Genomic DNA, 144179 nt, shown 5'->3' with positions numbered 1-144179 from the left:
ATCTTTTTTATTTCAGTGGGCATTTATTGGTAATTCATTCTCTTAGTCCTAGCAGCTATTTTGCAGAATTCTGTACATGAGCAGCTGAATTCAGAGAGTTCTGTATGAGCTCCCTAGGTATAATTCATATAAGCAAACCATCTGTGCCCCTGCATTTAGAAAAGAAGATTATTGTGGTGCACTGATCTGAGTTCAAGGAAAAGATTCATGTGTTAGTCATCTCTCATTTTACTAAGCACTTCTATTGCTACCATCCTTTTCTGATAAGCCTTAAAGTACTTTGCTAATACTAATGAAGACAGGTCTCTGATTCTATTCCTAACAAAAGGGTTTTAAAGTTCAATGGCTGGTTGATTTTTTTCAGCACAGATGATAGATAATTGGGCATTTTAATGGGAGAAAACACAAATATTTCTAATCTTTAAAATCCTTTCACTTTTAATTCACTACAAATTTGACAACTAGTATTATCCTCAATGAGAATGTACAAATTTTCAGATCTTTCAGAATGAGATGGCTTAAAATTACATTCCTATCGTAAAGACAGTTCAGAAGCCAAGTAGATGTATGATTATTGGCCCCGCTCACTCATTAAAGCTCCATTAACTCCTCTCTTAGTGCCAGTGCCTGTCAGCTGGTGATTTGACCTCTTACACCCTGGTGATGAGGATAAACCTCTTTTCCTTTCTCTTGCAGAACTTCTGCCCATAATAAATGCTCAAGGTAACAAGCTGAGAAACTATTAACACTTTCCTTTCCTTCAGTCCGAGGTCATGCCTTGCAGCCCATTGGGTCTGATCTAGATTCCTCCAGGAGGAAATGAAACCAGAAGGTGAGCTCCAGCTGCAGGCCAAGCATACTCATATCCAAATGGAGAAACAGGGTTCCAAATGAGAGGTTGGTCATTTGGAGATTCTCAAATCCTACACATGGATGCATTCTGTTGTGGAGCCTGGACAACATTTAGCCCAAAGTAAACCCACCAAACAGAATGTTGTACAGGGGCAGGGGTACAGGGGCATCAATGCTCCAGTATGTTAGTCTGTTCTTGTCACACCAAAAAGCTTGCTTATGTAGATATTGTCTGGGAATGTTATGTTTGCAAGGAAGGCAGAATAAGTGATGTCAGATGTTTGCACCATCTGAAGTAACTTTATTCTTCTTAGCAGGAGTCAGACTCTTATATTACAGCAGTTTAAATGCATTTTCAGCTTATATAAAAATGCTTCTTCCTGCTTAGAAGAGTAAGGTTTTTAATTAGCTTTAGAAATGACTGACTTAAAAAATTGATTCTGTCTTCCAGAATGTTCCTGCACTTAAAAACCCAGTACGCCCTCTCCCACCCCCATCAAAAGGCACTTTGTCTTTTTACCTTCACATCTCTCCTGAATTCCTTAATATCTGTGTTGAGCTCATAAACAAAGTTTAAGAACTCTGCATAAAGAGTACTCTAATAATACATGGCCAAACCATTCACTTGTGAAAGTGCAACAGGAATCATTTAGTGATTTTGTATTGATATTATATAGACAAACACATGGAATTAAGCTAGACTTAGATTTAGTGCTCTACAACAGCAGTGGTTTGGGCCAAGGCTCAGTCTTGTACCATAGCTTGCCTCCAATGTTTCCTTTAAGTGGACGTGTAGGAAAGAGCAAAGCAAAGGAAGCATGTGTGATATTTAACCTCCAACTATTTTCAGTTCAGGTGATTTCCTGATCCTGAGTGTTGTTATTTAATAACTCTTAGTGCATTTCTTTCCCAGGTATTTCTCATCTTCCCTTGAATATGTTCAACCTTTTCCCAGGGTTACACGTTTACTACCTGTTGTATCAAGATCCAATTCCTTTGCTTCTTAAACTGCCTCCTTCTGACTTCATCTGCTGATCCTTGGCTCCTATATTTTAATTTAAGGGATTGTAAAGAATTCACCCCTATCCATCCTCTTGGTACCCAGACATTTGTATGCTTCCCAGATGTATCTCCTAAGTGAGGTGCTTACCACAACTGCACAGCTATGCAGTCTCTGCTCCTATGAAGGCTATTCCAAACCTACTATATTCATTGTCCTTCTGCTAGCTTTTCCTGTTTTTTAAAATACTGTTTGGGAGATGAGGGATCTAGAACGGCATACAGTTCCATATTTATACTGTGGATTTCCCCACTGGCACAGTAATGTTTGTTTTGTCCTGTACCTCTCCTAGTATGTTATTTCGTTTTTGACACACGCTTCTTCCTCAAGCATTGAAACAATGTATCCTTGGAACTAGGTATTGTAAAACAAACATTCCACCCCAGAATGGTGATTTTGCCCTCATTATTTTATGTATGAAGGTGGGATTTGTTTTGTCTGTGAGTCACTTTGCATGTGTCTATGTTCCGAATTTCATCTACCATTGTATTCCCCTGTTACTGGCATCATAAGGATTTTCTGAAGTTTTTCACACTTTGCCCTTATCTTTGTTATCTTGAGTAACTCAGTATTATCATCAGTCTCAGTCACCTCTGTGCTCACTTCTTAATGCATGCACCCATTTTCAATCCAGAGCCCTCCAGCTTATGCAGTGACTGCTTAAAGGTGCTTACTGATGGACTTTGGCAAGTGCCTTCTTGGAGCACCATCTCCACTGCAAGCTGGTGTTTCCATGCAGTTCTTGACTTCACCACAGAACTCCAAGGAGGGTGTAAGGCAGTGCTTTGCAGAAGCCATGTCGTCTCTTCCCAAGTAGATCCAATTCATCAAGTATCCACTATTTTTATTCTGTAATAGATTTGCCCATTGCAGTTCTCTGGCTTGTACCTCCTCTTTTTTTTTTTCATCTCCTTTATAATTTGCAGTTCTGTAATTTAATATCTACTATATCATAGAATAACTACAGAAAATTTAGTTTGGATCAGCTCAGTTCAAATCAGAAATTCGAATCCATATTTCATCCTAGCCTGTTAACAACAGTTATAGTCTCTAACAGTTACTGTTACTGAAGGAGATGTCAAGGTATGACATCTTTGATTGGAAGTAAGAGAGTTTCTTGAAATTTGAATATAGAAGACAAAAGGTCAAGTTCTAATTCAGGTGGAAAAGACTTAAAATCTGTGTATGTAATCAGCAGATTATTATGCAAGAAGAGACTGGCACAGCTGCATGCTCAGTGTTTCAGTTCCTACTGCTGAGATATGGGAAAGATTGTCCCTAATGAGAATCTTGTTTCTAAGCATCAGAGGTTTGGTTGGGATGGGAAAATGAGGAGATATTTACTTCAGTTCCTACATGCCCAACAGCAGAAATGAGCTAGTGAAAGAATTCAGACTCCTCAAGGATTTGCATTTGCCAAGTGGGACATTTGGCAAAGTTATTAATACCTAACCAATGCTGAGAACACAAGTCTTAGAAGCAACATCATATAGAAAATCAAGTTAAGCACCTAAATCAATATGTCAGTTTTCAAAGTTCAGGCTATAAGTTTGGGTTTAACTATATCAGTTAAGTATGCATTTTTTTAATCTTAAGTTTACACCTAAAGATCTGATAAAACATGCCCAAACACATGGAATTGCTCCTTGTAGCAATGTGCACACCCTCCACCCTCCCTCAACGCAAGTTAAAATGACTGGGGAAGCCAATACCTACCTCCACCCTAACCTGCTAGTGGATACAGGTGCTGCGTGAAGCCAGGCGTTTTGGTCAAGTCATATATCATCTTCCCTGGGACACATAGCCCACCTGACAACTATCCCATGAAGGCAGCTAAAACCATGGAATTTTTCCTGTGAGAAAGGAGTTTCAGGCAGGAGGTTTGGAGTCTCTCTGCTAGGAGTCACAACGTGCTTCAGATTCAGCACTGAATTTCTCTGGGTCCTGAGGGCACCTACGGCCCTGACTAGCCCTGACACTTCCTGTGCCAGACTCCACCTGGTCCTGCCCATGGCATTCTCCAAAGAACCTTTAGATACATGCTGCAAACAGACCATATAATTAATCCCAACACTTACTTTGTAAAGCCACTTTCTTTTACACCTTGCAAATAATGCTTGTTAGCTAAATGGCTGATAAATTATTAAACTGAGTTACTTAAAAAATCCTGGAAAACTGCAGGGCAGAGTTCACCATCTCACAGTGCCCATAAGCCCTAAATCTCTGCTAGACACCTGATACAGATATGATACACACTTATGTCCTACCAGCAAGTCCAAGGCAAAGAGTAGTTCTCTGTTTCACAATATTTTCACATAAACACACACTCAGACATTTTAGCAATGCCTCAAACAGCCCATCAGATGCTTATCATACCAGAATAATATAAGATATAATGTTACTGTGATTGAACTACTGTATATTTTTTTCCCAAGAGGAAAAAAACAATATACTCCATCAGATTATAAAGCTCTCTTAAAGGTTCAGAGTCCTCTACCTCCCTTTTACTCAACCTCTCACAGCAAAGCTAGGGAAGTATATCTTGGCATGTGTAAAAGAGCAAAAGATCATTTTCCAGGTAAAAAGAAACTTTTGGGGTGAATGCTTTCAACTACTGGTTTAAGAGAAGTGTGATGAAGAGAGAAGTGTGATGATTTGGGAGGCTGGGATGACTGCTATATGAAAAGGGATTATTGTTAAGATTGATACTCTGTGCAGTGGTGTTGGGAAAGGCAGGAATGGAGAGAGAGATGGTTTGAGAAGGTAACAGTGCTTGTAAAAAGAATTATATTGCCAAATGAATAATATGGGAGGAGATAGTAAGAGATAAGCAATTGTATCTGTTTGTGTAAATTGCCATAGCCCCATTTAACTCAGTATTTCTCAATGTGCGTTCAGTGTATCTGTTTAGAGTGTGTCTTGTACTCATCCACTACTGCATTTACTTGAGAGAAGGAAACGAACCAGTTTCTGAAATAGCAGTTCTGTTAAAAGCTGGGGTAGAGATCCTTGTCAGCTTGACTGGCAGGAGCCAGCTGAAATACTTCAAGGAATAGGTAATGCAGTAGGGTGTGGACTGTCAAGGAACATGCTGATTAAAGGGCAGTTTAAAATAAAAGAAAATCTAATGGAGAAAAAGCATGATTTTGGTCTATCTCACAGCAAGTGCAGACTCAGTGTGATAATTGGGTCTAAAGTTTTATTTTATACCCCTTGTTTTCAAAAGAAGCCAGAGGTTGTGTTCTGCTGTTAATTTATAGCTGCTTTTTAGTACTTTTTAATCAGTAAATAGGAGAAAAACATTATATCACAACATTCCCCCTTCTCTCCTCCCCACATCATGCATTTTTGTGGTATTTTACTCTCTTATTTAACACTGACTTCTTCATTTCACCTTCTCTTTGAAGCCATTCCTCCCTCTGATGCTGAGAAGCATCTTCATCATAGGACCAGCAAATAACTTGTGCACTGCTAAGCCAGAATTGTGACCTTTCAATGCTAACCATTCCAGTCAGAGGACCTGCCATGCTCCTACATTGTCCTTCCTTGCCTACCCCTGCCCTGGGGACTGCCATTCAGCTTTGCGTATCTGTATGGCCATTTCTTTCTCATTTTGCTGGTATGGAAAGAGCTGTGTAAAGTCAACCTTCAGGACAGATGTTCAATTTCACAGTAGGATCTTAGATTCAGAAAGTCATTGCCTCATTTTCTTATTGAGCTCAGCCCTTCAGCTGTTTAGAGCTCTCCAATATGGGCTCAAGGGTGTCAGACACAGCAAGGGGAGACCCAGCAGAGTCCAGAGCTTGTCATGCTTGAGTTTACACAACATAAGAGAAATAAGCTTGCAGAAGGCTGGTATATTGTCTTTGGCAAAGCAGCTGGCCTACAGCTGATACTTTTTCTCTGAGGACCTTTTTTGATGCTGAATCTGTTCAGGAACTGTGAAGTGATTTGTTATCTTCAAAGAACAGGTTTGTCTTTAGTGCTTTTAAGGCTTAGTTGAGCAAACAGATGAAGTGCTATTCCTACAATGCAGTAAAAATATGGCACTCTGTTCAGACTATAAAAAATTATAATGAATTGAAAAATGAGAATCAGGTGAATGTGAAAACTTTTCATCCTTGGAAACTTCTCCCTCCTGCCACATATATTAAAGCAATGTGGATGTAGAAGGTAAATCCTTTACTGTGTAGGACAACTATGTTTTATGCTGTGGTCTCTTAAGCTAACATCAGGAAATAATTGGAAAAATATTATATCAAAGGTCTTTGTCACATGCAGTGTTTACTTTTTAACATAATTTTCTTCCAATGCTGAGAAAGGATACATGAAAAGAACAAATTAGCATTTCTGCTGTCAGAACTTCAGCTGTCACTGCTATTTACTAGCCCCTTTTATGTTCTCCATTGTAATATATGAGCAATTTTCTGTTCTTTATAACAGTCTTGTTTTCAGACAGAAATTTGTGCAGGTAGAACAATTCATAATTGAGTTTATTATCAACATAATTGTCCATCCAGGGTAAAAACATCACAAGAAATTTGATTCTAGGATTTAAACTGTTTTAGGTGAGATTTCCAGCCTGTCATATTTTTAACAAGCAAGTAAAGAATAAAATAGCATATTGTGCTGAGGTTCTTGTTGAAAGACCATTATGTGGCTGTGAAGGAATATTGAGGTAAAATCAGAGCCAGACAGACAAATTCACAAAAAATATGTGTGTAGGAAGGGCATTTGATTTTACTTGCCATGGAATCTAACTGCAAAGGTTATCAGAGAGACCCATGTAGGTAAAAAGTGCTCTGAAACAAGGTGCTCAGTCAAAAAAGTTGCTGCTTTCCAGAGACATGTATGGAGGAGAAACTGTGAAAACAGTGAGTGACACATTGCTGGTGTTCTGTGTTTTAAAAAGCACATTGACACATGCTTGCTATAAAATAATTTGATATGCATTTCTTATTCCTAGAACATCAGATTGATAGAATTCATATGAATCAGATCCCGGTAGGGACTACACATAGGCACACACATGCACGTGTACACTTCAGAAAATCTCTCTGATCCATCTCTGGTTCCTCGAAACATCTGAGGCAGAAGAACTTTTCCAGGGTTCTTTGTTGCCCTTTGTTGGCTCTTCATGGCAAGATCTCTGCATTGGATCCCCACATTCATGTGGAGCTGCTTATCTCAACTACAGACAGTTATTCTGCTGGGGTATAACAATTTGCATGACAGTACTAATAGGAATCAGAACATGGGCACAATTTACTGCAGTGTTTCCCTTTTAATGGCATGATTATCTATTTTAAAACAGTTATATAGAGTTGAAATAAAATCAAATTTGTATTAATAGACCCTGAAATGAATATGCTTCTTTGTGGGGTTCACAATTAGTACATCACACAACTTCATTCCATAGATTTTTCTTTTGTATCTGTTAGCATGCACAATAGATTAAACAGAATTTACTAGAATTTACTAGTTTATTGTAGCACATTTTAGTATTGAAGTTGGCAGGAAATATGCAAAAGACTATTTTATAGGGTCTTAGATATGATATAATTTAAAGGATAAAGGGTGAGTTTCCAGGGCAGAAACCTGAGAGGAACAGAGATAAATTCAAGACAAAAAAAAAGTCAGTATTTCCCTTTAAAAACTGAGGCATTCCTGATATTTCAGAACTGCCTCTTGATATTTCAGGTCTGCCTGAAACTATCCATGAAGCTGGCAGCAGAGATTTCGTAAAGGAGAAGAAAATTTGGATGTTCTAGGTGCTTTAGAGTGGAGCCAAGCTCTCTTTTACCCAGTTCATATAGGTCAGGAATATTCCGAGCCAAGCACACTTACAGCCCTATCTACTAGCAGATACCCTGAGGCTAACTTTTTCTAAGCAGTTTTAATGTTCTCAGACAAACTACAACAGTCAATAATGTAGGCAGACCAGGCGTGGCTTTCCCAGCCTTCACTCTGCTCTTAATCTTGCTATGTATGTAAGGAGGTTATGTGGGGACATAATTTGCAATTCCACATTAAAGAATTTTTGGGCTCTGTGCCTCCTTTCCTTAAAACCTTAGGAAGTTACTGGCTAAAAGAATATTATGGTAGTAATAAGAATAAAAGAATATTATGGTAGTAAGAAGAAAAATATTGAAACTGAGATTCCCTGTGCAAACTCAGTTCAATCTTCCTCTGTGTCTCTGTTATTATACAGCCCTATATTAATTATTTTTCCCACAGGAAAATGTGAAGGATGGATAGAGTTCTGAGGAAGACTAATAATTGTGTAGTGAAAGAGGCTTTGTCTTGTGATCTGTACTTTTGATGGAGGGGTCCATTAGAGAAAGAAAAAATGGTCTTTTGTTTCAGGCAATTGAATACAGAATTGTAAAATGTAGAATTGCAGCAGCTGAGTGCTGTGGGACTGGATTCTGTCCTTGCCTCCAGTACAAAATTCCTGTATAGATTTGTCAAGGCATTTACCCACAGACTTTCAGACTTTTTACAGATTTGCCCTCAATTTTAAGGGAAGTTTTTTTGAGATGATGGTTTCTGATCTGCAAAGTGGTGAGCCATGAACTGAATTTGGAAGTAACAATACCTTGACTTTCCTTTTTTGAAAATTCAACTGTAAGAGTCAGATTTGTCACCTAAATTGGATAGAGAATGTGTCCTTTAATTTCTGCTCATCCATTTGGAGATAAATGATTCTTTCATTTTCTAAAGTGTTTGAGAAAAATTACTTACTGTTTGTGAGGCATAGCTGGTACTATAATATAATGAAATGCCCATGAAGAAATCAATACATCTCTTCAGAGCAGGGTTTGAATTCTTTCATGAAGCCTAGAGCGGGGCACGAATGCTGAATGTCAAGACACTGTTCTGGTGTTGGCTGCTTGTCTGGTCTTAATGGCTGTTCTGTGCCTTGGGTGAGACTACAGACTCGTGGAAACACAGTATATAAAAATATTATTAAAGTTATTTCTTGACACATTGTCACAATGGCATTTAGTGACATTTTCTAATACTGAATGCTTGACCTTGAGTTTTCTGATGCATCTTCTTTTGTATAAGCATTGATAGTCTCACTATCTTAACATAAAAATAAAACAGATCCTGAGGCATCTGAATAGTGCAACTCTTTTGCTTATGTGATCTCTTTTTCAGAAGTAGCCCCCAAAGGAGTAATTTCTTTTGACTGACAAGCATTTTTTATTCAGAGATATTCTGAGACCTGATCTAATCATCACTGAGTCAGTGTTAAGTATAAATTTATTCTCAAAATCGAGGAGCTGAACGCTATGATGTGGCCCTCAGTTCACAGTTTAATTTTTTCTGAATGTATATGGTAATTATCTCAGACAAAGAAACATGCAGTCATAAAAGGCGGCATTCATTTGCTGCCAATTTGAGTACAAAATCCAACAAATCTTTGAAATTTATGATTTTTTCATTGTTCTGTTGGATTTTTGTAGCCACCTGCAGTCTTGTTTAGATTGCTTAATTATGCGAGATAATTGATGAAAGTGACAGGAGCAATGGAGTCTAAATGCAGAATTTCTGAAGGTAAGAAACCACTCTACCCTTGCCCTTTTGATCCCAAATTGTGGCTTTGTCAAGCAGAAAAGCGATTCAAGGAAAATAAGAAACACCTGATCTAACTGAATTTTAAGATAAAATGAAAGAGCAGGTGAGGAACCCTCCATCATTATGAAAACAATGCCATTCCTTGTGTATACACTACAGCTGTCTAAATCTTCAAATGAAGGTATTAACTGAGATCAAAGATGTTCATACAAATGGAAAGGAAAGGCTAAAACTCAAAGTAATAAACCAGGTAACTATACTCATTGACAGCACAATGCTTTTCATTTAAATCAGCCATAGCACTAGTATCCTGTTTCTGGGGGATATAGCACCTTTCATTCAAAAGCATTTTTGAAATATCCAGAAAGGAATCATTTCAAGTAGTTGAACCACTGGAAGTCTGACATCAGGTTGATAATGCAACCTGCAGCAGAGTGTCAGGTTGCCCTGATGTAGCCTTTTTTGAAACCCATCCTGTTCAGTGAGAAACAGAATGGATGAACTGCAGTGAAGGCTTTGGACTGGGACTTAGAAGATGCAGGTTCCCAAGCATTACTGCTGTGACCTTTGGCAGGTCTCCTAAATATCTGTCGGTGCCCAGCATTAGCACCTGTGTTTCCTTCTCTTATTCTGTGTTTTAGAGGTAAGAGAAAAGCCTGTTCTCTTCACAATGAGGAAAAAAATGGGATACAGAATCAACACGGAACTTCAATCCATTTAGCATTAAGAAGTGCTCAAGCCACAAACTCCTTGATTTGCATAAGGTGGTCATTTTGAAGAGGAAAGTCAAACAAACAGTAGTCTCCAGTAAAAAGAAAGAAAAAGGAGAGAAAAGAGACAAAATATTGAATACTAACCTGATGGTCAATGATTATTTTAGTCAGTTCTCTAGTTCATGTGCAGTTAGATCTGCAGGACAAACACTCAGCTTTTTGAAGGAGGGAGGTCTCATTTCTTTGGATTTGCCCTAGATTAATCCACATAGACGTGTCTTTTATTGAAACACATTCAAATGTCAGAATAGTCATGTTGTGCAGTCCGACACTTCTCATATGTATTGTAGGATACATAGCAGAAGACTGATATTGCTGAAATTGTAATATGATACGGGTGGGGGACAGGGAATGAGTTCTAGATTGCATGATATAGCAAGTATATGCTTCAAACAGCCACCCACAGAGCTACAGTGCAGAAAGTGACCTGCTTGTGAGGCAGTTTCTTGTAAGAGCTCTGGATTTAATTATGGGTGCAAAAGAACAGCTGAAAGATTTGCAGACACGAAGGACTCTAGCAGAAGCAGAATAGAAAATAGAATAAACATAGGAATTCTTTTAGATCCTGGAAATCTCAGAAAGATTTAAAATTATCAGATGGCAGAGATCATGAGCAAATATTGTAGACCGCTGTGAATAAACAGAGATTTCTGCATCAGAAACTGGGAAATGCAGTCTAATTCTGCAGAGAGCTGGAGAGGGGATTTTAGTCAGTTACTCTCACGATTGTCAACAGATTAATATAGTTTTTGCATCTTTAAGATATCACAAACCCTACCCGTTTTGGTAGCTCAGACGCTATCTGGTCTCCACCATTACAATTCCATCTCATTTGACTTTTGTCATTAATTCCACGTTCAGCCTCTTGCCCTGCCTTTACTGTACTCTGATGCTGGAGCACAGCAAAGCATTGTTCCCTTAATGTATCACAGTGGTTTAGATAGAGCCCAACTTGATCTACAAGGAGGGGGTAACTTGTCGCTCCATTTTACTAAGACACAATATGTTGAGATTGCGTGTTTTGAAGACTGATGTCTGCACTGGGGCAGAAAGTTCTGCTTGACCTTTATCTGTAATTGAGAGGATTGCTCTTAGCTAAAGTCTTGGTTTTGTTCTCATGTCAGCAATCTTGAAGTCACTGTGGTCTTATGCCATTTTTTTTCCTCTCCAAAGCTCTCCCTTTGAGTTAATTTCCTCTCTCACAAACTTCGGAAAGTTGATTAAATATAATGATCCTTCTGTATGTTTACTTACAGTTACCCCACATTATTTTTGTCCCATTATTTTTTCTTTTTATTGTCCTTAAATCCTTGGTCTGTAAATGTCAATGGATTAAGAATGCTGAAAGGAGAGAGAGAGTTTTATGCCTTCAGAAAGTAGCTTTCTGTCTACTGTGAAAGCACACAATGCCCTTCCTCACCAAAATGTATGAAAGAAGGCAATGACCTTTCAGAATATTTATATATTCCTATAACATAAGAGCTTCAGATTATATGTGTAATGTCTTTTGAGAGACTATGATGTTGTCCCTAATCAGCATCTGTAATTTGCAAAATCTTTTTTCTGTAACTTAGAGGATAAGGGCAAACTCCTGGAAACATGATCAGCCTTGGATGAAAAAGTGTGCCCTTAACTCCTGCTGCAGGTATTTGCCTGCATCATATCTATGATTACTTTTCCAGGCTCTGTCTTCCAGTTATTCATGCTACAACAGGACTGTTTCATGAGATGTGCTGCCACCTAGTTTAGTTGAGAAATACCCAACTGGAAGAAAAAGCGTGAGAGGTGCTGCACATGTACCCGTGCTGCCACAGTCACTGAAAACTGTTCCTAGTCCTGGGTGAGGTGAAACAAAACAAAACTGTCTTTTCTCAGACAGTGACTTTGAGTGAATTTTCTGGAATAAGTTTTCTTCTATATGTAATGATCTTCCAATAAAATACATTTTTTTAATGCATCTCTCTCTCTAAAATCTCAAGGATTTTTTGTTTTTTAAATATTTTCTCTGGATTTTTAATCTTAGTAAAGAAGTATGGAAAGAAGATTATATCAGAAGACAAATCAAAATACCAGAAAATGGTCATACAGATTTCTTGATAATAATATTTCACAATTGTATCAGAAACCTTATGAAAATTTTCTTAAGGTACCAGTATTAATGCATCAATTTCTTAAGTGAGCAGCATATTCAAGATACCAAAATCAGTGGAAAAATATTTGCAGTATTTTGATGATAAGCAAAATTAGTACCTTTATATTTTCCCTACCGTGACTGATTATTTTAGTGACTGAAACAAGAGTTAATATTCATGATGAAATTATAATAAATGATCTTGTGGGAACTACATTTTCAACTATAATATAGTTCTTACAAAACTACCTTTTTCACACTGTGACTTTGACATATTAAGCCTTAGAAAATCTATTGGTTCCTGGAGTACCTGTCTAGCAGATGATAACATTAACTGATAACATTAACTCATCGTTACTAAAAGTTCTATCCAATTTGGGAACAATGTTATCTAGAAATGTTGCATTTATCATAAATCCTATTTAGAAAGACAATGAAAAAGATCTAGCATGAGCAAGATTTTTTTTTTAGATCTCTTTTCCATGTGTGGCATTAGATGGTAAAAGATAGTTACTCATCAATCATCTTTGCTACTTGAGGTGTCAGGTAATAATTCAACATACATTTGAGGCTAGGAGGAGTGACCAAAGCTCCATACTTGGCATCTAGGACGTTCATAGAGTAGTAAAGGAGCTGTGGATTCTGTCCTTATCACCAAGAATAGTTGTGGTGGGGAAAAAAGAGTGGTTTTTTCCCCCTGGAGTTAAAAAAAATGCTATAGGAAACTACGACAACAGTGTACAACTTTCATCCACAAAACCACTGAAACCATGCCAAATTAGACCACAGGCTCGTATAGCCCTACAGCCTACCTCCAACAGTAGCAGGTGCCCAAGGAGATTAGAAACAAGCTAAGAACTCCCCAGAATATTTTCCTACCCACCAACAATTTGTGGGTCAGGACATCCCTTGTGAAAGATACCTTTTTCTTCATTTGTCTCAATTGAGATGTGTTTCATTTGTTCACTTTTCCTGGAGCAGTTGGAGACTTTTATCAACAACAATACCTTGTTGCACCAAGTCCTACAGCTTCACAGAGATGTGAGCAGTGTGACCTTCTTGTTTGCTGTGAGCCTCTCTCCCTCATTCGAAGCGTTATAGTTCTGTACTAGAAAAAGCAGTAAACAGTCATTCCCTATTCACTCTTGAGGTTTTGTAGTCCACTTCCACATCACCCCTTGGTCGTGTCCAGTCTGAAAGTTTTTGTCTGCCTAGTTGTTTCCCATAGGAAAGTTGTTCAACAACTTTGAAGATCTTTGTTTTTCTTCTGTGACCCTTTTTCATTTAATTCTAATCTGAGCAGAGCTAATTGTCTTTGATTGACTTTGATTCATCAGGAAAACAAAAATTAGCTGTTATTATTTGCTGCACATCTAAATATCTAAGAACAAAGGAGTTCTACTCCCTTTTCCTGCCTTTCCACATAGGCATTCATCATTGTTATAAGAAATAATTAGTTGCTTTCTAACCAGTAAAAAGAAAGTAAGCTGTTACTTACAACTACGTCTCAGTCACCCATTCCAAAGGAAGTCAGCTGTTGCCAACAGTAAAATATAATTTATTTTTGCTTTGTTTCAAGTTATGTATTTTACTTTATTGCAATAAAATTTCATAATCAACATTAAAGTAAAAAATGAATACAGTAAAACAATGCACAATAAAAGAAAAAATTTTAAATCCTGAATACTTTTTTTCTGTAGTTCAGCAATAATGAAATTAACTTTTCTAATGTCCTTCTTGAAAGGCTGTAACCATCATTTTAAAGATTCTCCATCAGGATACCATACGAAAGGCCATGAACATCCTCCTTATGGCTTTTTTTTTTTTTCATTCTTAAAAACATACTAACTCTCCTCCCGTACTTTAGGAATATATCAGGAGTACTGGGATGATGGCTCTGGAGTGTCCATCATGCAGCCAGAGCTAAGAGCCATGAAAGAAGGTGGTGGTGGGATGGGGGATCATGTTGGGGGTTTTGATGCTCCTCTGCACTGCCTCTGAGAGGGCCAAGGGCCTAACTCACCCCCTAATCTACACTCTGGGAAAGAGATGCTGAAACCTAGCAATGGTGAAGTTAGCAACTGAGAAGTTTGAACATACTTCAGGGCCTGAGTTCCTTTTTGGGTCTAACTCTCTCTTAGCATGTAGAGTGCAGGGTAACAGTTACCACATTCATCCACAGAAGCTTTGATGTATCTCTTACATCCTGCTTAGCAAAGGATGGGGAGGGGGAAGCTGCCTGGCCTTAAAGCTTTTTGAACTATCTGCATGTTTAACTCACTTTTTTTGTAAATGTTCCAGATATGAAGCATCACAAAAAAATACAAAGAACTGTATTATCTTCAGAAAAAGGATAAAAAATTAAAATTTATTATTTCAAAAAATTATAAATGTTGGAAATCAAAGAATAGATTTGGCTTTGAATAATGTTAATGTTCTTTTCCTCTGATATTGCTTTTAACTGTTGATATATCATGCCTCTGAGGAAAAGGTGATATTGCAGCCACTGTTAGTAATTATTAGATAAAGGTTGCAATTGTGCGCTTGCTTTCCTTCCCCCTCCACAAAAGGGTCTAATTGTTAAAACATTCTCTGAAGAAGCTGTTTCAAGCTTTTCTGCTTGCTAGACTTCATCTGTGGTGATTAGCAGCCTCTTTTCTTTGAAGATTTAGTGCAAGGAAACTATACTTCTGTGACCTTTCATTTATGTTCTGAACTCTCTGAAAATTCTTACTTGGCACAAAAGAAGAAATGCACATGCCAGCCTGACAAAAGGAAAAGAGCTTTTTGAAATGGAAAGATATAAATCAGGAAGCAATTCCTTACCCTTGCCTACTTAGATATTTACTTTTTCTTTCTCTAGCCCAGGGAATATATTTATCTTTAGAAATTACCTTTCGGAGTTTGCCACGCAGTTGAGCCTTGAGCATGACACAACAGAAATTTGTTTTCAGTTTGTGGCTCTGATTTAGATGTGCTATACTGCCTGTCAAGTGACTGGTGACAAGAGTAATCAGCTCTAACATGCATCAGAAGATAGACTTTTAAATCTGAGTGAGTCACTGTCAGACTGCTAATCTGAACTGGGTGCTCTTTATAGGTACAGATTCATTTTTTCGTAGCATAGACAGTTAGAACAGACCAGCTGAGTTGCCTTGTGACAGTGCTTATTTATCCACATTAGCCATGGAGGGACTCCAATGTGACAGGGCCCTATTTAGCATTGGGCTTTTAAAAATAAACCTTTTGGTGAAGGCTCCAACTTAAAATATCTCTGGTTCTATCTGTAAAAATTATGATAGTACCTTTCTATTCTTTGTTTGCTTTTCCTTTTCAAATAGGATATTTCTGGGGGAAAAATTAATGTTTTTTCATGAGAACTTGTGGTGTCTGCCATGGCTGGAGAGTGGAGGGGAGACATAGATTCAGATAGGGCTCTTGTTTACTGAAAAATACAAATAATAAGCCATGGCCACAGACTTTAGTGGAAATAACATTCTCAAATATGATGCACGATAAAGACACTTACAGTATTGTTAAAGGGTACCAGGAAAGATCACAATGCTCCAGAAAACATTCCTGATGGCTGAGAAGAACCTTTGTAAACCTTAAAAGTTCATCAGTAAAATCTTTTCACTTTGGTTTACTGAGCTCAGAAGGTTGACCTAACACCAATTGCATCACTGGAGAGTGGTTGCTGAATTTAGGTTTTTGATTTCCAGTATGCAATTATTGAAAATATGGGAACGAATTACCTGGAATGAGCTTACCTCTTACCATGGGTAATCTGTGTCCAGATCTCTGAAAATAAACTACCCTTTCTGATAGGTAAGTGAAGTTATTTTCCTTTTGGTAGAGCTTTGTTCATGACAAAATATATACAAGTAGATACTTCGCTTTTCTAAGGTCTTGCTCATGTGCCATAAGATGACACATGTATTGAATCCCTTTCTGGTGGTTTTGTACAACTGTTAGTTAATAATTCTTCCTATAAATCTCTGTAACTTTTGCTTCCAACCTCCAGTGTTGGAATAAATTTAATTTTTGACAAGTCTTGTCAAAATAGTTTTATTTTGTTTCCTCTCTGGTGGTTTCTAAATAGTTCACAACTGCCAGGTGATATGCCTGTTGCTATCTAGATTTTCCCTTACGGAGAGTGGACTGCTACAGTTAATGAGTTTTCTTTGACATTATTCATAAATGGATAAATCATATAAATTAATTCCATCTGACTTCTCTCATCTAAGAGAGAACATAAGGCATTATGTGAAGTATTTCTAGACAATTAAGAGAGTGAAGCTACTGAAGTTCACACACTTCTGCTGTTTGCCTCCATTATAGAACTGAGTTTAACTGGTCCGGACCAGTACTTAGTAGTACTAGTGCATGAGAACATGCTGAGTGGTTGGACAGTGTGGTTTGATAGACAATATGCCTTCCTCTCAACAACAGACATTGTCTTTTCTCTCCTAAAACTTCACTCTTGAAAAATAAAATACTGTGGAATGATAATTCCATGGGAGGAAATGCTTACTTCTGATGTTGCAGGTGATGAAAAAACAGTCATTTTGACAAAAGAAGAGGTCTGAGAAAAGCATTCCACCTGTTAAGGTGAAATAAGCTTTTTTATAAAGCAAAACACAAACCCAAGAGATTGGACTAGGAGAAAGAGAGCATGGGGAGGAAATTAACACTCATGTTCAGAAATACAGGACATAGAAAGGAAAGGAGCAAAGAGAATGAGCTGAAGAGAGAGCAGGACGTGAAAATTACTGTGCAAATATTTGAAAAGCTTCTCAGAGGGAAGACATAGAAAATAAAAATACAAATGAGTAAATGAGAGTGAACCATGTGTTCTGAGGTAGAGATCATGGTTTCATGCAACATGATGAAACCTTTTATTTATAACAATGCACTCTGCCATCGCTTAAATAAGTCTGAGCTGATTCCATTGACATCGTTAGCTTTCCATGTAACAATTTTCAAATTAAAAAAAGTCAGAAAAATCAGATGACTCCCCTGAAATTCATGGTGTATGCTGCCATATAAACTGAGAGCAGAATTAAGTGAAGTAAGTTGAGTCAGTGCCAGTAGTAATAATTTTCTGTGCTACGTTATTTTGGGATTAGTCCCATAAAGACATGAGGTTTGTTCAAACCTTATTTTGTGATGTTACTTTCATCACCCTAAGAGGTATATTTTTTAAAAAACTCGTAAAAATACAAAAAATAAGCCTAAGTCTGACAATTTCTATTAATTATGTTAGGAAAACAATATAATATGCACTTAATAGATAAACATTTATGAATCAATTCTTACTCAACTAGTTATATATACTCATCTTTTAAGATATAAGCTACTTTTTTCTTCACATTTTTTTAAAAATACTACTCATAAAAGATTTTCATGTGTGCTTTTTTCATATTTTTCTTTTGAGATGAACAGTGCCCTGAGGGTTCCTGTGCTCAATTTGTTATTCTGGATGGAGGTTGCTGCAGGTCCTAGAGACCATCCCTCTGAAGTGGGAACAAAGGCAACGCTTGAGCATATCCTTGAAAGAAAACAGTGGGAAAGAAAATTCCAGGCTCTTGGACTGGGGTGAGAGGCTGGAGTGTAGGAAGAGTGTAAACTTCTCTTTATGCTCTTTGATACACAGAGCTGAGATGGATAAAGAGCAGCTTTGTCCCACAGATGTACTCTGAGCTAAGCCTTTATCAATCCAATCATCATTGCATTAATGAAGTCAGATAGAGATTACCCTGAAAAAAAGTGACATAAGTCACTTTTCCCAGCTTCCTAATAATTTCCTTCCTTGGTTTACTATTAGATGCCAAAAGTTCAGAGGATTTGGCAGACTGCTGCTATCATGTGGCAACCCCCTTTGGTGCGCAGTAGATACGTTGTGGGTTTACATTGTGTATGTCCTTTCCACATGCTTGAACTAGAGGACTCTTTTTATCCTGTACAATGCTGAAGCATTGCCACAAAACTGCAGCTGGAGTTGTAAAGAACAGCATCGGCTTGAAGGCCAGCTGTCGGAGCAACTTTATTGGACAACAAGGCAAGATTTTAAAAAGAAAGGAACTAAAAAAGGCAACAAGCACAGCAGACTTTTTCTTCTACTTCAAAAGTGGAGTTTTCAAGTGGGGTTGCAGATTTCACTTACTAGTGGGCTGTAATGCTTTGCCAATGGCGAGCACCTTTAATACCTCCAATGTGATGATTTAAAATTCTGTTTAGAATACGTCAGATTCTATTATTGTAAGAGAAGATGAAATCAGCTGCTTTCCAGACCCTGCTTGAAGGGATGATTTGACTATTTGCAGCAAAGTGACAAATCATATCCATTAACCCTAAAATCTTTGAGTGAAGGATCTTCAATCTTGCGGTACATCTATTAAAAACCCCCGCAAAGTAATAAAGGAAAGCATTAGAAAAATGGCAAAAACTATTCTTGTGTTTAGTAATAGAAGTACTTAAAAATCTCAGGGCACCAGGATGTATGAATCCTTTTTTGAAAGACAGTGTATTTATACTTTAAATGAGGTTGGTAGACAAATCCATCTGTGGGCATGGATAGATTCTTATTTATTCTATTGTTATCTAGAGAACAATATACTTTGTGTCAGAAACAATTTCATGTATGATGGGAATTCTCTGTTTTCCTCTCAACAGTTATTAGGAATCTAATCTTTCTTAAGATTAAAAATAAACTTGTTTGCAGTTTTGTTATACTGAAAGAGGATTTTTGATAAAGTAATTTTTAGCTAAATTAAAGACTTTCTAATCCTTACTGTGTCCTTACATCTTTTCACTCTTGTTCTCATTCTACCTGAGTAAATTCAGTTTCCTGTAGGCATGAAATCTATTCATGAGTAGGCTGTAACGCAGTCAGGCAATTGCATTCAGCATTTCTCCTCAGTTTCACTCTGTCTAGAAGAAACAGCTACTAAAGGCAGACTGCAAACCTGAATAGAGGCTGAAGGTGTACAAAGTCAGATTTTAAGGTGAAAAGCCTAAATTAAAATATAATGCTGGAATAAAAATTATAATTTGATGTTAAAAATAACTTCTGAACATTCCTAGTGATTGAATCAATTTGACTCAGCAAAAATTTCAGTGTCATGAGCAAGCATTTGACCCTGGCAAATATTTCTGTAATATTAGTATGTCAGATCTATTTTTTGAGATCCCATAGAATTCAACTGTATCCCTACAAATGTTCCATAAGAAAATACCTGAGTGGGTAAATACTGAACAGGCTTAATTCTTCCAGATTTTTTCCTGAATCCTGTTTATACCGAGGATACACAGAACTTCTTGCTGTACGAGCTTTTACAAAATATTCACTTTTAAATTCTGTCACAGCTAAAATATGGTCAAATTCTATGAGTGTTTCTCTTTTTCCTTTAAATAAGAATTATTTTGAGAGCCCATGCCCACAATATGGTGGTAGGCTTCAACTCCCTCTGGAGTTGAGGGAAGTCTCACTTTGAAAGAGTGGAGTCAGAATAGCTGAACATAAGCTCTGGAAGGACAGTCTAAGAAGATGATGGGGTGGACTTTAACCTTCATTAAACTAGTGTTGTCCTTTATAGAGTCATGACTGAGATCAGAATCTGACCTGCAGGTAAAGGAAAACATCGTCTCTTATGGTGGGAGCTTCTAGGCTACAGGAGGTTCTTAACACTGGCAATAGAAGGGAAGAGGCCAAGAAAAAGTGTAGCTGCTGGGATTAAAAAGATTTAAGAAAGGCCTAGAAGAGCCTGTGGGGTAGAGAGATGTCAAGATGAAGCTAAAGAGTGCTCCAGTGTTTCCTTTTATAGTAGGAGGCAATGGGGGTCTAGAGTCTGACTGAAAATGTGCCTGAAGAAGCTAGACCTGAGTCCCTTATTTTCACACAGTAGCAGAGGATCCTACTCAAGAAGGAAAACTCTGTGGGCTTTACTTTGTTCTCCTTAGTTACAGTAACAGAGATTCAAAGTGTGATGCGACCCTTCTCCTCACATCTAGCAGCATCTTTTTTTTTTGTGGTTGAAGTATAAGTGAAAGTGGATTTTCTTCTTTTGCTTCCTAGAGAGGTTTCTAGAGTAGCTTCCAAGCTGATGAAAGAAATGTAGATTGCTATTCACAGAAAAGCCGAAGAACATCAGGGTATCACCTACAGAATACTGAACCATCAGAATGCCAAAAAAAAAATGCTGAAGGAGATCTGGAGACACTTTTCAAAGGGAAGTGATCATCTTTATTTTTCTTCTGCTTTAGCAAAAGAAAGAGCTTAAAACTGCAGGCTTCTGCACTCCTATCCCTTCAATTCACTCTAAGGCTACCAGTCTTGTGGTTAACCTAGACACGCTGTAGGTAGGGAGGTCCAGGATGGCAGGGAGTATGATGTAAACCAGTATGATGTATTTAACAATTATGGACCATACTGGGAAAAAAAAAAAAGGAGAATTAGTTAAAATACAATGGAGGCTTAAGGAGACTGGTAAGAACTGTGAGTGCATGACCCAAATTGCTCCTTTGCTTGGCCTGAGTCAACAGCAGAAATCACATTTTATATTTTCAGCCATTAACAGATGCCGGTTGAGATTTTCTCATAGAAAAATTTTAGTTCACCTTAAAAAAAGTTAAACATAGAGAACTGCATGAAAGTCAAGAAAAAGACCACAAAATCATAGAATTTTTTGCTCTGTGAAGTGTGCTGTAGCAGATAAATAGGTGAGTATCTATCTGAGTATCTCTCAAAGCCCTTCAAAGACCCCAGAATAAAGAGCTGGCCTAAGCAATTTCTGGAAACTGAAATTCGCTTGTATAGGGATCTGACTTGCCATCTGACTACAGAAGCTTAGCCAGAAAAAAAGTAGATTCTGGTGTTTATATTGTGTGATATCTCTTTCAATTCACCATGAATTTGTTCTCATTTTTTACTTTCAGTGCAAGCTCAGACAGTAATATGAAACATATTGTGGGCAAAACCTGCATGAATTGAACAAGTACAGGAGCTGTCTAGAAACTTGAAGCCCTGAATTAAAATCAAGTTCAGTACATCATATATAATTTCCTTGATTTATTTTGACTTTATTATTGTTATTGTTAGTATCGCTTTTTTGAAAGGTTAACTGTATGCTTCCTCATGCAAAAAAAGTGAATTGAATATTAGTGAGCGATGTGACACTAATAGCACACTTCCTAATTATTTCCCAATGTTGTGTTGTTTCAATATTTGAAATAGTTATTATTTATGTGTCTTCAGAAAGGGTGTACTTTAGCAATACTACAGATGTTGAACTAATGTGTTTTGCTGGCAGTAACCACCAAATTTTCCAAGGATGCTCGCTGGTAATTGCAATACTGTGTATTCTGGCATCTCATTCACCAAGCCAGTGTTTTCAAAATGCCAAATTACAGCAGTGTGGAGGCAAAATATCCACTAATCACCTATTTATAGAAACATTAACACAGAAATAATTGGAAACAGGGATTTTCTGCACCTGAATGGTAGAAGAAAGGGTCCAGAGTCTTGTGTGCTGGAGTAAGGGAGTTTGGGAAGAAACTGTGGGAAACAGACCCAGCAGCTGTGGACGAAATAAAAGAGATGAAGGAGAGAGAGAAGGACTGGAGAAAGAATTTCTCAGAACAAAGCCAGAAGTAAGATGGTTGGAATAGTAGAAAATTACTGGGAGACTAGGCATTGTTCTTCAGTCAGCCCTTCAATAAGATGGTCCCAATAAAGCCCCTCCTGAAGGTCACCAGTAGGTAGGCCCAGGAGATTTCCAACCAAACCAAGTCTCCCTCAAATTGCTGGCCTGAAAGGTGACTGTAGGTCACAGGTATGTTCCAGAGTCATCTTCAGGATGAGTCCTTCTTGTTCATTTTGTGTCAAAATCCAGTCTGTTCCCTTTGAATTCACTGGGACATTTCTGCCTTTGGGTTTTGAAAACACTGGGTAAAAACAACAATTGCTTTGGATTTGTTTCCTCTGTCACTGTTAGGCACAGAGATATCCAAAAGGAGAATATTTTGGTTTGTGATCTTGTCAGAGCTGCTCCCTTTAGGTCCTCCTCAGCCTTCTCTTCACAGCTGGCCCTGATTGCCCTTCTAGGAGGGGAGAACTTGTGGAGTATGGTGACCAATGGCACATAAAGCAAAACACATGCAAAGCCATGTCATTCCTCTGTGTAACCTCCCTGAAAAAAAAAAAGTAATAATCTGTGTACCAGTAAAGGTCAAATCCTGGCCTTGCTGAAAAGACAAAATCCCTGGTGATTTCATGGAGCTGGAATTTTTCATCCCTATGTTCTCTTATGGGTGCATTATGTAAGGACAATTAATTTACTACCATAAAGTTCAGAGTAGGTCTTAGTGTGATACAATTTAAAATTAATAAAAGAAAGGGATAGAAATTCTTCTTTTTTTTCTTCATTCTTCCATTTTTAACTGATCTGGCAATTTAATAAACCAGATAATTTTGATTTAAGAAAATAATCTGTTTTGAATAACAACTCATCTCATTTTTATTAATAAATAGTATAATTTACCATCTGAAGACACTAAAAATATACTGTGAAGTCTGTCACATAGAATGACACAAACCTCCAGAAGTCTAGAAACTTGTTAGCGTGCAAAGTTGTCTTTATAAAAGTATTTTTCCATATTTGCCTAGAATTTAAGTATATGTAATACTCATCCATGGAACAATGAAGAATTTAGTTAACAATTTGTGTCAAATTGAAACAATGTACCTGTAAAAAACTTGCTCACTCAGTCACTAATAACTACAGCCAACCACTTTTAGAAACTGGCGTTTCAGTCATACTTGGAGTTTAAAGCTTGAAAACTGTTGCAGGCATTTTGTCTGCGATGCCATTCTCTGCTAATAGTTTGGCTCTGGTTTGCTGTAGTAGATCTGCTCAGGGTGAAAAACTGATTTGCACTGATTTACATTACCTGTAGTATACATGAAACAAGGGAGTGCTGAATGTGAACAGCTTTGAGCAGAATCAAGTTAGTATTTGAAGCAGACTAGGGTGAAACGTAAGGAAACTTTTATTATTGTGTGCAGCATATTTTGCCATTTTATTATAGTCAACTGTATATCCTTTTTTATTTTTCTATGAAAAATTTGGCAAAAAATACCAATAGAGAAGACTATCTCCCATTAAAACAATAAGGCCTTAGAACACAATAATTAAAAGAAACCTGAAAGAATAAAAAGGTTAAAAGGAAAGTTGGCAGGGTAGGTCAAACATTGCATCTTGCTTCGTGTAAAAGATCTGTGTCCTGTTCAGTGAGAGCTGCTGTCTTTCAAGTTAAAGCCCTCTGTTATCCTATCCTTCATGCAGGTTTTGGTTCATAACCAAACTATTAGGACACTGGCAAACATTAATAATATATAATCTCTTGTTATCAATAGTGCTTGCTAGCTAATGGTACATATATTACACGTATTTCTTTGCAGCATGTACGTGAATATCAAACCACTAAAACTAGTGAACACCTCAGTAAGAGCTGCACGTCTGACTTGCAAGAGACAATCAATTGTGGCCATACCATCGCATCCTGTGCTTTCAAATCCATTTCAGAAGGGTTGTTTCTTCCACAAAAATGCCATGTTAACAGCAAGAAACAGAAATTCTAGTGATATCCTTTTGGCTCACCTTTTCTGTATCTTCTGAAGATAATAAACTCTTGCAGAAGAAGCATAAATGGTGGCCTTCTTTAAATATACTGTTAAAGATTAATAATTTCAGATAAGAGCAGAAGAGAATCTAAATCTGTCATAGGAGTGAAAGATTGAGCTGGCAAAACTGAATGACATGACAGTTGTGAAGTAACTGTGTTTCAGTAAGCGCCATGAAAATAAGCTGTTCTCAGGAAGTACTAAGTGCTCTTTCCATAAATTAAGGCTGTTAGACTACGTAATAATCTAAATTACTTTAGGCCAGCAATAAAAAGAGACCAGACTCTAGAATAAATCAAAATAATACTAGCAGAACTGAAACTGATGTCACCAGAAGTAGAGCTGCCTGCACTTCCTAGAAATTGCAGAGATGTGTGAAGGCTGGTGACAAGGACAATTTCTTGGAAATGGCAACAGTAAAGAGAGCTACAGCCAAGAGTGGATAGATTTTGTAACCTGTCAGAAACGGGACTCTGCTCCGTCCCCCGATTTTCTTTGCAAACTGCATTACAGTGTAATGGATCAAAGCCTCTGCTGCACTGTAGCTTCACTCAGCCAGAAACATGAGGGTCACTTCTATGCCAGTACAAGTCCCAACTACTGCAGAGCCAAGAGCTGCTCTATAGCCTGACAACTTCCAAAAGCTTTTCAGGAGCAAGGTTGGCTGCAGAAAAACAGGCCTACTTCTCTGTGGAACAATGTGGGTCCAGCTATGTGACTGAGATTTGGTAACCTAGATACAGTTTGGAAAGGACATCGATCTTTCAGAGCGTCCAAACAGCTCTACTACATTAAAGTATTGCATTAGGGAATGAGTGATTACAGAAGAAAAAGGGAAGGAAACAGGACTACCTTCTGCACATATGTGCATCTTCTATCAAAAAAGACAAACCCATTTTTGTTCATTTCTGCAGAGCTTAAGTTTCCATACTTTTTTCACTGCATCTTTAAATATTCTATGCCTTTTAAGCACCTTCACCTAAAGGATTAAAAAATGTTTTCACTTTTCTGCTGTAACTTAATTAGCATGTACATGTTGCCTTGACAGACATGAAGAATGAATTCTGATCATCCTTAGAACAGGTACAGCACAATCAGAAATACCACATTTTTTTTCTGCATTGCTGTAGCAATAAATTTCATCTGCTGCTCAAACAGAGTACTTATAGGAGCAAAAGGACAGTTTAATCTCCATGTTCATTCAGTTTTTGTCCTCTGTAAAGAGACTGCCAAAAAAGTTGCCAATTAGTGCTAATTGTGGAGAAGGTTTTTGTGATGTGTGATGTGCACCCTTCTCCACTGAAAATTGGATTACAACCATCAAACTCATTTTCTATGCTGCCGATATATTTTATTCAGGTCACCAGCATTTCTGCAGTTAGCCTTTTTAAAAAGTCGTGCCTGATCAGACACAAAGAGAACAGAGGTCGAAAACTAATTGTTTTATCTAACTCTCTTTTCTCTCAATGTGTTAGATTTGTTTGAGGGGTTATGGTAGTTGAATTTTCTCAACCACAATACACAAAACCAAAATAAGACTTCAAGAGTCTTTTGGTTCTCATGTGGTTACGTAATAATACATTAATATAAAGGATTTCCATTTTTAGACATCAAACCCCTGACAGATGTTTTTGGATCTAGTTGCATTCAGTTAGTCTTCATTATTATGGCATACTTTGATCTGGAGAATTCCTTGTCTGTGATCAAATGTAAAATGAATTTAGTTTCATTCCCTTTCATCTCATGTGAGCAAGACGTGTGAACCATTTACTTAGCCCTGCAACTCTGTATGATGAGTATTGTCTTTTTCACTGGTTCCTGGTGAGATTTTTTTCTTTTTCTGGTAGATGAACCAGCTCCTTTATATGATCTTACAAAAGACACAGGCAGAATGTCACTTCACATTTGTCAAGAGCAAGCCCCACAATCTCTTTAACAACTGATGTTATACAATGTCTTGCGGGAGTTTTTTATCAAACTGATGTTAATTAGCCCAGAAAAAAAGGATAGCAATTAAGGCATCAAAACTGTCTTCAGAAAATTTGAAAGGTTTTACTCAACCTCAGAGAGGTAGATATTATGAAGGCTAACATGATAAAAGACCCCTTAACTCATCTCCTAAAGACTAAGCATTGTAGTAATCAGACAAGAAAGATTGCCCTTGTTTAGGAGTCTTTGCTGCCACTATTAAGGCTCCACAGAATGTGCTGGAAGAGTTTTTCAGTAATATTAGTTTCTTTGTTTTCAGAGGTTTACACCATGTCATTTTCATAGCTGTGTGCATTTACTATTCCTATATGTTGTTATTACAAGGAATATGGAAAACTCTTCCCCTCACATTTTTACCAGTGATAGTTTAAAATAAAGTGTTACTATATGTATCGAACATTTTGTCAACCATTTAAGTTGGGAATTCTCAATTTGCCCATAATATTTTCTTTAACCTATTAGAAAAACTAACACTCATAGAAGCTTTGCAGAACAGGTTCTTACATGCTTATTTTGTACATACGATTTTCTTTACCCATTTATTCGCAACCTATTTTACAACTGGCTCTTATGCTTTATGCCAACGTCTTTAAAAGTGAGATACTATCATGCACGACAATCCCCCAAGCAGGTAAGAGCATGTAAATTCAGTGATTTAAGTAACCCCTTACACAACCTAAGGGGTGCCTGCATGGCACTTGCAGGAGAGACATTTTTAGACAGAACATGATAGTTTTAAATTTGTGGTCCTAGGTGCTATGAGCAATGCAGCTTCAGCTGAGATTCATCTCAGTAGCCAAAACTGAGCCTGGCACTGCGTGACACCTCTGTTATTGTGGATTTCCCTGGGGGGTTTGGTTATGTTCTTTCCAGGTTTGTCTTGCTTACAAGGTTTCCAGCTTCCGCCAGCATGGGATGTCAGTCTAGTCCTCAAGTCCTCAGCACTACTGTGCCACACCTGTTGAGCATCGATGGCATGAGTAAAAGCCCCCATATCTGCCCATTCCCAGGAACCCTCATGCCCCTGGTTCATGCTCACAGGATGTCTGACTCACCATCTGACCTGGAACTCTTAAACTGAGGTTTAGATGACCCTAATTGGAATTACATTTTGCTCTTCTAGGATTGAGATATGGCAATATGCTAAATATCATACCAAAATGCAGCATAATTTCAACTTTAAGATACATTTTTTACTCAAATTATTAACCCATAACTTAGAAATATCAAATAAAAAGGCTGGCCTTCTTGCTAACAGCAGCACTTATTTAATAAGACTGGATGTGGCACTAAGTGCCATGGTCTAGTAACCACAGCAGTAGTGGATCAAGGGTTGGACTTGATCTCAGAGGTCCCTTCCAACCCGGCTGATTCTATGATTCTATGATTCTATGTACAGTGTTTTAGCTTTAATCCCAACCCATGTTTATGATATAATTCTGTTTTTATTGCAGTTTAGTGCATTTAAAATATTTATTCAAAGAAAGCTACTTTAATGCCATATTATATTGCAGATCAGGAAGGAGAAGCAAAGTTTATTAAATTCTTAGAAAGGTCAGTGAAATCAATAATTGCTGAATTGACCCAGTAGAAAAAGCCTGTGGAAGGCTAAATTCATCTTTTCGACTCCACTTATGTCTGTGTTGGGGCTGCTTCTGGAAGGACAGAGAAATTGCTGGCCAGTCCTTTAGAGTGAAAAGATTTAAAAAGCCAGTGTCACAGCTGGCTGGACTGCACAAGGAGAGGCCAGTGGTGCACTGTGGGCTGAAGAAGCAGTTTCTGTAAATACATTACTAAATAGCAGAAGGTGAGTCTAGTTTCACCAGTAGAAAGATAAAAATATTATAAGCTATCTATTACTGTCCTTTTGTTTGCTTGGAAAAATGGATGATTGGAAAGTGCAAACAAACTTCCAATCTAAATGAGAAGAGATGGTAAGTAGGAGAATTGAGTAAGGTTTTGAAAATCTGCTGTTTCTCAAAACAGATGGTTGAAAATACAATGTGAAGGAGCTGATAAAATGACTGTTTTTTCTGCCATGGTCCAAGAGAGCACCCACAGTGTATTGTTGTTGCTGAGACGACATGGACATTTGTCAAGCCATGGTAGCTGAGTTCCTTGCAAATGCATGGGTTTCCAGTATCTATCCAAGGCAAAGCTGTATTTTTGCTTTCTTACTACTTTGTAAAACTTTCTTCTGTTTTGTTGGGAATTCAACTCAGTGAATCTTTCTCCCCAAGGTAAGGTTTTGGCAGGGATGCTGAACAACATACGTAGGGTAGTATGCAGCTATTACTGATGTCAATACTTAAACATAAAGGTATAAAAAGATACATGTGGTATGTATGACCTGAAGCTCTTATTAGCACAGGGTTGAAATACCTTTCAGAAGCCCCTTTTTACTTCAGTTATGTGAGCTGGTATAAATCCCAACTTACACTGGTAAAATCTTAATGTCACCCAACCTTAATCTTATTTCAAATGTATTGTTGCCCTTCTAGCCCTTTTCTGCTGGAATGCAAATTCTATACATCCAACATATTCCATAATTTCTATTTGCTTTCTCATTGGCTGAAAATCCTTGGCTGAATTTATTCTTCAAAGTTTTTCTGTCTCTAAAATGTTGTTTACAAGTAATTAATATTAATAATAATATTGGTTCTATAATGCCTCTGGATGGCAGTAAAGAGACTGATGTTAGAGGGATTTTTTCACATGGGATATTTATATGCCACAATATGGTGAACGCTACGTCAAGTACTTTGAACTCCTAAATGCTGAAGTTTTGGCATAATAGGAAGGCAGGGAATCTTAGTCTGAAGCTGAAATGTTCCAGTCTTCAAGAAACACTTCTGTCCTCAATTTTCTCTCAATAAATCACAACCTTTCTGGCTTGCACACAATTCCGTAGGCTATGGCCAAATAATTTAATGCCTCTTGAAATCACTTAAATGTCATGCATGCTTTCTACAGCAGTACACATACAGAATAAATTGACACAGTCTGAAAATTAGCCCCTGAAATGGCAGATATGCCTGCTACAACTTATTGCTTAGGTAACTTAAGGGATAGTTCAACCGTCAAATTAATGGTCCAAAAGATACAATCATTTAAGTTAAAAATGAATTCTGCATTTTGAGTAGCATTACATCCTGGAGAAATGAATACACAAAGGCTACTTTGCAGCTGTGGAAAAGATTGCAAATAGTTTTGTTCTGCCAGCAACTGCCAGCCAGAAAGGGCACGCAGTGTTATGGGCTGCTGTTCTGTACGGTCATAGTGAATTTTTTTGTGCATAACAATAAAACGTTATGCTTGTAGACAAATTTCATTCAAAGTAGTAGGGCCCACAGAGAGCCCATAGTTCCATCACATAAAGGATGATAACAAGAACTGTGAGTCAGGCAGACAAGGAGTCTTTTGGTTCCCATAAGCATATCGGAATTAGTTTGCTATTTTCTTTCAGTTGCAGGATGTTGGGATTTCCCCTTCCTTGCATATAGAGGGAAGAAGGAAGTCCAGTGATTGTCAAATGTTATCAATGCAACTAAGGAGACCCCCAGAGAGTGGCAGGGCTGTTGTTTTGAGCCTAGAATGAGTGATATGTGCTGCTTCTTTAGAGATACCCTCAAGAGGCAGTGTCAAAGGCCTCCTGAGCACCCTGCTGAGCTTAAAGAGAGAGCTGTAGCAGGTAGGTATGTTATATTTCTGAGTTATACATCTCTAACAGCAAATCTCCCTTCCCGAAGGAAGAGGTGATGCATCAGTTACTGCCAGTGAGTAATCATCCGATGGCATCAGCCATCCATGCCTCCACTGTACTGCACAGTGTGGGGATCCCAAAGGCAGTTTAGGATCTTGCTTAGTGTCGGTATTGAAGCTACTTCTAACCAGGAGCATTTGTCACCTTCATGGAGAGCTGGAATTCATCCAAAGAGTACATCTCAGAGAACTCTCTAATTTGGTAAAATTAGTATGCAGAACTAGGCTTGTCTTCTACTAAGAATTACAGCTAGGCAATCCTTCATTTCTTCTGTCAGTTGACTTGGAGAGAGCTTGCCTTTTAATAAAAAACAAAATCAGACTAGGGAGGAATACATGTAAACTAAAGAAATTCTCTGACAATCATTTTTGCAAATCTGTTTATGTTACTGTGTAATCCCCAGCAGCCATTCTTCAGAATCTTGGTAAGAAGGTCCTATGGAAGAAGGCTATTGTCCCCATCTTCTTTGGGTCTGGACTGATTTCAACTGTGATACGTATGTATGTAGTCATACATAAAACTGTTTTTCCAGTTGGGATATTTTTTATGGGATATAGTAAGCAGGTTCTCTATAGTCACCTGAGAAAAATTGTTCATTAGTTGTCAGTGTGTGCTGACTTTTTTACGTAAAATTACTTTTTTATGTGAAAATTGAGAGTGACTCAAATGCATGCAAATGTTTTCAGTATCACAACTTCCTGACTTTATTTGCTGTTACTGGTTCCTTCTGCAAACATTGCCAAGACAAGATATCTCCTAAGTGCTGTTGGAGTGGGATCATTAACTTCCATTCAGTGTAATATTCTGTGGCTATTCCATTTTATTTTTCTGCTGCCACAATGTCAAGTTTGTTTTATATTGATGCATCATGACAAGAAGGGGAAAAATAAGCATCTGCCAGTGTCGTCTTGTTAGTCGTTTAAAATAATGGTATAGGAAAGGTGTGACAAGATATCTCATGTTTATAGAGATGAGTTTGTTTTTACTATTGCTGTTATAAAAAGGTGAAAGTTCTACCAGAACTCCAAGTATTTTTCTATTTTTCCAATATTTTAGCCTACTGCATTTCAGACCTCAGCTTTTAAGAGCCTCTTAAGAGCCTTTCCTTATGGAAGCAGCTACTTGGGTAAAGTAACAGCTACTCAGGAAAGAGAGGCTTCAGGGTCACGTAATTGCAGCCTTCCAGTACCTGAAGGGAGCCTACAAGAAAGAGGGAGAGAAACTATTTACAGGAGCATGTAGTGACAGGACAAGAGGGAATGGCTTCAAACTGAAAGAGAGTAGGTTTAGATTAGATATGAGGAGAAAATTCTTTACTGTGAGAGTGGTGAGGCAGTGGAACAAGTTGCCCAGAGAAGTTATAATGCCACATCCCTGGAAGTGGTCAAGGCCAGGTTAGATGGGGCTCTGAGGAACCTGGACTAGTGAAAGGTCTTTCTGCCCCTGGCAGGGGGACCTTAAAGATGATCTTTAAGGTGCCTTTCAACCCAAGGCATTCTCTGATTCTATGATAACATAATTCAATGATCTTCCAGGACTGGAAACCCGTATTTGTTCTGAAAGTCACTGAATAAGGAACAACATCCCAGTGTCTGATAACTGAAGAACACTTCTTTTACATATGCCTATTTCTAGGCAAACAGAAGTGTGCTGTTATTCAGGAAAGAAAAAAAAATCACACTGTGATCCCTCTGTGTGTCTAGCGAGCATGACAATTAGACTAGTTGTGGGTATTTTTCAACAGAAACACTTCAAGATTAAAAAACTGTCTTGCTACAGTTTTTATTTTCCACATTTGGAAGAAAATGGAAGATGCAACTAACTTTGTACCCGTCATACTGGAGCACAGAATTACAATTGTTAAAATCAGGGTTTCGGATCTCTCTGAAGCACATTCCTCTCCATAGCACATGCCTCACATAACCTCCAGTGCATTCAAAGAGGGGTGTGAAAGTGGTCTTGCTCAGGCTGGAAGTACAAACATACTTCACTCTCTCTTCACTTTAACACCATTTCTGAGATCCGTGCACATTGTGGTAAGTGATATAATAACAAGGTGTTGATGATTTAGCTAAAGACATTTGTGGGAAAGGTATGTTCATCTTATGTTCAAACAAAGTCTCTGACTATGTGAACAGTGTTTTCTTATGGGCCACATAGGATACAAATGGTAAAGCTTCAAACTGAGAGTTTAAATTAAGTTTGAAGTTCTGGACAAAGATCAAATACAAAAGCATGTTGCATTTAAAGTGTAAGACTTTAACTGACAGTTTAAAATGTGAAGTCCTCATATCTGGACATGTTTCATGGCTCTGCTACAGGTTTCTTGAGTGAAGTTAAGCGAGTCATTTAAATCTTGATGTGTCACAGTGTTTTGATCTCAGAAAGGAGGATAATGACAACTGTTCATCAGGCTGATTAATTTCACTGAAGCGTTTTGGAATCTCTGGATGGAACTTGATGCATAAATATGCAGTATTATTACTGTTGTAACTGGGTAATTTATTTATTCTCAGGGGATACTACAGTTATAGTTTAGATACTGCTTTATACCTTAAGTCTTTGTTTGCAGTGGCTTTTCTTGACTATCTTGGAGTACAAACTTTGTCTACCTTAACATAAAAGTTTGAAGGAAAGCCATTCAGCTGTTATCAGGATACTTTTTTTAAGAAAAAAAATTCTTTCAGCTGTTAGAGAAACTGAGCAGGAGTATTTGGCACTTGGCTTCTAGTATGCATATGCAGTAATTTCCACCATGAACTGCTGCTTTGTTAAAAATAGTTTAGGATCCAAATTCAGTAATGTTTTTCATAAGGAAGGAGCATATTCTTCTTACCTAAGGGGGCAGAAAATATAATTCACACATACATTTGAATAACTAAATATACATGGACACCTGCTATGGGAGTATGTTAAAAACTTAGAGGTAATAGTGAAGTAAGTCAGGTACAAATAAGACATGTTAAATCTTTTATACAATGGCTTTCAAATGACAGACATTGCAAGAGCCAGAAGTTCTAAATCTTCATCCTCTGGCTGCTTCCCTTAAGATTTTCCTAAGAGGGTGAGTATCTCTCAACTTATGGATGTCTTGGCACTATACTGTTTTTGCTTCAACTTTCTAGAAGTGGAAAGGAAGCACAGTTAGAGCAGGTCTGTGATTTGGCCTCCTTAAATGATGCCTTTGCAGGCACTGACAACTCTACCCAAAAGGTATGGATATTTTCAAATAAGGGTATTTTTACCATGGGGGTAAAAAAGAAAAGAAAAAAAAAAGAAAACAAGAGTTCTTTGGGTTTTTTTTTTGGCTTGTATTCACAAGCTATAAAAATATTTGTCTGCTCACTAGCATGGTCTTTTTTTCATACATCCTGCATCTACTCCGGTAAGGCCTTAGCAGAGGGAGGTCAGTCCCAGCAGTCAGACTGAGTACTGAGCTGATGCATACAGCTTTTCAGTGTCTTGCTCTTGACAGTTCATATCAGTCCCTTAGTTTGTGAAGATAAAAAAAGAGATAGGTCTGACTTTTATGTCCTCTGATAAGAAGTGGAAAAGAACCAGCTAGCACAAGTTTAAGGAAAGAATTCTTGACAACCATGGGGTTTTTTTTCTTTTTCCCTAAAGTATCTGTCAATCTAAAGTTTCAAAGTATCAAATACTTATTCACTTGTTTCCTAGTAGTGTTTGTAGCTATAGTAGATAGGTCTTCTATGATTGCTTAGGATTGAGATTGCGCAAGGCAACCACTGCAGGATTCTGTTGTCATTGTTCATAACTTTACCAGATTTTGGGCTGATTATATTTAAAAAAAAAACAAATGAAACATTGTAGCCATCTCTGATAATTTGATTACATTAAGTTGTTTTGTACTTGATGAAACAGTACTGCTCACATAAAAGAAAGTTTCTTGGAGGAAAGAAAGGGGATTGGCCTTTGCATTCTCTCAGGTTTTGGCAAATTACAAACCTCTGAAAATTCAGACTGCACTAGACTTCCACAATATACAAGTTAGATCCTCTATGGACTTTCACAAAATAGAATTTGCTTTATACTTTTGCAGCTTCTATGCTGATCAAATTGTATGTACACCACTCTCACTTTTCCTAAAAGGATACCAGGTGACTCATTCTGATTTGTTAACAGTGCAAAAAAATTAGGGGGGTTTTTCATTTTTTTTTTCTTTTTTAACAGAAAAAACCCAGGTCTATTAGAAGTTATCATTTTAAATTGGAATGGCTGTAAGGAATTCTCTCCACACTAGTCCTGGTTTCTGGTCCACTTGGCTGTGCAAATTCCAGACAGGCTCATGTGAGGTGAGGCCATTTGGATCTTCTCCTTGCATCAAGCAAGTATTTATCCAGAAAACTGGATTCAATCAAGCTAAATAGTGTTATCCTCTGTCACAGAGATCAGCAGTCTCTCTCTAGCATCGAGTCCTCTTGCATGGGCACACAGATAGGGAATGCTGCCTGATCCCTCTTTCTACCACCTCTCTCTTATGATTCAGAGGCCTTAGAAGCCAACAGCAGTTTTTGACAGCCTTTCACAAACATCAGCATCCAGTGCTGAGCTCCTACAGGCTCAGCTGAAGGTACCAACAATGATGCCTAAGGCTATGCACTGCCAGGTATTATAAAAGCAACCTAATACACCCTGACTGTGTTAGGGAGTCTGAAACCAGGCATTGGAGCATAGGAGACAGTGGGTCTGAGGAGCTAGAGGAACAATCCCCTCATGGAAGGTGTCTCTGTTTGCTGTTGGCAGTGTCTGATGCAGGAATCCTGGCCCTCTGTAGCTCTTCCTCTGGCTCTGCTCTGAGGTTCTTCCTCCTTTCCTTTTCTTCTTTTACCCTTTCTTCTGGTTTTTCAGACAGCAAAATTTAATTTTGCTTCACAACTGTAAAAAGCTTTCAGCTGTCTTTGACTTTGTTCCAGAACAGGAAAATAAATAAACAAATAGGATTAGAATAAAGCATATTCCACTAATTAAATACTTAGTCGCATTTAAAAAAAGCAGAATAGTGGTAATGAATGCTGTTGTGCATTTATCTTAATGTATTTTAACACTACTAGTTGTTCATGAAAACTAGCTTTAGTATATTTGGCAGTCAATTAAAAAAAATAGGTTGTATAATTTAATCTTTATTATAATGCTGCAAGTAATTTTGTATCTTACACAAGCTTTTTTTTATCAATCAAAATGACAACAAATAGCTCTTTTTAAATAATATGCTTCAATAACCAAATTCTAGCGGCTTTAGAAGCACATTTTAAGCAAGTGTAAAGTTATATTCTGGCATTTCTTCCGGACACTTTCTTCTTGACTCTGTTTTATTTTACAGAAGTGTAAAAGAAGTGACAGGTTATTGTGTAGTAATCATGGGTAATTTTTGACTTCAAAAACTCCTCTGTGATCTTAAAAGCTTTTCATTGTTCATAGGCACAGGTTTGTACAAGCCCTGTGCAACATCTGTACACCATTTTAACAAATAGCTATTGTGGTGGCTCTCCCTCCCAAAAAAGTTTAATTAGATCTGAAAAGCTTAAGCTCTTATATGACTTTGACATGTATGAGCAGCATCACAAGTCTTCCCACTCAGAACTGAAAGATGCTATGGCTTTCATGGAAAAATGTTGCGTCCCCAAATCCCGCTGAAACTGGTGAGTTTCAAGGTAAGCAGCATCTCAGAAGATGTGGTCAACTGAACTGGGAATATCTGGGAACTTGGAAATCTGTGGTAAATCTCTCATGCACTCTGGTGAACTTGGTGAACTTTTGAGTTACAGTGCTCAAATACTCAGCTTACACTTCAATGATATTCAAGATCAAGAGAATAGAAAAACATAATTGTGTAGGATCTTGTTCCCAAAAATACATTCTTCATTACCACAACATGCACTTTATCACAGATGCTCCACCTCTGGACATATTTTTCATTAAAAAAACCCTAAATTTTGTCACTGAGAACATTATACACATCATTGCAGTTGAAATGTATTGTGTATTGTTTATATATTTTCATGTGTACAAAGTAATTTACATTTCAGTCAACACAGATAACTACATAAGACTAAAATTAATCACATTCATCAGTAATATTTTTAACTTTGTAGTCAGTTTAATGGCATTCAAGGAAGCCATATATCTATTTCAAATAAGTTTAAATTTTTTAAAAATTTATTATTTAAAAAATATATTAAAATACCAATTTTTAGAAATTCATATCAATTTCTGTTCCTTAAAAAAAATCTTGAAGTAATAAAGCTATTCTTTTCTATTTAATATTTAAACTAGTAGTACAACTATAAAGAGTTCTTGATGTACAATTTTGAGAATTAAATTTACATCCTGATAACCAACTTAACATCTTAAAAGCCTGAAACACTTCTATTTAAAAAACTTATAGTAGAAGTAAGTTTAGGGTGGTTAGCAAGAATAGAGTTAATTTTTAAACAATTATCAAAATCTACTGCTTCAGTGAAACTATAGCTACTTATGTTAAGCAATAAACTTAATGCTATTTCTGTTCAAGCAAAAATACATTATTACTCTGAAAAACATGTGAGCGCTTTTAGGATTCTTTCCCACTTAATTCAATCCCATAGTCCTTGGTGTTAGCTGTAGAACTGCCGCTCCTGTGCCAGGAGCAGCACTGAGCCCATAAAGTTTGGCTTCTTGTGTGAATCTGTCCCATTATTCAAAGCCCAGAGCAAGGGATGAGGTTTACAGTAATACCTATTTATAGCTCCTGCTTGCTCTGTGAGGCACAAGCAGAGAGTGAAATGGGATACATCTGTCCGGTTTGGTGGTGAGGAACCCTTCCGAGGAGAAGAAAAAGTGAGGACCTCCTGGGCTACTGAGAGAGGGACAAAGGGCCTGAGTCTCTATCCAGCAGGCCGCTCAAAATGAGGTGGGGACTCCTTGAAGTCCATCCCCACTGCCCACTGTCACTTGCTGTTTCACAGTCTTGCATTTGGATTGCTTAGTGTATGGCAGTTTTCAATGAAATGTTTAATTTCTTTCATCTCCTCTTATTAAAGTGCTTTTTGGCATATCCCAAAAGGAGCAGTCTTGACCTGCAGGTCAGATTTTGATACAGCCAACCCACTACCAAAGCTATGGTAATCAAGATAATCTCCCTCCCTGCACTAAAAAGGCTAGGTAAAAGCAGATATTAATAAAGCAGCTGTTTAATATCAACATTCAGAAATAATGTGATGTTTCCACAGCATTTCTATTTTACGTAGTGTAGCTCTCTTCAGCAATTGAAAGTCTAAAATTTAAAAAAACCTAGCAATGATGTAGGAAAACCTACTTATTCACACTACTTGAAGATCATCTCATCAATATTTCTTCTATAGGGTGCTGGGACAAGTCTGCTGTTGTTACTGTACAAGGCCTGTAGAGTATCTGAGGGAATTGTAAGGCATGTTCTTTAGTCATGCCATGAGTCATGACTCAATGAGCCACCTAAAATGGACCTGATTAAACAACATATCCCCTTCTGGAGGGATCTCATGGCTGTTGCTCACTGTTGCTGCTTTTAGTTGGCCCTTAATGTCTATCATGCCTTTCCATTTGAGAAGAATATGCCATACTGCAATCATTCTGGCACTAAACTGGAGGTCCCCCAGCATGAATGCTTTGCCCCTCCATTTTTGTGCATACAGGAATATGTTTGAGAGGAAAACAGAGTCTTCAGTTTGGCATGACTGTTGGAATCAACTGTTCACAGTAGAAACAGTTGTATTTCACTACTCTTATTTTGATACCTAAAGACAGAGCTCTCAAATTGCCCAGTAGGATTTTTTCAGGGCAAAAATAACTCTGAGTATTTTCTTTGATGCATGCTTATTGTTCCTTCACTTTGCATGATGGATTTCACCACGAGAAGCTTACCTTTCTGCATATTTCCCAGCAGCAAGTAAGTTCCAGATGAGAAGAAAATGCATGTATTGATTTCTAATACCTGAGAATTTGCGAAGAAATGTTTGCTGCATTCAGCCTGCTCTACCTAGTAATAAGGGCAAGAAAAATATTCTGTGATCCTGCCCAATCTCCTGCCCTCTTGTCTCTGACATGGATGGTCAGTGACTCTGTTCCTGCTTTTTACCTCCACCCTGATGTGAATCCATCTTACTAGCCTTTTGTAAGGTCACTGGGGTAACTGCTGATCCCTCTAATCTTCTGCCAGGCTATTTTCTTGGCAAGAACCCATGCAGGATACATGACATTTGGTCTACTTTTACTTTTAAACCTCTTGTAAGAGGATACCACTATCTAATTCTCTAACTTCAGAACCTTTCTGTTTCAGAAATTTGAAGCTTTCTGCTGCTACCTCCATTCTTATGACATCCACTTATATAACAAGTATGAGATCCAGAGTACTTAATACAATAATGTTACCTAGCACATGGTCTAGTTTAAAAAGAATTTCACATAATTTAATTTTATTTCATAAAATTTTCTGTTTTATTTTTTATTTTGATGCACTACACAAATCTAAAAACATTAAGATACAATAAATGGATATTTGTGGTGAATGTAACTGGACGATGTATAGGTAGAGGCATTTTCAGAAAGTGGAAGATTTTATAACAGAAAATGGAGAACTACAGGGAATAAGTTGAAACAACATGATCCATAATACTATACTGATAGGACTGTCTCCTATGTGTGTGATAAACAGTTCTTATTGTTAATTGCTATACCATAAGAGATCTTCCTAATATATCCAGATTCAGTGGTTCAAGCAAGAATGTATTTGCTGCCATGTAGGCTTTTTCCTGTGGTTACAGAGATCAAGTTCTAGCTATTTTATCAGTTACTAGAAGGAATGACCCAAGTAAGGTATATTTCTGATTGTCTAATGGTCTGTCACAGTCAGTCTTGGCAGATAATAGTTTTCACCTCTAAGATACTGTAATAAAGTTACAGATAATTATTTTAAGTGTGCCTCTGCAAGGTATTAGGTATCTGTCTGTAAATGACAATGTTATCAGACAAAGGTGGCTGAGCTCACTAGGCAGGTATGGTGCAATTCCCAGGACAGTTTAGTCCTCGGCATCCTCTAAATGTGGAAGGAGATAATTATTTTCCAAAAAGGAATAAATACAGTAATAATAGTAGTATTATGCAAGCAACATGGGTTAGTTTCTACTTCTAAAAAGACAATGTGCTTGCCATATTTCTGAGAGTCTTTTACTACTCCTGAAGTATTATATAATGCATTATTGAGTGAAGACAAGAGAATATTGTTATTGCATTCAGTAATTCAATCTTTCTGTGTCCAAGCAGACTGCTAAAATATGTAGGAAAAGTTTCCATATATTATCAAAAATTATCTTTTAGTAGCTAGAGAAGGTAGTCCTCCATAGCATGCTTTTGAGAAAGTTGGATGCAAAATGTTCAAGATCAGAAGGACTGTATCTGATAGCCACAATTTATGAGTAAAAAAAAAAAATCTAATACTAAACATAATGTGCAGCCTTGAGTCAGCTGTGAGAACAGTGCGTGTGTGTTTGTTAAAAAAAAAAAAACAAAACCAAAAAAGAGTACATTTATCAGCAAAACGCTTTAGAAACAGAAGTTTAAAGGAACTTCATCATTGAAAACAAAGTTACATATTTTGGAAAATGCATTATACATAAAGAACTCATAGAGGTATGTCTATTGCATTTTAAAAATCTGTTTATTTGTAGGAATATGTACTGAATATATATCTTAGTAAATGAACTGCAAGAAAGGAGAAAAAAATTATAAATAAATATAAACATAATACGAATTAATAAATAATATTAATATAAATATTAAAATGTAATGAAAATAAATAATAAAAAATATTATTTAGAAAAACAAGATAACAGAGCATATGACATTACTTCATTGAAGAAATATGATTGGATATTTTAAAGTAAAATTATCTTGTTGCAATGCAATGCACTTACCTTGTAGGAAGAGGAGAGTTGCCAGCATGGTCCTTTATGGCAATCTGAGAGCAGAGAAATTTGCACACAGACAATGTGCATACACAGATTCACTGAGTCCAATGAGATAACAAACACAGGGCAATGGACATTAGGCAGTTTTTACACTTATTTTACAGACCAAATTACAGATTAAGTCCTATACAAAAAGCCTAAGGAAGGTAAGTAATCAACACTGATATGCATAGTGACAACCTTATGAATTCTGACTTAAATATTTTTGAGCCACCGTAACTAGTTCAATTATTTGTGAAATGACTCACTAAAACACATGTTAAGGAGGAATGGTGTTTTTCTACATTAGTGTTAAACTTTCTGATGAAGCCAATTTGTTTTTTATGTAAAGCCTGACTGATGCCACCACCTGCTAACTTGGGGTCATTGTATCAGATGATTTCCTTCTACCACCTGCTGTACAGAATAGAGACGGACTTCAGCTGATATTTTGACATACTAGTGACATGGTTGTAACTTTTTCTGTAGTCTGTATTTTAATCTAGGCATTTTCCCTGGAATATTCTGCTAATTTTAGTTAGTTAAAATTGCTGCACTTATGAATTAAAAAATTCAGAATCTGATTATTGGGTTTTAAGAATTATGCTTTTCTTGCTTATAATTTGGTTTGGTTCCATACTAAATCCAAACACTGAATTTACTTTAGATCTTTTACCTTTTTTTTACTCACTTCATACTTGTTTTTTATAGGGTTAATTGCCAATAAGATGCCAAGCCATGGAGCATGGCATAATATCTGTAATAATAAGATCTCATTATGTATAAATTAGGATGTAGATTGTCCATGTCTTCTACAAACAGAAAGAGGCAGCCATTTAGAAATTACCGTAACTACTATCTTTGCCTGAACAGTTTCACAGGAGTGCAAATATGACAGTGTCATGTGTAATTTCTCCCTGTGAGCTCTGATTTAATGTGGCCAGTTTGAAAGAATGGCCAATTTCCAGGTAACTCACTGTATGCACTTATCTGCAGTTCCATGTTTTACAGCAACAGTTTTCAGGAGGAAATGTGCATGTGAGTAAAGTACTTTTTCTGACAGCCTCTTAAGTCCCTTTCAGGCCTCTAAGTAATTCTGTGCCTAGGGAACAGTCTTACAGTTTTATTAAGTATCAAATAAAAGAGCTCATTTTTGTCTCAAAGTGTGATGAGGGAGCTTATCTTTATGTATGTGTGGGAGACTAATGTTAAAATTACAGTAGAACTAAGGATTTCTTATTCTTTAGTAGGAAATGCATCACTGAGTAGAGAAGCTTAATATTTCCCCAGTTTTATAAATGAAAATATTTAAAAGAAGAGGGAATTGGTCTTAGGAAGATAAAAAGGGAATGAAAGTTTGCTCATATTCAAAGTAATTTTATTCAAATTACTATTATTCAAATATTGTCCACTTTGTGACTCTGCAAGGTCTGAAATCCAATGACCTGATGATTTTGCCTCAGTGCTTAACAAACAGAGTCTACAACACAACACCCTTTGCTTGGTAAGAAAGTCTTGGGATTGTCAATAATAGCTATTTGGATTTTGCTAGTAACATTGATGTTTGTGCCCTAGGTTACAGAAAGCACAGATATGGCCTCTCAATATGGCTTTAGACAAATGCCTCAGTTTTGTAGCTCTCACTTGCTCAAAGTTGCTTTATAAGTCTTACATGAAGTGAAACAGTGGCATCTCAAGAAAATATTGCATATTCTTATTAAATCAGTTTTTGAAGGACTGAGGGAGGTATCCTTGTACTTCTATACCCAATTCCCACAGCTTATAAATGTGGTACACTTGGTGACCTGTTCAATCAGCAGTCTGAATTTCAAATCTGTTCAGGACCATAAATACTCAAGGCATATATTTTGGGTCCTGCTTGTCACTATATAAAGTTATTACCTTTTTGTTCAGTGGTTGAACCAATTTTTTGTTTTAGTTCCTTTGTTCAAACCTCATCTAAATATTTTTTCCTCAAAATTTTGGACTAGAGACTGTAAAAGAACTGGAAAAGCTTCCAGATTGATGCCATTTCTTTCAAGCTGGTGAGAAAGAAATCTTGCCCAATAACTCTGACTTAGAGACTTCAACAAGAATGATGTCGGATCCTTGTGTTAGTTGAACAGTTAATGGAAATACAAGATTAAATTTCCTTTGGAAGAAACAAAATTAAACATAGATTTTCTACTGGATGAATTCTGTAACTGCTGGGTGGTATAAAACATTTCTCTTTCTTAATTAGTTTTGTAAATCTAAAACCAAATTCAGCCTAAATCATCTCCTGAATATGGATCTATTTATCAGAATAACAATTTCTCTGTAATTTCCTTGCCTAGTTGGGTCACCACTACTTTCTGCAAAGTCAGCATGTTCAATTTGGCTATCAGGCGATAATCTCTCAGAATGAGTAAAGATGGAAACACAATATAATTCTTTACAGACAGCTTTGTATTACTTTGCCATGGAAGCCCTCATCCATCCTTTGCCTTGGTGATCAGTTTGGTATTTTTCCTGTGAGTCTCATGGCTGTGAAAAGAAGTGTCTGAAGGAAGATTTAAAAATCCTGTATCTGAAAAAACCCAAACAAACCAGAAAGAAGACAGTAGTTTCTGGTATGCTAATTCAGTGACTATCAGCTGGCAGAGAGCTGACAACTCTTTTCCTATAAGATTCTTGCAAGACATGAAGCACAGACTCTCCAGGAATAGCCTGTTAACGCTATACATGATTTCTCTTTCTTTTTGTCTTCAGCAATGGCATAGTCAGAGTTACGAATTCTCACATATGAATGGTATTCTAACAATGAATCTGTCTTGCCCAGTGAGATCCTACAAAGATCCATGAATTTGTGATGTTCCCACATTTGTACGATATGACTATAATGTGAAATTAGTGCAAAACAAGCTCACACCTCCTCTGAAACACAACACTGGGATTTGAGGATGTCCCATGTTGTGCCCTAAGTAATCCTTTTCATCATGCTACAGAGCCACACATAGCAGGGTGAGTGAAGTTCAGATGCCTCTGGATCCTTCTAGTCTTTGTGCAGTTCACTCACACAGACGTACTTTATTACAAATCTCTGGTTTTGAGAATTTTAATTTCTGGTAATGCCAGCATTTCTAAATGGCACAGGGTACCACTGGGCCAACACTGATTTGAGTTAGCACAATTAGGAACCATTTCACTTGCTATTAACAATTTGATGCCCAATTTTATGACTGCTGTTTGTGTCTTGGAATGTTAAATTTATATTCCCTTGTGGACTAATTTTAGGATACTACCCAGAGTGGACTCTGGAAAAGGCTTGTAGCTAGGAGAGTGCTATGTGAGCCAAACTATCTCTGGCATAACTAACAGCGTTGATATGAGAGATGAATTGGGCCCTATGTCTCTTTACTGTAGAGAATACTTTCTCTCCAGCCAGAGTAACAGCTGCAGTCTGCTTCTGACTTTAAAAAAATTAAAAAAGCATGCTTTTTTCACAGAGTGCTCATGTCTTTGTCTTCACACTTCAGTATTTCTAAATTTTCTGAATTATTTATATGGGATCACTTGTACGTCTCAGGTTAGAGGTATTTTTTTCTGATGCACGCTTCTCTAAGGGTATGTGGTGACCTACATTTGCCTCCCCTTGAAATTCCTTCATCCAATACAACAGGTGCTCTGCACAGATGGAGCACAAAGGCGGGGTGAAGGTCAGAGCAGGATTCCTTCCCCGGGGTTAGCAGAATGTGCAGATCAGTCTGCTTCTGTACATCCATGTACAGAGCCTCAGTACATCCATGGTGCTTGCTTGCACAATGCTGGGTATCACACCTTGTAGCTGGCATGTGCCTCTTCACTTTCATTTCCAGGGGATTTGTAGTGACATCAAAGTGTCTGTCTTCACTTATAATACATAGAAATAGTTTTAATCAATAATAAGCTTCTTAAGTTAGTAGTTATGACTGCTTGGTATATATTTGCATGCAAATAATACCTTTAACCATTAAGTTAGTATTTCATAGACAATGCTGCAAAATTATTCATATAAAAATAATTCAGGATCCCAATAAAAACTAAGTGAAGCAAATTGTAATTACATGGTATGGTTTTCGGTGCTTTTCAGTCTCTACATAAGCCTGTACTTCACAGGATAAAACTTGACTAACAACTTCAAGTTAAATAATATAAAACTAATAAAGCTTCAGTTACCTTTGATTAAGGAAAGAGTAAATGTGCAGACATTAACATCAGACTAAGTCAGCATTGTTCAAAAGCTACTATAGTGTGAATGTAGATAGTAGTGGAAATGTATACATACTGTAGGGGAAAATAAATCACTTTTTTTCCCCCTTTACAGTATGTATCAAAATCGCTTTTTTTCCTAGAAGAGTTTTCGAGTGAACATAAGAATGAAAAATATTACAATATCAAATGGTTGAATCAATTTACAATGTGGTTCAAAATGCCTAAAAATTTCTACTGATTTCTGTAAAATGTCATTTGTTTCACTGCCTTTAAATGCTGTGGGTTCATGAGTTCACCTACAGGGTCCCCCTAAATTTCTCCCCTGTGCCCTGGTCTCCTGAGTATCCACACTGTGCACACAGATGTGCTCCTGGGCTCTTTCTGGAGTGACCAGACTGGTTGAAGGGACAGTCCACTCCAGAGAAGTGGACTAGAAGTGGACTAGAGAAGACCTTAGAACTGTGCTATCCAGTGTGGGTTGGTTTTTTTTGCTTCATGCTTGACCAGTGATAATTTTATTTTAAATGCCCTTTATTTGGACCCTATGGTCATTTAACCTCTATTTTACTCATGTCAGTAACAATATATTTTTATTTCATTGCAACGTATATGCTGTCCTTGTGTACTGTGGGGGTTTCATGGCTAGATCTTCCCCACTCTGCCCAAACCCTGGAGCTGCAGCTGGGCGGGTGGGTGGACAGGCACTCTGGGAGGGAAGCTGAGAACCAAGAAGGATGGTGTGGTGTAAGTTGAAGGAAGAGAGACCAGGGTTCAGGATAGGGCAAACGGCATCAAACCTACATCAGTTTTAAGTTATTTGGAGTATGCTCAGAGCCCTTGCAGAAAGGCAGTCTCCAATAGTGGCTTGAGGATGCTGCTGCTTGCCCTGAATTTCATGAGAAAAGCCAAAGCTACCTGCAGTGACAGTGGCTGGTTGTGCAGGAACAGTCCAGCTGCCAACATATACAGACTACCAACTGACCCAGCCAGACATCTCCCTCTAACAGCCCCAGATCCCACGGCTGATGGCAGATGGAGTTGTGCAGGAGGCATGGTGGAGCACAGATGGGAAGGGTCATGTGATAGGCATCAGGCTCACTGCAAGGCTCGGCATCTGGACAAGGCCAGCCTACTCCAGACAACAGTAGCTTTGAGCAATGGGAGCTCAGGCCACTCTTGACACAGTGCCGGAGGTCAGGTGGCTTCATGGTGTGTCATCATGGCTGGGCTTCACGAACAAAGATTTGAGAAAGGCTCTATCCACATTTGTTACAAGCACGTTGGTGGCTAATGAGGCCAATACGAGATAGACATGTCCGATTGCAAAAGGCACAGCAGAAAGACTCCTTAGGTGGTATATTCTGCAAGACACGATTCTTTCTGCGTTGTCTTTTCTCCTCCAGAGTGATCCTGCGTGCGTTCTCAAAGGAAGCATCAGCGTTATAGATGGTGTGTCTCCAGGTCTCCCGATTGGAGGCCAGAGTAGACCAGTTATGATGATCAATATGGCCAAGGCTGAGATGTTGCTTCAGGGAGTCCTTGTATCTTTTCTTGGAGGCTTGTCTCTTGCAGCAGCCAGTGGCAAGTTCACCATAAAGCAAGATCTTAGGGAGGCGGTGATCCCTCATCCTTGAGACGTGCCCTGCCCAGCGCAGCTGTGTTCTCAGCAACATGGCCTCAATACTTGTGCCTGCTGCTTGTTCTAGAACAGATGTATTGGTCACATAATCTGACCAGTGGATGTTTAGGATTGTACGGAGACAGTGCTGATGGAAGCGTTCTGGGAGACGCAGGTGGTGGCGGTAGATGACCCATGATTCGGAACCATGTAAAAGAGTAGACAGCACAATGGCTCTGTAAACACTAATCTTCGTAGTTTTCTTCAAGTGTTTATTTTGACAAACTCTTTTATGGAGTTTTCCAAAAGCACTCTATGCCTTTGCTAACCTGTAGTCTGTCTCTCCGTCAATCTTACCATCGAGGAGATGAGGCTACCTAGGTAATTAAACTGCTGGGCTGATTTGAGCTCTGATTCGCCAATGGTGATATGGGGATGATGGAAGACTTCCTGAGGTGCAGGTTGATAGAGAACTTATGGTGTGTATACATATGGTATAAATATCTCAGGATAAGCATCGGACAAGTTGATGAATAAGAGAACTGACTGCAAACTGGGCAGATTTGTGCAATGTGTTTAGTGTCTTGACAAGAACATTAAATAAGAGCCTGAAGGTCTGATTTAAATTGTATTCCTAGAGGTAGAAAAATGCCAAGGTATAACAATAAGGAAGTAAAAGATATACTTCATATAGTCTCCTTTTTGAAAAAAAAATTGTAATAAGTCTTACTTTTTATAACAATTTCACTTATTTAAATGCTGCCTTTGCCTTTCTGAACAATTGACCTTTATGCCTCTACTACTTTGCACTTTGTGATTTTCAGTCAAAATCACTTAAAAAAGACCACTTAAAAAAATGGAAGCAAACACAAGTGAAAAGATTTAATAGCTAATCTGTGGTAGGCTGTACTGGACCTAAGGAAGAAATTCATTAGCTATTCAGTATGCATTTTAAAAATCATACTGTCTTATCTACTGCAGCATGTTAAGTGCACAATACAAATATTTGAATAATCATGGCATAACTGTAATCCTACCAAAACCCCAAGGAGAGCAAGTGGTTTCTTTGAGCACAGAATATCCTTCTATTTTATTCACTTGCAAAGTAACTGGTGCAACATACTTCATTCCAAACATATCCACTGAGAGAAATAAGTGAAAAGAATAAATACTGTAAATAGATGGATGTATTTCACTAATGTAGGAGGCATTTTAAAGGCAACTATTCAGTAGCAAGCATTAATGTCAATGCAGATTTAATGAAGTCAGAATACATTACATTGCTGAGGACAGCATTTGTAGATGCAAACCAGCATAGTTCCACTGCCTTAGCTGGAGCTTTAACAGTCTATAACTTCTAGCCCTGAAAAGTCTTTTCAAACATTTTCAGTTTCATCTCCTTTCTTCCTCTTCTCTTTCTTTGTAACCTATTTTCTTCTGATTTTTTCCCCCTACATCTCTGTTCTTTTAATAGGTCTAATGGTTCTCTTCTTCATCTCCACTTCAGTCTTCTCAGCTTTCTCCAGGAACCCTTTTTTCTTTATTTCATAGAAACATATAATAATCTGAACTGGAAGGAATCTCTGGAGGTCACCTATGTCAACCTCCTGCTCAAAGCAGGACTAATTTCAAAGTTAGTTCAGATTGCTCAGGGCTTCCTGACCAATTGAGTTTTGAATATCTACAAGGATGGAGGCTGCATAACCTCTCTGTGCCCTTGTTCCAGTCCTCAGCCCCTTTTTTTTTAAATTTTTATTTTTAATATTACATTATGGGTTTTTTGCAGTTCTGCTCCTTTAAAGAGCTTCCATTATTCTTCATCTTTGTTTCATCCTTGTGCCTGTCTCCACCTTTCTACCTCTTAAAGTTGTAGCAAACATATTATTTTCATGGTTTCTGAATTTTCTGATATACTTATACTTCTTTGTATTAGAAATATACCCCTTGTTTTGATATGCAGCATTTTATTTGCTCCTCAGAAGATTCAAACTGATCCCAAGATTCAAACTTTTTGTTTTGGTTGAAAGTTAGGGAAAAAAGTGGCTTAGCTGGCACTGGATTTTGTCCATGGCGCTGAGAGGAGCTACTGGAACAACTGGCAATCTAAATAAATTTTGTCAGTTTTAATTTGCTCTAAACAGTCAATCTTTAGGCAGAAATAGACCTTCAGTGTTTACTATAGAAGAGTTAGTGTTTCATTCTCATAAAAAATACAGGGAAAGTTAAGCACATTAAAATGAGATTTAAGAAAAGTAATTTTATTGTTTTTTAAATGGTCCCGTTTGAAATAAGCGTTGCCTTTTCTAAAATAATGAAAATATATTGTTAAAAATACATTGTTAAAAAATTGAGTCATGTTCTTATACTTGCTTTGAAGTGATCTACAACAAAGCTTTGTTCTTGAAGTGAGAACATTGAACTTTTGACTTTCCTGATGCTTAGCGCTTCTGTTTATTTTTAGAACAAGTAATTTTGCAAATCACAAACAAGTGAAACATCACATCTCAGTGAGTGGGTATTTGCTTATGTTTAATGAAGTAGTACTCATTTACTTCATCACTGACAACTGTTCAAGTTGACTAGGAAGGAGATAACTTGCTGCACTCTGATTACTGCTTCAATAAGTAAGATTCAAATAAGGGGAAAATTCTCATTTGCTGGAGAAATGAGACATGTGCAACAATTGTTTCTCTCAATTTAATGCCTTCCCATTGTTCATATATTTTATGTCAGTAAAATCAAAGCATTCATCCTTAAACTTTGCTCTACTTTTGCTCTACTCTGCCCATATATTAGTTTTCTGCAACATCTCCCGGTACCAAAAGGCGGCTTATATCTTTGTGCTTCTGTGGTGGGAAGGATGGAGCTCTTTCCTCCTACCTCCTATTCTTTTTCACACTCAATTCTCAGAACTGGAGTTTCATTTACATATCATGATCAGCCTTCTCCAGTGTGTGCAGTTTAAAATAAATAGTTTGGAATGCTAGCTTCCTGTTGGATTACTTTGATATTCATGGTATTTTGAGACATAGGCTTTCTGTTTGCTCTCACTTTGCAGAAGTCTTCAGATTTCAAATATTTGTTTCTTTTCATATGACAGTGCTTATCAGTGACCCCGCACAGAGAAGACAGTTTAATATGCATCTGAGAGCTTCAATTTTCTGTGTAGTCAAGAAGACAATTTGGTATTCCCAACAAGACTCAGTATTCTCAAGATTATGCTGGATACCAATATACATTGGAACAATCCAGATATCCCTTCTACAGTCCTGGACTCTGACAGGGGATGTATGACTTTAGTAGTGGAGGCTCTTCCAGTACAGATCAGCCCATTCCCTCACTTCAGGAGAAAAGTATGGCCTCCTAACAACCTGCTTTCAGTAAGGCAGATAATCCACAAGCTCCATGCAAAGGATGCCGGGCTACCTGAATGCTGGAACAAGCAGCTTTATGAAGACTTTGCCCAGAGAGAACAACCGAAATGGGGGACCCGGAGTCAAAACAAGTCCCATCTGTCGACACCATGGTGTCAGGCTCTGCCTTGAGATGCCCTTCCTTCGTAGGTGCGTGGGGAAACATCTTCACCCCAGAGCTGAGGGGCAAGGGACGGTGATGGGCGGTGGGTGCGCGTGGGTGACACTGATCCTGTGGGACGCTGACACCCCTGGATTTCACCACGCGGCCTCTGCCGCTCCTGGAGGGAGTTCGGCGTTGCCAGGCTTCTCAAAAGACCACACTTTTGCTGAAGCGACAGCTCTCCGAGGCGGCACCGCCGGCTGCCCCGCCGGGCAGAGCCGGCTGGATTGGGCCGAGCCCCCCGGGCCGCCCTGCCCACCCCGGGGCGGGCGGGGAGGGGGCGCTACCCCGCCATTGGGCGGCTCGTGCCCCGGGGGCGGGCCGGGCCCGGCCCGCGGTGGAGTGCGGGGATGGCCCCGCCTGAGGGTAGCGGGCACCTCCGCGCCGCCCCGCCGGCCGCGGGGGCAGCGGCACGGGAGGCGGAGGCAGGGACGGGAAGAGAAGGGCCGCCCTCGCCCACCTCGGCGGCGGAGAGGGAGTTGGGGGAGCGGAGGCGAGGGGCGGGAGGAGAGAGAGAGGGAGTGCGGGCGCGGTGCGGCTTTTCGCGGGCGTGTGCGGGGACCGCGGGGGCGGCGGGACACGAGGCGGGGCGCGGGCGCATGGAGGAGCGGCGCGGTGCGGGGCCGGCCCGGGCGGGCGGCAGGCACTGAGGCAGCGGCGGCCCGGGGGCTCTGCGGGCACGGCAGCCGCGGAGCGAGCCATGCGGGGTGCGAGGCGGCTGGCGGGTCTGCTGTGCCCCCTCTCCCTGCTCCTCACCGCGTCATGGGGAGTTCGCTTCCACCCGGGACAAGGTAAGCGAGCGGCAACAAAGGCGGCGACCGCCCCGGGGGTCCTGGCCTTGCGGCGTGCGCCGTGCCCCGCGGGGCAGCCGCCGGTCCCCCGTCCCCGGCGGGCGGGAGGAGGCAGAGCTGCCTCCCGGTGGCAGCAGGGCGGCCCTGGGGCGGTGGGGCCGGGCGTGCTGGCGGCAGCCCCCCGCCCCCCGCCTGTCACCGGAGCCCCGGCTGGCGCCACGAGTGCCCTGCCAGGAGCCGTGCGGATGCCAGCGAGGGGTTGCTGTGCTGCGGCGACAGGCTGAGCCTCCTGCGCTCTGTTGCAGAGACCTTAGTGAAGCAGCTCTCCTCCTATGAGATCATCACACCTGTCCGAGTGAATGAGTTTGGAGAGGTTTTCCCGCACACGCATCACTTCAGAAGGAGGAAAAGGAGCTTGGAGGCACCGCTGGAGCCTGCTGCTTTCCGAACCCATTACCAGCTCAGTGCATACGGGCAGGTCTTCCAGCTCAACCTGAGTGCTGATGCGGGCTTCGTTTCTGCTGAGTACACGGTGGTGCACGTCGGCGCCCCGCAGAAGCAGTCCTCCTCTGATTTGCGCCACTGTTTCTACCGCGGTCATGTCAATGCCCAGGAGACGCACATGGCTGTCTTCAGCATCTGCGGTGGCTTGGTAAGCGTGTTGGTCACTGCTTCCTGTCTCCATTCATATTCTTCTCCCTGAAAGAAATGTAGTGGGATGCCTTTGCCGGAGAGCTAAGCTGGAAATTCTTGGGCATCGTTCCAAATAGTTGGTCATGAAATGTCTTGGCATCAGCAGTGTGCAGTCATGATGATACTTTTTTGGTGGGATATACAAATGCTGCTTTCAAAGGATCTGTTGCTGGCCACTAATATAGTTGGTTGATGTAACTCCTAACACCAAGAGCATTATAATAGAGGAAAAAGCATAACTTAGTAACACAGTAAGCTATTGATTTGATAAAATGATGCTGTCAGTTGGCATCAGTTGTGTGTTCGTAGCTTAACAGATACTGCGATTGTGAGTGAGAAATGATGGTGCTTGAGATGATGGGAGGGGAGCTAGTGTTGATCTTTTTTCTTCTTCTGCTTTCAGCAACACTGTAGAGGTATGTGATATTCTAGAAAGTGGGAGCAGTGCTTTCTAAGTATGTTTCTGATAAAAGGGAGTGGGAAGCTTCCTGCTAGCTTCAGTGGGAGTATGTCTATTAAATGCTTCTTAAGAACTGAACTGAGTAAACAAATCAAAACTGCAATGATATACATTCTTTATTTATCCCTTCATAAAATTTATTATGTCTTCTAAACTGATAATGGAGAAATAGTATCACATAACTGCCTATCAAAACTGTTGTATTGTGTTGCTGAATTTTATAATTTTTTGACTGGAAGTCATGAAGACTCACATCTAGTGCTTTACCACATCACTATTTATTGAAATGCTGAAGGCAAGTCTGTGTGACGCGCACACTGTAAAAATAGGATGTTGTAAATATTACTGAGAATTTAAGTTGAGGTTGTTCCATTTTTTTGCAGTCACTCAGGAAAGTAAAGGTGTATTTTTGGAACCTGAAAACATCCAACTTTCTATTCTAGTCACTTTCTACTAGCCTACAGAAAATAGAATGGAGTTCGTTGGATGTGTGCAGGAGCATTTAATATGTATTAAAAGAAGGTGATACACATGATGAACGACAGAATCAGACATAACTTGTACTTGAGAGACACTTCTATCTTGTGCTTATTCTTGGATATTTGGGTATATACAACCTTGTTTTTGGGTTGAGGTGTGTAGACTTTGTCTAGTCCTTGGAAATTATGGGAGAAGTGAGCATTTGAGAACAGTAATTCTGTATTCATCTGAGTTTTGCCTATATATCATGCTTTACAAACAACTGTCATTAGTTATTGACTGCGTTATCCAAACCCCAGTTCAAACCTATGCTGAACACACACTGTTGTACTAACTAACAGAGAGAGTGGGAGAGATGAGGGAACACAACTATGGTTGGTTTTGTTTTATTTTTTCCATGTTTCGTGTTTTAATAGTTGCTCAAATACCATTGGATTGAGAATAGTATCATACTTTATATGGAATAAATATGAGAAGTTTCAAACCTTTCTTTTTTCTTAACCTTTTTTGCCTGTTTGAATTCTGTTCCTGTAAACCATTGCTTTTCATTACTTGAAGGGACCATATGCACTGAAAACAATTTTTCTGAAAAACATGTACCTACTGCACCTAAAAGTTTTCTCAACAGCCTATTATTTAGCAATTCTCAAACTCTTCAGCACAAGACCCTCTTCTTCTCTGTACCAATTTGAATGTCTCACTTCTCGTTTTTCTCTCTCTTCCCTCCATGGTCCCTCACTGGTACATTACAGCCTGCATCATGTATGTGACCACTCAGAAATCCCTGAATGCTTTTAAACTGAGCCTTTACCTCTTCTAGATGAGCCTTGTGAACTTTCACTGCAGCTTCCAGTTGGACTTTGTGTCCTCAGTCGTTGCCTGACTGACAAAGCGCCCAGCCTGAGCCACCAGCAAAGGCCTTTCTGTTCTGATGCTCCCAGGACCTTCTCTTACCTCTCTTTTCACCTTTTGCCCAGGGAAGCACAGCCTTTGAGGGCATGCAGCATACCCAGCATTATGGCTGCTTTCTCCTCACTAATGAAGCTGGCGAGGTGTTCAGAAGAAGCCGAGCCTTGCATGGGTGCTGGTGCACTTTTGTGGGACATGCCTATAGTTTCCCAGGGAGGGGTTGTGTGGGGGCAAAGAGGTGGTCATAGCCAGCTGGTTGCCTATAACTACACAGAGTGTCCTCCAACCTGACTCAGAACCTTCAAGCTTATGTTCTTCCTCATCCTCATGGATTCAAAGCAAATGTGACACTCACTGTGTGATTGCTAAGGGAGAATACTTTTTTGGAGTTCAGAAAAAAATGGATGTGAAAAGAGGGAAATAGAGGCCAAGTGGAATTGTCCTGTGAGATCTTGTCATTGTCCCTGAATGCATTGTCCCTGAATGCATTCCCCACTCCCAGATGGGGCTACCCTCAAAAATTAACAAAAAGGTGTTTTTATTCTCAAGGTTTTTAAAATTTCATAGGTGCATTCAACAAATGTACCTGCAAAAATACACCAGTCAGTTACTGCTCTTTTACTGAACAGTGCCATGCTTCATACATACAAACATTAAAGTTGGATTGCTGCTGAGGTAAGATACTATTTATTGTGAGTGACACAGTAGAAAACCAGTGACTTGATAGTCTAGCATTATATTTATTTTAAGTAAATCCCTTCTTTTTGTAGATCTGTTTTCCTTGATGCTGAACTTGAGTTTAGTGTAATGGAAGTTAAAAAAATATTGCTTTGAACTATTAGGTATAATTTTGTCTTTCAGCTTTGCATATATAAGGCAATTGCTTATATTTGACCAATGTGTAAAGCTAGGGAGGAAAAAATGACCTGAACATAAATATAAAGATATACAAGAAATGTAACAATGGAATTTTAAAAATTGCTCTGGAGATACACCTTAATCATCTGAAGTGAAACCAGGTACTTGTGTTCATTTTATCCTGTAGGCATCTATCCTGTTCTGCACTACTTCATTCACAGCTTCACTCCTGCTTCTCAAGTTCCATCTTTTCTGTTTTTGCATGCTTATGTTGAGTGTATTCTCCCCCTCCACTCTGCTTTGCCTTTTCACCCTCAGTTAAGCCTTTTTCTGGTGCGCTACAAGCATGGACGAACCAGAGTACCCATGGAGCGTTGCTTAATGGCTCTTGACACCCTGTGTGCAGTTTTGTTGTGTTACATTTCAGAGCATGCCCTGGGTTCAGGGGTGCAAATGGCACAGGGACGTTAGAAAGTCAGCAGGGAGTCTATAGTAATTGCAAGGAGGAGTGTGTAATTAAGGAACTTTGGGATCCATCAAAGGCAGAAGGTCATTTGGAGTGATGGCCTGGGTGCCTGGTTGAACATCTGATCATATACAGGCATATTTCTTGCATCTGTGGAGTAATTTTTGAGATGTCATGCTTTATTTCACTTTATTTTCTTAAGTTCTGTATATTTTTTATTTTTACTGCATTAGTCAGTTAGCCAGACAGCAAAATCAAAGAGATAAAAACAAAAGCTTAAAAATCATTTAACCTTTGAGAACATTACGACTTGCAAGTTTGTTGACAAATACAAGCAAATACCAGTGAATAAAATGTCTTAAAATAAAGGAACTGTCACCATTTATTACTAGAATGCACCTTCAATTCCTAGCAGGACCCTATCTACAGAAAGGAGCTCTTTTTTTTTTTAAATCCTGAATGAATGCTACAAAAACAGTTTGTTTAGTCCTTTGAGAAACCTGGTATTCTTTCTTGGGGATTAGGAATATGTTGACTGATGCTGAGGATAGTTAAAATCAGTTGTTGTGAGCTGGGAGGATGTGCCAAAGGTGACTACTGTGAGAGAGGGAAAGGTAAGAAAGAAGGAAAAATGCATTGTTTTGGGTGTATCATCTGTGGTATGTAGAGCAACTTCACATGCACACTGACTGGTGGAAGTTAAGAGTAGAAAAGTATACATTAATCTCTTCTTGCATGGATTGCTAGCTGTCAACTTTCTGCAGTCAGGGAGGGCAGGACTGGTTTGTTCTAATGTAGCTTTGAAGTGTAACAAGGTCTGTGTGACAAGTTCCTTAGCAGCTCAAGGAAGCCCCTCAGTAACACTCCTTTACTGCACATCAGACTTACTTTTGTCTGGAGAATGGCAGGAGTATACGTGAAGATCTTCAGAATCCTCAGTAAAAGAGGTTGTGTTTATTTTTTTGTTAATACGGGTCAATGAATCACCTTTCTGAGAGGTTTTGAAAACAATTCTGCCTGGTACTATGGATGGATACAGTGGTTCCTTTTAAGGAAAAGTAGGCAGTCCTGGAATTTCTTTTAATGAAATGTGATTTTTTTTTTTTTTAAGTGTTTGGTAAGTAAAAACCCAAAAAACAGAGCCCAAGAAGCTAGTGTTAGCATAGCCAGCATCTGTTTTCCTGTGAAGATCTAGTAGAGGTCGCAGACTCCAGATACTTGCTCCCCGGTTTTGTGCTTCTTAGTACTAATTACTTCAATGAGTGGAACAAACTACATTATTTTTTCCAAGACAGCTTTAACACTTGTAACTGAAAGATATTATTATCTTGATGTAACTTAATGCTTTAACTTAAAAGCTGTCAGTTCGAGAAAGTTACCTTCTAAATCTGAAAGGGATTTTATCATTCAGGTCACATTTATAAACCTATGAGCATCCATAAAGCACATGCTAGGTTTTTAGGTTTTTGTCCTAAAGTACTGATTCCATCATAAGATAGGAAAAAAATCTTATGAAAATGTCAACTCAAGACAATGGATTCTTGTTTTAACAAACCAAGTCTTAATGCTAATGACTGGCTGATGTGAGGACTTCCACTTAGTAGTTCTAGTTTCTCCTGTCATATAGGTATACGAGATGAGACTCCAGCCCTGAATCTCTGCAAACCAGGAAAAATTTCCATGCTTCCATTATGGTTTCAAGTAAAAGGCTTTACTTTGCAGGTTGAAAATACAATGTTCTTTCTTTTTGGCTGTTGTTTTTATATCTAAACAGAACAAAAAGTGACCAGGAAGTAGATTAAACTCTGTCTTTACTACTTGGAAAAGGTCTAGATTAAGAATTTTGTCCTTGATTGTTTCATTTGATTTTCCTTTTTCCTGCTTTCTTCTGTTTCTTTATTCTTTTGCTCTTGACTTAATTTCTTTGGCAATTTCATCTCATTTACTTTGGTTTATGTTCCTATTATTTTTTCCCTAGTATGTATTCTCACAATAAGGACCAGTTTTTAAACATTTCCACTTCTGTGACACTTGATCTAGCATTTTTCGACAAAAGTCCATTTTAATGACTGCGGTTGTTTCAAGTCTTCCCAGTGTTGCCCTGATGGTCACAGAATGAATGAAATACATCTTATACTATTATCTCATCTTTTTTTAGCTTTGTTTTCCCACATATAGTCACTATACATATTTTGCATACATCCGAGAATGGACCATAACACTTGAATTTACTTGAATGTGATCCTGTATCCCAGAGTCAATTTCTGCCTGCTTGCCTTGGCAAAATCACTATTAATCACACAACTTACTATAAAATAGTGAGACAGCTTAGATCCCCCCCTTCAGCTGTTATAAAAAAACCTGAAACCTCTCCAGTATGTTTTCCCCAGGCTCTACTTTTCCAGAAAGTATTTCCACAGATACTATACCTTCTCACATGGGCCAGCACAGATCAGCAAATACAGTTGGTAATTGCAATTGTAAATGGAGGAAATATATGGAGTTGCTGATTGTGCAGCTGAAAATCTGCACAGAAAACGTCATTATTGAAAGCACTAGGACCTGGGTATGTGTCTTGCTGTTCACCAGCGGTTCTGCATGAATTGTCCTTTAAACAGACTGGGACCTGCTTATGTAATGTTTTATGTCAAGGCTGCTCAGCCATCACTGGCCTGCCTTTTACCCACATCCTGTGTCTGGTGGCCTTCCTTCCCTATGGCTACTTGGGCACATTCTGTTTGCCAAATAAATGGTTCTGATGGCTGCAACCTGTTCTTAACTACTGCCTTTATAGTTTGGATGTATGTGACACAGGTGAGTTTGCTGGAAAGCTGTGGACAGCCACAGGAAGTTTGATTTACTTTTATATATATAGTTACATATACACATGTTCATTAAACTTCCGGGAATTACACAGAAGGTTCTGTGCATGAGTGAGAGTCATAGGAGTGTCAGGGGAGGGCAGAGGGACAACACACATGGCCCTTTGCTGTCACTAGGTGAACTAAATTACTGAAATAGTGTGCAAACACTTTTTGGTTGGTTGGGGTTTCTTTGGGTTTTTTTGTTTGTTTGTCTGAAGTTAATGCTTCCATCCCCAAGTGGCAGTCAACAAGTCAATAGTTAGCCATTGTGTATCTTGGGAAACTTTGTACTCTTGGAATAGATAGGCTTTCCACATGAGGTAACGTATCTGTTATAGTCTCAGTTCTCATTCTGTTTCAGACATAGCCTCATGTAGAAAATGGCAAGGTTATGGTAGCATAGCCACACCCTGTGAGAACAGGTTATATACCTTCTGGGAATGTACATATTGACAGAAGTACTCAAGGTAGCTTGAGCTTGTGTGGCTGACAAGGTGAAAATCTAACCAGACTGTGTACTTGAGCAATAACTGCCTGATGGTGCTTGTGAGGTTGAAAGGACTATATAGAACTGTTCATCTCCCAGTGAGAGGAAAAGGTGGTTCTGCATGTACTTGAAAACATCAGAAGTAGGAAGTACTCTTTAAATGGAAGTAAGTAAATTTGCTTGACATTATCTGAGATGGTCAAGGCAAGATGATATGATGGAGTTTCCTCCAGGATTAAGAGTACAGATTTCCTAGATCTGTGGTCTGTTGGAATACTTAGCTTCATGATAGTTTGTGTTAAAACCAACCCCTCTAAAAACTGAAAATCAGCAACCCTCCCCCAGAAAACCTCAAACAAACAAAAATGTCCTTTTATGTATATGTATGTTTTGTTTTGCCAGTTTCAATAGGTATTGCAGAATAGCTGCCTTTCTGTAATGGAATCTCCCTGCATATAACTATGAAAAGAACTGTTATGCATATTTTTAGTTGACTTGTCTAGCTTGTCCACTGTGAATCGTATATAAAGGTAAAAATAAATAAGTGGCCTCTTTCTCTTCCTTCCACTCCAATGAATCTTGTTAATTGCCATGAACCTCTGATCTTTCCAGCTGGCTTTGAGATTGTTATTGTAACATTCTCTCAAGTTCTCTGCTATTTAGCCAGTCTCTTTTTGTTACAAATTGTATTTAGAAACTCCTGAAATACCATTTTCATTACGTTTCAGCGAGACTTTCTTGCCTAGAGTAGCTTTACAAAGTGATGTTCAGGGTACCTGTTGCCAGGTTTTATACTTCCTGCAAGAATAATCTTTTCTCCTATGTGTTATTTGTTCCTGAGTGAAAGTAACTCAACAGTAAGGACACTGGATCCAGTGCTATGGTTATATAACGTGTGATGTAAACATAAAAATAGGTAAGATCTCTTCAGGCATTTACATGGAACTTAAATTTCAGTCTGTAAATAGGTAATTTTATTTAAGCAGTGATTAGATGCCTTTGCAGACCTGAATGCTTCCAAGCTTAGGTGAATGCCCCATTAATTCTTTTCGAGATGTGATTAAGCATGCTAAAGGTGTGATTACTGTCAGCTTATGAAATCTTAACATCACAGAATTTGTAAAGAGATGTAGTTCATCATCATCATCATCATGGCTGGGCTTCGCGAACGAAGATTTGGGAAGGGCTCCACCCATGTTTGTTGCAAGCGCTTTGGTGGCTAAAAAGGCCAATATGAGATAGGCATGTCCAGTTGCAAAAGGCACAGCAGAAAGACTCCTTAGGTGGTATATTCTGCAAGACACAATTCTTTCTGCGTTGTCTTTTCTCCTAAAGGGTGATCCCGCGTGCTTTCTCAAAAGCATCCACAGTGTTATAGATGGTGTGTCTCCAGACCTCCCGATTGGAGGCCAGAGTAGACCAGTTATGATGATCAGTATGGCCAAGGCTGAGATGTTGTTTCAGGGAGTCCTTGTATCTTCTCTTTGGGGCTCCTCTCATGTGGCAGCCGGTGGCAAGTTCACCATAAAGCAAGATCTTAGGGAGGCGGTGGTCCCTCATCCTTGAGACGTGCCCTGCCCAGTGCAGCTGTGTTCTCAGTAACATGGCCTCAATACTTGTGCCTGCTGCCTGTTCTAGAACAGATGTATTGGTCACATAATCTGACCAGTGGATGTTAAGGATTGTACGGAGACAGTGTTGATGGAAGCGTTCTAGGAGACGCAGGTGGTGGCGGTAGATGACCCATGATTCAGATCCGTATAAGAGAGTAGACAGCACAATGGCTCTGTAAACACTAATCTTTGTAGTTTTCTTCAAGTGTTTATTTCGCCAAACTCTTCTGTGAAGCTTTCCGAAAGCACTATGTGCCTTTGCTAACCTGTTGTCTATCTCTCCGTCAGTCTTAATATCCGAGGAGATGAGGCTACCTAGATAAAAGAGATGTAGTTAGATCATAGTTAAACTTATGAGGAAAGGTGTTTTTGCCTATAACAAACTTTTAGCATTTTATTCTCTTTCTAAGAACTTCAAACATAATGTTGCTTTCAGTCGCTTCTGAAAAGGTGTTAGATATTTCTTCCTGCTACTTAGCTGGTGTATTATTTATGATTGTATTGCTGTTTTCTTATTTCTCTTATGTTAGCTCTGGTCTTAAGAAATTAGCTTGCAGCCACTAGCTCTTGTTGTGTTTCTAGATGAATTATCTTCTAGTAGAAATACTGCTTCCGGATGTTGGCAGTGTACCATGATCAGATAGCCTCTAATACTTCTTTCTTTAGTGAACTAATTAAGCTATGCTACTTAAGTCTTTAATTAGAAAACATAACAGTGAAGCAGGAAGAAAAAGGTGAAGGGCTTCTCACATCATTCAAAAGTTTTGAATAAACACAAGGGGTAGGGATGGAAGAGAGGAAGAGAATAATGTAAAAAGAAGGGATTTTGTAATTTACTTTGACCATTAAAGTGCTCTTGCTGTAAACTACTTGCAGGTTTTTAAGTTGAGAAGCCATACCTTGAGTATGTGAAAAATACTTGAGCATGAGAATAGAGCTTACCTGGAGGGGAGTCTGCTGGTTTAGAGTCATGTTTTCCAGAACATCAGTTGTTCTTTTAGAGTTTTTATGAAACCTTTTCAGTTGTGCTGTTGGACATATTAATTCCTCGTTTCTGAAACCTGCTATATATCCCTTATGTTTTCTGTGCATTCTGTGAAGTTGCTATTATATACAAAGATGTAATTTGTATATGGGCATTGTGTATTCTTTAACCGTAACTTCTGCAATATTTATTTCTATTGCTCTTGGAATGGAGCAAATACATTGATTAAGACTGTACAGTTTTAAGCCACTTTAAACCACTAAGTCATACCATATATAGTGAGTAACTGTGTTGATCCACTGAACCTTGATTTAATATAAAGTGTTTAACTCATCCATAGTATTTTAAATCCAAAAAATAGATTATCATTCTTGTGTGGGTTTTGTCATAAATTTCCTCAAATCTATGCATATTCATAGTCCTGGGTAGCACTGGGTAGTCTTTGGACCATTTATTTATGATGTGCAAGAGACTGTTTTCAATTTTGTACTCCACTTCTGCTGAAGAGGTCTTTTAAATTTACTTTTATCTCTTTATCTGAGAACAGAAATAGAATATTACAGACAAATTTCTTGTTAGATAATTTGAGAGGCTGTAGTGGGTTGACCATGGCTAGATACTAGGTACCCACTTAAGCCACTCTCTCACTCCCCTCTGCGACTGGACAGAAGAGAGAAAATATAACGAAGGGTTCATGAGTTGAGATAAGGGTTGGGAGAGATCACTTGCTGATCACTGTCATGGGCAAAACAGAGTTGAAGTGGGGTTATTAATTAAATTTATTACTAACAGTATGAGAGCAGGAGAATGAGAAGTAAAATAAATCTTAAAAACACCTTCCTCCCACCCCTCTCTCCTTCCAACTTCTATCTCCTCCCCCCTAGTGGCTCAAGGAGATGGGGAATGTGGGTTACGATCGGTTCATTACAGATTGTTCCTGCTGCTGCTCAGGGAGAGGAGTCCTTTCCCTGCTCCATTGTGGGGTCCCTCCCACGGGAGGCAGTCCTCCATGAACTTCTTCAGCGTGAGTCCATCCCATGGGCAACAGTTCTTCACAAACTGCTGCACTGTGGGTCACTTTTCCACAGGATGCAGTCCTTCAGAAACAGGCTGCTCCAGCATGGTTCCCCCACAGGACCACAAATCCTAGCAGGAACACCTGCTCCTGCATGGGCTCCTCTCCCCCCAGGTCAGCGGGTCCCTGCCAGGACCCTTCTCCATCCGGAGTCTCCCATGGGGTCACAGCCTCCTTCAGGCATCCACCGGCTCCAGCGTGGGCTCCTCCACAGGCTGCAGATGAGTCTCTGCACCCTGGTTATCCTCCATGGACTGCAGGGGCACAGCTGCCTCACCATGATCTGCACCACAGGCTGCAGGGGAACCTCAGCTCTAGTGGCTGGAGCACCTCCTACCCCTCCTTCTCCACTGACCTTGGTGTCTGCGTTGTTGTTCACCTTCTCTCACTCTACTCTTCTCAGCCTGCTATTTGCATCTGCCCAACAACTTTTATTTCTCGTTCTTAGATATGTTACCACAGAGGCATTACTGTCATTCCTGATTGGCTTGGCCTTGACCGGCGGTGGGTCTGTCCTGGAGCGGGCTGGCACTGGATATACCAGACATGGGGGAAGCTTCTGGCAGTTTCTCACAGAAGCCACCCTTGTAGCCCCCCCCTACCAAAACCTGGCCATGCAAACCCAGTACAGAGGCATCTGTAGACGATAAGTAAATCCAGTTAATTTCTGATTTAATTTCCTAAAAATGGGCTCCTGTTTCAGCACTCTGCCTCTGTTGCTGAGTACATGTAAGTGACTTTATTTTGTTTTACTAGAAGTATTTTTCATTTGGATCTCATAACCCTTTTCCTTGTGCCCCCAAGATGTAATAGCTCTATTTATATTAGCACCACGTGAAGTATCACTTTCATGAATGGAAGATTATAAACAGTGTAGCTGGTGACTGAATTTTTGTAGACCCATGTGTTAGGAAAATGAGGAGCTAACCATGTATAGCTAATCAAAATCCTCTTTTAGTTTTCATAGAGAAATTAAAGGATTAGAATTGGTGGCTTGAAGTTCAATGTCTTCTTGGATTTTGAATAACAAATATCAAATACCTTTCTTAAGATAGAGCACTGCTTATGTTTAACCTTATGTTTAACCTTTGCTCTTTCTCACATACAAAGTAATGAGTTCTTCTCAACTTGGATAGGGGATGTGCAAAAATCTGTTGTGGTCTACTGGTGGGAGGCCTTCCTAACTGCTCAGTAGTAGTAATTACTTCTTTACCTGTATGTTTTTGAAGAGGAGAGAATTGATTGAGGAAAGAATGAAAGCTTGTTGCCTTATAGATTTTTGCTCAGCTATTTCTTCCATACTTAAACAGGCAGTTGATCCTGTGTGAGAATCAGTGGGCCTGACTGAGCAAGTGAGAGGAAGCTTGACTCCATTTTTCTAAAATAGTTATCCCAAGTATTTGTGAGGGTGGACTCTCCAGTCTTGAAGATGTTCTTTTACCGTCTTGTATTAATCTTTTGATTTAAAACAAAAAACTAAGAATAATTGTGAGGTCATGAAGCATAATAAAGGATTCTTCCCTTCCAGCTATCTGTCCTAACTTTTTGATCTGTAAATTTATGGTGTGTTATTGTGAATTTTCAAAGTGAGGAGACTCAGTCAGAAACATATGTCCTAGTGTTTGGGGTTTTTACCTCCTTTTTTTTTTTTTTCCAGAGTGAAAGTGTAGAAAAATAATATAGCCGTGTTCTTGCAGTTCATCTTTTCCAGTGGAAGTCTGATATTTTATTCTGGAAGTTGAGTTTAGTTTAAAATGTAGTACAAACTCTTTACTTTTTAGTTCTGGGCTACTGTTCTCATAATCTTTGTGTTTGTTGTAGCTGAAACCCTTTCTTTGTAAAATGCAAAAGTCTGTTTATTGGAAAAGCCATTGAAGAAATAAATTCAGAATATCTGCTCAACCTGTTTGAAAGAACAGGATGGAAGTAAAATGTATGCGTGAAATAAAGCAGTAGCAATAAAATTCTTACTTAAATCTGAAAGAACGTGCTTTAAATGTGTGTTGTCTAGAAATAGGGTTTATGGTATGTCAGAAGAAAAGAATTAATTAGCTTGTTAGTGTTGACCAATAATATGGGGTCAAATTTATGATGTTTTGTTTAATGGGACTTTAATAGTATAAGTAATAAACACTAGCATGAATCTTAGCAGCAAGAATTGATGCTTTGTCCCTGAGTGGCATGCTCTTGTCTGTCCCTGTCATTTTTCCCCAAAGGTTGCACCTTAGGACTAACTGACAAGCTGTGTCATGTCTGTTTTCCCGAGGCCCTTTCCAAGGAGACACATGGTGTTCTCAGTACACTCGGTTCTGCTGTCCTCTACAAATTGCATGTCCTGGGAACACTGGACGTGAGAAGGCTAAACTGAATGTAAAAAGGATCTGGCATGAAGACTACTTGCAAAGAATTTAAATGAAGCTGAATGGAAAAAGTGCTTCTATGAGTTAGATTTAAACAGTCTTGAAGGACTGTTAGATTCAGATGTTAGTTATAACTCTAGGAGTTAGATTTAAAAGGTCTTGAAAGGAAAATACTATTTAGCTGTGTAGTGCAGAGGGTCCATCTGTGCTGTGTTTACAGTATCTTTAATAATGTTATGTATCAGGCAAGATTACAGATATTCTGACACATGCCTGAAGCCTAATAGACTCTTAAACAAAGAAAACTGATAACTTCTTAGAAGGATCCCAAATTCAAGGGATATTACAATTCCAGTACAGTATCCTGGACACTAAGGTAGTCTGCAGCAGTTTTTAAAAGACTTAGTAGCTTGTTTTAAAAAAAACCCTTCTCATTTATCCTGCTCTGCCACTCTCTCTATAACCTAGAGTTTCAAGGTTAACATGAACACCTCATCTCTTAAAACATATTACATAGATTATTGCTATTATCTTATTGGTCAACATGCCTAACTGGCAAAACATCTGCCAGGATGCAGTACAACTACTCGCTTGAGATGCTTAATTGACTAAAGTGAGAAAGTTGCTAAAACATCTGAAAATAATTTGATGACATTCTTACATGTGTTTTCCTCCTCATGGTCTCCTGAAGTGAAGTTCTTAAACCATAGGAAACTATAAATTTGGTTAGAAGTGCGGTGAGAAAGAAGCAATTCTGTTTTAGGATTTCATAATTAAAAGGATTATGGGGCAGGGGGTTGGGGAAAAGGAGCTTAATTTTTGTTCTTTTTCTTTGTGTATGTGTTTTTGTTAGTAATCAAGTTCTTTTGGTTCCCATTACATAGTTAATGTGCATCTGAGATGGGTGGTGTGCGTGTGTGTTGGGGGAATCAAGGAGAAAAACCTTTAATGTCGCTGTCATCTTTGAATTCCTGGTAGTCGTTTCAAAGTCTTTAAAAAGAGTATCAGGTTAACATTGTTTCTAATTTATGAGGAAAAATCAATTTTAGAAGAAAAATATTATATAAATTATGTTAAGGACAGAAGGCAACAAATCAGTCCAGAATTTGGAAAGCACTCAAATTCTGAAGTTCTTGATGGCCTCTGCTCTCCTTTGCAGCGTTCCCAACTGGTCCTGCTTGGTTATACTTTTTTGCTTTATTTTTGTTATCCCCTTTGTTTCATTAACTCTATATAGTGATTACCTGTGATCCTTTGTTAATATGCAAGATAGTCTGAGTTACCCTGGTGGGACAAGTCTCTGAAAGCAAAATTCTCTTCCAGCTTCCATCTCCAGTGCCCACTGAGGTTTCCTCTGTCACACATGTAAATGTATTATCATCAACTTCAAAATATTATAATAAATAATTTTTATTTCAATGAAATTTATTTTCATATCAGTATTTTTAGTGGAAAATAAATCAATTACTTCTCTTACTTTCAGATGGGCATCTTTAAGGCACATGATGGTGAATACATTTTAGAACCTCTGATGAAAGCAGATGGAGGTGAACATGAAGATGAACATAACAAACCACATCTAATATACAGACATGAAGAACTTAAAAAAAAGTACCAGAAATCCCATAAACCTTGTGAAGTTTCAGGTATAGTCATACTTTAAATTTCGTTGTGACTTTTTCAAACGTCAGATTCAAATGTAGTAAGTAATATTTCTCCAGATTGTTCCATTTGAACCTGCATATTTCTTTCACATGGGCTTGGCAGGTCTCCCTTTTGTTTTGTGTTGGTGGCTAATTCAAAAGTAGGACAGAATGTGCATATAAAAAAAGAAATCATGATATTGCAAGAACTTCTCTGTGGGTTTGATTTTTCAGTGTTTACATATGGGACAATGTAGGTGTAAGAGTAGATCCATGGAAGTTGTTGCTTATATTCACAAAAGATAATGAACTTATTGTAAGTCTAACAGATAGTACAGGACATCTGTCTTCCTTAATAATGGAAGTATCTAATATTACCCATTAATGTAGTTTTTTGTCCTTATGAGTATTTTAATAATTTATTCATGCTACATTTTAATAATATTTATTTGTATTTAAAATAGAGTGGAGTAATTTACAAGCACATTATTAGGATATGTGACAAGTGAATGGTTGTACTGTCACAGATTCACAGTATATAGGTTAATCATAATCATGGCCCTCTGATTATTACCCGCTTCTCGTTTCCAGGTTGGTAGTGATGAGGTTGAGAAGTCCTAGGGCAATCAAAAAGGACTTCAGGGCACTGGGACAACTAGTTGAAGGGACAGGATCCCAGGTGGTGTTTTCCCCCCTCCCTTTGGTGGCAGGGAAGAACTTTGAAAGGAATGGGAGTACCCACCTGATGAACAAGTGGCTCAAAGACTGGTGCCATCCTTGGAATTTTGGCTTTTTTGATCATGGGGTGATTTGCCTGGCACCAGGCTGGAGACAGATGAGGTTCACCTGTCTAAAAGGGGAGAAGGATTCTAGCCTGTGAGTTGGCAGGCCTGATTGAGAGGGATTTAAACTAGGTTTAAAGGGGGAAGGCAGTAAGACCAGGCTCACTAGAGATGAGCCTGGGGATGTCATGCAAGTGCTGGGGGTGGAATTAATAGCCCTGCTGAAGTGCATCTACCCCAGTGCACAGAGTATGGGAAACCAATAGGAGGACCTTTGTGCAGCAGGAAAGCTGTGATGTAGTTGCCATCACAGAAACATGGTGGGATGACTTACATGACTGGAGTGTTGCCATGGATAACTACAAGCTCTTCAGAAAGGACAGGTGAGGAAGGAGAAGCAGTGGGCTGGCTCTGTACATTAGGGAGTGTTTTGACTGTATAGAGCTCAAGGATAATAATGATAAGGTTGAGTGCCTGAGTAAGAATCAGGGGGAAGACTAACAAGGCAGAAATCCTGGTGAAAGTGTGTTGTAGACCACCCAACCAGGATGAAGAGGCAGATAAAGTACTCTATAAGCTGCTGGCTGACATTTCATGAAACAGAAACTCAACACAGTGGAGAGGAGGCAGTCTAGGATGTTCCTGGAGTGTGTGGAAGATAAATTCCTGACACAGCAGGTAAGTGAGCCCACCAGGGGTGATGTCCTCCTAGACCTGTTATTTATGAACAGAGAAGGGCTGGTGAGAGATGTGGTGGTCAGAGGCTGTCTTGGGCATAGCGACCATGAGATTGAGTTTTTGATTCTTGGTGAAGTAAGGAATGGAGTCCACAAAACTTCTACCTTGGATTTCTAGAGAGAGGACTTTGGCCTATTCAGGACACTGAGACATGTTCTTTGGCAGCTACTTTTTAAGAAGGAAATCTAGCTTCCAGAAAGACAGTGGAGATTTGTTTGGAGGGGGCTAAAGTGTCTAGTTAGCTGTGTAGTTTCTGAAGAGTAGTGAGAATTCATGTATGCTTCTCAGTTAAGTATTTTTATGTGAGTTGGTGCTAAGGTGATTCTGAAAAATGCATGGATTTTATGTGTCAGGCATCAGAAGCCTCTGGTGGCTGGACTATACAGTGTTATTGGAAGTACTACAGTACTTAGTTTGGAGATATCTGAGATTGTATATTTCCATTAGAACCTGATCCTACATGATGAATATTTACAAAGTTGTCAAAGAAGTCACTGAAGGTTTTTGATGGGTACTTGCTTATGAAGTAAACTCCATATTTATTTAAATATGTTACATAAATTTAAAAGTCAGTAGGGACTTGAATTCAGGAGTTGGACCTAGTTTGTTTTGATTTGTTCCATTGGTGCCGAAAGTTTGTGTGTAAAAATATGTTTTGTTTAATTAACTTGCTTCCTTTGTTGTACTGCTTAAGTTGTAGTGCTTTTCTCCTTCCAGCCTGCCTGTTTGGATTATACTGCATTCTAGGAACTTCAGAATACTCCTGCCTTATAACTAATTTTTAACAAAGAATCCATTTATGATAGAGCTGTATGAAAATGTACAAGACATCTAATTTGGTGTTCCTACTACAATCTTCTGTGTTTCATATATATATATATTTTTTTAGTACTTGCACTGTTTCTCTTGGAAATAAGATCATAAATATAAGTTTGCTTTGTCTATTTTGGGAACCTCTTTGCCTCTTTAGGTTTAGAAAGTGCATTTAACAGCAAATCTTTTTTACTTTGCAGATAAAGAGTTGAAGAAGAGCGCTTTATTGCGTTCAACCTTCAGCAGTTTAAATGAAGACAGCAGTGTTTTACAGAAGTCTCTCGGTTTAAAGTATGCTTTAAATAACCTCTCTATAGAGGATGGTGGCAATCCACATTCCAGGAAAAAACGTTTTCTCTCCTATCCAAGATATGTAGAAGTGATGGTTACAGCTGATGTCAAAATGGTTCGTCACCATGGGCAGAATTTACAGCACTACGTACTAACACTGATGTCAATAGTAAGTAAACTCTAGTTCTTAAGTATTAACAATTTCAATTATTTCTGTTCTGTTGTTTTCTTTTCTGCAACTGTCCTGTCTTCTGGTTTGACCAAAATTTGTATCAAAAGAAAGAGATTCCATAAACATAAATAAAAAAGTTGGGCCAAAATTTCAGACTGTGAATCTTTTCAGTTTAGTGCAGTGTCTAGGTGAAATGATGTGACTGATTTCCTGTTTTCCTGTTGCTTTAGAAGAATTTTTAAGCTTCAGTGAGTTAAATGTATGGATTAATTACAGCAGACAGATGTTAAAAGGCATTGTGAAAAAATGCTTGGTTATAGTAATCCTAGTTTTTCTAGTTTTCAAGTAATTTCAGATTAATATGGGTCAGACTTTGAGTTGGCATAATTTGTTTGCGATCTTTCTGTAGTAAATCCTTTTTGAACCAAAAGTCATTACTTGTATTGATTCAGAATATAGTACAATAAGCTCTGTATAATCAAAAAGTTTACCATAACATCTGTCGAACCATGGCAAAAGCCATGCTAACATATTCTGCATTATAATTGTTTCTAGATTTCTGTCTTTACATCTATTCAAGAAGCTTAATTTATATGAAACTGCATCTACCTTGGGGCTTGCAAATTAAAGCACCTGCCATATGGGTGTCTATAGAGACATCTGCTTTATAGACAGCTATTCACTTGACCAGTTATAGACATCTACTTTTCAATGGACACAATAGCTCTCTGGTTTTCACTGTGATCAATTAAATTGCTTCGTAGAAGTGCCCAGTGCCATTTAAGAAGCCACAGGGCATCTGATTTGGCCTCAGCTGCTTCACAAAGCTCAGAATCACAGAATCATAGAATATGCTGTGTTGGAAGGGACCCACAAGGATCATCTAGTCCAGCCCTTAGCCCTGCACAGGACCATCCCCAAGAGTCACATCATGTACTTGAGAGTATGATCCAATCTTTGTTGCCCTCCTTTGGACACTCTAATAGCTTAATATCTTTCTTATATTGTGGTGCCAAAACTGCACACAATATCCAAGGTGAGGCCACATCAGTGCAGAGCAGAGTGGGACAATCCCCTCCCTCAACCAGCTGGTGATGCTTTGTCTGATGCCAGCTTCAACTCCAGTTGAGCTTTGACTGCACAAATATTCTCCCTACAGCACCAAGCAGTGTCTCTGAATTCTTACTGTGTCACTTGACCTCACTTCTACTGGGCATACCCCTTCCTTTTTGCTGTATTTCCAAGAGAAGATCCCTGCTCAGCCAAGCTGGCCTTCTGTCTTGCCTGCTTGACTTCTGACATATTGGAATTGCCTGCTCCTGTGCCCTTAGGAGGTGATGTTTGAAAAGTGACCAGCACTGATGGACCCCAGCACCTGGAAAAACATTTTCCTGGGCGACCTTACTTACTAATTCCCTGAGCAGCCTGAAGTCTGCTCTCCTCATGTCAAAGTTGAGATTTTGCTGACACTTTTCCTCCTGTCAACAGAGATTTTAAACTCGATCCTTTCATGGTTTCTGTGGCTGAGACGGCCACCAATCTCCACTTTACTCACAAGATCCACTTTGTTGACAAGCAGCAGATCAAGGAGGGCATGTTTCCAAGTTGGCTCTCTTAGGACCTTTTCCATAAAGTTGTCATTCAGGTTTTCTAGGAATCTTCTGGCCCAGGTTGTACCAGCTGTGTGATGCTCACAGTTAATTTCTGTCAAGTTGAAGTCCCCCGTAAGGACAAGAGCAGTTGACTTGGAAGTGTCTCTTAGTTCCTCAAAGAATAATTTGTTGGCATTATCATTCTGGCTTGGGAGGTCTGTAGCAGACTCCCACAATGACATCTGCATTATTTGTTTGCCCCTTGATTCTTACCCAGAGGCTCTCAAAGGTGCCATTGCCAACTGTGAGCTCCATACATTCTAACCCTTCCATTACATACAGTGCCACCCCTCTGCCTCTTCTGCCCTGCCTATCTCTCCTGAAGAGCCTGTAACTGTCCATCAGGGCACTCCAGTCACAAGTCTCATCCCACTGGGTTCCACTTATGCCAGTGATGTCAAATCTCTGCAAGTCTCCTGTAAATGACGAGTCATAACTGCCAGTTGTGTATAGGTGTCTGATAACCTGTATCACGTGAAGGGATGCTAGATAATACGTAGTTAGACAACTCAGCTGAATTCTGCTTGCTCTAATATCTGCATATCCAGCTGATGGCAGTAGAGGTGCTGTCATCTATTACACAGATGATGTAATAGATCTAAATGTAGAAGATGGAGTTTTATTTTATTGGTTTGTAAGAAAAATAATTATACTTTAAGGGAGATTAGCATACTTTAATTTTATTAAGTCTTCTGAATTTTTCTACTTCCAGTGGTGTGAAAGTCTGAAAGTTCATGTATTACCAAAAAGAATCAGTACTGAAAGTGTTTTTTTCTCTTTAACTTATAGTGCAGACCCAGTTTGGAGTTCTTTTAGAAACAAGTGGTCCCAAAGATGCCATTTTTTATAGGGACTTTTTTAATAAAGAGCTGTTCCAAGAAACAAAGCAAAGTGATCAAAACATTATTTTAAAATGGAAGCTGTTTTTTACAGTACTTTACAATAAGATGAAATAGAACATTTATGATATCATTTTCATAAGGTGTTATTGTGGTTATAGGTAATGTAATTCTTGGATTTTTTTTTTAAGAACAAAACATTGTTCCTGCATCTGTAGCTGTTGTACATTCCACTACAATTCTTTACAGGGCAATGTTTCTAAAGTCTCTTTACTTACATAATTGGACTTCTAGGTAAATAAGAGAAGCATTGTATAATTGCTGCTAGAGAGAATCAATATATGAACTGTTTTTAAGATCTAGTATTTAACATATAATGTATGACTGAAAGAATACCAGTTCTTTGCTAAAAAACTTACAATTTAATTCTTATAGTTACCTATCTGTACTGTAAAACTAGGGTTTTACACTTGCTGCTGGCTTTGATAAAACACTGGCTGGTTATGATAAAACACTACCTCTTTAGCATGAATGTAATATTTTTGACTACCACTCTAGGTGGTAAGATGTATAGCTTACATCTTCTGGCAGCTCTTATTAACATATATATCTGCTACTTCTGAGTGTAAACTTGAAACAAAAATTTCTTAAGATGTTTTTTATAGCAATGTTGAGCTCCTACAAACACAGATTTTAAAAAAATATAAAATCAGATCTTAATTCTCAAAGATTTTCTTTACAGTTCAGTGAATTCTACCCCCCTCCCCTGCCCCAAAGAATACGTATCCCAGCTGATCTCCCTTCTCCTTGAAGTATTTCAGCAATGTCTTGGAATCAGACTAATTGGAAGTCATTGGGTCCAACCCTCTCCTCACATATATATTGTTTTTTCAAACAAATTAAATAATGCATATACAAATAATAATGCATATGCAAATCAAATAATGAATATACAGTCTTCAGTCTCTTCTCATCCTTCTCCTTCCCATAATAGTTATTTTTCAGTAAACTGGTAAAAAAATATGAAGGATAGGAAAACAAATGACTACCATTGTTTGCTATGGAATCTGTATTAGAATTTATCAGTGTGCAGGTGGGTCATTTCTTAACCCACAACCTCTTAGTGTTTGAAATAAAAGCATTATTAGTCTTATTCAATAACCCCTAAAGGAAAGAAATGAAACTATTAAATTTTATCCTTTTTGCCATTATACAGATAGCTTTGATTATTGAATTTAACTGGAATTTGTGTCTGGTCAAGCAACTTCTCGTGTTATGGGAGATTGTCAGGTTGCTGGCATTTTAAGTGAAACAAGCATTATACTCTAGTCTTGTAATAATTCTGAAACTTTTAAGGTTATTCAGTTTTGGCTTGGATTTTAAAGAAACCTAAAAACTTTAAGCATATAAATCCCATTAAATTTTAATGAAACTTAGACATCTAGCTCCCAGAAGAACCTTTGAAATCCTGGCCCATTTTTCTTTTATTTTCTTTGAGGTTTTTTTTATCAGTAACAAAGCCACCAAAGTAAACTTACTGCTCTTTTGTGAGTGGAAAATAAGAACTGAAATATACTGCTAAATATTTTTAGGGTTTTAAGTGTCTTGTCACTCATCCAATTCAACCTGAAAAGGCTTAACTCTCAGCATGCGAGTAATCCCATTGAACTGGAACTAGAATGCATTTTCTAATTTCTTTAAAGTTGCGTAAATGTTGGCAATATGAGTATTCACATTATTTACACTATGTCTTGGAAATACTTATTGGTTCTGATTGAAATATTCCATGTATTTTGAATTACATACCTTTGCCATAGGAATTTATAAAAAATTTTGTATTGAAATACAATACAGAGTGGCATTATTTAATGTCAAATTAAAAATAAATAATAAAGAATTCTGTCATTGCTTAACTTGCACTGTTTTTTTATTGTTCCTCCAAGTGTTGTATCAGCAGAACAGGCAGTAGGCACTGCCCTCATAGATTTAGTAACTGGTAGACTTTATCTTAGACACACTATGTTCTGGAAGTTCAAGGCCCCTAACATGAAGCCTTGATCTTAGCAACTGAAGTAATTAATTAAGACACTGGAGTTTACTATAAAAGCACCAAAACCACCTCCGATCTGGTTTCATGAGACATTTTGAGGTACTATCCTCTTTTTCTCTATCAAGTACCTGATTATTTAACTACTGTACTGCTTATATAGTTAGTTTGGTAGTAAAAAACTACTTGGTCTGTTCTGAGTCTGCTTGCAGCAGAAACTTTGTAATCTCTCCTTTTTGAAAAGAAATCATGATATGTAAAACCACCTGTGGTAGGACTGTGATGGCCAACTCAGATCATGAACTTGGCTGACTGCCTAGTCATGTGAGTGCTAAAATTGGAGTATGGGTGGGGGGCAGCCATGCATTCAAGGAGAGGACTGAGACAGCATCAATTTAGATCATCTAACATGCAGTGAGACTGTGGAAATCATAAAAAGGTGTAATATCATGGTAAAATAGTACTGTTATGATATCATCATCATCAAGACAGATTCCTGACTTGGACTGCATGTAAATGGCTTTGACTGTCCATTGTTTTGTTCACTGTGTAGTCTTTCAGATCTGTGCAAATGAAGCTGCCATTGAAGGCCCTTGAAATAGTTACTGTCATTTTAGTAATGTTTTGTGACTACCATCATTTACTGAGATGTAAAATGTAAGGTAGTGAGTAACAGGTCTTAATAAATATTTTTTTAGTTGTAAGCCTTGTTTATATGTTTTTTTCCATTGTGGCAGATAACCAGCATCATTGATCATTAAATATTTTCTATATGGAATGATCCTGTACACCAGTGTGCTACCTCCATCATTAAAAACAGCCCAATTAAGACAATATATTGTCTTAATATATTGTCTTAAGACAATATATTGTCTTAATATATATTGAGTGAATTTAAATAATGTTCTTATACTTTCTTTGCTGTGCAACAGTTAACAGTTCATCTTTCCATAGCACTCTGGGAAAACATAGATGCATACTAGCATTTAAGACTATTTGGCATTACTGATTCTGCCATATAGTCATAATTTAAAAATAGTCATTAGAATTGAATGATTTGTAGGTTAATAATTTAATTTATATGACTAGCATCTGAAAGACAATTAATATTGTTGCATTCAAAATTCAGAGATGAGTATATTGTTCCTTGCATCTGCTACTTGGACTACTAAGGTTCTATATTGCCCCTTTTTTGCTCAGATTAGTGTATTAGTACTAATGCTACAGGAATGTTCTGTGCTTTTCATCTCTCATATAGTAAAATCTAGAAAGCCAACACAAGACATTTATTTCTTGGCTTAGGCTATATACCTTATGTTTCTTCTGTGTGTATAAAACCACATGATCTTGTGTATTTGATATGGTTAAAATGAAAGTGGGTATTTGTTTATGCACCAATGACTATACCTAACTGAAAGCAATTATTTTCAAAGTGTTTTTCATATAGAATTCTCTGAGCTAGACTTCTTGCTTATCTTGGCATATGGGTATCTATGTGAATATAGAAAATGCCTACTGTTTTTTAAATTGTGACTGTCCTTGTACTCCAACTCCAGGGTGCCTGTATATTAAATGTCATAATGATACATCGCTACATCTTGAGGTCCATCAGATAATACAGAGGTGATAGTGTGCCCAGGTAGCTAAGAAGGCCAATGGCATCCTGTCTGGTATTAGAAATAATGTTGCCAGCAGGACGAGGGAAGTGATTGTCCCCTTGTACTTGGCACTGGTGAGGCTGCACCTCAAGCATTGTGTTCAGTTTTGGGCCCCTCACTACAAGAAAGACATTAAAGTGCTGGAGTGTGTCCAGGGAAGGACAACGAGGCTGGTGAGGGATCTGGAGCACAAGTCCTATGAGAAGCAGCTGAGGGAGGTGAGGTGCTTTTTTTCCCCCTGTAAAAAAGGAGACTCAGGGAGACCTTATCACTTTCTATAACTACCTAAAAGGAGGTTATATTGAGCTGGGGGTCAATACTCTCTCCCAAGTAACAAGCAACAGGACCAGAGAAAATGCTCTGACTGCACCAGGGAAGGCTTAGGAAAAATTTCTTGATGGAAAGGGTTGTAAAGCATCGGAACAGGCTGCCCAGGAAAGCGGTGGAGTCACCATACCTGATAGTAGCTTGGGGACAGGGTTTCCTGGTGGACTTGCAGTATTAGGTTAATGGTTGAACTCGATGATCTTAAGGATCTTTTCCTACCTAAGTGATTCTATGAAATTTTGCAGTACGTAGGGAGGCACATACTTGCCCATCTTTACGCTTCACTGCTGTTAGTACTATTTACTGTGGTTTTAACCTAGGTACTGGTGGTTGTTGTTGATTAGATATTTGATTATTAGACAAGTACTTGTCTCTGTGATTTTCTCCTAAGTAGTACAGGGTTCAAGGGCTGTTCCTAAGGCGAAGCCTTGGTACTTTTTAATTATGGCAAAGGTCTTGCTCTGAGCTATTTGGGCCCCATCTCATGAATAATGAGCCAAGCAACACTCATGTCTTTCTCTGAGTAGCTTCTAGTGGCTAGAGATGCCTGACTATGGTTGTATCTTTTGAGGTAGTCTGTTTCAGATACTGAAAGGAAGGATACATTGATATCTGAGCTGTGCGTGATGGCATTTGATATGATCTGATTATAGCCGTGGTGCATATTTTCATCAGACAGTTGTAGATGGTAATGATCATGACTAAGTCATCGTTTGCTGAGTTATTGCGATATTAAACGGATATCTTTGCACCCATCTCAGTCACAAGAAAGAGCATAGGCATTCCTGATAAGTTGAGGCTTCAGCCCAGCCAGCAACCAATCCCCACACAGCTGTTTGCTCATGTCCCCATCAGGATCAGGGAGAGAATTGGAAGGGTAAAAGCCAGAAAACTCATGGGTTGAGATAAAGACAGTTTAATAGGGAAAGCAAAAGCCACACATAAAAGCAAAGCAAGACAAGGAATTAATTCACTGCTTCCCATGGGCAGGCAGGTCTACAGCCATCTCTAAGAGAGCAGGGTCCCATCACACGTTACAGTGACTTGGGAAGACAAACGCCATCCATCCAAACTTCTTCTTCCTCCTTCTTTCCCCCAGCTTTATATACTGAGCATGATGTCAAATGGTATGGAATATTACTTTGCTCAGTTTGGATCACCTGTCCCAACACCTCCAAATTCCTTGCCAGCGTGGCAGTGTGAAAAGCAGAAAAGGCCTTGGCTCTGTGTAAGCCCTGCTCAGCAGTAACAAAAACATCTGTATGTTATCAACCCTGTGTTCAGCACAAATCCAAAACACAGCCCCATACCAGTCACTGTGAAGAAAATTAGTTCTACCCCAGCCCAAACCAGCACACAGGGTGACTCAGCCTTTAAAAGAGATGTATTCTTTCTTTCTGCCTTCACTAAAGCATTCTACTAGGTGTCATGTGGAACCTCTACCTGGTTAACTCAAGGGATAGTATATTGAAGATGACTTGGATGAGGGGACAGGAGATGACCTAAAACTCATAGTGGAAAAAATGGTAACCCTGAGACATATAGGTATACTTGTGCAAATTTGCATGAGAAGTCTCTTCTGGCATTAGGTTCCACTGGTGGAAGCCAGTTTAGTTCAGAAATATGCGCAGAACTGAGTAAGAGCAACATCAGCAGAAATAACACAGCTCTTTCTCATTCAGTGAAGCAATGACTGTTCATATCTCATAACTTCAGACAATTTGGGGGTCTTATGAAATATATGACAGAATAAGGGTATGACAGTAGAGGAGGTGAAGGAGAAATCTCCCAGATCCTGGAGAAGTCTCATGGATCCTGGTTATCTTACATCCTTTCATCACTACAGTGATAAATAAGAGATTATTGGAGCCTGCAAAAGACATGCGACCTATGAAGTGATACCTGTTTCTTTCAAGGAATATGAAAGTTTGTATTCTCCTGGTATCATGGTTGTGTGTAACAGACAAGAGGGAAAAAAAGGAGGCCTTGTAATACAATATTTAGGGGGAAAAAAAAGGAAAAAAAAGAGCTGAAGAAGTCCAATTGGATTTGGATATATCATTTACTTATCTTCCAGCCTCTAGGCGTACTTGCTTGTTTATTAGTCCCTTTTCTAAATAGGATATTTTTCCATTATTCACAGTCACACTTTAATGGACAGTTACAACAGGGATATCAAGAGAAACTAAACTTTGTGACCAACTTACTTCCAGTCAACTGGCAGCCACAGCTGTGGTGATGACAAGATCTGACTTAATGTTTGAGAATTCCATGAAAGTAAAAGCTGTGATCCTTCCACCAAAGGGTAACTAGTTTCATTTATATATTTTTTTTCCCTTCTTTGTTGCTGTGCAGTCAGAACTCTTCTGTGGTGTGGATGCTGGTTTTAAGAGTCTGAAAAATCTTTTGAAACTAATTTCACTTTGTCTTGGCTATTACCTCCTACTTCTGTGAAGCCTGTATTTAAATCAGTGTAAACCAAGTAGTTCTGGAAATTGTAAAGAAATGGTGTATTCTATTAAATTTCTATCGCATTTCATCGTCCTTTTTCATGAATACTTCCAATAAGAGATGATGGAGAGAGGTATCTTTAGAATACGGGAGCAGGGAGTACTTATCCCTTAATTTTTTCACCAAAAATAAGAATCTCATATTCCAGATCTTTGATAGTTCCCTGCGTTGGTCTATCATTTCAAGTCTCAGTTGATTACTTCAGTCTGCACAGCTCCCTAGGTGAATCTTCAAGTTTGGTTTGTGGTTATCAACTGTCGGGATTTTTCTCTTCACACGTGTTCAGCCAGCCTGAGAATATACCTTTGCTGTTATGGGCAACTTGTTATCAGGAGAGTCTTGCTCTTCAATCTTTCAAAAGCAGTGGTAATGACTAAATGTTTGGAGGTCATGAAAGTGCCCATGAGGCAAAGGATCCATACTTTGACTCAAATGTAGGATTAATGAAAGCAGTGTTACTTTTACATTTAGCTTGAACTTGTCTCCAATATGTGAGAAAGTATGCTTCAGAATTTGGTGAGAACCTCTGGCACCTACATGACATTATTTCAGTTCTCATCTCATCTCCAGAGATAACCAGTAGATAATTCAGATGGCGTGTGTAGATATGGTGTTGAAAGTCCTGCAACAGATTCTTTTCAGGTGTGCAGTGAAATACTCTTTTCTTACATACTTATTCCATCTATACATCTCCTCTGAGTTATGGGTAACTGGTACTGGGTTTTGAAGATATACTTTTGCTCCAATATTTTAAATGGACATCGTGTCAACAGGCAGGAAGAAGGATTATTAACTCTCTGTGTTTTGTGTTGGTTTCTTCGCCTCCTCTGTGTTTTCAGATTTTGTCAGCAGCATAACCTCATCAGACAGCACAGCAGTAACAGATTTTTTTCAAGGGACTATTAATGTACGTGAGGGAACATCCATCAACTACTGTACAACTGCTACTACAGCCATGAACTTTAACTGCTAAGTTTAAATCACAAGAAGGCTAGAAGGCTCCAAGTTGGACTCCTTGCCTGGATCATTCTAATCACCCAGGATCAGAAATGAGTCCTCACATACTGTATATGGTATAGGAGGCCTTTAAGAAACTGGGAGCTAATATTGCACTGAAGGTTAATAGTCACAGTTTAGGCACTCAGGTATTGTTTGGTGTTAGCTGAACCTAGTTAACTCCCCCATTCAGTTCTCAGTCCCTTTGCCTGTTCTACCTGATATATGCTTTTGTAGTACTGGACAAATCCTGTATTGGTTTTTGTCGACTGTCTCACAACCTCAGATGACCTGCATGCTCTTTACTTGACAGCCAGTGAAATGCATCTGTTTTCCTGAGTTTGAGAGCTTTCTGTTCCAAGAGCAGGTGTTAACTAGACTGATTTACTAGTTAATTGAAAGATGTTTCTGACTAATCTGATGGCATTCTCTGATGGAGTGATTGCATCAGTGGGCAAGGGAGGAGCTACAGATGTCATCTACCTGGATGTCTGTAAGGCCTTTGATACAGTCCCCACATCATTCTGGCTAGTAAATTGGAAAGTTATGGGTTTGATGTGTGGACTGCTAGATGGATAAGAAATTGACTGGATGGCCATGTCCTAAGAGTTATTGTCAATGGCTCAGTGTCCAAATGGAAACCAGTAGTGAGTGGTGTCCCTCAAGGGTCCATATTGGCATCAGTACTTTTAATATCTTTGTCAATGACACAGACAGTGGAATTGTGTGCACCCTCAGCAAGTTTGTAGATGACACCAAGGTCAGTGATTCAGTTGAGTTGTTTGAGGGAAGGGGTACCACCCAATGTGACCTTGACAGGCTTGAGGATTGGGCCCACGTGAACCTCATGAAGATCTACAAGGCCAAATGCAACAAACAGGTCTAGTGAACGATGTCTCTGTTAATGCTATGCACATGTAATCTTCTTGTATAGGTCTCTGTTGTAACAAATTCTCAGTTGTAAGTAGCTCTTATATCAGTTTAAATGGTATGACAGTCAATCCTTGGAACAAGCACCTTCGTGTTACAAGCCAAAGATCCTCACAGATCTCATTTCAAATTCCTCTCTGACATGATTTTGGAATGCCATATGAACCTATCTTCTGTTTCTTTGCTAAATAGAAATAAAACTTGAAAGATTTGGGCTGGAATTAATCTCCCTCAGCCTCATACATCTGAAAATCTTTTCTCCTTCCATAGTAAAGGGATGAAGAAATGAAATAGCTTATTTTACTGTCTTGTATGAAGATATGTATGTGTAAATACATATCTTTAGATAGTCATGTCTACAGAACAGTTCATCCCTTCTCCTTCTCCATTGACTATTGAAGAAATTTAGACAACTTGCTTACTGTTAGTTAGTTACATAAGCTGAGATGAATGTGATAATTGTGTTATGTTATTTCTAAGACAACAGTTCATATAGGAACATGGTTTTTGGGGAAGATAAATACCCTTTCTGATTTTATCAAAGTGGATCTCAAGGTAGAAGAACACATTAGGAGCTTGATTGTGGTAAAGTCATTTTGGTAGTAGAAAAATGGTAGTTTTTTCCACTCAAGTTCTACCTAAATAGTGCTTGAGCATTTCAGACACCTTTTCTTTGATAAAGGATTCTGAATTTGTCCGTACCCAATGGATTCAACTCTTCAGTGAGTATTTGAGACATGTTCCTTATTCCCATCTCAGAATAATTGGATGCTTGCTGGTTAGTAACCAAGAAAGGAGTCTATATGGGAAGAAGCAAACAATAGCTGTACTACTCTGAAATGTGTTCTCCACATGGATTCTGAAACTCTGGCTCCTTCCCCACTCTCATTGAATCCTCTGTTTCCAGCTTGTATATCAACAAATGAATGAAGGACAATGCTGTGCATTGTACTCTCTCCAGTTTAGAGAAAGATGGGGCATGAGCCAGTGCTCTGTCAGTTCCAAGTTTTAGCAGGATTACTTGATCTCAGGTAAATAGAATTCATATACTACAAGGCTGTAGTCTCACAAGCAACTTGAGCCAGTTTGAGTATAGGTGACTTTTGAGAAGTCTGTTCTTCTTCATCTCTCCCTCTGTCAGCACCTGTGTTGGAGGAATTGCACCAGGAATGAGATCATGTTGATGAGTATAACAGGATTTAAAAAAAATAATAATAATTTTGCAGCTGGATCAGTTCCTTGGTCACTTTTGTAGCCTGGCAGCCTTAGCACAAGCTCAAAGAGAGGAAAGTCAGTACTTCTGTGTGCAGTGGCAACTCTTGTTTACATAAGGCTGTCATTTGAACTGCTTTAAGCCAAATTGTAGAATCCATATGGATGAGATATCTGAAACTATTATTGAGAAGGTATAAACTTTTTTACTGATTTTATGAAGAATAACTTCCAAAGTGGTTTACTTTGGTGTATGGAATGGACTCATGATTTTTACTGTCTGTCTGCAAGACTTATGTATAAAAATGCTTATTGGGTATGTAAATACAAAATTTATAGATGAGAAAAGAAACTCGTGTATGTGTCTTGCATATTTGCAATACAGATTTACAACTCAGTCCAGCTTCCACTAAAAGCAAGGGCAGAAATTTACTTGTTGAGATTTGCTTTCTAAAACTCTCTTTTATGTTAAGTGTTGATTGCACAAATCATCCACATAAACCAGCTTATGCCTGATAGTTGCAGAAATATTACTTTTTCTTCCTTTGATATTTTATCAATAAACTACAGGTTTTACAGTGTATAATAAATGTACTTTTTACATTAACATTTCAACATGGTGTCTAAGTATTTGGAAGTGAATATAAAATTGTAGTTATTTGGGTATTAAAACCTGGGCAACCCTTTTGATTTGTCATCATATCCTTGGGTAAAAGGTACAGAAGGATGCATGATATATCTCTTGTGTAGTGACTTGCTTTTCTTTGTTATTTTTTTTCTTGATTAAAAGACATGGTTTACCAGATGAATTAAATATTCTAATCTTCTGACTTTTTTTTTCTCTTTAGGTTGCAGCAATCTATAAAGATTCAAGTATTGGAAATCTTATAAATATAGTTATTGTCAAATTAATTGTAATTCACAATGAACAGGTAAGGAAAATAAATATTTAAAAGATTTCTTTCTAATATAAGAAACAAAATGCATGAATTGTCATTGTAATTACAAAGTTTAATTTGTTTTAGTTTTAAATGCAAAATATTTTCTTTAACTATAAAATTTTGTTTTAGAATAGGAGACTAAATGTGAAATGTGAGGTTAACTTCAGGTTGTGTATTTAATACCTCTGTTTTCCTGTCTCTCTGTTAGCACCTCCAGTTGACTTATGTTGACATAAATAAGATAGTATATGAAAGCTTATAGCATAACAACCTAAAGTGTGGTTGTACACATGGAAATCTGACAGGGAAATGACATCTTTTATAGAGTGCTTTGTTGGAGTGTTTTCAGCCCTAAGAGTTGTAATATTTTAAGACTGTAAGAAGTATATGCTTATATAATATATGGGGTTTATATTTATTTATCATAAATGTCTTGTCGCTTTTTAAAAAATATTTAACACGTGATAAATGCTCACATAGCATTATTTAAAATAATGGGTCCTCATGACTGATGACTTGTGGCTTAATTCAGATCTGATCCTAAGGGAACTCTTACATGACTTTCCATGCACAGTCATTATTTTACAGATTAGCAGCACAAATGACAACACAGTAAGTGCAAGTGCATGAATATTAAAACAGTTATTTGATATTTTTGACCTTTTCTTGCTTAGGAAGGACCAGCTATCACTTTTAATGCAGCTACTACACTTCGTAATTTTTGCTTATGGCAGCAATCACAAAACACTTTGGATGACACTCACCCTTCTCATCATGATACTGCTGTTCTCATCACTAGGTACAGTATCTAAAATAGCCACAACTACTCAACTAGGTAAGACAAATGCTTCAGGTTTTTTTTACAACATCAGCTTTTAACCATTCCCCTGACACTGTTCATAGATAGCTGAAGTGAATGAAGACTATCTTCTGCTTCCCAAACCACTGATTATCAATACATGAGCAATTATCCTGGCTATGTTGATAGATAAGCATCTGATGATCCTTTCATTAAAGAGGATAGAAATTACTTAGACCTGAAATTGGGACAAGGAAATGAAGTCTTTAGCTATTGTACATTTATGAGATAGAGGCAGTGTTGTACTTAATGGAATCACTGAAGGATGCAATGATGGTCAGCTCCTGATAGCCCAGGCATAATCAGGACAATCAAAAGCTTAAAATGGAAAATATTTAAATATTAGAATGTATTCTTCTTGTGCACCAATAACCTTAGTGAAGGTTCTGATGTTCATTCATTGAAATAGAATCTCTCTTTTGCTCTTCTTTTTCACTAATATTTCCCCCCAGTGTGCAAGTTGGACACACTCCAGCACATCACACTGTTTGATGTTAGTCCTGAATTTTACATTGTTAATTTGGCAGACGGTCCACAACATAAGGTGGTTTCAAGTATTTTGCAATCTGCATGTTTTTCAACAGCATATCATAATTGTCTACTGTCTGCATTGTAGAGAAATAGCATAGTGTTTTAAGTTTTATTCTTTTCACACTAGATAGAAAACAGTACTGCAAGCTTAGTCTGGTGAATTTAAATTATTTCTTTCATTAGAATACAAATTGTTTGAATGGACTGTGAGATTAAAAATTGAGAATCAGATTTGCAATTACTTTAGTATAGCGACAGTGAATTACTTTAAAAATATTCTTTTACATACTGTAATAATTTTAAATAAATATTTTTCTTCAAGGGAAGATATCTGCAGAGCTAGAGAGAAGTGTGATACTCTTGGTGAGTTATTCTTTTTTAATCAGTATGGTTATATTGCAAAATACATGAGAATTTCACTGTACAGAGAAATTAGGAATAATTAGGAAATAATTAGGAAATAATTAGGAAATTAGTAATAAATCAGAAAAAAGAACCAAAATTCAAGTCACACAGACAAAAATAATTGTTTCTCATTTCTTACTGCTGTTGTCTCCTGGCATGTAGTTTGGTGCCAGGGGGTTGTATAAATTTGCTGCATACTTGAGGAATGACTTTCAACCATAGTATTTGTTGCACTACATAGCACTACGTGAAAATTCGTTCTGTTAATCATTTATCTAAGGATTCAATTTTGCAGGTTTAGCAGAGCTAGGTACAATGTGTGATCCACTACGCAGCTGTTCTGTAAGTGAAGAAAATGGACTGAGTACTGCTTTCACTATAGCACACGAGCTTGGACATGTGTAAGTACCTATTTCCCAGCAGGTAATTTTTTTTGTTTCCTTTTGGATATAACCAATTTCCAGCGATGGGCTCTGCGTTTCTAAGAGAGCGCAGTCTGACACATCCTTTTAAAAGAGTCATTATTTTTGCCTCTTCCAGTGAACCAACTCTGCCTGTCACCTAGAGGTAAAGAAATTGTGAATTTTATAACCTGGTTGGTATCCTGAATTATAGGAAAGACTGACCAAACAACTAAGTTCTGTCCTTTTGTCATATGAACTGGTCGAGACACTGGGACATATCCTAGGCGTACAACATAGTCCTGCTAAGTTCAACTGCATTCTAGCCCTGCTAGGAATTTACCTTTAAGAAAAGACAATTGTTAATATAACACAGAAATATTCTTCCTTGTGTTTGATCCTTTCAGAATACAGTAGAGTAAGACAAAGAGAAATACTTTACACAGAAAAATAAGAGGAGATGACAGCATTTTATTTTATGAAGCATACCTCATCAGTGATGGCAGAAAGGTGCTATACTCTAGCTCCATGAGGCATGCTACTGTGTAGGTAACAATGAAGTTACAGAGCTCAGTAGCTAGCTTGTTGATTTTCATGTTCCTGCAAGTTCCTTTAGACACGTGTTATTTGTCATGGTATTTAAACTGAGATGTAAAATAAGATGATGTGTTATTTGCATGAATTATAATATTAATGTACTCTGTAGTTTTTGTTACTGAATAGTAAGAGTTACGATGGGAATATTGGAGTAACATTTTGTGGACAGTCTAGCCATGACCTGTATATACAGTTGAGGAGAATATACAGTGGCATAATCCTAAACCACTGGAATTTTTCTGGTGAGCTAAAAAATTATGTAATTGTAAAATTCTTCCTGTACCCAGGAAGGTATTTGGATAAGGAGAGAATTATATAAGGCATTTTAAAGATACCTATTGCCATAATATCAGATAGATATATTGAGTTCCATTAAATTTTAAGGCATTTTCAAGCTCGTTTGAGTTGAAAACACACTTGCTGTTATAGCAAAGTGAGTTTCAGTTAATTATTGCTGAACTTGTTTTGGAGTTTGTCTGTTTTGCTTTTTAGATTTAATGTGCCTCATGATGACAGTTTCAAATGTAAAGAAGCTGGAATTAAACATCAGTATCACGTAATGGCTCCAACTTTAAATTATCATACAAGTCCATGGACCTGGTCAAAATGCAGTCAAAAATATATCACTGAATTTCTCGAGTGAGTGTCAATATAATGCTGTGGTTTAGAGTGTTATTTTTCTTTTTTTTTTTTTTTTCCAATTTCATGTATTTCTGAGAAGCATTTTAAAGGTATTGCTTAAATACAGTTTTTGCACTGCTCTTTTGTTTAACCTAAGAGGGTTTAACTTGTAGGGCCTTAGTCCTCCAGAAAAATACATGATTCATGACTTTGTTAAAGTTGCACTGAACATACAAAGCTAAAGGATTTTTTATTTTTTTAAATATAGTGGCATAGTTTATTGAAAAAATCTTCAGTATGATTTTAATAGGTTAGAATAGGAACTGTTTATTTTCTGAAGTTTTTATGTAAAAATAAATGATAAGTATAATTTAGGCAGTACCATCTTCTTTTTCTTTCCTTTTTTTTTTTTTTTAAAGTCGTTATATAGGCAAGTAGGCATGCAAACCCATAACTCCACTGAGATATACATGTGTAAGTGTCGGATGAGTAGTGAGAAGGTTTCCAATGAATTAAGAGTGATTTATTCACATTTTGTTCCTGTTTTACAACAGTACTGGCTATGGTGAATGCCTCCTAGACAAACCTAGTGAAAGAATATATGATCTTTCCTCTCAGCTGCCTGGGTCAATGTATGATGTCAACAAGCAGTGTGAACTTACGTTTGGTATTGGGTCACAAGTGTGCCCATATCTGGTGAGTGAAAACTAGACCAAGTCGTGCTCAATCTATACTAAAAAGTTACTGAAAATTACTGGTTTGGGAATAATTTCAGGAATAAATCCTGAAGTAAGTAAAAGTTCAGGTTATATTCTTCTGAATGGGGAAGTATTCAGTGCACAGCACTGCAATTTCATATGTAAGAAATATATAGAAATAAAAAGTAGGATGCATTAATTTTGATTTCCACATCTGTGATTGTGATAATTCCTTTAAAAGATCTAAAACTACATAAATTAAGGTTTCCTGCAACACGTTCTGCAAATGTTTTTGGTCATATCTTACATTAACAGGTCTTACTTCTCTGCTTCTTTTAAAAATTTATAACTTAAAAGCTAATATATTATCTCAAACGTTTGTTCTAAATGGTTCAAAATGACTCCCTACTTTCTCAGAGAGTGAAAAAATATTTTTGAGCCTGACAAAGTGTACATTTTGTATGCAAAATTGAAGTATGGAAAGAAAACTTGACTAGATTAATATTGTAACTTAAGTTGTATTGTGAAAACTTAATATGGCCATTTCAATATAAACACAAATAAAACATTATGACTTTATGCGTTACTGTCAGGATGTCAGTGTTAGATTTTGTACTAAGTTGTAAAATATCTCTGCCAATATTGTATGGCTTGTTGGAGCTGTTCAAAGGAGAGAATTTAAGATCAGATTCAGTCTGAATTAAGTGAAGGTGAAGCAAATTGTTGTTTTGGAGGAGTCAAGCTTTATGGGAATATTATAGAAAAGGAAAGAAAAGGGTACTTCAAAGACCTGAAGATGGTGTTTCTGAAGACTGCTTTTTAAATCCTATAATCCATAAGGGTTATTTGTCTGTTAAGAGTCTTTTAACAATTTGAAAAGGAGGCTTTCTTCTTAATTTTGTAGGCAGTATATTTAATTCTTGTTGAACTCAGAGCCTTTTTGTGGGGAATTATATGGAAACTGTGCTGCATAGTATTAACCATAAGCTCTTGCATATTTTTAAATTAGTTTTCCAACTGAAATAGAAAATGAAGTTATCTATTACTCTCATGGGATCACTTTCAAATATTCCACTTTGCTGTTCGGCCTTAATCAAGGTCTGTTTTAGTTTTGTGGCGTTTTGTCTGTGGAAAATGGTAGTACTAATAGCAAACACTAAGCCCACACAGTATGAGAAAATACAAATATCACAACTACTGTCTAAAATGGTGTTAAAGGTACAAAAAAGTAATCTGTTTTTCTTTTCAGAAACAATGCAAACGCTTATGGTGCACAAGCACAGAAGGTGTTCACAAAGGTTGTCGTACTCAGCACATGCCTTTGGCTGATGGAACGCTTTGTGGTGTGGGAATGGTAAGCCTTGATTTGTTTCTCAGTGCTTGCAATTTTTGATGTAGATAAGAAAGATCAGTGCTTGCTGTGTGGCAATACTGTGCCTGTAGTACACTGATTGTGTGAAGAGTGTCTACCTGACTTCACCTGCAATTCTGTAATGTTATGTCATAAAAAATATAATTGTCTGTTCAGAGTAATTATTAAAGTTTACAGATGCCACATTGGTTAAAAATAGGTGAGAGAACTCAGGGAAATGGCCATCTTTCCTTCTGTTTGTAAAGTTCAGGTCATGCATAATAACTTATTTTTTTTCCTGATCAGTAGTGCTCCAAAGTAGAATTATCTGAAATATGACATCCCAAAACTGTTTTTCCCCCAGTTTCTCTTGTTGAGGCTGTTTCACTGAACCAAAATAAATTAAGTATGAGTCACTTAGATACAGGTGTGCAACTTTTTGGAAAGAGGGAGTCTCTGGATTAGCACCTGGTTTCAGTAGTTATTTGCACATTGTATCTGTTTCAGACAAAATACGTAAGTATGTGTCAGTACCTCTTCAACTAGTCCAGGAAGTGCCTTAACCACACATAACTTGTGTTCATTTTCTGTCTTGCCTATTGTAACATAATTCAGGATACTTGGATCTGTTCAGTCCTAAAAACTGGAGCTGTCTTCTCACTTATACCCTGATGTGTAGGACGTCCTGGCTGTCTGAAGTATGGATTGAATGCTTTGTCAGATAAAAAAAAAGAAGTGGAAGCTGTGCTTCCTATAGCCTGCCCATTTTTTTATTTGGTAAAGAGTGTTTGGATGATGAGAGTGCTTCCTCATTTGGCAGTTTGTTTTCGAATGCAGATCTTGATCTGTATCCTTGGATGATATAACCTTTCTTGACCTGTCCATAAGGGTCATGAATATCTAATTAGTAGACAAGGCACTTTCAGAACCTTGATAGAAACAGAAGTAGTGGGGGAGGCTAGTTGAATCCAGTTACCAGTGGAGACTTGAGGCTTTTAGTTTTGGATTTGTATGTAGTTTGGGAAGTGAACAGAAATTAGATGCTTGAGCTGCTTTTAACAGTAGTGTGCTTTGGCAGCTTCAGGGGCTGTGGGAACAATGTTAAATTTTTTTTTTAAATAGTTTTATATGTTCAAAGGATTAAAAAATCTAATTTAATTTCTATGTATAATAAGCTGATAGATTTCACTCCGTTATTTCTACATTTCCCCCAATAACTTTTAATCTCTACAGACTCTGTGTTTGACAAGACAATATTGGTGAGAAGTTTGAAAACAGTGTCTTAATGGATAACAATTTAGGCATTAAACTGTCTAAAATGGTTTCTTTCTGTCTTGCAAGATTATAAAAAGTTACTTGAAGGTTGCAGTGGAAGCTTTGCTTGATTACAGTCTATGTATGCAGCTGGTGTTACAATGTTTAACCCGTTTTTCAGTCAGTCACTGATCAGAAAAGAAGTTCATCTTTTATGTAAACTTCATGTGTAATCTTCAGTTAAATTGACTCTACTTTGGCAGCATCAGAGGATTTCTTTTATATAAGAATACAAAAACCTGTTTTATGTAATTAGTGCTGTGAAACCATTTTTCTCTAGGAAGTGAAGAGCTAATTACAGTCATTACCTCTGAAAGATGTAAGAAAGAACAGCAAGTAATTAGTCTGACAAATTGTCGTCTGTTTCTGTCTAAGGGACAGCTCTTTTCAGGTTCAGTCCACAAGCTGCTGTTGATGTTACTGGGCATAAGATATTAATATTTAACAGCAAACTAAATCAATTTATCTTTGGCATTTGTGACATTATTGCAGTGATGAATACAGAAAAGGTCCATTAAAGGAATTTGTTATTTTAGTATCAACTTTCTAAGCCTAACTTTCACAGGTTGTGTGTCTGATTAATGGATCTTGCTCTATGGACTACTCTAACAGTCCTTGTGTTTTCCTTCCCAAAATTTACAAGAAGATAGAAATCTAATAATTTCAGAGACTCTTAAGCATATGAGCAAACAGCTTTTCCTGAATGCCTGCACTTCCTAGTGGAATATTTTCTTGCCATATGCAGTCTATCAACATGCACGCATTTTGAATACATTTGTTTGTATGTCTCATGGTGCACACGTCTGTAGAGCTCAGTGACTTTTTAATATATATATAATATCTGCAGTAGGTATGGGTAGCATTTTCTTAAAACATTAAAGGGATAATGCAACTAATTCTTCAGAGTCTTATAGACAATAAAGAAAATATTTTCTTGAGTATCTGAACATTTCCTGTATTAATTCTACAGGGTTAATATTACTATCTATAATTATTATTTCTAAAAAAGAAAACTTTCAATTTTACTTCAATTTGCTGACTCGTTACATTTCTTTGAGCTGATCAAACTGTACTTTACTTGTCCTGGAGTTGCCTGTAAAAATTAATTATATTTGCTTGTTTGGCTTCTGCTGAAATATCTGAAAATTTCTCTTCAGCTCCTGTTATACATTCTGAGCGCTAAGGGTTGACAGTAGTCTATAAGTAGCAATTCTACCATGTCTGAGTAAAGTTTCTCACTTCATCACTTTTATTGTGAAATGGGCCACAAGACCATGAAAATATTAGATGTTTAGTGCTTTTTTGTATTTTGTTTCTGTCATCAAAGCTACTATGGGAGTTTTTTCAAAATTAAGAACAGTGCTGTATGATTACGCAGATGTACCCTGCACACTGGATGCCACAATGAATTTTGTAGATACAGTTGCAATTGTTGTTGTCATGGTATAAACTATATATAAATTAAAAGCATAAATCAAAATAAGAACAGTATTTATATGCTACATTGAGGACCAAGATAGCAGAGGATTCTCCTATGCATTACAAGATATATGGGAGAATTTTTTTCCATTAGGACAGAAACTGAACTGCTTTAATTGGCCTAGTTTTCTTCTCTTAAATGTCATAATTCTAGTTGTCATGTTCCAGATAGGTGCTAATTTGATGGATGTTTAGGAAATGTGAATAACTTAGAGCAGAACTTCTAGCCCTGCTTCCTCTTAGGTTTTCTTGTTGCATTCTAGTCAAAAGTTTCTTTGTGCTTTGAAATTTCTGTAGACCAGCAGACTCTTGTTTGGATTATGTTTTCAATTGTTTTTCTTTTATTTTGTTATCTGTTTCTTTTATTTTTTGGATTTCTGTATTGAGGAATTGACTTGCATTTGTCCTCTTGGGATAGTATAAATGATTTTTCCACACCTTAAACATGAGAAGTTTTGAGGTGTTTTATTAAGCTTCTTTCTAAAATTCCAAAGAAGTGAGTTTGGAGAGTGATTCAGGTTTTGGTATTTTGAATGTCTTTGCTCATATTTAAAAAAACCCAAACAAAATTCTAAATCTCCGGGTACTAGTTTTCACAGTGTGGTTGATGACATTCAGAGAAAATACTTAATCCCATTTCATGGTGGATCTAATTAAAGGGAATAGGAAACTAGAAGTGTTGTGGAAAATAAATATCTACACTATTATATGTAACTAAATTAGCTACAAGCCAACTGATATAAAAACTCTCCTTACACATCCATCTCCAGCTTACACCTGGCTCAGAATCATGGCTTCTGTATAATGAAGTTGATGCAGTTTTTAGCAGTGTAATTTATATGATATTCATTCCTATAATGGTAACTCGTCTGTTGGAGTTAGTGATACACATCTGAGCCCCCCCAAAAAAAATCTCCAAAGAAAAATAGTTGTTGAAACTGTCTATTTTCTAGGAGTGGCATTCTCAGAACAAGTTGGTTTTGCTATGAAAATAACAGCAAAAATACCCAATCAAGTGTGGGGGTTTTATAATTATATTTTGAGACACTTGAAAGGGTTGCACTCTGGTCCTTCCTGGATTCTTGAGGAATATAGAAATATGCCCATATTCTGTTGATTCCTTGGACATTGGAATGGAGAGGTAGGAGGTAGCTATGTGATTCTGACCCAAACTTTTCCATGTCCTGGAGCAGTCCCATTCTACATAATGGCAGTTTGCTACTTAAACATTGAAAAAAGCAAATGTCATAGAAGTCTGGAAAAGAACTGTTTAACAGCAAGAAGCAATTCACATGATACAAGTAACAGTTTCATTGGAAAGCATGTGCCTTTGTCTGTTTTAGAGAAATGTTTACCACTTCTATTCACTGTAGATGTATGGTGCATATTGAGCTAGCATCTAAAAATATCTAGCATAGGTATCAAGTGAATTAAGATTTCATTTTAACACAGAAGATAGGGTTATAGGGACAATTGAGAATAGGGATGCAGAGCAACAAAGAATTGCTTGGAACAGTAAAAGAAGTACCAGCCTGATTCTGAAGTGTGTTTGCTGTTCTTCAGTTGTAGGTTACTGCTCATGTATTGATTTCTATTAAAAATCATTGCATAGCTTGACTACCTCATGAATGTAATGCATTAAGAGATTTAATCTGAAAGAATAAATCATTTTATGTGTATATGTGTAAAGTAGGTATAAAAAATTCAGATGGATTTTATCAGAGTTGAGTGATAGGGGGATATGTTCACCATCTGGAAAGCAGCAGCAGATCTTTTGAACTGTAAGAACAGAGTAAAGTATGGGCTCAAACCAAGAATTTTTTCTATAAACTGGGATTTCACAGGAATACTTTTCTGATGAGATATAATTACAGAAAAAGCAAAAGTTTCAAGGGAAAAAATAAAGTATGCAGATTTTTTGTAAGAACAAATTGAAAATGTTAAAAAAAAATAAAATTTTGTGGGGTTTGTAGATCATGTATTTGAGTTATAAATTTAGACTCATCTGAGAATCCGTGCTACAAAGAGAGAGACCTGAGATGCCGTGGTTACAACTTCAGTTAGATATCTTTCCAAGCTCCATTTCTTCTGTCTTGTGTACTCTTTTTATTAACTGCTCTGTTTTTACTCCTTTTTTATGCTCTATGGTCCTACTCTCATCTTGGTTCTTAGAGCAGTGTGCTTTCTGGACTATGTGTATTATAGGATGGAGAGGAGGCATAGGTTTAGTGTACAGCAAAAGGTTTCATTACATCCACTTGCAGTTAAGACCGAGGCCTGTAGCAGTACATTCATTCAAGGGAATGAATGGCAACACTGCACAGACATGGACACAGGCAGCACCAACAGGGGTTTGGCATTCGAGTGAGTGTTTATCTTCACTGCCTGCTCTTGGGGTTTTCTGCTGTATCTGTGTAACTTTGAAGATTCATACTCCTTTCCCAGCTCTGTGTGATTGCAATCTTCTTTGAGACAGTTCATGCTCATAATTCAGCTACAGGCCAAGTGCATCATAGTGAACTGATGTGCTGCAGCACTGTTTAGGGTTTTTCTGTTTCGTGGCTACCAGCTATGCCCGTTTTCCTTTCCTGCATTCAGTCCACTATAACTTTCTCTTCCTGTGCTATTCACAGGCATTCTCAGGGTGCTGTTTGGATTGTATTTTATAAGGCAAAAGAAAGAGTCAGAACAATAGAACTGGATATTTGGCAGGCAAAATACAGACCTTCGTGGCCACTTCTGCAATGCTTTGTCCATTTCACTTTCTCCTCATACTTGTCTTTGGTGTTCAGTCATCTTATTTCCTTTTAGAAGCACCAGCAGCTACCAGTATCATCCATGGAAACATGTTTGTATATGGAAATAAGCTCAGGAAAGCCTATTCATCTCTTTTTCTGCAAGGCTATGTGGGGCTCCAGCGCATGGAATGATGTCCTCGTACACTGAGCATCAGTGTGTCAGTCTTTGTCTTAAGGTCTTCAAAAACCATGTGTATATCTGTGAGTAGCGTGGAAAATATAGGCAATAAGAGTGAACTTGGAGTTCTTTTCCTGCTCTGAGTCATAAAAGGCTGTGTAGGAAGTGCTTGATTTCAGAGGAGCTCTGGTCCTGTTCTGCATGCATCTGTCACTCTCCTTGATTCAGTCGAAATCAAGCATAGCCTGGCAAGTAACGCTTTAATAATTTCTTTCAAAGTTGCTTTCCTGGAAATTTGGCAAATTCAGTAGGAGATAAGTTGGAAGCACTCAAAGTCAATTTATCAAATCATAGGGTAATCCATAGGTAAGATTCAAACTGTTTATTATAAAGAGGTTATTAAAAAATACAAACCAAATTTGAATCATTAACCCTCCTCTCATCTCTGAAGATATAATAATTAGATGCAGATTTGAGTCAGAATTTCTGTCTTTTTGACAGAAAACCAACTGTTGATCTTGGCTAGAGCAGCATTGTCACTTACTGCAGTCAGTATGTTTGGAATTAAGTCTGATACCCACTTTACATGATGCATACGTTATATTTGCCCTAAAAATGCAAGAAAAAATTGTTTAGCAATTATATTTAAGTTTATGGAAGTTTTGTATATCCTAGTATTCTCAGTGAAGCAATGATTCAATCAAGCACAGAGGAACATCTGGAACATGTCTGGTGCCAGAGTTTTCTACCGTGACTTCATCATGTTGCTTCAGTAGGAATGCAGCAGATTAATAGCTGAGACAAGTTTGTTGAATAAGCTATTAAAATCCCAGATGTGAACATATGCTTTGCATTTTTATGGATCAAAATAATGCTGTTGTGGGTATAAAATTTCATTTTACAACTCTCTCTTTTCCTGAAAGTTCCCTTCAAGTTACTGTGAATATTTTTCTAGATGGAAGAAAAACCTAAATGCTAGGTCATTGTCACATATTAGAATGCAGTATTTGTTTTGTGAAGGAGGATTTAAAATCTTCAGCTTATAGTCTAAAAAGTTATTTCCTAAGATGCTAATGACAGTTCTTGGAAAGGCAAGATTTTAATATTTCCTCATTTACCTTATGGCTGCACTATCTTTTATTGCTAGGTACTTGATGTTAAATACTAGAAGATTTGTATGTAAAGGTACTAGTACCCTAAGGGAGTCTTGAAAAAAATAATAAAACCTAACAGTAACCACTCCTGTTAGACTTCATATGCACATATGTAGTTTTCTTGGTGTTAAGTTAAAGCATTAGTCTTAGCATCAAGCAAGTGATGATCTGGCCAATTGACTGGATCATTTAAATGGTTATATGAAAAGATAGATCTAGATTTTTTCTGTGTTTGCTTTGGGCTTTACAGTCACCTGGAATGGTCATATTCTTAGAGGAAGGCATCCAGGACTTAAAAGATATGGCCTATGTGCAAGAGTTGGTGTGATGAAGAGTTATACAAGCAGGCAGTTTTGTCATCAGGTTGAATTAGGAACTCAGGCAGAACCCTGAAAAGAGAATCAGATTCTGGAACAAATTCCTGTTTTGAGAGCAAAATGATCAGTAGCAAAGAACATAACTATCAATATAATAAAAGCATATACTAATTAGGGAAAAAAATCATTTAGGTATTATTTTGTGCAGTAATAAAGCTGCTGAACAACATTTGAGTTTTGTGGCATTTGGCTGTATTCAGAAAGATTGCACACAGTTTTTGTGTGTTCAGTAAAATTTTTGTTAATTGGTGGTTCCTACAATAAATTTGTAAAATGCTGTAGTTGTAAAAAATGGGATGTAATCCTTGAATTATTTTATCAGAGATTCTGAAGTTGTTTTATGTGCCAGAGACTTTAGTTACCCAAATCCTTCTAGACTTTAAGGTAATACAAGACTGTTTCCTGTTGTAGAGAGGCAAAGCCTAAGCTTCAGAAATAAGAAACAGTTGAGTAGACATAATCTTCTCTTGATGATTCTAGTGACTGATCCATGTATATACTGCAGGGAGAGATGGAATAAGCCACTCCCTGTCAATATGAGCAGGAGAATCCCTCCTGACTACGAACCTAATTGATGATCAGTCTAATCCCGAGTCTGCAAACAGGCATCTAAAATAAAGAATTCTCTCTATTATGTATGAGCACTGACCCCATGTATTCAGCCCTGCCCAGTGTCTTGTCTCTGGATACAGGCAGTCTTTGATGCCTCAGGTGGTGTTTGGAGTCAAGGACAAAGTTGACACATTATTCACATAGAAGTCAGCAGGATACATTGTGCTGATATTATAGTATCTTGTAAATATTCTATATTAGTATGTGAACTATTCCACTATGTTGTGATCAAATATACCACTTGGGATTTTCTAAAGCATACAAGTGAATTAGAATTCCAACTGCCATAAGTCATCAGTAGGATTAGTGCTGGTAATTCCTGTGGGTTCTTTGGAAAAAGTCACACATGCACCAATCATAAGATTCTCATTTAGACTTTTTAGTCATGTACTGCTTGAATAACCACTGAAGTGCAGTCAGATACTGGACAGTAAATATTTAGAAGCAAGAGATAGATCACTTTATGCTTCTGGGAAAAAACCCCTGTCTATAAATAATAACCATTTACAGTTACAGTGTGTTGAGGTCTCATAAGTGACACGACTACAAAAAAATAGTTTTGCAATCTTTGTCTTCTTAATAATGTAAATCCCAGCAGATGAAATAAAAATTACTCCTTTATGTAAATTTTTGGTTGGAAATAGGTAGTTCTTCACCAGGAAAAAAATCTGAAGTAACAGAATAGACATTGTAAAGTAGTATCTTGCTCTAAGAATTATTATTTCTCTAACTATTAATTCCATTTTAATTGTAATAATGATTTTTTTTAATTAGTAGTAAATAAAAAAGGTTTTTTAAAATATAAATAAAATATTTCACACCTTTTGTTATAGACATGAAAGTCTGAGTTCAAACACGAATCTATAGCATCACTTTGCTTTACCATAACCAATGTCTTAAATGCTTGGCTGCTTTTCCCAAACAATCCCACTAGATAGTTAGCTTTCGAGATGTTCAAAACACTCTGGTTTTCTTGGTGGTTTCTTGCGAGTTTTCACTCTTTGTATCAGCATGAATTCTAAATTAAGCTGGAAAATCTCAAACATAAAAGGCAGTTGTAAATCTATTTTTGAAGTTTGTGCAAGAAAACATATTGGGAATCCAAGACTGTAAGAGTCTTGTAGAGGCATTTGGACAAAGTGAGAAGACTTAAATAGGTATTCATCATCCAGTAGCTTTCATAGTGAGCAAAGAAATCTAGGCAGCATTTTTAAAAATATGAGTCCTGGATAAGTTATCTCAAAGGAAATTGAACATTTTAGAAAATATCTGGATCCAGATAAGCGTAGTGAGCTCTTAAATTTTGTTCTTTCTGTGGCTAAAATATACAGTAAACTTTTGCTTGGAATTAAAAATTTTATTTTATTTGTCGACTGTGTAGCACTGCCGCCATGGAATTTGTGTGAGCAGAGAAATGGAGATGCGTCCTGTAGATGGAGAATGGGGGCCATGGGGACCTTACAGCTCATGTTCAAGAACTTGTGGAGGTGGAATCAAGAGCACCACCAGGCTGTGTAATCGACCAGAGTATGTTTTTTATTGTGTTTTACGTTAGTGCATAATGAAGATATTAAGAAAGAATGGATTGGTTCAAATCAAAATGAAGGTATTGTGAGCTGCATAAATTAGTTTGAAGCACCAGTAAAAACATGCTTGTTTCAGCCGTGTTTGGAAAGAGATATAGGCCTACAGACTCTAATATGCAGAGGACTTTTAGATCATCCTTGTCTTTAAACAATATAATTTATACTTATAGCTGTTTCTGAAGACTTACATTGGCAGGGTCTTTTTTTTTTCAAGATTAACTGTTGAGGTTTCTTTAAACATCGAATGCTTTTTTTTGAGTAGGAGTTTAAAAAAGAAATATATGTATTCCCTACTAATCTGTTTAGTGAAACACTTGATTTGCTTTAAGGCTTTTCCACAACATCGCCACCAGTAATGCCCCACAAGGGACACTGGTTATAGCAGAGTCATTTACAGCTTACCTTTGTAATGAGAAACTTCCATTGACTGAATAATTCCATGTGAGTTTCGTTCTCTGTAATAAAAATCAAAGAGAACTTTACCCTTAACTTGTCCAGAACCAGAACCACAGCTGCTCCCTGGGTTGTTTCAGGGTTTTTCTAGGAAGCCATGCGCACTTGATATTATCAGTGGGATAAATTAACTTCTATCAGATGGCCCCAGGTTATTTTATTTTCTCTGATGAGTAAGAAGCAGTAGACTAGATTGCCATTAGATATCCTCTGTCAGTCTGTAGTAATTGATAGTATCAATATGCCATTGATTTATTCTTGTTTTCCCCAAGAACATACTAATACTGAATTATTTTGTGTCAGGATTTATGACTGTTAGGAAGTGTATTTTAGACTTTACAGTAAATGGGGTGTTTTCCACAATTTTCTCTTTTTATTTCTTTTGATCCTCAAACTGAAACCAATATTAGGACTACAGAAAAGAGTGTGTCAGCTCCTAATTGTCTTCTTTCTTTGTCATTCTGTAAAATAATAATTTCAAATTACTGAGGAGATGCTGCTTCTGTGAAAATAAGGCTATACTCTTAGCTCAATGAATAAAAGCATTAAATAATGCTTTTTCCCAGGCAAAACAGTTATAACTCTAAGAGAAGTAAAAGTGTAATAGGCATTAATAAACATCAGTAGCTTGATTACCACCTACCTCAACAGTAGTATTTTACAAGTATTGTTTCATTTTCTTCTCTTGGGTATAAATGAGTACGCAGTGCGATAGAAGTTAAGAGTGTGTGTGTAAGTCAGTAACAGCTGACAGAATGCTGTGTGAGATTTTGCCTTTTATATCAGTGGCTTGAGCCACTTTTAATGGAAAACAGCGATTTTAGAAAATGAGTGTGTTTTGCGTTTACCTTTTTTTGTTAGGCCAAGAAATGGAGGAAAGTACTGTGTTGGTCGCAGGATGAAATTTCGGTCATGTAATACAGATTCATGTCCAAAAGGCAAAAAAGATTTCCGGGAGCAACAGTGCTCTGAATTTGATGGCAGACACTTCAACATCAATGGTCTTACATCTGCGGTTCGCTGGCTTCCAAAATACAGTGGTAGTAAGTAATTTTGCGTTTTTTAAACTAACAAAATAAAAATGTTACTTTAATTAAAGTTTTAAAACAGACAAGAAACCTGTTGGATTTTCTTTCCAGTTTCTATGAAAGATCGCTGTAAACTTTTTTGCCGAGTTTCTGGAACAACTTCCTACTATCAGCTGAAGGACAGAGTTGCTGATGGTACTCCCTGTGGAGCAGAAACCAATGACCTTTGTGTTCAAGGCTTATGCAGGGTATTTAAATCTAAACTTATTAATTATTAAAATCAATTTTAGCAGATGGTAAAGTAGATATTAAATATTAATCCAAATAAACATTAATGAAAATACGATGTTCTGAGTTTGCTTAAGCTAATTTTATTCCCTATCAAATTAGAGATCTAGAAATTGAGGCAATTCAGCGAAGAACATATAATTGAATCTGAAGACCCAGAGTCTTGCCTCATTAAACCTCATATGTTGAGAGAGTTAATATTGTCCGAGTAAGCAGAGAGAAACTGATCCAAAATTGAAATAAAGAGAAGAAAGGAACATGCTGTGTGTTTATTACCATTGTATTTCTGGTACCAGAGAAGTAAAAAAGTAGAAAATCCAACGGTAGATAGATTACATAATTATTATTTCACTGTAAAATCAGGAGGAACTGACTCCTGAAAGGGATCAATTCAGCATTCTTTGCTTAATAGCAACTATGGCATTGCCACAAGATTTTGCTGGGAGAAGCAAGATGCTATGTTACAACAATTCAAGACTTTTTTGTCAAGCCCAGGTTGTTCTGCTGATTGCAGTGAAACAGTAAATTCAGGATGAGGAGAATATGTAGCTTTTTTTATAGTGTTGAATCAAGAGGAAAGAGGAAATGTCAGAGAACTGTTCTTTTTATCATAGTTCAATAAAAAGGGAAGTTTAAGTAAAGATACGTAAACAAAAATTGTGCTTGTGTTAGTTTAACCAGCATAGTCTACGCATATTCCTTTGCTTATTTTGCAGTAATGACAGACTTTAAAAGAATTGATGACCATGTACACCCACATACTGCTTTTAGGATTTCAAGACTTTTAATGTAAATATAACTTAAAATTTATACACTATGTTGATTTTTTTATGCAAAATCTTTATGTACTGTTATGTATTCTTATACAGTTCTTTACATATTAAGTCTTCTATTTGGATTGTACATTCTTAATACAACAGCACCACTGTGTTTTGCCCTTACATCTCAGCACCCAAAAACGTAAAAGGCTTTTAATGAATTTCAAAGAACATTAGATATATACAATGAACAAGAATATTTTGGGGTAGTGGGAAGCTTAAATTGTTTGTTTTCACTGTTTTCCATTGGGCTGACTGACACAGAGCTTTTTTATTATTTTTATTTTTTGTAGCAAGCAGGCTGTGATCACATTTTGAATTCCAAGGCAAGGATAGACAAATGTGGAATCTGTGGTGGTGATAATTCTTCGTGTAAGACACTTGCAGGTACTTTCAACAGTGCTCGTTATGGTATGTTTGTTTTGGTTTTGTTTTTTTTTTTAATCTTAATGCACATTTCAGTATGGCTTCAATATTATGCTTTACATTTAGGGAAGTAGGATATCAGTGTATGTTCTTTAGGACTTCTATCAACAAAAAATATTTCTGATTTTCAGTCACGTTCCCTCTTAAGGATGCAGAGGCAAGCATTGTGACATAGTAACCCATTCAAGTGGCAAGAAAAGTCAGTCTGCCCTAAGGTCAAAGCAAAAGACATGAGTAAAAGATATGCTGAGAATAAAAGTATTTTAAAAGGAAGAATGCTTCCTGCTTTGTACTTTGCATTCTCTTGTCTGAAACTATGCAGCTGAAGGATGTATTCCAATGTCTGCTTTTGGTTGTGTAAAGAAGTAGCAAGAAGTCTGTTGTGAGCAGCTGATGAGGTTCCTTTTCTCCTATAGTGAAGAAGATAACCTGTGAAATGTAAGCCTTATCTTTCCAGAGAACAGGGATAGCAATATTTATGTTCTTTCCTCTTCATTGGCAGGTACTGAATGAGAATCTTCTGAATAACCCTGATATTTCCTATTTATTTGATTTAGTTTCTCTAACAGAGCTGCTGATAATTCTTCTATATGTAGGCTGTTTTGGGAAGTATGGAGAGACTATTGTACATGTGTAGCAGTGCAATTAAGTAGTTAGAGCACAGAACATAAGGAGAGAAGTCTCCAGGTTAGTATTAGCCTAAAGGCTCCTTCATGCCACTTCACTGGTTGGAAGAGACCACAGGTGAAGTGAAAATGATACCTGGAGAGCTGCCAAATAGGATCTTCATAGGACAAAGGAGTTGCTGGTGAAGAGAAAAGTATGCCAAGTGTCCTGTTGGATTTTCTCTTCCCTGGCAGAGGGCTTACACCAATTGAAAATTACCAAAAATCCTGAAGGTGGGATACAGGTACCTTTCCCATACAAATACGTGTATTTTTCCTTGTGTCTGTCCTGAGAAGCTGCTTATAGGTAGTACACAAATTTTGTCACAAATACATTTGTTACAATTCAAGTGACCATTATGTGAAACTACCATTTATGCAAATATGGTTGTGACTGTCACTCTCTTGCTGTTCATCAACTTTCCATCGTCACAGACTTATTTGCTTCAAATTGAAGTTGGAGGGGAAAAAAAAGCCCCATGTTTTGGGATGAGGAAAACCTTGATTTACTATTTGGCTTTATACTTAGTTGAATGTTTAAATTATGTTCAAGTTCTTGGAATTATAGCATATAAAAGATGATACTGAGTTGTACTACTAGACAGTATGCTAAACATTCGGAATTATCATTTAGATGTGCTCAACTAGGAGTACAGCAATGTAAACAAGAGGTTGTAGTTAGCTGACCATTAAAACTCCAATGTCCATGGCAGGTGTAAGACATCCCTAGGCTGATGACTGAAGACATTGTCTGAGGAAATATTCTGTTCCAAAACCTTCTTAATTAGGATAACAAAATAAGTATGCCAAAGTCTGTGCACTTGATCTTTTTCTTATAACTTCATTTGGTTCCATTTCGTACTGAAATAAGTCATTTTACTTGTAAGGCAGAATTTGGAATTGGCAATAGCAGCCTGTGGTATGTGCTTGTATTCATGCAGTTATAATGTTGTCAGTAACTGTTTAAACAGTAGTGAAGCGATCATCAAAAATTCATTACATCAAAACACTAATTTACTTGGCTGCTATTTTAGGAAATGGTAATCTAATTATGTACACATTATTATTATGTTGGCTATTATTATTGCATCGCATTAGAGTATCTGAGGATTTCCTGGACAATGGTCATTCTCAGTGCCCTAGTACGTGATCTGTTCTCTTTGTGTATCCTTGACAATGTGCTGTGCAGTTTTGTTTATAATTTCCCCCCATATTTTGTCTTCTTTCATTCTATTGTCACAAGGTCTTAAATATATGAGATGAGGGGCTTTTTTGAGTGTGTTTTGGTTTTTTGTCCTAGTATGCTGGAAGATTGACCAAGCTGTATTTATCCAGAGCTTGTCGTGTCAATTTGCAATTGCAGTGCTGCCCCCAGCTGGTAAATGTGATAGACCTGTAATTAGAAATCATTTAAATGCATAGCATAGTTCTAATAGGTTAAAAGCACTGGAAAGTTAGTGAGTTATGAGATTTGTCATGGTTTAACCCCAGCTGGAACCACACAGCCACTCATTCACTGCCTCCCAGTGGGATGGGGGAGAGAATCAGAAGAGTAAAAGTGAGCAAACTCATGGATTCAGACAAAGACAGTTTAGTTTAATAGGGAAAGCAAAAGCCACAAAGCCTTGAAGTAGAGCAAGGAATTCATTCACTGCTTCCCAAGGGCAGGCAGATTTTCAGCCCCAGGAAAGCAGGACTCCATCACAGATAACAGAGACTTGGGAAAACAAATGCCATTACTCCGACCATCCCCCTTTCCTTCTTTCCCCAGCTTTATATGCTGAGCATGACACACTGTGGTCTGAAATATTCCTGTGGTCAGTTGTCCAGGACACAGCTGTCCTGGCTGCGTCCCTTCCCAGTTCTTGTGCATCCCCAGTCTCCTCACTGGTGGGGCGGTATGAGAGGAAGAAGAGACCTTGACTCTGTGTAAGCTCTGCACAGCAATAACAAGAACATCCCTGAATTATCAACATTTTCCAACACAAGTCCAAAACATAACCCCATACCAGCTACTGTGAAGAAAATTGACTCTATCCCAACCAAACCCAATACAAAATGAAAAGAATATTGTCAATTAAATTTTTATCCACAGAGGTGAGTCAACTAAAGTTAAATCCCAGCAAGATTGTTAAACACAGTGAAATAGATGGAAAAGTTATCAAAACTTATATTAATACTTCAGATTGCATGTTTGTGTTTATTATTTGTTTCCAATGTTTGCCTTCCTCAGTTTTTCTCAGCCATAAGAATCCTTTAGAATTTGTGATTAACATCTGTGAGAAACAGGTTTGGATTTTTTAACCTATGTTTATGTTCAGACTGACTGTTTTAAGAAATAGATCTTGATGCACCTTATTTTGTTACCTCATGACAAGGCTACCATAGTAGTAATTGGAGATATTACGAGAAATGATGGCTCATTTGTGAAGCATTTGTATTTTCAAGGTAGTGCAGTCAACCTTCAGTCAAGGCTGAAACATCTACCTGTGCATATGGCCTGCAACACTGCAATATTTTAGACTCATTCTTTTTATTATTATTTTATTATATTCTTATTATTTAAGACTCATTCTTTAAAGTGCTGTCATGAAATATTCTTGTGAGAGAAAAGCTACCTCAACTGTATAAACAGGGAATTGAGATATTTCATGTTAAGTGACTTATTCAGATTTCTATAAAAGTTTTGTGGTTAAATTTTGAGGAGTCACAGTGTTTCCTGAGTCTCACTTGATATACTTGGCTGCTTTCTAGAGGAGTGCTGCTCTCTAGGGATTTTTCTGAGTAGGTTGAACCCATGTTAGTGGTAAAAAGTTGAATTTACTTTTCTGAACACAGAACCTAACACTTCCTAGAACATGAGGGCGTTCAGCATTGGTTGTCTCTGGTGCACTGTAGGGTTTTGTGGATAAAACTGGTTAAATCTTTGTTCATATTTACTAGTATTTGACTATTTTTCTATATAATTAATTTGTGAATAATTACATTGCAGGTTACAATGTTGTAGTAAATATTCCCAAAGGAGCAACAAACATTGATATTCGACAGTACAGCTACTCAGGGAAACCAGAAGACGACAACTACCTTGGTAAAAGCCTCCTGTGTACAACGTTGGTGGATAGGTTTTGTGCTCGTACCAGGGATCTGTCCTAGACACGTGTATTATCAGAAGTCTGATAAAGATTTTAGATGAAATACCTAATTACTTTGTATATTTATTTACCTGAGTCTCTCAGTAGATATTAGTTTCCGTAAAAATGAGTGAGATATTGTTAGGTTTCTGATTCTTAAAGGAGTGCGTTATTTGTCAGATAAGAGGAATTATAGCATGTGGCATCATTTTGTCAAATTTTTACTTTCTTGTCACAGTGTTCATTAAAGTGAACTCGAGAATAATGCAGGTATTTGTTGTTTTAAATCTTGGATGGTCAGCAGTCTGACCATCAGGAAACTTACCAGTTATCTCATATTTCTCTTTTTCTAATATGTCTGAGTATAAAGGTCGTTGATATATTTGCATGTGTGCAGGTAACAGAGAATTCACAAGCACATTGTACCAAAAATCTTGGTTGTTCTATTTCACAGTAGTTACGTTGTGTCTGAAGTGCCTGAAAAAATATTGATGCATATTTACTTTCTGTCTCTTCTTCGGTTTTCATCCTAGTCAACAAACTTCAGAGTTCTCAAAATGTTTTCCTTGTCAACTGTTGCCCACATGCAGCTCGCAGGACACAAAAACAACCCTACCCCCGATATTAGCTACCATTTCAAATGTAGTATCACCTGAATAGCATGCCTGTACTACAAATTCTACCTGATTTTAAAAAGTTTAACTTGTCATTTATCTTCATTATTGTAGATTGGTCATTGTATTAAATGACTATTATAAATGCTTAATAATTTATTTTTACTTTCAAGTTTACTTTTGAAAGCCACTTCACTAGAAGTAGCTCTAGCAAATACAATGATGTGGGCTGTAGAATAGGGCAGAAATACAGATAATTATTGTTTCCTTCTACATAGCAGAACCTAACCAAATTTAGAAGTCATGACTGCAGTCAGCCCTTCAGCAGAACAAATATTATTATATTAGTATAATGCAGAGAAAATCCATGACAACTGCTCAGGTGAAAGTTACTGATGATTAGGATTGAATTCACTCATTAGAAACTATTTGATACAACTTTATACATGGGCTAAAATAAAGCTAAGTGTTGATGAGAATATGAGTTTTTATTGATAGAACCTTTTAATTAAATAGATACTTTATTTCCAATATTTTATTTCACTTATAGCTTTATCTGATATTCATGGAAATTTTATCTTGAACGGAAATTTTGTTGTAAGCATGTCAAAAAAAGAAGTCAATATACAAGGAGCCATTTTTGAGTACAGTGGGTCAAACAATACGATAGAACGAATTAACAGCACTGATAGAGTTGAAGAAGAGCTAACCTTACAGGTGCACGTTTACTTTATTCATAAGTTTGAAAATTTCCTACATGAACATTATGTTCATAGTTTTATGTTCATATTCACTGAAAAACAGCTATCATTTTATCTCATCAAGGTTTTGTGTGTAGGGAATTTACACAACCCCGATGTGCGTTATTCATTCAATATCCCGATAGAAGACAGAAGTGATTTATTTACGTGGGATCCTTACGGACCCTGGCAAGACTGCAGCAGGATGTGCCAAGGTACTGTGAATTATTTTTTCACCGGAACCAAAGACCTGATGGCATCTAGGACGAGACTAGTCCTAAGTACTCTGATTTTTCACCTCTATTTGTAAGGAAGAAATTTATTACTCTCAGTAAACTTTAAGTGCACAGAGCCCTTAAGGACAGAATAGCTTCTGATTTTTGTTTTTACTATTTTCAGTACTTATGCAATGCAATTCTATACTCAAACCTACCTTTGTAGACATAGGAGTGGTTTGTTAAAACAAAAGTTGAATCAAGTCTAATGCATCCTTAGAAAGTGGTATTGTATATCTACTAATATGCGTTAGGCTTCTATTATCCTATTTCCAGATGGTCACTGACTTGTCTAGTATTTTTCTTATACATTTATTTGTCTTTTTTTGTTATCTGCTACATGGGATGAAGCTCTTTAAAAATATATTTTACTATTTTAAACTCTTATTCTATAGGCCATTCTAGTGTAAAAATAAAGGCACAATATTTATGAAATGAGTATATAAAAGTGTATGTACAGAGCTTTTTGACAGATACTCATATTAGTGGGTGCTAGAAAAACCTGAAGTTACGTGATGATGAGTTTCTTCTGGTTTTGAGTCTGGCTGTAGACATGATCATGTGCTAGAGAAGCAGCGCATCTGTCAACTGTCAACTGTACCACTTCTCCCAGTACTCAGGGTATCTTTTAGGTACCCTGTGATCAAATTTTCTGCTTCATTAAAGGAAAGGATCACAACCTCTTAGTTGACATGGTGTTTTGAAAAACAATATGTTAATTAGCAAAGGACAGACATGATACATTTGGAATACTTAGCCTCATGAGTGAATGGACTGTTGCACTTTTGTAGTTCTCTGGAAGTTGATATCCTGTAGGACAGCTGGGAGGTGGCAAAGATCACTGGGACAAGGTTGTTCTCCACCTGGAATGTAGTCAGCATATTTGGGCAGAATCTGCTGTATATGGTGATTAGTGTTAATGGGGTATCTCAGTTAAATTCCTAAATGATGAGTGGAATCCATAAGGCACTCTTATTTTAGCCCCTTATTTCCTTTTTTTGGTACTTTTTCAAGGTATTCGAAGAAGGAGAATGACATGTATACGTAAAAGTGATCGTGTAGTAGTGTCTGATCAAAGATGTGAACTTATACCCACTGTACCAAGTGTCTTTGAGGAGTGTAATACAGAGTGTGAATTAAGGTAAACAGAGGTTCCTAACTGATTGAGCTATTATGGTCTTATATGTTTTTTTTTTGATTGAGATTGAAACAAAGTAATTCAGATTGCTTTATCCTCTGTCCCTCCATCCCTCTCTACCTCCCTTATCCTTCCCATCTCTCCTGCTTCTCCTCAAATCTGTTGGCATAATGGGTACATTATATTTACACTTCTGAATCTAAGTAGAGCTAGGGTATTTTTCTAATTTTTATTGGTAAAGTACAAAGTCTTTTGTCAGGATTGTGAATCAATTCTATATATTCTGGCACAAAAACTTGTATTGCTGTGTGGAAAACATTTTCCATCAGAATTGTACCCACAACTGGAACTAATTTGAAACAGACTTGTGTTTTTGCACTCCAAGAAAGCCCATGCTGAAGTATTCAGAGGATGAAGAGTTAGAATTATAGCTTACATTTTTCAGAGTCACCTAGGAGATTGAGCCAAAAGATCCTTTAAGTTTAAAAAGTTGTTTTAAGCCCGTGAGTCAAATCCTTTTATATTGCTTTGAAAATTCCAGTCATGAGAGAGACTTTACAGTTCTATCTGTTCCCTAAAATGTACATCTATATTTACATTATAATCCTTGTTTCATTCTCTGAGTGCTTTATTTGCCATGTTCGTATTTTTTAAAACATGGTTAGCTTTCTACAACAGTTTGTCCTTGTAGGTGGCACAACGTTGGCAAAAGTGACTGCACATCAAGGTGTGGTCCAGGTTATCGGTCTGTTGAGATCCGCTGCATGAAGTACTCTAGTTCAAAAGGACTTAGTGCTCCAGTGGATGATAGATACTGTGCTGATCAGCAGAGACCACCAGCCAGAGAGCCCTGCCATGGTGACTGTATGTTAACAAAATGGCACTACACAGAATGGTCAGAGGTACAAATTACAAACTTTATAAGTGTACCATTATAGTTCTGATTAGCATTCATACCAAATTTTTATTTCTTTTTTATTTTTTTAGTTTAACTAAAAAGAAAATAATGTTTGATGAATACAGATTTATTGAAACAGCTAACACCAACCTTTATATTTCAGCAACTTTCTCATACTTTTGTAAGAAACTGTAGCTTGTTTGCAGCTTGGTTTTGGAAGTTAGCAGAGATCTGGTAGTTAAAGATGTGTGTTTTATTTACAGTCTTAATAATTTAGTTCTGAGAGTATTTTTGAGGAAAAAAAAAGTAAGTACAAATTCAATTTTATTCTTCATTCAAGAGTTGTATCTTGGAACTATTAAACAAAGTGCTGAATTTGTCTCAAATGGACATATTATCAGTCTGTGCATTATAGGCAGGACACATTTGTCTAGCACAATCATTAATGTCTTTTTACCTGGTTTTATTGTGTTCTGTTTCCTGTTTTGAAATATTTTCTATACACTGCAGTGTTCCAGGAGCTGTGCAAGAGGTGTCAGAACCAGAGAAGCTTTTTGTATGAATAACTTGGGTCGTCATCTTCCTGACAGGGAATGCCAGGAAATTCCAAAAGTTGTAACACAGAGTTGCAATGAATTCTTATGTCCAAGCTGGTCAGTTACTGACTGGAGTGAGGTAATGAAACCATGGAAAACTTAAGGCACATTTGGTCATGGTCATCAATATTAAAATAAGCTTCATTAAGTGTTTAGGGGTTTTTATTCTATTTTGGGGCACACAGCAGTAAAAATTCTGAAGTCTTATGATTTAGCTGATATACATCCCAGATGTATGAGAAAAAAATTGCATGAGAACTTCTGTAAAACACTCCTAGAATTCATTTTTTCTCCGAGATTTTGTTACATTAATAGGAGGTAGTGAAACTACTTAAAGTAAATCTATTTACAGTAATATTATGCATACCTTCCCTTTTTATGAAGCAATGAGAACTATACAGCCAACTGAAGAACAAAATTATATTCATTTTATTACAGATTATATGATATAAAAGAATCATGGTTAGTTTAAACATTTTTCCAGTGAAAGCTGTGTTATATGTACTCATATTTTAAACAAGTATTCCTTATTCTAATAGAAATAAATGATCTGTACATAGTTCTCATATTTTGTATCTTTAGAATTGTAATAGTGATTCCTTTGTATTAGCACTTGAGTTACTGCTTACAGGAAATGGAGAGTTCATAAAAGAACTAGGGTTTTTTTGACTACTTACGTTCATGGAATATTTTTGTAATGTATGTGATCTTTAAAATCTGACAAATTACTAGAAGAAATTGAAGCCATTAATGTAGATTCACGTCTTTACAAACTGCTGATTCTAATAATGTTACAGTGTCCTGTGACATGTGGCAAAGGAATAAAGCATCGTCAAGTCTGGTGCCAACTTCACGATGAACAAATGAGAGATGACTACTGTAATCCAAATGACAGACCAGAAACAGTGATGCCGTGTGAACTTCATGAATGTGCATCTTGGCAAGTAGGGCCTTGGGGATCAGTGAGTACATAAGGATTCCTAGCTTCTTGTTTTATAGTTCAGACTATGAGTGATCACAAAACAATACCTTTTAAACATTTTAGTTGAATCTTTAAGCAGTTATTTCAGTTGAATTGATTAACATGTTTGTTTGCAGGATCCTATTGGCTGTCTAACTTGTAATTTAGGAACGCCCACTTGTAAGTTAAATGCCTAAAATAGTCATTGATCCTGAGCCTTAATATCAAAGATGCTTTTGCACATCAATGCATTACATCACCAGAATAATGAAAATGTGGATAGCAAACTGTTCAGGTGAATAAAACAGGTAAAAGACCAAATGTTTATAGGGGAGTGGGCATATTCAAGTGATAGCTACAATTAAGATCATAGAAGTGTATATGCTAATAATAGTAGGCAAAACGACAGTATTTTGTTGTTATGTTTTGTTTTTACCTTCAGTGATAAAAGATCTGCTATCTCTTTATGTGAAAATGCTGTTGAAATATATGTTCCTGTGTGTAATGATGCTCATCTAATGTATACCACAGTGACTTCAAAATTCTAGAACAAAGTGAATTAATTTGCGAAAGAACCTTTTGTCCCCAAATGAGAATTAGTTAAAATAAGGTACTCAATTTGATGTAGCTTTTATAGATCACTTTATTCAAACCAACAGAAGTGTTGGATTATTCAGTATTTCTCGTATGTTAGTGAGAATTCGTAACTGAAGAGCAGCTGATATTTATTTTTTTACGTATCTGTTAGTAAAATACAGAATAATTATACCTTTGGAAATTAAATACATTTTTCACTAGAATTTGTTTTATTTTTTTACTATTTTTACCTTAGAGACAACCACCCTGTTGAATGTTGAATTCCTTTTGTATAACCTTTTGATCACAAGGCGATGGCTTTCCATTCCTACAAACTAAATTAAAAAATTACATAAAAAATTAATTCAGTCCCATGTTAGAATTCTTCTGAATTAAAAATAGCATGCTGGAATAGCCTGTACAAGCAATTTACCAATCCATGTCACTGGAGCAGAGCTTTTCATTGCAGTTTTTCTACTGTACCATCTGGTAGTAGCCATTCACAGCCAAGTTTTTGCAAGTATTTGTGCTTGAACTACAACATTTTTAGGATAGGATTTATGTCAAGTTCTTTTCAGCCATCTAACATTTTAGTTGCCTTAAGTGTGCTCTTGTCAAACTCTATAATGGAGAGACATTAACAGCTGCAGCTAGTGATTCATTTGGAAGCCACTCCTTACTCTCGCTTTCCTCCACCTCCACTTTCTCTACACCAGATTTTATTGCTGAGCATGACATTATGTAGCATGGATTGTCCCTTTGATCAGGTCAAGTCAGCTGTTCTGGCAGTGTTCTTCCCAGTTTCCTGCCCACCTCCAGCCTACTCACTGCAGGGGATAGAAGAGGTGAAAGAGAGAAAGCTTTTATCCTGCACAAGAACTGTTCAGCAATAGCCAAAACACTGGTGTGTTATGGACACTGTTTAAGTACCTTATGATCTGCCACAAAGAAAGTTAACACCATCTCAGTAGTCATTCCTATTCAGTCTGGAAAGAGTTTTAAAATAGGAAATTTAGTAAAAGTGAAATTTGGTTATAAATGGTGCTATTTCAAGTGTGTGAAATTATTGACTTTAACAGTGTTCTGTAACATGTGGACGCGGATACCAGATGCGTGCAGTCAAATGTGTTACTGGGACTTACCGTGTTATTTTGAGTGATGACAGGGAGTGCAATGCTGCTACTCGTCCTAGAGATAACCAAGTAAGTTAAAAAATACCTCTCTACTTCTTAGTTAAAAGCATCTAAATACAAGTGTTGTCTACTGACTCTTTGAGGGAATTTGGTGGAAATAAGTTCTAAAATGAGGAAAGAAATTGTTGAAACTGTCTGCTTTTTCTCACAAATGTCAAATTCAGCATCAGGAATCAAGCAAAAGAAGAGTAATTTGGACGTTGAAGGTTTTAAAATTTGGTATATGATGGAAGGGTGAGGGTATATGATTTGAAGGCATCCAAAGGCCTGTGATTATTTGGGAAAGCTCCAACCTGTAGAATGGGCACTACTTTCCATCATGCTTCAGACATAATACTACCTAACTGGCTTGGTATTCCCTGAAATTCTACTTGTATATAGTTCTTAAAAGAACAACATGGTTACTTGAAGAAAGATTCAGTAGCTGGAATAATACTAATTAAAAACTTTGTAGAAATGGATTACAATTCAATATGGTTCCTTATCTTTTCTTACCTTGGTTTATTTATTTCATCACTTTGCTTAATTTAAATCTGTCATTTTTCAGAAGAAATGGTTTCAATACAGTCAGTGGGTTTATCTTTACCTGAAAGCAACTGATGTCTTAGGTGGTATTAATTAATATGTTGATGTGGCCACCACATTGATACATCTCGTGGAAGTCCAGCTAAACTGGAAACCATGTATCTTGTGAAGCACGTATTCTGCCTCTTGTCTCAAGGAGAAGATGGCAAGAAAAGCATTCTATGGTCCAGAGTAAACCAGTCACAAGTTACCAGCCATCTGGTACATGGCTTCTTGAATAAGATTTCTGAATATAAAAACCAGTTAATTGGTATAAATTTATTTCCACTTACATGTGAAAACACTGAGTTTGAGTACGCTTTGTATTTTCAGTTGTGGGACCTGGCTACTGACTGAAACTGGGCAAATTTGTGTTCTCAATAGGCGAAGGTATAAAGGACAGGACAGCACAGCCACTGTCTTTGCTGACTTCTGTACTGCCTGTGGCTAGGAAGTAGGACACTGTAACGTCTATGTCCCTTGTCTCCAGCAAGTTGCCCAAACTTTCTCCAAGTGCCGATATTATTAGTTATTACTAATGCAGTTTTAACTTCAAATAAATATTCTTTGATTCTTGATTTGAAACAAAACAAAACAATCTCTGAATAACTCCAGGGAGAAGTTAGCAGATGGTATTTTCTTATTAATTAACACTGACTTATTGTAATGGTAGGATCTATGTCTGCAGAGCCTTTTGCTTTACATTTGGCTCTTCCAAAATGTATATTTTGAAAGGTTTTTTTTTCCTCACCCCCACAGGAATGTGAATTGCCCTCTTGTCCAGAAAATACAAAATTATGGACTACATCACTTCCTCTAGTTCCTGGGAGGAAAGTGACCCAATGGAGATACGGATCATGGACACCAGTACGTAATGTAGCAGTCACATCTTGCAGGCCAGTCCTCCAATCATTGACCTATCTTTCCATAAAGCTCTCATTAATATATTTTTCAGACTTAAATCTACTTGGGATAAATTAAAAAGGAATTCTAATATTTTTAAGAGAAGGACGTTTTTTTTAAGAGGAGATAGACACTCCCAGCAAAACATGTGCTTCAAATCTAATCAGGGAAAAAGAGAGGAAAAAATCAGGATTCTAGGAGATGGGACTGAGCAAAATAGTTTTCATATGATTGAGAGTGTGATAGGAAGTGTTTTTAAAAGTAATTGATCAGTCTCTGACTATGGAGAACATCTTTGATTTTAAAATATCATTTAAAACTCTTATGTGAATAGTAATATTTTCTTAATAGCAATGTGAAATTTTAAAATTATCTATAAAAATGTGTGTGTGTCTGTTAATTATATCTTATATCTTTGCACAAGTATTTTAACTAAATAGCAGTAAAGAGTGCATGGACTGAAGCTGCTCAGCAACTCTTCTCTAAATCCACCTTGAACTCCTCAGACATAAAGGCATCAGAAGGGGCTCAATGGAATATGCTAATACAAACTATAATAGCAAGTGGATTGTGAATATCAGTTTTTATTTTAATAGTTGATGTAAATATTGCATCACTTTGTAATAACTAAAATGTTCTGGAAGTTACTGATGTTTCTATTGTTAATAAATAAAAAAATTACCTTTGCAACTGTGTAATTATTCCATGTTATTGTTTAAATGCTACCTGTTTATATACGCTGAATTGCTTCATGAGAATTAAGGCCGTGCAATTCAGTTCCAAGCCAACAGGATTTTTAAGTCCCATACCATCCAACAGTATTTCACTTTCCTTTCTGGATGCATTATTATTGTGAAAAGGAGATCTGATTTAATTCTGAAGCCAAGCTGATGCTAAGCTATGTTAGTATTTTAGATGTTTGCATGATCTTGGTTTGTTCTCCTAAAGTGTGATGAGCTTGGACTGTTCTCTGACAGTGCTCTGCAACCTGTGGGAAGGGTGATCGTGCTCGCTATGTGAGTTGTAGAGATGCTGATGGAGAAATAGCAGATGAATCTTTCTGTGCTCATTTACCACGACCAGCTGAAATTGCAAGCTGCTTTAGCCCATGTGGAGAGTGGCAAGCTGGAAATTGGTCCCCTGTAAGTATTAATGGTAAAATTTTTTGGTGTCTATTTAGATTATTGGCCAAAGCCTCTGTTTAGAACTCTGGGAGTTCATATTTTGTGCAAGTGTGGTTGAAATTGATTATATTGCAAATAATTAATTATCCCTTGAAAAAAATAAACTATATGTTTCTTCTTGTTGAAAATAAATATAAATGTCTCTGTTATTAATTATCAATTTCCTGTTTCAAACACTCTGTTAATTTTTTGGTCAGTGCACAGTTACGTGTGATAGTGGAATAGCAACAAGACAAGTTGTCTGTGTCAACTATAATCAACAAATCAACGAGAATTACTGTGATCCTGAAGGCCGACCATCTAAGGAACAGGAATGTAACATGCAACCATGTCCACGGGTTTATCATCATACGCCGAAAGTGCATGACCCTCTAAGCCATTTTCCAGAAATAGGTTACCATCCACAAGAGAATTTAAACCAGTGGAACCGTCCCTCTGTGGGAGAATATCAGTGGAGAACTGGACCCTGGGGAGCAGTAAGAAATTTTTTTAGAATATATTAATCTGTTCTCTCACATGTGTGTTAACATTTCTAGAAATGTTGTTGCAGTACAGATCTGGTTGAAAGAGAAGCAAGTTAATTTTAAAAATTATTATTATTGTAGTTGTTATTGTTATTCAGAATATATTAAATTCTAAATGTGAGATTTCAGTGATTTCAAATTTAAAATACTTCTACATAATAGTCATTTTTATTTGCAAATTTCAGTTTTGAAAGTTAACATTTAAAACCAAGTTGTTTTAACCAATATATTTTACATTTTTCTGATCATGGAATGGCGATACATATGTTTACATGTTTTGGTAGTGCTCTAGTACTTGTGCAGGTGGATTTCACCGTCGAGTTGTAGTATGTCAAGATAAGGAAGGAAGAAGTGGTAGTTATTGTGATGAGGCAACAAAACCTCCAGAGTCGAGACACTGTGATTCTGGACCCTGCCCACGGTGGAACTTTGGGAGCTGGGGAGAAGTAAGAGCATTTCACTTTCAAAGGGAAACATTGTTTACCACATAAGTTAGAAATAGCAACATAATTGTTTGACTGTGTGTGGAACGGAACAGCTTTTTTTTACTTATTTAAAAAGAATGAGTTTCAACCTGTTTATCTAAACTTTGTAAATATAAATGTAATATATGTATAGTGTAATATAAAGTTTGTAATAAATCTAGAACTGTAGTGGAAATATGAGTGGTGTAAACAAAAGAAGAAAGTATTGTGTAAGGCTAAGAATAGTGTTGCAGTAGCATCTTGAATCTTGAGACATAGAAAATTATATTCTGTTACAAAAAGATGAATTGTATGCAGAAAAACCTCAGTGCAATAGCTAGTCTAAGAAAAAAATGAGCACAAGAAGCTGTAGAGAAATTTTATTACATCTAATTTCATAGGTACTGACTAGAGTAACTGCAAGTAGTAGTAGCTACTGGGTTGTAGTCACAAATTAGAAGTATGAAGATAGGATCAGGCATCTAAAAGGTGTACCTGGGTTAGAATGTTTTGATTAAGCATTTTATGTTGTTGGACAAAGAACAGTTTCTCCATGCCATGTGAAGTCATATCTCGACCACGCATTCTTGCTCAAACACTACTGAAAGAGTTAAAACTGATTAGTTTTGCATTTATTCTAATCTAACCTCATATGATTGCTGCCCACTTTTCTTATTCATGATAAATCAATGTGTTGAGTTGAAAAAAAGAGGAAAAATTGGTTGAGTAACTTCTTTATTTTACTTTTTTTGCCCTCGTTTTGTCCAGATTTAGCCATTCAGTTTTCAAGGTCAGTCTGAGTGTCATTTTTTTTCTGTCTATAGCCATACACACTTGGGATACAGTTACTGCAGATGCAGTTTTTGTCTAATTTAGAATCCTTTGGAATACAGTAAAATGCTATAAACTATTATAGGTTGGTTTTATTATCTCATTAGGAATGAGAATTAGTATTTTTGTCTGGTATTGCAAATTACAGGCAAACTGAAACCCTGAAAACACATCCTGTAAGTATTTTACACTTAGTCACTATAAATTAAACTACGTAAAAGTATGCCCAGTGTCTGAGTCTTTTCTAAGTTCTCTGCCCAGTGTCTGGCGGTGAAAACTAGTTTTAAGACAAATTTCCATATTTTCCTCTTAGTAAAGAAAGAGATACATGCACATTTATTCTCACAAATGTTTACTTCTCCCTGACAGAGTAGAGTCTTGCTAACTGAGACTTTCTGCAGAAAATCACTTGATAAATCATAAAAGTGTAGTTTGGTAAATATTTTGGTGAGAGAATTTTTTTTCATTACATGAGATTAGACTTTTAAGTCCTTATTCATGAACAGGATGTCAGGGGAATATGGAAATAAACATAGTAAATAATAACATGTACTGATTATTGCTGTATCTTTTGGTTTAATGGTATGTGATGACTCTCTTAAGAAAATTATTGCATATAAAATTCTGTATTTCAGTGTACTCAGACTTGTGGAGATGGAATAAAAACAAGACTGGTGATTTGTCAGCTTCCTACTGGCCAAATGTTGGGTGATCAAAACTGTGAAATTCTAGACAAGCCACCTAATATGGCACAATGTAATGTGCATTCTTGCCCTGGTGATGTTTCATGGCATCGGGGACCGTGGAAATCGGTACGATAGCATTCACTAATATTTTTTGCTTTCTACTTCTTTGTGTCACTCTATTTCCTCTTGTCTTTTAAATGTTCTATTATTATTTGGTTTGATAACAGTGAAATAATAATGCATGTGGAATATAGGCTATGTATTTTTATTAAGAAATTGTTCCTGCAGTCATTGAATTAAATGAGAAGCAGTCATTTCCTTCAGTGGGAACAGTATCATGCTCTAAAAGATTATAGGGAATATTTTGAAAATTACCAGAAATCATCATAGTTGTTTTATTTTGAAGGGTTGTGATTTGATCTGTGTTTAGATATAAAAGGATATGCTGTAATTTATGCTCTAGTATTATCTACATGTTTATATTTGTAAAAAAATCCCAAACTTTTTAGTGTGTAACTTTTCTTACAGCATATTTAAGTATAAAATAACTTACACACATGTATATTACACTCTGTCATCAAACATTTTAGTCCATATTACCTGTACATTTGTGTATAAAAGTTTATATTAGTAGTTTTAAAATAGGGACTAATTAAAGCTATCTATGTATAATTATATATGTAACTATAATATGTTATTGTCTATATGTCACTGTCTATTAATGTGTAAAAATGCCTACTGTAATCACCATTAATCTTTAAAATTGCCACTAGCATATTATTAACATACTGAAGTAATCGTAGCAAGCTCTGCAATATAGAATACATTATATTTCCCAAGCTGTGAATTTGATAACAATATTGATTATTGTGCTAAATTCTAAGGAGAATAATGGCAATCAAAGGAGGTTGGATCCAGTTCTGGTTCCATCAAAATCAGCAAAAAACTTGTCATTAACATCCCTGGGAGATGGGCTGGGATAACAGTTGTGTGGTTTTTCTATTAAGATAAATATGTAATTTAGTTCTATGAATTAATATGGGAACATTTTAAAAGTATTGTCCAATTTCAAATATAATAATTTACTAGTGTTTATATAATCTAATTTATTGCAAATAGACTGTAAAATGAAACTTTGAATTAATGGTTTACCACAGTTATCTCTTTCTTCCACTATGCAAAACAGAGTTTTGGGTTGTGTTTAGCAGGCACTAGAGTATCTTATTTAGCCATTAGCCAAATAATTAATGGTGATTTGCTAATGCTTAATAAATGTGTGTACTTCAAGTGCTGAAAAGATAAGCAGGGTTCAGCACACAGTTGCCTTTGAACTCAATGTTTATTTTCCTTTTAGAGCAAGAATTATTCACAGCCTGTTCATTCCTTCAGTGATGCAGTTTGTCCTGCATTAATGTTACCTGTAAGCTCTTATATTGTAAACGTTACATATTGCTTAGTTTTATAAAGATTTTCATGTTGGTTTATATCTCAACTGATATGAAAAGCCATTTTAATCCTTTAAAAACTAAGTTTAGAGTTGATTCTATTTATCAGAGAGAGTTTGTGGCATTGTGGTTAGTCTGTAAAAGATTTAATTTGATTACACTATCACATGGTGTTGTGCAGAAACAAACATAGCAGGTTCAGGAAATAAAAGCAGGCTCACATATTGAATATGCTGTCACATTTTAGTAATTTAGATAGTCTGAATGCTGCCAACACACAATCTTTAGTTATTTTTTGTTGCTGTTTAAACAGAGCAAAATATATTCATTGAGGATGACTATTATAAAGGAGCAATAAAAGCTTTAGACACAGGAACACTGTTGTAGCCTAGCACAAACAACTTTTTTTAGCCATGATTGACTAGAGATATGTTAGTTTGGCCCTGACTATCTTATGCATTTTTGACATAATAAATGCTCTAATATAGGAAACCATTAATGACTGGAGACAGAAGTCCTCAAACCTGCCATATCTATGCTTACTCCCTTCTCTATAAAGACAGCAAGAACCAGATAAAACACTGCTTATATTTTTCATAAAAGTATCGAGTAATATTTATGTGTCAGAACAGCGATGCAGTGCACTTTTGTGTCTACTAGTGAGATTCCAATGTTAAAACTTAAGCAGAAACTGAGATGCATGAATTCCCACTCGTAGCTTAATTTTGTGCGATAGATTCTGCCACCTTTTCCTTCTGACATGCATGGCGAAGATAATACATGGAGAAAGTGAGTAGAAAGAAGGGAATTTCTGACTAATTGCTTTACCTGGAACAACTCCTTGACATGCTTGAATATGGGCTCTTCTCTGGCCCAGCCAGTTCAGAAATGTGTATCAAAATTGTTTAAAACTTTTCCTTATTCTGATGTAGCTTTGTCTAAACCATGTCTGAACTAAAAGCTTCACTCATGGATTATTCCAACTTTTTCATAGCAAAATAATTTCCTGTTGTATTTTAGATACCAGCAGAAATAGATTCAGAAAAGGTCAAATTATCTAAGACTAATTCAGAACCCTGAGTCAAGAACCTGATCCACCATGCAGAAGGATTGTTTTGGTTTAGCCGTTGTCAAAGTCTTTTGTGCTTTCTTTGATATTGGGGCATTCTAGCTTCTTTCTAGCCAAAAATTCTAGCAAGAAACGACTGAATATGGCACTTAGTGCCAAGGTCTAGTTGACAAGGTGGTGATTGATCAGAGGTTGGACTAGATGATCTTGGAAGTCTTCCAACCTTAGTGATTCTATGAATCTAACTTCTTCCAACAGCTATTGTTATATATTTGAGAATAGAAGACTTTTAGCCAAGTGTATTTCTTTCAGTTGTTGATTAATTTTACACAGTGTAATTAAAATAAAACATATCTTGTAAATGCAGAATAGGACAGTTGCAAGGAAGGCTCTGTTTCTGATTTGAAGCCAGAGTTTCGGTTGATGCTTTCTGCAGTTTAGCAGCTATGGGCTGTTACACTTTGTAATGTCTGTCTGTGGCTACTGGAGCTGATCATCACAAGCTTAAAGGCTCTGTGCTCCTCTCTTGCTGATTTCTGCAGTTGTCCAAATGGATGGGAGGCAAGTAAATCTCAAATTCTGAAGGATCATACCAGTCCAGGAAGCTTTATCAGAAATACCATCCATGTGCAGAAACTTTGATTTTTTTGGTAATCTGTGAATCTTTAATTCAGTCCAGTATTTTCATAGAATGATATTGAAATCAGAAAGACTCTCTGAAGTTTTACAGGGAGGAAGGTTAGGAAACACATCCTTATGCCTGTAAGTTAAATTCATTTGGTCTGAAGGTCATTGAGAGACTCTGACAATGATCTTTTTAGAATGTGGCTTATGTCTTCTGCCCCCTTAGTTTTTGTTCAAGTTTCTGAGTGAATTTTCTTTAGTAAGAACTGAATCATGTTCATTAGTTTTCCTCTTTTGTTTTCTTGATTTCCTTTTTACCAAAATTCAGAGGAAATGGAGTGGATTTGCACCTAGTCCATTCATCTTGAAGGACTTTGCCTTTTTTTTAAAGAATATTGGTGTCAATTTTTAATGTAATTGAGCTTGATAAATATTATACAAGCATTCCTAAATTCAAGTGTTTCAAAATTTGAAACATTTGATTTCAATTTCACTGCCAAATTGTTATGTGCTTAAGTACACCAACTCTTTTTTGGTATATAGAAATGACAATACAGATGTATATATTTTGATATACACATATATGTAATGTATTTATGAGGTAAATATAGCTGCTTATTTTAATGTAGTTGCACCACCGCCACTCTAGTTTCGTTGGTGAAGAGATTGAGGCAGTGTTCCAAACCTTCATGAAAGAATGAAGAAAGTACAAGCTAAAAAGTATGGAAAACACATGTCACATTATCTAATGTCAAGAAAAACTGCATAGCATTCTGACAGCTGGCTAAGAATACTTTGTTCTAGTATAGATTTTTATTGTATCCCTTCTTTCCAGAGTGCATTGTTGGATTTCTGTGTTTAGTCCATGCAGTAAGACTTCTGGTTTATTGTATTAATTTTCGTCAGAGTAGTTCTGGTTTTCTGAACTTAATGATAACCAGTTGTACTTTACTTAAAGCATGAAAAGAGAGAGTATTAGAGAGTATTACAAATTTGCAAAGACACCATAAGGTTTTTAAACTCAACCATAATTAGTAGATTTAACAATTTTGTGCTAGAAGAGTTGTAGAATAATCTATCTTAATTTACTTCAAGAATAATGCTTTATTACTTTCAATACTAAGCTTTTTTTCCATTGAGCAGTATTTCCCATATCCACATGCTTTAGTATTCTTAGCCAAACAATTGTCTGTAACCTGACAAAAAGTTATGTGGGAATACAATCAAATCAAATGTTGGTTGGATCAATGGTTATGTTTAGGCACAACAAATCTGCAGATACATAGTGCACATATAGTTACAGTCTTGAAAAGATTCTGAGTATAGCATGCTAGAGAATAAAATATTATTTTTAGTAGTACTTGGCTGGGAAATAATTTGATATAATTTTTCGCAAGTTAGGAGATTTCTTGTGCCAAAGCCCTTGCCTGGTACCTGGGCAAAATGTGTAATGTGAACATACGTTTTGTTTTACTCTTCCTTCTGCTGTTCAGCAAGTGATAACTCTTCTACACATCTAGTATGCATTTCCTAATGGAGGTTTTTTATGGTGCCTTCACGTCAAGGATTGTATTTGACTACTAAGTGAAGCATCACCTTTTTATCTTAGTTTTCTTTAGGGTTTTGGTATTTATCTCTTGGTTAAATGGTCATATCTTCCTTACTAGTCTCTTTTTCTATGCCACCTAGTTTGTTGCCTGCACAATAGAAAACAGTGTAACTTTCTCAAAATTCCTGATATGATATATATCTACTTTTGTTGTGCTGTGTACCTTCAATTTTTATATATTTTTCTAAAAATCGTAGGGAATGTGGGCAGATATTACACTGGGGGAATAGAATAAACTATTCATATATGGGAAGACAATACTTTCAGGCTTCACATAGTGAGGAAAGTTTGTTCACATTTTTGCATGACAAGAATTTTAATATATTTAGGAGCTTGACTTTATTTTTGGCCCCCTGTGGTTTTTCAGTGCTTACAAAAACCCCTGAAGGTCCAGGTAGTGAAACAGCAAGGTTTCTGCTTAGGCAGTTGCTAGTAGCAGTTCATGTTACCTTGAAAACTTTATATTTCCTTTGGGCATTAATTCTTATATGAGTGTGGATAGCTACCTAAATTTTATCATAAACATTTTAACCTGAATTATTTTAACTTGAAATTTATGTTTGCTTTTCATCCTTTCTCATTCCTTTAGAAAGAATACATAGCTCTTTACAAAAGATAGTTCTATTTTGTTTGTCTGAAATGTTCATAAAATATAGATTTAAATTCTTTTAAATCTTTTTCTCACTCTTAGGATTTGTATGTAATTAATAATTATTACCTGTGATTCAGAGAAAATAGGCATAAAAAGAGTGGATCATCTTCAAAGTTATCTTTAAGTGTTACTGCTATTACTTACTGCCCTTCCGACACATAATGTAATATTGTTTAAAGTGGCTGCTTTTCTAGTTCTTCAATTTTCTACTTACTTGCTCCCAAATAATTTTGATGTAATTCTGTCTTTGCAGTAGTGGAAGAAATCTATTATTACTTTTAATGAATATGAATCTATTTTTTTTTAAATAGTCCCAGTATCCTTCCAGTGTTGTTACTGCCAGGCATCCCATTGACTTCTGCAGGAGCAGAAACAGCCCAGATTTGCATAAGTAAAATATTTATTTGTTTTTATTGTAATGCAAAAAATCTTTCTATGTATGATAAGTGCCTTCATTCACTTTTTCTAATGTGTAAAAAGTATTTATGTCTTTAAAAATAATCTTTTATATTAAAAGGGAATTCAGAATCAGTGAACTTGGTTTTCAAAACCAGCTTCAGTCTTTACCTCTACTTCTGCTGCTGCCTAATGTCAAACTTCAAAATACCTCACTGCCAATACAGTACATTAAATTAATATCCCATGGCCTGAAATCTTAATGTTAGCATCTGCTATTCATTTTTTAAAACTTTGGAAATTGATAGTGGGAGGCCTTTTCAGAGATAACTGATGACATACGTCACTGCCCAAATAATGTCATAAAACAGACTTGGGATAATGAATTTCATTTAGGGTCATTCTGATAAAAATCAAAGAAAATACTTGTTTCCAAAAATTCAAAAGCAAATATTTGTGTAATGTTAATCAAGTTTAAAGGAAATTTCTCCTTTTTGGTGCTATGTTACCTGTATAGCTTGAAATAATAAATAATTTATAATGTATGTGTGATAATTTAATTTAATGACTGTGACTTGTGTCTGTGAAATACAGTTACATTTTAACCCTTCTTTTTCGTGCATGTTGTGTGGCTTTGTGTTTATATTTATTGTGCCCTTTATTAAGGAATGTTAATGTTTAAAGTCTTTAAAAAATAAATAAAAGGGTGGGACAGGAACTAACCACTTTGCTGAAAGTGAGGGTTTTTTTACTCGAGTAACCTTTGTGTTGAAATTAACTACATATGATATTTTAGTGACATTATTTTCATGGGGAGAGCTCTTAAACAGAAAAAAAACACTGTTACTGAAATAGGTCATTGGCACATGATCTTTGATGACAAAGCTTAAAGATCCTAGCTGTTTCTTTTTTTGCTGGAGCTTCAGTTTTGCTGGAGCTTCAGTTTTACAGCCCAGTCCTGCTCCCACTTAGTCTGTGACAAAAACATAGAAAACTGAGGATCATAACATAATGCTCAGTTCTTAATCTCAAAGACATAACATGGGTTTTTACATTCCCAAAACACTTTTGCAGGAAGAGGTTTGCAGAACTTTCAGACCATGCTTTTAGAAAGAGGACAAGTAGAGGGTAACAATGTTGGTTCAAAGTGTTTTTGAGACCCACATTTAGAAGTTGTTAAACATATGAAAGTTTAAGCATTTCCAAGCATTTATGAGGGTCAGTACACAAATATTTTTATTACCTGGTGTGGGTTGGAAAATGAACAATGTGTTCCCTAGTTCTGTGTTGCAGGAGTTCCTAGTCCTTTCTTTGAAAACCAGTAAGTGTGGGAGACTGGTGACTCCACTAAAATAGCCTGATATTCATATCAGTATATGTTTTAGCATGTATCTACCTGGCCCTTTCACTTCAGTGAGAGCAGGATTGGGCACTTAGATTTCCTGCTGAATCAGTCATTTGGAAGCTTTCATGCGTGCTCATATTTATGCACATGAAACGTCATGTTGGAAACCTTGATTGTTAGTAATTGAAAATGTACAGAAGAGTGACTTAGGTTAAAAGCAAACTGGATTTCAACACATGAAGGTAGGTAAAATGTTTCATTTCTCATCTAAAATATATTTTCATGCCAAATTAATATTTAATATAAATTTGGGGGGAGAGCATAATTCTTTAGGTGATATTTAGTTCAGTGACATAGAAAGAGTTATATTTTGTATACTTCTAAAAAAGTTTGAAAAAATTCTGACAATGCTATATTGTTCCAGTATATATTGCTTTGACTTTTCAGTTTTTTAAAGTTCAAATACAAAATCTTAGATTTTAATAAAATGAAAAAAGTGAAGTGATTTGAAGTGATACTTTTTATGGAGCAGAAAAACACACAAGAGATCATGTATTTGTCAGTCTTTTAATTTCTGAGCTACTGTTTTGCTGTTGCTAAAATGAATAAAAATGATAAATCAGGGGTTGCACTTGCTGGCATCCAGGATTTCTTCTGCTCATATTTAGGTTTTTGCAAACTTGGATGAAACTAATTTGTCTACTGTTGTGAGACTGCATTATGTCTAGTTACTTTTGTAACTGGTTAATTGAAAAGACCCTATCTCTAAAGATAATAAAACGAAATTTTAAATTGTGAAAATATTATAAACTAATGCTTTTTTACTGTCCGACCCCTTTGTGCAAATGTAACTTCCATAGCAGAGATCCTCCATCATGTTAATAATGTGGTCCAACTTGCATTGTGAAGACCTATGAACAAAATGTTCCTCTCAAGGGGCCAAAATTACTTTTCAGTGAGTGCAGATTGTGTCATTCCTGTGCATTTGTTCAGTTTTCCCCAGCTTCACAGGAGGCAGGAGTCTAACCTCCCTGTGATACAGTTTGTTAAACTGTGTCCAGTTTTTGGAAGCAACAAATGGATTCACTTTGGGTTTTCGTGCGGGTCTGTGAACACAACTGCTGGATGAACACAGATACACCTGTTGTTCTCTATTTGGAAAGTGTGTCCGGAAATTTACCCATTTATTAGAAACAGGGAGAAAAACCCCATGTTTCTTTTGCTTACGGTGTTTTATTAGTGTCTTGTGTAGTAGTGATCCCAGTGTACTACTAGAATAGTTTTACAAGAGTCTAAACAGACTTTTGGGACAACTAGGGATCATCAAAATGCAGTTTGTCAGACAACTCAAGCAACTACCATGTTTAATCCTGTAGGTTTTAAACTGATCTTCATGTCCAGTCACAGAAGTTATGATCAAAAAAGACAGAGAGGAAGAAAATACCTTTAAACATTTGGAATATATTTTATACTTTTTCATTTCTACTGTTGTAGCTGCACTCTAGTAGGCAGTTGAACCCCTCACAGTCATTCTCTCCCTCCCCCTGATGGGATGGGGAAGAGAATTGAAAGGGTAAAACTGAGAAAACTCATGGGTTAAGAAAAAGTAATTTTCGTAGGTAAAGCAAAAGCTGCATCAACAAGCAAAACAAAACAAGGAATTCATTCACCACTTCCCATAGACAGGCAGGTGTTCAGCCATCCCCAGGAAAGCAGAGGATCACGTGTGATATTTGCTTGGGAACACAAATGCATCACTCCACATGCCCCTTCTTCCTACTTGTTTCCCACAGTTTTTAGTGCTGATGGCAGCATCACTTGTTCCGAGATAACCCTTGGGGTTGGCTGTCCCGACTGTGTCCCCTCTGAACCACTTGTTCAGTCCCAGCCTCCTCACTGGCCTTGATGCTGTGTGAGCACTGTTCAGCAATAACTAAAATATCCATGTGTTTTCAACACTATTTTAATCACAAATCCAAAAGCTTGCCCTACAGTAGCTACTGTGAAGAAAATTAACTCTATCTCAGCCAAACCCAGTAAAGTTACAGTACTGCTTCTAGTCACTCATTTATATTTTAAGTCTTTATCTATCTAATATGAATATAAAGAGAAACTATTGCATGGTTTGCATTTACTGGCCTTTTTTTCAGTATCCAGAAGCCCACTGAGCCACCAGCTAAAAACACTTCCTTTAAATAAAAGGTTAAGGAAATTTGGTATGCAACCAAACTCTTGGAGTTCAATCCACCAAACAATACAAGGTCTTCAATTTTTCAATTAAATGATAATAGCAAAAGAATCAAAAAGCTTTTAGAATGTCTGCTGCAGAAAGACCCTCAGTTTTGTAGGAATTGATGATGGCATGGCTGTATGAGAGTCCATCTGTGCCACAGAAAGCACCAGGAGTTCTGTCAGGCTGATCCTCACAGAACTTTATTGCTATGAAGAAAACACAAACAGATGAATCCTAGTTACCAGTGTTATGGAATGACTTTGAACAATAGTAATGAAGGCCAGCTTTTACTGCAGATTTATGTATTTAAAAGAACCTGACATATGGGAAATACGACGTTTGCCCATATTGAGACAGTGCTAGAATTTCTGTGTAAAATGGTTACAGGATGGTGTTTTTTTCAATTTGCAATTTTTAAAGAAATGTTGAAATTTCTTGTGAGATTTAAAGATTTTATGTGCAGAAAATATATGAAAATATAGGAAAAATTGTACTCTCCATAAACCTCCAATTGTGTGGAATGTCATACAAGTGGAACCACATTACAGAAAAATTGAGCAGTAAAGACTATGCTATTCTTGACCATGTTTGAGTTTGAATGAGGGATATCAAGCAGCCATAGTTACGTGCAGTTGTACTTTCCCCAGTCTTTCCACACAGACCGCATAATAACACATTGGGAGCTTCAAGAAGAAAGCTTATGAGGGGCAAAGTTCAGCCTTGTAAGAAATGTTCTATAGGCTGGATGCATTAAAAGTGGCTTCCAGAGCACAGAGCAAGGCTTTACTCCTGTACCAGTGAGAATTCAACACTTCTTACTGATGTGCTTTCTCATGTGTTAAAAAAAATTAAAAATTAGGAGAATTTTTCTTTCTTTAATTGCACTAAATATCACTTACCGCTGTGTTTTGTAATGTACCTCATTCAGCTGCTGTGTGCTCAGTATACACTCAGAGCAATCGCTTTCTTTTTTTAACTTGTTAGAGGAAAATCTCTTTTCAGAATGCTGGTGATCCTTATGGGCATGTAAAGCAATGAGCTGGTAGTCTGTTAAAAAGATTGTGCATGCCTGTAGAATTAGACTGTTCAGTACTTTTTAAGTGAAGATTTTTAAGGTCCTTGACTGTGGCTCAGGGCAACCTAGGTGCTTCTGTAACTGATATGTATGCAAGGCTTTAAGAATAACAATCCTTGAGTTAGTTGCCTAAATTTTACTAAGGTCTCATTGAAATCGTAAAGGATCTGGTCCTTAGAGATAATTAGGTTTTGTTCCTCACACTGCTGTTGGTGGGAGACGGTCACTGCAGCAGCTGTAAGAATCTGGCCCCTGCTGAAGCAGGTAGGAGCTGCTCCATGAAATTCCAGGAGTTAAAGTACCCCAAGCACTTGGTTCTAGCAAAACTGCTTGGAGGCACATCCTAGTTTGGTCTTTTATTTGTTTTTAAGTTTTGGCAATTGTATGTAAGCAGAAGTTTACAAATGCTTAATGTCTGGGGGTGTCTTCTAACTTTTAAAAGTATCAGGACCTTTCATTCCTTCAGAGCAACAACACGTGAACATAATGAATTTAACAACAATGTTCTTACATGAATTAAGCTTAAAAAATGCAACTAAAACACAAAATAACAACAACAAACAAATCGAAAAGCTCTTAATTTGAAACCCATTATATTAGGATACTATTGAATCACCTCTTGCACTGTGAAGGTCCTTTTTTTCAATGTAAGATCTATTCAACAGGAGGTTTGGATGTATGGAAACAGAAAATCAGATCTGTGTCTTGATGAGTATGTGAAAGAATAAGATAGCAAATCTATATGAAGAAATGCTGCCTCTGTATTTCTGGAAAAATTACAATTTTTAAGGATTTGATGCATTTAAGATTTTTTTATATAATCCCAAACTCTTGAACGTGTCTTTTTAAGTTTTTAACATAACATTAAATTAACATGGAGTGAAAAAACTCCCTCAAAAAAGATATTTAAATGTGAATATTTTCATGGTATAATTTGGCAATGTCCTGTAACTTACTGTCTCTTACAACAAAGAAAAAAAATCAATCAGATGACTTATACAAAATTATATTACTGGAAAGATAAAGTATATTCCTTATAATTGATTTAATTTTTTTTTAAATACAAACATTTTTAAAAATAATTGAAAATATTTTCTACCTACAGATTTTAGGTATTTTCCATTTGTGTTCCAGCATTTTACATTAAGATAACTAGGTTTCAGCTAGCTTTAGTCATCAGAGCTGAACAGTATTTGAGTGAAATATTTGACATAACTGTTCATAAAGCTTCTGTTATTTTTAACATCCAAATTGGTATTTTCCTTTCTGAACTCCCTCTTCAGGTTCCAGTCTAATAGACTTAAAGTCAAATGTGGATTCTCTTAGTTCCTCTATAATTCTATTTTAATTACAAAATTTAGTAGAACATCTTTATGAAAGAGAAGCAGGCATTGCTCTGGAACTGCTAACATTATCTTAAATAAACTAACTTAACACAAAAACCTTCAGTTTCTTTCTTTAGAAGAAGGAATATCAGAAATTATAAAGACGAAATTAGTCCATTTAAATATAACAGAGATAGCTCGGTTGAATTTGGACCAATGAAGGGAGAAACAACCCTACTGAAAAAATTGAGATCCAGTTTTAACCTGTGTAGAAGTAAACATGTAATGTTATATCTAGTGGGAAGAGATATGGGAAGATCTTTCTAAGACTGAGATGCAGGATAAGAGATTTCTTTGTATAGTCTATTGCTGTTAGCAGCCATTAGCCCTGTACAATAAATGTATTTTTTGTTGAATATAAGATATCTGCACAAGGTGTATAAACAAACATGTTTATCTACTGAAAAGTATTGTCTTAGTACTTAATGTTGAGTGCAATGAGAAATTAAAGAGTGAGATTATGCTGTGCTGGGAGATAATTCTGTGCTGTGGTAGTCTCAGCTCCTAAAGTGAGGACTTCTTGGGACAGCTTCTTTGGTTGCAGCTCTCAGCCTGGAATGATGTCCCCACAAGGGCTATAAGGCCTCTCGAGGGAGCACTCTGGAGCCTGATTTATTCTGCAGAGGGAAAAGCCGTTGAGGAAGGAGGGACATGTAGTATTTTCCTAACACATCATAGGCGGAGGTTAAGTAACTCTGTGCTGCACTTCACTTCCTACTAAAGAATTAAAAGGAAGAATCTTTAGAGTTTATGTCTATAGTTTATGTTTGAAATTCCTGAAAAAAAACTTTAAGGGAGAGTAAATTATCAGATGACAATAGTATTTTAGTTTTCGTGCATACAAGTTATCTTACTTGCTTTGATAAATAAATCCTTTTAATTCAGAGCTGAGTTTTCTGAGAGGCTTTTATAATGATATGGTTTGCAGAGTTTTAAGTTTTCTGACCTACATTATTAAAATTTCAGGTAATTTGGTTATCTACCTAGCTTAAAGACATTTCCAAATTAATAAAACATAAATTGTAAAACTACATGAACAGTATTTTAAAAACATAAATTGAAAGGTTTTGTTGAGAGCAAAATGATTTAATGTAGAAACAAACATTCTTATTTACTGAGATTTTAGAGCAGACATGTAAAAGGCAAATTGTGGCCAAATCAGTGGTCTTATCTTTTTATAAATACAGTTGCATAAGAGAAACATACTACCCATTGCATTGTGTGATAAATGTATTGCTTTATTGTGCAAAGATTTAATTTTAAACAGAGTGGCAGTTTTAATTAAACCTTTAAGATAACACATAGAAATGTTTAAGGGCACATAGGAATTGCTACAGTATTGAGGACAACTGAGTCAACTGAGATTCTGTTTAACAAACTGTTGTTATTGTGAAAAATGTTTCTTTCCTTGCAGGTTAATTTATTATAGGTGCTTGTTCTATATTTTTAAAACTGTCACTCAGCTATTGTTCTCAGGCAAATATTGGCCAGGTTTTATACTGAAAGCAAGCAGGTGCAGGTAGTGCAGGTGCGTAGGACAGCCCTGATGTGAAAAATTAAAATCAAGCCTCACTGAAGTCTGACAGCAGTCCAGCAGTTTAGCAGAGGAATGGCCATTTCTCCGGAAGAGTCTGGTCTGTCAGACACACTCTAGTCACAGCTAGGGCATACTACCAAGGTGAGTTTCACAGAATATGTCTGCAGCCCATCAGTTTTACCTTGGAGGAAGCAAGGATGATCCTAGAGCCAGTTGTATACATTGTAGCAGCTTCATGGAGGAAACAGAATACTGGGGTGGCAGGGCAAGTCCATGCCTCCAAGGACTGCACCTTAACTGATGGTGTCTACTTTATACCTGTTCTCTTGCCTCTTTACCACAAACAGCAAGATACCCAAAGCTCATGGAAGGGTGATGCCAAGCAAACATGACTTTGTAGCCTAATAGCTGGAAAGACACATAGCCATGATTTTGCCTTTTCCTTTCTTTAATGCTTGTGATAAGCATTATGCTTACACGAAAATAGCAGTATGTTGGAAACAGGAGGCAACTAGAGTATGTTCTTGTGAGATCATAATATCAAGCTGTCTCCTGCATGGATACAGATGGCTGAGCTCAGGTATTTGTCAATAATGACATCAAGGAATGAACAAAATGTGAGAAATATTTGACATCTGATCAGTAATGCTCAGTACAAGAGAGCTTACACAGAAATTTCAGATATGTACAGCAGATGTTGTGTCATAATACAGAAACTTATTCCTATAGGCACAGAGTCTGTTTTGGGTGACGCCACAACTTCTTCGAGTTTTCTTACTTCTCTGAGACTTTTAGTAAAGTAATGAAATAACACTCTTCTTTTCAGTGTTCTGTTTCCTGTGGAAAAGGTTTGAAGTTTCGTGATGTGCATTGTTTTAATAGCTTCCACTCTAAAATAGAAGAAGAAAACTGCAAACATTTGAAAAAACCACGAACACGTAAAATATGTAGAGCTGGAAGATGTCCTGCTTGGAAAGCCAGCAAATGGAAAGAGGTAAGTAAAATCTGATATAACTATCTTCTTCGTGAGAGTACAAGGCAAGATCATATTTATGACATGCTGCTTCAATGGAAATAATTGTCAGAAAGGTTTTTTTATATGCATATCACAATGAAATCTATAAATTAGCAAGTAGTTCATTGTATTTTCTTTCTTTTAAAAGTAATGAAAAATAAAAGTCTGTAGAAACTAAGTATTTGATAAGCTGAATTTTGTACTGAATAGGTACTTAGGACTTTCCTAAACTTACTTGGAAATTCAAATTAACAGTAAATTTTTAAAGTTTACTTCTTAACTTCTGTGATGGATTCAGTAGTATCACTGTATTTGCTATCTTAATCTAAATATTGAAATGAAACCAGGTTTGTGGGGGGAAGGACAAGAAAAAGGGCTTGTGGGCACAAATATTGACCTTTTTGTTGGTTTGGTCTTATGAAACATCTCTCACCTTCTAAGCTATCACTCTCCACATTTTGGCCACACTTGATAAAACAATATGAACTTTGATTAGGCTCGAGAGTCTTTGGGTAGGCTTTGTGACCTAGTCCTGCTTCTGACTGGTGTAAAAGGGGCCTGTCTATCTCAGTAAGCGTTAGTAGTATAGTGAAATGCCTTTGGCCAGGAAGAACAAAAAGAGGCACTTGGCATTTAAGTTCCTCGGGTTTCAAAATCCTTAGTACTACCTGCAAAAGAAAGAGAAATGTCCTCAAAATACTGCACCATTTGTGGGATTTTCTAACATGAAATGCTGAGATTTTTTTCTTTCATTGTGATATTTGCATTTTAAAACAACAGGCATGACTGTCAGTCTCTAATAGAGGCAAGATGTAAACCCACAGCTGCAAATGTTTGATCTTGCAAAAATGTAAACTTTTGCTTTGCATATGCCTATAGTGACTGTCCATACTGTGAAATAAGATAAGCAGAGAGCTCAGATAGGTAGCTCAGATGCACTTGTTTTCTGTCTCTCTTAAAAATTTTATTTTAATTGTAGTTTTGCATTTTCAACATCAGTTTCTTTAGGTATAATGAAACACTCATAAGGGCTGTGAAGTATATTTTAAATAATATCCTAAGGACTCACAATAATGACAACTGTATCCCCTTCTGGGGACTGTTTCATTTCACACTGACATAACTAATTTTGATCAATTTTAGTGTTCTGTATCCTGTGGAGTGGGGATTCAGCAAAGGGACATCTATTGTCAGCTGACAGGCCTGGGGCAAGTGAGCGAAGCAATGTGTAGCCATGAGACCCGCCCTGCTAGCAAGAGGCATTGCTGGCTGCCTGCCTGCATGGCCTACCAGTGGTTGGCAGATGAATGGGAAGATGTAAGTAAGGCTTTCAACTTGTATGAAGTAAACGAGTGATGTCATATGTCATGCTGTTTTCTTTTTTTTCACATTTGGATGCATTTTTAGTAGCTGTTATGCTGCTGAATAACAAGTGACCATGCTGTATATTTTGAAGGTCGAGCTTGCAAAACTTAAAAACTGACAAAAAATGTCTAAGACTTTCTTTACTCTCTTATACAGGATTTGCTTATCTATTTTTGTAGAGAAACGCTCTGGTGGATGTCTGAGCAGGTACCTGTTGATAGGACTGTCTCTACATAGTTCTCTACATAGTGCATAAGATGTTTAATAAATCATTATGAAATATCCTTTTAAAAAGGAGTCTTCAAGAATAGAAATGCAAAAGAAATATCATGTGGAAATAAACAACTTGGAGGTAAAATCTTTGGACAGCAGTGTTTTCAAAAAGTTCTGTATGGAAGACTTAAACCATCTTAAAAACTTAAAACATCTTTTCTTCTTAAAGAAAAGCTAAGAAGCAAAATAAAAGTCACTATTTTCCTGCCAATTATGAAGCAAGTTAAGAAAATAAAACTCAACATTCTCCTACCAAATATGGTTTTTCATATTTAAGAAAATCTACTGTTACCTTCAGGAAAGAACAGTCATTTCTCAAGAAGTGATTACTATTTTCTACATGCTAAAAATTCAATAACTTTTGTTATTTATGCGAACATACAAACATATAAAGATGAGGGAGAGAGAAAAAACTAAAATTATGTATAATTCCTGAAATGGTTTACAAAAGACCTGTCTCTTGCTGTAACATTAAACAAAACCCCAATTTGTACACTTGTGGCATCTTAAGAATCTGCACTGCTAAAGTTCGTAGGGCAACCCTCCCTGAAACCTTGAAAATGAAGACTCAAAAGTCTCAGGGACACAATTCTGTAGAAGTGACAACTGTTAATGTATAAAACATTTTCTGGTGCTCCGCAAAACCTGGATTATAGTAATGCAGTTTAGACATACGTATTAGTCTGTTAAGCTTTATTGAGGGAAGGGGGAAAAATATATGTTTCTTCCAAGTATTCTCTTCTCATTTGTTGTTGTTAAAATCAGAGATTAGTGAAAGTGGCTCAGAATGTCCTTTTAGCACAACTATACACTTTCAAAGAATGATGGTGAATTTTCCTTTCCCAGCAAACATTTGTATATTCCAGCTGGTTATTTGGAGCTCTCCACTACAAATGCATTGTGTTTCACTACATCCTCCAGTTATTTCATAACTTCTTCCACATGGATATTGCTGTTTGCTTAAAATTCTTGTGTTCTGTTCCCTTCTCTCACTACATTCATATACAGCCCTGTACATGTCGTGTTAGTACAGTAGTGGGATCAGACCCAGCCAGCATGGGTTTTGGAAGGGCAGGTCCTGTCTGACCAACCTGATCTCCTTTTATGATCAGGTGACCCGCCTGATGGATGGGGGAAGGCTGTGGATGTGGTCTATCTGGACTTCAGCAAAGCCTTTGACACCATCTCCCATAGCATTCTCCTGAAAAAACTGTCAGCCCATGACTTGGACAGGGGCACTCTGTGCTGGGTTAGGAACTGGCTGGAGGGCTGAGCTCAGAGAGTGGTGGTGAGCGGTGCTGCATCCCGTTGGCGGTCGGTCACTGGTGGTGTCTCCCAGGGATAAGTGCTGGGCCCAGTCCTGTTTAATATCTTTATTGATGATTTGGATGAGGGGATTGAGTGTGCCAACAATGTAAAGGATTCTGATTCAGTGAGTAATTCAGTCTGATACTGATAGCAGATGTCATAAAAGGGATTACTGTCTGGGTTTTACTGGTGTGTGGCAATCAGTAGAAAACTTCATTCTGTAAATGTCTAGTTAAAGTACAAAAACTGATTAATTTTCTCACTCTTAGTGCTCAGCATCATTTAGAAGAAAGAAAATATACCGGATCATTAAGTGTGTGAATGGAAACCAGCTCCAAGTGGATGAAAGCTTCTGTAATCCTGCCACAAAGCCTCCATCATCCAAAACCTGCAGAGTGGCTCCCTCCAAATATGTTGTGTTCACAGGAGACCTGTCACAGGTACAGTAATTATACTGCTCACGCATCTTCTATATAACTTTACATTTTAAAATATTATACTTCTGTAAAATATACTTTATGTGTGTAGCAAAAAAAAAAAAAAAAGGTATGTTTTCATTTGAACATGGCTGTCTAAACTTTCTCCACATTGACCCTCCCAATCAGCCATGACTTATTGTAGCAGCTGTTATCAGCCTTCTGTTAACCCGCCAGGACCTGTGATCACCAGCTATAGGAGAGCTGCCCCTACCACAGGATTGCTTTGCTGGTTCCCGGGAAACTGTCTTGCAAACTGACATCACTCAAGTAACCAAAAGTCTTGTCCTTGATGTCAGTGAAGCAATTGATCGGTGCTTTGTTTCCCTTGCACATCTGCACTACCTGTGTGTGCCTGTGTGCGCGTTGCAGCTGTAAGGGAATGGCTCTGGAACCTCTGTGAGCTCTGAAAATCAAAGAGCAGCATTGACCTTTCCAGCTCCTTGCATGTGTAACTCTTGTAGACCTTCACTTCTGCATACTGATATGCCAGTCCAAGATGGCATGCATCGGATCACAGGCTTTTGCCAGAGCAAGGATCAGAGCTGACTTATCTGTAATGGCAATTTTGCAAAAAGGTTCAGTTTCACATTAATAATGTCTGTGCTTGGGAATTTTATTTTAGTGCTCAACCAGCTGTGGGTTTGGTTACCAGCAGAGGATCGCGTACTGTGTTGGAATCCATTCTGTTCAAAATCAGCATACCCGTGGCCTTCAAACTGTAGCGTACCGAGAATGCCCGGTAGAGCCATCCCCATACATTTATAAATGTAATTTCAATGGATGTTCACAAGCAGCTACCTGGAGAGTTGGGAAGTGGACCAAAGTGAGTAGAGATCTGCAGGCTCATTTTTGATAGCTGTCTCTAACATAAAAAAGACTAATTTGCTGACATAATGATGTTAATTATTTACTACTTTCTAAACTAACTCTTGATGACTATCCATGTCTAGTGCTCAGTATCTTGTGGAGTGGGGATAAAGGAGAGAACTGTAGAGTGTATGGCTGAAAATGGCCTATCCAGTGACTTGTGCCTGCCACATTTAAAACCAAATGCCAGAAGGATCTGCCATGAGGAAGAATGTAAGTGACAGCTGTAATTTTCTACTGAAGTTAATGTTTTCCCAGGTTATGTATATTAAAGCTATAAATATATTCAGAACACATTATGCAAAATAAAGTTCTAAAAGTAAGCTCTATTCCTGAAATATTAATATGATTTAATCATTCATTTTGAAGGTGAAATTCTTACCACCTGCAAAGATATGCAAATTAAAAAAGGGATTAGAAAGGATGGTGAATACCTACTTAACATTAAGGGAAGGATGATAAAGGTACTGTTAATATTTATGAGCTTTTATGAACACATATGTTTATGAAATAACACTTCTCTAATAAAGATTTTGCTAAAGGGTTGTATGTTCTCTTCCAGATCTATTGCTCAGGCATGCACTTGGAGAATCCCAAAGAATATTTGACACTGGTAAAAGGTGAAGCAGACAACTTTTCTGAAGTATATGGATTAAGGTACCTAACCAGTCTTATAATTTTATGAAGTGCATTTGTTCCTTCCAAAATAAAATAATAAAATAATACTTTCTCTGAGAAAGATGAGCTTTGTCCTTGATTTTCTGTTTTAAATATCCAGGCATGTGAACTGGAGACACATGCAGAAATGTGGGTACTTGCAGGCTGAAATAATGTTACTTACACTAAATGATTATATTTGTTTTCTGTCTTGACTTTAGTAGGAATGGCTTCAATTGACATTAATGTTTCAGTTGAGCTAAGATTAAAAGCTGAATTTTTTGTTCAGAAATTGTTGTTTACTATTTTTTATGTGGCATATACACTTATTTTTCACTATGATATTATGTTATGGAAAAATGTCAAAAGGAAAACTAAATCTTTGCTATTCTGTAGGTTGCAGAATCCATATGAATGTCCTTTCAATGGAAGCAGAAAGCAAGACTGTGCCTGTCGAAATGATTACCTTGCAGCTGGCTTCACGGTTTTTAGCAAAATAAGATTTGATGTAGCTTCCATGCAAATTAAAAGTAAGCATTTTGTCAGTTTTAGCCAGTGTGAGCATTCTATTGACATTGTACATGGTTATGATTACCAGATTACCATTGTGATCCACTTATAGATCCAGTTGTGCCATTTTGGGGCAAAGAAAATTCTTATTTAATTTAGGACTTCAATGGGAATTTCAAAGGTAAAAAAAAAAAAAGAAAAACCACTACTACTTCCCATGTTAATTTCTCCCAGGTGGTCAAGTGGCATGAATCTCACAGATTCCTATTTTATATGTGAACTATCTTCATTTTAAAATTTTTTTCTGTTTCAGTCCACGGCTTATTTTTCTTGTGGAAATCTTCCTGTGCTGTGCTTAGTCCCTTCTTAGAGCTTGGCACACACTAAATAAATGGACAGGGAATCTTGCAGCGCTTTCAAGCCCCTGCCTGAAGCTGGGAAGCTGGCCCATAACCAGCACACTTGGCACAGTGTCCAAGTGTACATCCATCTTTCTCCTAGCACCTTTGTATGTCAGAAAGAAATCTGGGCTTGTAGGTTGGACTAGTGTTGCAATAACCAAAATTTAAATAAAGCGCAGTTCCTCAAATCAAAACACACATCCTCCCCCTCCAAATAAACAACAAAAAACCAAAAAAACCCCACCCAAATAAAAAATTAAAACACCCTGTAAGGACTTTTCATACTGTTTTCACCTGAACTTCAGATGCAGCATTTTGTATTGAGTAATTTTCTGTTTTCTAGCCACAGATTTTCTTTTTGCTCGGACTATACTTGGGAGAGCAGTACCGTTCGCTACAGCTGGAGATTGCTACAGTGCTGCCAGGTGTCCACAGGTATTCAATGATGCAATTATTTCTTATCTCCTTCGAATATTCACATAAGAGGGAAGAAAAAAATACTTGTGTGACTTATTTAGAGCTGTAAGGTTCTAAACCAATCTCCTATTCTGTGTTGTCAGTGTACAACATTAATAAGTACTTTTTTCTTACTCTCTTCTCTCCTGTTCCACTATCCCCCGCTCTCACAGTTTCTCCCTCAAATTGTTTACTCTACCCTTTCCCTGTAGGCTCCATATATGAATATCCAGCTTTCTATGTGTTTCATGTACTACTCTCCCTCCCTCCCTCTGGATGTGATGCATCCTTTGTTTCCTCTTCTGAAGGGCTGTTTTGAAAGACATGAACAGTATGCCTTCGGAATGAAGCTAAATCAAATAATGAGCTCAGGGGAAGGATGTTATTACACTCTTATTACACTCTAATGAGGATTCAGTCTGTGGAACTAGAAGAGAGTTAGTCCAAAGGAAGACCCTGATTTGTGCACTGTCTATAGATATTGGGCTCTCTGAGTCAACATTTTCACTCTACAGGTCTGCTAATACTCTATGTCCTTCTCAATAAGACAGATGTAGCCCTAGTCTGAACTAGTCAACCTAGGCTGACTTTGGAGCTTATTGGCAGAAATAGAATTCCCTAGAAAACACTTCAGCTAACCTTACCCTATTAGACAGAGTTAAGACCGACTGGCTCAGACTTGCATGGACATCTGTCTACGTTGTCTGTCTATCCTGGGTGCCTAAACTTAAGCTCTGTGGGTGGAGGTAACCAAGGGCAGCTAGAGACAATTTATGTGCAATTTCTGTACAAACGAAGGGCCTAGGTTCAGCAGACTTTAGCCCTGACAAGAAACAGTTGGAGTTCATGACAGTATTGGATACCTTCAACCTGCAAACTCTGTTGATGCAGTCCAATACAAATCTGTTTGTGATCTGTAACTTCTGTTGTGAGGTCATTCTGCTTACATGGTTTGGCACTGACACATTTCCATCTATGAGATCTACACTGAATCTTACACTTTTGATGCAGTCAAAAGGCCTCCATTCCTGTACTCTCCATCCATGAAATCTGTTCCTGGCCTTGAGCATGCTGCATGATATGTCAGACAGCTGATAAGCTATCATCATAATTGTTCATAGCACTTCTCATTTATTTTTGCAAAGTGTCACTGTGAAAGAAGTTACTTTGGGCCTGTTAACTGTGAAAAGCATTCCACACCATTTGTAGGAATTTCCTCCTTCATTAAATGGAAGTCTTCCACTTTGTGGGCACTTGAAGAACAACCTATCCTATCCATAAAAGTTTGCCTTAGCTCTTCCTGAGTTAAATGCTATAAGCACAGCAACTTTACACAGAAGTGCTCTCAAAATAGATCTGCCATGCTGAACAATGGAAGACTGAATTTTTGCAAAGGAATTTTGGTGATTCACAAGAATAAAAGCTGAACGCTGTAATTTTATACATGCACACATACATATACCCACAGAATTATATATATATATATGACATTATTAAGCAATAAAATACAGAAGCTACCATTTGTAATAAAAATTTTACCTTTACTAAAGCTTTGATCTTGTGGTTTAAGCAATTTGACTAGGTTTGAATGCAGAAATTCCAGCCTTCAGTGAATAGTGTGGAGGTGTGCAGATTTCTGACTGTAATGCAGCCTAAACTAACCATTAGGCTCTTTGTGGAGGTAGTATTTCTTTCCAGCATATTGCACTTCTGTATGAATGCAATTTAATAATTTTCTGTATCCCAGTTTGTTTACCAGGGTAGTGCAGTTTGTTGCTTTTAATATATTTCCTATTCTCATATGAAATGACTATTTTAAAGCTAGTTTTCAAAGTATTTGCATAGGCAAATATTTTAGAATAAATAGCTTCTATATCTGTTTCGAATGGCTTGCATTGGAAAACATTCCATTTAGCAATACATTTATTTATTTTAACCTCCACTTATGTTCATATTCAATTATCTTATTGGTTATACTGAAAAAGAAATAGAAGATGATAAAATTATGATGCTTAGACAGTGTGCCTGCAAAAATTTGAGAATTAGATGGCTAAGAAGTGATTTGTCCGTAATTTTCAGACAGCAGTATGTTTTGACCATGTTGTTTCCAGAAAGTTTGGATACTTTAAAAAACAGAAAAAGTCTTTCAAGAAAACCAACCTCATTCTTGCCTTTTTCAAGTCTGTACTTTTTGTAAATTAAAATATCTTATGCAGAAAAGGCAAAAATAATTTGAATTGTCTGATGATAGTTTTGTCTTCAGACTCTGCAGACAGATGCTACAGATCAGCTGATGCACAGGTGGTGCTTACTGCATAAGCAATAAGAATAACTTGGGTTTTGTGTCTATGTCCTGGGAGTCCACAGAAATGGTATATTGCAGTGTAACTAACCTATATTATTTTTACACCTTTGAGTACTTAATATTTAGATATATTGTAAGTGATATGTGCAGATATGCCAATGTGAAGTGTTTTAGTGGTTTGGACTCTTGTTTATCAGCTCTGTATTTTCTTTTTCTTTTCTTTTCCTTGTCTTTTTCTTTTTTTTTTCCTAGGGACAGTTCAGCATTAATTTAACTGGTACAGGTCTGAGACTATCCAGTACAGTTAGGTGGATTGCTCAGGGCAACTATGCGACTGCTGACGTACACAAATCCCATGTAAGTCAGTGGTGTTTTCCTTTATCTGCTCTTATGGCTCGGAATATTATGCCTGAAAAGGTACAGTTGACTGTAGTGAAAGCTAGTTGTGAATCAAAGATAGCACTCAAGGTCTCTGACCCATTTAAGTCTTCTTTCAGATGTAATGGAGAAAACCATGTTTAATCACACTGTCCAGTATCTAATTTAGACCAACACTGTCCGCCTACCCTTCTCTTAACTGATTTTAAGATTGTTGTTATATTAATTAGGTCCATAAGAAGTTTTGCTATGCCTTTCAAAAGGGATCTTCAAGTATCTTCTTAAGATACCTTTTAAAAAAAAAAGCAAACACGACACCCAACCCCCCACATTTTTTTAGAGATATCATAGTACAGATGACCCTTATAGATTGTTTACCTCCAAATTGATTCTCATGGGAAACCAAGACCAGTTGAACAGGAACAGCAAGTATGTGCAGTTTAAGGTGACATTGGATGGTAAGCCAGGAAACAAGGTATAAAGTGATAGTGATAAAGGATCTCTGTGCCTGTTTTTCTAATTTGACGCTGTTGCTTGGTTTAGTATTTGCAGGTACAATTTGTCAAAACTTCAAGAAGCTTTTTATACAACTGTGATTTCAATTGCTTTTCTTGATTGACTGTTCTCTTTGTCTAATTCCCAGGATGGTATTAAAATATATGGAAGATGTGGAGGATTTTGTGGAAAATGTGTTCCTAGCACAATTACCGGTCTCCAGCTTCAAATACAATGAGCACTCTGATGTACTAAGAGCATCAAAGCAGGGACATCTGCCATTTAGGCACAAATTGTAGATACTATGTATATATATTTTAATGCTTTCATCTCTGTAATGCTCATTACTGTAACACTCACTACTAAAAATTCCTGTTTTCTTCAGGATTTACTGAAGTAACACACTGGGGTTGTGTTGTATGTGGGCTAGCAGGTGCATAAATCACAGCCATAAACCTTCAGGTTAGTGGGGGACATTAATGCAATATACAGCGTATATTAGCAAGTAAATTGCACTGAAGTTACTACCATGGGTAACACTTTAAATTTTACCATACTTGTAATTCTTTACCTGCAACTGATCAGTGTGATTCCTTACGTGGTATTCAGTAAAATTTACACTCTACTGATCTTCTTGGTCGACTGTACTAGAATATAGAAAGGAAAGCTTTATTGCTCTATAGAGAAGAAAGGTAATAATTTCAAGTATTTACAATTTTGTGCAAACTTTTAGGGATTATCTGTCAATAATTTACAGCAGAAAAGTACATAACCAAAATGCTTGAGATAGTTTTATAAATCTGTGTGTTTCGCTGTCAGTATAAGCATTTTTCCCCATCCCTTTCATTATATTCTTCATGGTGCTCAAATCCTAGCAGTAATCCTGAGAAGTGTGGTTTAGCCTCTGTAGTCTCTATGGCACATTTTAAACATCTAGGCTTAGGTTTGTTGCGGGTACAGGAAAAGAAAATAAGAAAACAAATTGCTTTGAAAACTGATTTTAAATCCCTGCCTCTCATCCAAGTATACTGTAAAAACAGTGTATTCTGTTTACCCTACCATCTTGTATGTGGTTGTACAACTATGTATTTGCTTAAGCACTTTGGATATACACCTTACTCCTTTACTCTGGAAAATAGCATTTTAGTAAAGGTTGAAGTATATGTCCTTCATATTCCAATTCAACATAATTTTCAATAACCTTAGTCAAAAACCTTGACAGAGGCAACATCAAACCCCACAGTGGTTTTGGTGTCCGTCTTTGACTTGGTTTGATTTTTCGATGTTTGCAAATACAGTTCTAACATCTGCTATTTAAAATTATTTCTCTGAGAAAAGTAAGTGTATGAAAAAGTTACAAGGTTTAAAAAATTATTTTGCTCTTTGATTTGTTGTTTTGTGTTACTTTACAGTCCAGAAATGCAGAAATATATGCATATACAGATAATACATTTCAGGGCCAACTCTCAGGTATTCAGAATAAAATTTTCTACCTGCATAATAACATATTACGTACCAGATAACTATACATGCTTTTTCTGAAAATATGCACTCTGTATACCAAATATTTATTTTGCATGCTAGTAAAATTAGTAGGTCAAATGGCAGCTATATCATATTTTTACCCACGAAGAGTTAGTCATGAATTAGCAACATGTATTAATTAAAAACAATACCATACCACAGAATTGTATGCAGCTCCTGTTTTAGATAACACATGTATGTAATTATTTTGTGATCTCTGCATCAGAAATGTATTTTTGCACTATGTGCCTTGTAATAGTTGTAAACATTAATAAGAATATAAAACATTATTTTCCTACAACTGTTTACATTTACAATTAAAATCTTGTAATTTATAAAATATTTATATAATAAATATGTTTGTGGGAATGATACCAGAGTACTTTTGTTTGGAATTTTTTTTTTTGTATCGTGTGCTTAGTACAAATGTTGTAAAAACGTTTAAACTTCTTTATGCACAGAATAACAGCATTCTTAAAATGTCTTCGCAATGGTATATGTTGACTTATACTCGAATAACTGCCACACAAGCAGGTTATAGTCATAGGAATATTTTCTATGGAAGCAAATTCTGCTTCAGAGGGACAAACTTCATGTCTATGTGCTCTTTGCTGTTGTCCACCCATATTGCCCTATACCTTTCTTGGGGGGTTGCCCTGTAAATCATTAACTGAAATAATTTAGAAATCTGAAATAATCTTCCTTCTCCTTGTGCTAGCTCAAACCGATTCCTTTACAGCATCATCCCTTGACAGCTACTTTGACAGAAGGGAAACTGCAGTTCACCTCTATCCCCAGGAGGACCGTTTTCTTTTCAGTCTGTATAAAGACTAGAAAGCACTCAACTCTGCTGCCTCAAAGGCACTCTGAAAATCCACTACCAAGCAAAATGACAATGCAATATTCAACACAGCGTGTTTTTCTTGGGTAATAGAAATTATTTTTGAGTAAAAATGTATTTTCTATGATTCTAGCAAACCCTGTGGCCCACTTCAACTTCTGCATAGAACAGCACTGTACTTCATTGTAGTTTTTTACGTATTTTCTTTCTTTTATCCTCGATTGGAGTTTCAGCCTAGCGTAGGGAAAAAGTTCTGGCATTTTGTGATTTCCCTGTGTTAGAATTTTGATTTTGTTGAGGAAAAAGGGCTTAATCAATCACCCTATTTCAACTTTCTAACTTTTTATCCCGAAGGCAATTTAAGGAAAACATAAACCTGATGATCAGCTCTGAAGAATTTGGAGACTTGATGATGCTGACCAGTTAGAAGGTCCGTGCAAAAAAAAATGAGAATCGTGGGTTGTACTTGCAACATTTAATTGAAGTTGCTGTGAATTTCCTTCACATTGGGCAGCCGAGATGCCTGACAGAGTAGCAGGGTGCCCCATGAGAGTGCTGTGAGCTCCATGGGTCTGCATGTGCTGAGCTGCTAATGGCTGGTCACAGTCACACAGCTTGGGTTTATGCTTAGCTGTCTCATCACTATTCCATACAGAAAAACCCAACAAACTAATGGTAATAGCTAAAGATGATTGTTACATAGCTTATAGGATCTTTTCAATCCCGTCAATAACAGCATATTAGGTGACACAACTGTACTTAACTTGCTTGTGTGTATGCACACACACATTTAATGTTTATCTGAATATTGAGTGCCAAAGATGGACTAGAGGTAAAAAACCTTGTTTCTCACATTTATCTAACAAAATGTCGTTTGATGTGCTAGGAAATGGTGTACTGCCATGTGACAGTACCTTTGACTTCTCTTGATAAAGTCATCGTTTACATGTCTTCTACTTGTATTTCCCCAAGGGTTATTATATGTTGTAGGTAGTAGAGCAGATGGAAACTATGGCTCTGGGTACAAAAACAGGTATCTGTTCTGGCAGAATTCATCTTGGTGTGGTCTCCCTCTACAGAGAAGCAGGATGTGCCCAAGCATATCCTGGAATATATGTGTTACGCAATCAGTCAACCCTGCATTCATGGGAAGAGCTGTGACTGTGTGACTTCAGCACGTATATGTGTCTATGCTGGTTTCTGGTGGATGGTCATGTATTTTTCATATCTAAGTGAAAGGCTGTAATATCCAAGACATACTTGAAAAGATGAGGGAGAGGTTTGGGCTTTTCTTCCACTCCTGTAACCTGGAATATGTTCAGCATAACTTCTCTGTTTTGTTGACTATTTGAAATGAAAGTTACATGTAACAGGAAGGTGGTTTATGTCTTTGCAGTTTTATTGCAGTAACACATGAGATCCCTAAGAAATTCAGAATCTAAATAAAATATTACTGTCTTACAAGTGCTTCCTACATCTTGCAGGGCTTTAAATAAGATAAGGGAGGAAGGTGAGGAGTTGGTTTTTATTATTTCCACAAAAAAACAAATAGATTTATGAAAATTGGTGTCCTGTGGCTAGTGAATCAGAAATATGCTGTAGTATTTTAACTTGAACTAAAAAAAAAAAAAAGAGCAAGAAACCTATTTACAAAAATAGCTTTTGAGAGAGATAACTGAATATTTAAATAAGGAACAATAAAATGAGCATCACATATAAACATCACAGCTGAGATTTCATGTTGGCAGTTAATCCATGGTGGCTTTATTTATAAATTGAAACAATTTTTCAAAATTTAACTTTCATGATACAATATACTTCCATATTTCTACTTTTGTAGAAATTGAACCATGAAATACTAAAGACTGCACTTAAATACCTTGAAGAGTTACCTGGTCTCTTACTTAATGCAGCTAAAGTATGACTGAGCCTTTATGATTTTTTAGGATGGTGTCATTGTATCTAAGCATTAAAAACAACAATGAGGGGGGCTTCAGCCTTTCTCTCTCTCTCTCTGGTGTGCTTTGCAAATAGGCTGAATAGATCATGAAAAAAAAGTTATTGCTTTTAAAGGACATTCCTTCTTTACAATAGTGGCTTTCCTTCAGACAGAGCAGAACTGTGACAATAGCAGGGAAAAATCAGCTGCATTTTGTTTAAACAGAAGTACAAGCTATCTGACTCGGTGTTGGATCTGTCATTTAACCTTCCTATCCACAGAAGGTGATTTGCTTTTGTCCAATCAAGTTTATTTTGCAATACCATAGCTTGAGAGGCATTTCTGAGCTTTGTTTGTCCTGGCTTTAGAGATGCAATCTGTGCTCTGCTCCTGATAAATTTCTCCTTGTGTTCAGTTATGACAGATATTCCTTTGAATTGACTGTATAAAAATACTGTAGCAGCAGAGCAGAGCAAAAATCTAACTGTATTTATGTCTATATTCTACCTTTAAACATGAACAGCTGTGCATGCATTCGTCTGTCTCATCTGACTCTGTGCTGCCATCCAGAACCTTTTCCTTTTTAATAAACAAATGTTTTCTTCTTTAATCTGTGTGTGTGTGTTTCATCTCTATTCCTGAAACAAAACTTTCTTGTCCACATACATTTTTCAAATCTTATTTGTATAATTAAATGAAGTATGCAACAGGAAGAGTCCAAGCCAAGTAAATGGTAGTAAATGACTCTCTTGGAGGAGCTGAAATAAAACAAGCTATTTCTGTGTTGCACATCATTACTATTTTGTTTGGTTAAGTGAAACCCCTCATTTATGAATACTGAAAGACTTTTTTTTAAATCACTGTATGATCTTATTTTACAGTCTAATTTACAGAAGCAAGAAACATTCAAGGAGAGCTCATGAATTTTCTATATGCAGAAGACTAGAGTGATTCATAGCAGCAGCATATCTTTACGCCTTATGGGATGAAATCCTTTCTTGCACTTCAGTTGTCTCTGGCAGTCATTCATTGATCATGATAATGACATTCATGGTCAGTTCATCATTTTCCATGAGTTTTTTGATGTTCCTCTGGAAGCTGCAATAATTAAAAATGTATTTGCACAGAACACAAATGGAAAATGGTACTTGTAAAATCAGGGAGCAGAAAGTTTCTTTTTAGTGCTTTGTATTTAAAGGATCTTGCAGAAAAGGCTTGTCGTAAAACCTTTATTTAACACTTCAGTAAAAAAACCAACATCCCTGCTCATATTTGTATTCCTGGAAGCTCTGCAACTCAGACAG

General features: G+C 37.1%; 1 protein-coding gene across 4 annotated transcripts; it reads left to right on the top strand.

The window, feature by feature from the left end:
* Nucleotides 1-49904: 49904 nt before the first annotated feature.
* ADAMTS20 (ADAM metallopeptidase with thrombospondin type 1 motif 20) lies at nucleotides 49905-140375 on the top strand. 4 transcript variants are annotated; one of them, XM_032688935.1, is made up of 39 exons: nucleotides 49905-50033; nucleotides 50339-50685; nucleotides 64767-64929; nucleotides 67460-67719; nucleotides 80743-80826; nucleotides 81510-81634; nucleotides 82548-82588; nucleotides 82926-83031; nucleotides 84121-84267; nucleotides 84804-84945; nucleotides 86197-86301; nucleotides 95532-95677; nucleotides 97051-97232; nucleotides 97329-97465; nucleotides 98617-98710; nucleotides 102407-102502; nucleotides 103710-103876; nucleotides 103985-104114; nucleotides 105189-105315; nucleotides 106004-106214; nucleotides 106721-106885; nucleotides 107604-107768; nucleotides 109423-109545; nucleotides 110860-110967; nucleotides 111981-112145; nucleotides 112385-112663; nucleotides 112996-113157; nucleotides 114642-114818; nucleotides 128889-129056; nucleotides 130221-130394; nucleotides 132293-132463; nucleotides 133125-133325; nucleotides 133453-133582; nucleotides 133739-133833; nucleotides 133932-134026; nucleotides 134423-134556; nucleotides 135281-135372; nucleotides 137951-138055; nucleotides 138720-140375. In XM_032688935.1, exons 1-39 carry the CDS (start codon nucleotides 49943-49945, stop codon nucleotides 138807-138809), a joined length of 5700 nt encoding a protein of 1899 aa, XP_032544826.1. In that variant the 5' UTR covers nucleotides 49905-49942; the 3' UTR covers nucleotides 138810-140375. The 4 variants fall into 4 exon arrangements, with proteins under 4 accessions (XP_032544826.1, XP_032544825.1, XP_032544828.1 ...); XM_032688934.1 differs by having other exon boundaries at nucleotides 98617-98734; XM_032688937.1 differs by lacking the exon at nucleotides 84121-84267 and having other exon boundaries at nucleotides 98617-98734.
* Nucleotides 140376-144179: the final 3804 nt, after the last annotated feature.

The sequence above is a fragment of the Chiroxiphia lanceolata genome, chromosome 5, assembly GCF_009829145.1.
Source record: "Chiroxiphia lanceolata isolate bChiLan1 chromosome 5, bChiLan1.pri, whole genome shotgun sequence".
NCBI lineage: Eukaryota > Metazoa > Chordata > Aves > Passeriformes > Pipridae > Chiroxiphia > Chiroxiphia lanceolata.
Note: the sequence above shows the minus strand (reverse complement) of the source record. Positions and strands in the feature narration are given on the sequence as shown.

Coding starts and splice junctions, on each gene's coding strand:
- ADAMTS20 (XM_032688934.1), top strand. CDS start 49,943: ATGCGGGGTGCGAGGCGGCTGGCGGGTCTGCTGTGCCCCCTCTCCCTG. Junction 81,635..82,547: donor ACTGCTGTTCTCATCACTAG/GTACAGTATCTA, acceptor TTTTTCTTCAAG/GGAAGATATCTGCAGAGCTA. Junction 132,464..133,124: donor TCACAGGAGACCTGTCACAG/GTACAGTAATTA, acceptor ATTTTATTTTAG/TGCTCAACCAGCTGTGGGTT.